Source organism: Ceratotherium simum, chromosome 13, assembly GCF_057802395.1.
Source record: "Ceratotherium simum simum isolate JZ-2026a chromosome 13, ASM5780239v1, whole genome shotgun sequence".
NCBI lineage: Eukaryota > Metazoa > Chordata > Mammalia > Perissodactyla > Rhinocerotidae > Ceratotherium > Ceratotherium simum.
The window spans coordinates 49,334,126-49,478,304 of record NC_141912.1 but is presented as its reverse complement, the minus strand read 5'-3'; the positions used below and the strand labels follow the sequence as shown (position 1 = coordinate 49,478,304).

Genomic DNA, 144,179 nt, shown 5'->3' with positions numbered 1-144,179 from the left:
AGTCTCAGGGTTTTTTGTAACTCGCTGCACAGGACTGGTAGGCATAGTAGTTAGTGATGCCCAGGATCTGCTTCTCCATGGATGTGACCTCCAGGTGCCCGCTGGTAAGTCCTCCACCGAGCGCCACCATTTCAGATCCTCTTTAATCGCCTCGTCCACCACCAGGTATGTAAGCTGCAGGAGCTGGGGACTGATGTCAGACAGTCTCCGGGGGCTGACGTCAGGGGGCCTCCTCATGCCAATGGCGATGCTTTTGCCCCTGGATGCCCCGCCGGGAAACACAAATCCTCATAGGCATGGCAATGTAGGGTCGGGAACTCTCAGACTTGAGGTGGAGGGGCCACGGGCCCGAGCTGCCTGCAGCCACTGACGGGTGGGGAGTAGGGGTGGGCAGCCCTGCGCCACCTCTCAGGACCGTTCTTATTCCAGGGTTTCTTCACTTCCTCAACTGTCACCCTAAGCCGGGTACCACTACTCCAGGTTCGCCTTCTGCCCTGACGGTTTGAATCTGCGCCAGGCAACATACTCCAAATCCAGACTGACAGGACCATTGACCAATCGCAGAGCCAGATTTCCCAGGCGGCCACGCGGGGACTTGGTGTTGAGAAGAAAGGGGCGGGCGAAGGGGAAGGGCGTTAGAAAACACCACCCATCCCGCCTCCCAGCAGCGGGAAAGTGGTTCTTCAGTATTGGGATCCAGGTGTCAGCCTGTGTCTTTGTATTGCCAAGATGTCTCTTTCTAAAAAGTTAACTTTGGACAAACTGGATGTTAAAGGGAAACGAGTCATCGTGAGAGTAGACTTCAATGTTCCCATGAAGAAGAACCAGATTACAAACAACCAGAGAATCAAGGCTTCCATCCCAAGCATCAAGTACTGCCTGGACAATGGAGCCAGGTCAGTAGTTCTTATGAGTCATTTAGGTCGACCGGAAGGTGTTCCTATGCCTGATAAGTACTCTTTAGAGCCTGTTGCTGCTGAGCTCAAATCCTTGCTGGGCAAGGATGTTCTGTTCCTGAAGGACTGTGTGGGCTCAGAAGTGGAGAAAGCTTGTGCCAACCCAGCTCCTGGTTCAGTTATCCTGCTGGAAAACCTGCGCTTTCATGTGGAGGAAGAAGGGAAGGGCCAAGATCCTTCTGGAAATAAACTTAAAGCTGAGCCAGATAAAATAGAAGCCTTCTGTGCATCACTCTCGAAGCTAGGGGATGTCTATGTCAACGATGCTTTTGGCACTGCTCACCGGGCCCACAGTTCCATGGTGGGAGTAAATCTGCCCCAGAAGGCATCTGGATTTCTGATGAAGAAGGAGCTGGATTACTTTGCCAAAGCCTTGGAAAACCCAGAGAGACCCTTTCTGGCTATACTTGGTGGAGCCAAAGTGGCAGACAAGATCCAACTCATCAAAAATATGCTGGACAAGGTCAATGAGATGATTATTGGTGGTGGAATGGCTTATACCTTCCTTAAGGTACTTAACAACATGGAGATTGGTGCTTCCCTGTTTGATGAAGAGGGAGCCATGATTGTCAAGGATATCATGGCCAAAGCCAATAAGAATGGTGTGCACATTACCTTTCCTGTTGACTTTGTAACTGCAGACAAGTTTGAGGAGAATGCTAAGGTTGGCCAAGCCACTGTAATATCAGGCATACCTGCTGGCTGGATGGGTTTGGACTGTGGTCCTGAGACTAACAAGAAGTATGCTCAAGTTGTGGCCCAAGCCAAACTAATTGTGTGGAATGGACCTGTAGGGGTATTTGAATGGGATGCCTTTGCTAAGGGAACCAAAGCCCTTATGGATGAAATTGTGAAAGCCACTTCCAGGGGTTGTATCACCATAATAGGAGGTGGAGACACTGCTACCTGCTGTGCCAAATGGAACACTGAAGATAAAGTCAGCCATGTGAGCACTGGAGGAGGTGCTAGTCTAGAGCTTCTGGAAGGTAGAATTCTTCCTGGAGTGGATGCCCTCAGCAGCCTGTAGTTGACAGTGTTCCTTCCTACTGTTTCCTGTCCACAGCCTTTAAGTCAACTTAATGCTTTTACATCTCAACTTGACTTTTGTTAAAATCTACCCCTGTATCAAGACCCAGGCAGTGACCAAGGGACGGGCCCTCAGGAACTCAACATCAGCACATCAAGGCAACTCATTTTAGTTCTGTCATGCATTTGCCTAACTTCCTTCAAGATCTCATTTGAACTTGACCATTGTGATTCATAGGAAGTGAGTTGCCTATTAAAGTGAGTTGAATAAGCTGAATCTCTCTCTCTCTCTTTATTTTAGCCCAGCTTTGTTATTGTTTCACTACTTGAAACATGGAAATAAGACAAATCCCAAGTTGTTGAGAAAGGGTGGGATGAAGCTAACAAATTATTAAACAATAAAAATGTCCAAATAAACTGAGAAAAATAAGTACATGTATGAACTCATGGGGTACCATTAAAGCTCTGCTAAGAGGAAATTTCTTACTAAATATGAAAGAAGAGAAATAAAAGATACTTATTAAACCTAAGAAATTAAAAAAGGAAAGAATTAAACCCAAGGACAGAATTATGTCTGTGTGTGTGTGAATGCACAAGAGTGAATGCATTAGAATGGGAGCTACAAATTAAATCCAGATTTCAAATAAAGAAGTAATTGTTTTATTTTTATAGTAGATATTGTTTAATAAATAGATAATGTAACTGCTAATCTTATAACAGGATTTTTGAAATAAAAATATGTATATAAATAGTTTTGTCATGGGAAAATAGAAATATAAACACTTTTCCATATTAGAAAATAGAATAAGAAAATACTAAGGGCCGGCCCCATGGCTTGGTGGTTAAGTGCGCGCGCTCCGATGCTGGTGGCCCGGGTTCGGATCCCGGGCGCGCACCGAGGCACCACTTCTCCGTCCATCCTGAGGCCGAGTCCCACATACAGCAACTAGAAGGATGTGCAGCTATGACATACAACTATCTACTGGGGCTTTGGGGGAAAAAATAAATAAATAAAATCTTTAAAAAAAAAAAAAAAAAAAAAAAGAAAATACTAAGAAATGTAGAAGAAATGAAAATAGTTATTGGAGAATATTTTGCCTAGTTTGGTAAACAAAGAGCTGGTCCAGGGCAATCCTGTTAACAAATTAAGAGTAAAAATGCGGAGTCATTTATGCCAGCTATAATGGCATGTGTCCCTAGCCCCAGATAAATTCTATATATTCAACATCCTGAATAATTGAGCCTAAAATATAATTTTAATATACCTAAAACTTCAGCATATTTCTAAGGACAATATTAATAATGCCATGGTAATCCCAAGGAAGATGCAGGAGTTAAGGTATAGCCTTAAAAACAAGTAAAAAAGAAAATCAAAATCACAGTAGTTGAAACAAGATTATAGCATATTACTGTCTTGCCCTAAAATTCTAGGGCAAATAGGTGAGCTCTTCTCCATGAAGTCATCTGGGGAACCAAACTTGTGAAACAAATCTGTCACTCTCAGTAAGTGGATTCCATCTCTGCATCTGAGGTATCTGCCCAACCTTTTACTACTTGATAGACAGCCTAAAGGGGAAGTTAGTGAAAGACAATGTATTTCTTTTAATTACATGAACTTTAGGAACTTTTTTCACTTATTCTATTGGCTATTAGTTGTACAATAAGCCCTATTTTGCAAAGGAGGCTTGAGAAAGTATTCTCTCTAGCTGGATATCTTGTACTCAACTAAAAATCAATAGATTCTATTACTGAAAGGAAGTAAGGAGGAATAAATACTGCAGGAAAAGTAATTGTTTCTGACAGACTGTCACTCTGGCCACCCAAGTAGCCATGCACAAGTATCCATATATCCTTCTTCCTACATAGAGAAACATCTCTTCCTCAAGAGGTACAATCAAATGTCTTGTCCAGTTACTGCATCCCACTCAAAATTGGGTATCTCTGGGTGATGCACAATCTTTTCTTGTGATCCAGTGTGGAGCTCAACAGTCTGGCAAACTAAAAAGTACAGTCGTTTATTTTTCTCATACCTCCAACACCCCTGTCCATACATACCCAATATGCAATGGTGGAAAATAAGTAGGATAACTGCAACAAAAATCCTCACCTAAAAAAGCCATGGATTCATTGCAATTGTGAAACAAATCATGCTGGATCAGAATTTCAAGACCTCCCTGACCTATCAGTGGAGGATTGCCTTGGTTAGACTCTGCTTTTGTTCTCTGGGAGGAAGTTCCTAATTCATTGTCCTTTCTTTGGCCCCAAGTTTGGTCATCTCAGAAGTTTTTTTATTTCCTAAACTTCCACACCGTCTTCTGAAGCAGAGGTTGGAGAGCTGGGCCGCATCAGGCCACTGCACAGCTTTCCTAACTTCCTCCTTGCTGCTGCAGTTTTGAGAAACCAAGCATTTCTTTATGCATCACACAATTGAAGGTCTTTGAAGGCCAGACTAGTGATTTTCAACTTTCTAAAGAATCATGATTTCTGGCCTGTTTAATTCCATGTGAAAGAACCTCACCCAGAAATCTCTTCTACTTGTAGTTCTTCATCATCTGACTCTTGCTTTTAATTAATTGCCTTCTTTGCTGGGCCCACTTTCCTGCTCCTCATTTTAAGAGTGGTTAAGGGCCTGCCCAGTGGCTTAGTGGTTAAGTGTGCGTGCTCCACTACTGGCGGCCCGGGTTCGGATCCCGGGCACGCACTGACGCACCACTTCTCCAGCCATGCTGAGGCCGCGTCCCACATACAGCAACTAGAAGGATGTGCAACTATGACGTATAACTATCTACTGGGGCTTTGGGGAAAAAAAAAAAAAGGAGGCGGATTGGCAATAGATGTTAGCTCAGAGCCGGTCTTCCTCAGCAAAAAGAGGAGGATTAGCATGGATGTTAGCTCAGGGCTGATCTCCCTCACAAAAAAGAAAAAAAAAAATCTTAAGAGTGGTTAAAACTCTGCAGTTCTCTGAAAAAGTAGTCAGGGGTGGGAAGGCAACACCTGTAATCTGATCGTTGCCTATGATCTCCTCATATTTTTGTCTGAAAATTCCAAATGGGAGGCCTTTGAGAAAAACTGTGGGTGACGGTCTTTCTCCTGCTGTTTGTGGTATTGAGACAGTTAGCTTTTTCAACTCTGGGAAAACTCACTTTCCTGGCCTATTAGCCAATTTTGGTTGCAGACGACAAGCAGATTGTCCAATATTTCCTGGCTGTGCTCAGTTTTTGTTGTAATATTTTGCCTAAAACAGCATGTAACAATAAAAACATACTGATATTCTGCCTCTTTCGAAACACTTTCCCTGTATTTTTAAGCTCTGTAGGAATGTGTTCTGCCTCTTACAATACTGCAGACAACAGTTTTAGCAAATGCTACAGCAAAAAACTGATCACCACCTTCCAGCCCTCCACGTCTTTTTACTTCCTCCTACCTGACCCCTAAGTGGATGTCATATTTTATAGGTTTTATTAAGGGAATATCCCACTTATCAGCAGCAATTCCTACATTAGTTAGTCTATAGACTAGTGGTTCTCAACCAAGGACAATTTTTCCCTGTAGGGGACATTGGCCAAAGAATGGACACATTTTTATTTGTCACAACCAGGGCAGGGGAGACGTGCTGTAAACATCTAGTAGTTGTGGCCAAGGATGCTGCTAAACATCCTAAAATACATAAGCCAGCTCTCAAAACAAAGAACTATCCAGCCCAAAATGTCAACACAGAAATTTCTTTGTTGGGGCTGGCCCAGTGGCATAGCGGTTAAGTGCGTGCGCTCTGCTGCGGCGGCCCAGGGTTCAGATCCCGGGTGTGCACCCATGCACCGCTTGTCAAGCCATGCTGTGGCGGCGTCCTGTATAAAGTGGAGGAAGATGGGCATGGATGTTAGCCCAGGGCCAGTCTTCCTCTGCAAAAAGAGGGGAATTGGCAGATGTTAGCTCAGGGTCAATCTTCCTCACAAAAAAAAAAAAGAAGAAAAGAAATTTCTCTTTCTCATGTGACATTTGAGAATGGTAAGTAGATACTTTTCCTGAGCTCCTCCAAGGACCCAGGCTATCAAAATGGCTCTGCCATCATCTGTACATGGCTTCCATCTCTAGGAACAAGAAGATCAATTCAGTTGTTGACATTTTCCAGCAGACTGGATAGGGAAAGAGGAATCATATCTTTAAGGAAGAGAACTAGAAGTCACACATATCAACTTTGCTTACATCTCTTTGGCCTGAACTCAGTAATATGATCGTACCTAGCTCATAAGGAACAAGGGCAGTGTATTCTCTGGCTGAGTAATCATGGGCCTAGTTCAACCATTACTAAAAGGAAGAATAATAAAAGGTGAATATAAGACAATGTCAAAAAGAAGAACCTATTAAAAATTTTACAATGCACTGGAAGATCCATGAAGATCATGCTTTTGTACATGATTGGATAATCATAAAGAAGAACATTTAGAGAATAAGTACACTTCATGGGAAAAAAGTATGAAAGAAGTTAAAATGACTTAAGAAGACAATAATATGAGATTGAAAATAAGCTGGCAAAAGGTATAAAAAGGGATGACAAATTCAAGTATTACCAGTACAAAATATTAAATGGGGTTAGAACAAGTAAATACAAGACTTGAACCTGCAGAAAAAAGAATCAATGACCTGAATTAGAAGATTGGGGGAAAAAACAGAATTCAATGCATACTTAGAAAGTAAAAGATATTACTTTATATATATGAGTATATATACATATATACATATATGTATATGTTTATAAGTAATATTTTGTATAGTTGTAACTGAAATTTTATAGTTGCATATTATAATTGTATATGTTAAAAATATTTTGTTTTCTACTTGTTAAAACCAATTTAAAAAAAAACTTAAGATGTTACCACAAGGTGGTGGGATTGCCTTGGGCTTTTGGTTTAAACATTTGTTTGAGTTATTTAACTCACATACTTGGACACTACTATTCACTTATTTTCTGTACATTTTTTATAAAAATATCTGTATTGAAATAGCTTATTTCGAGCAACATTGGTTAACAAAGATGTGATGAAATAAATTTTTTTGAAGAGTGGGTGCTATATTTCATGGCCTTAGACTTCCATTGACTTTGCTTTTAAATAATTTCACATCTTAAGCAGTTATTAGAAGTCTCCTAGGGATTGCGGCAAAGTTTGTCTTTCCTAAATCCATGTGTGTTAATAATAAACCAACAAAGATGTGGATACCAGATTAAAAGTAAGTGTAAAATAATTGGAAAATGGCAAATTAGAAAAGCATGTGAGCTTATATATAAAAGAGGATGTTTTAATTGGCATCTGCTCACCTTGAACACCCTGGAGTTCCTCTCCCTGCATTGTGGCCTGGAAACTTTCTCCAGGCAGTAAACAGGGCACCTGTGGGCTCACCGTCTTTGTTTTCTCTCCCTCAGATGTTGTTTCATAGATTTTGTCTGGTTTTTCAGTTGTTTCAACTGAGAGGATCTATCTAGCCCCTGCTGTTCCATCTTAATCCGAAGTAAAGGCTCAAATCTTTTATTTTCAAAGTTTTACACCAATACTCTTTAAAATCCAGCTGAGCTGTGGATATGTTAACTTGTTTTTTTAATTTTCCTTCCTTTCTTTTCTAATATTGGTAAAGAAAATGTTTTTTCTCTGGATCTGAGTCACTTTTTTTTTAATATACTGTATTTTTTTTGAGCAGTTTTAGGTTCACAGAAAAATTGAACAGAAAGTATAGTGAGTTTCCATATACCCCGTCTCCACACACACACGACCTCCCCGACTATCAACATCCAGGCCCAAAGTGGTACATTTGCACACCACCATCTCCAAAGTCCATAGTTTATGTTACAGTTCACTCGTGGTGTTGTACATTCCAAGGGTTTTGACAAGTGTGTAATGATATGCATCCACTATTACAGTATCATACAGAATAGTTTCACCCTCCTAAAAATCCTCTGTGCTCTGACTATTCATCCTTCCCTCCTCCTAACTCCTAGCAACCACTGACCTTGTCACTGTCGCCATGATTTTGCCTTTTCCAGAATGTCATATAGGTGGAATCATAAAGTATGTAGCCTTTTCAGATTGGCTTCCTTCACTTATTAATATACATTTAAGTTTCCTCCATATTTTTTCACGGCCTGATAGCTCCTTTCTTTTTAGCTCTAAATAATATTCCATTGTCTGGGTGTATCACAGTTTATTTAACCATTCACCTACTGAAAGACATGTTGGTTGCTTCCAAGTTTTGGCAATTAAGAATAAAGCTACTATAAACATCTATGTGCAGGTTTTTGTGTGGACATAAGTTTTTAATCCTTTGGGTAAATACCAAGGAGTGTTATTGCCGGATCCTTTAGTAAGAGTATGTTTAGTTTTGTAAGAAACTGCCAAACTGTCTTCCAAAGTGCCTGTACCATTTTTCATTTCCACCAGCAATGAGCGAGAGTTCCTGTAGCTGCACTTCCTCACCAGTATTTAAAGTTGTCAGTTTAGGTTTTTTTTCCTTCTAATAGGGTGTAGTGGTATCTCATTATTGTATTAATTTGTGATTCCCTGATGACTTAAGATGTTCAATATCTTTTCATACATTTGTTTGAAATCTTTATATCTACTTTGGTGAGGTGTCTATTTAGATCTTTTATCCATTTTTTAAATCAAGTTTTTCATTTTCTTACTGTTGAGTTTTAAGGGTTTCCTGTATACTTTGAATAACAGGACTTTATCAGATGTATCTTTCGCAAATATTTTTCTCCTGGCCAGTGCCGTGTCTTCTCATTCTTTTGACATTCTCTTTCTCAGAACATAAGTTTTTAATTTTAATGAAACCCAGTTTAGTGATTATTTATTTCATAGATCATATCTTTGGTATTGTGTCTGAACAGTCACCATCATACCCAAGGTCATATAGATTTTTCCCCATGTTATCTTCTAGGAGTTTTATAATTTTGCATTTTACATAGGTCTGTGATCTATTTAGAGTTAATTTTTGTGAAGGGTGTAATCTCTGTGTCTAGATGCATTTTTTCACATGTGGATGCCCAATTATTCCAGCACGATTTGTTGGAAAGGCTGTGTTTGCTGCACCATATTGCTTTACTCCCTTGTCTCCAAGATCAGTTGACTGTATTTATGTGGTTCTATTTCTGGGCTCTCCATTCTGTTCCACCAATCTGTCTCTTTTTCTTGCCAGTACCACAATGCCTTGATTACTGCAGCTTTTTAGTAAGTCCTGATATCTGGCAGTGTCAGTTCTCCTACTTTGTTCTCCTCTTTCAACACTGAGTTGACTATGCTGGGTCTTTTGACTCTCCATTTCAAATTAGTTTGTCAATATCTGCAAAATAACTTTCTGTGATTTTGTTTGGGATTGTGTTGAATCTATAGATCATGTTGGTAAGAACTGACATTGAGTGTTCCTATATGTAAACATGGAATATTTCTCCATTTATTCAGTTCTAGTTTGATATCTCTTATCAAAGTTTTATATTTTTCCTAATATAGATCTTGTATGTATTTTGTTAGATTTATACCTATGTATTTCATTTTAGGGGGTTCTAATGTAAAAGGTAATGTGTTTTTAATTTCAAATTTCACATGTTCATTACTGTCGTAAAGGAAAGCAGTTGAATTTAGTCTATTAACCTTGTTTCCTGCAACATTGCTATAATTGCTTATTAGTTCCAGGAAGGTGTTTTTGTCAATTTTATCAGATTTTCTAAATAGACCATCATATCATCTGAGAACAAAGACCATTTCATTTATTTATTTACTCTGAATACGTATATCTTTTATTTCCTTTTCTTGTTTTATTGCATTGGTGGACTTCTAGTACTATGTTGAAAAGAAGCAGTGAGTGAGGATATCCTTGCCTTTTTCCTGATCTTAGCTGGAAAGCTTCAAATATCTTACCATCAAGTTAGCTGTAGGCTTTTTTATAGATGTTCTTTATTGTGTTGAGAAAGTTCCCATTTATTCCTAGTTTATGAGAGTTTTTATCATGAATGAGTGTTGGACTTGTCAAATACTTTTTCTGCATCTATTGATATGATCATGTGATTTTTATTTTTTAGCCTGTTGATATGGATTACATTAATTTTTGAATGTTGAACCAGTCTTGCAAACCCAGGATAAATCCTAGTTGGCCATGGTGCTTAAATCTTTTTGTATTTTGTTGGATTTGATTTGCTATTATTTTGTCAAGGATTTTTACATCTCAGTTCATGACAGATACTACTCTGTAGTTTTTTTAAATTGTAATATCTTTATCTGCTTTTGGTTTATGGGTAATACTGGCCTCATAGAATGAGTTATAAAGTATTGTCTCTGCTTCTATCCTCTGAAAGAGATAATTGCTATAATTTCTTCTTTAAATGTTTGGTAGAATTCACCAGTGAACCCACCTGGGCCTAGTGCTTTCTGTTTTGAAAGGCTATTAGTTATCAATTCATTTTCTTTAATAGATACAGGACTATTCAGTTCATCTATTTCTTCTTGTGTGAGTTTTGGCAGATTGTGTCTTTCAAAGAATTGGTCCATTTCATCTAAGTGATCAAAGTTGTGGACATTGAGTTGTTCAGAGTATTCCTTTATCATCCTTTTAATGTCCATGAGATCTGTAGTGATGCCCCTTATTTCATTTCTGATATTAGTAATTTGTGTCTTCTTTTCTTTTTTCTTCATCAGCCTGGCTAGAGGCTTACAGATTTTATTAATATTTTCAGAGAACTAGCTGTTGTTTTGTTGATTTTCTATTGATTTCTTGTTTTCATTTTTATTTCTTTCTGCTCTAATTTTTATTATTTGTTTTCATATGCTTCCTTTGGATTTAATTTGCTTTTCTTTTTCTAGTTTCCTAAGGTGGAAGCATAGAGTACTCATTTTAGGTCTTTCTTCTTTTCTAAAATAATGCATTCAATGCTATAAATTCTCCTTTATGCACTGTTTTCACTGTATCTTACGTATTTGGATAAGTTGTATTTTCATTTTCACTTAATTCAAAATATTTTTAAATTTTTTCTTGAAATTTCTTCTTTTATTCATGTGTTATTTAGCAATATGTTGTTTAATCTCTCAGTATCTGGGAATTTTCCAGCTATCTTTCTGTTACTGATTTCTAGTTTAATTCCATTGCAGTCTGAGAGCTTGCATTGTGTGATTTCATTTCTTTTAAATTTGTTAAGATGTGTTTTATAGCCCAAAATGTGGTCTGCCTTGGTAAATGTTCCACGTGAGCTTGAGAAGAATGTGTATTCTGCTATTGTTGGATGAAATAGTTGATAGACATAAATTATAAGTAGTTGATTGATGGGGCTTTTGAGTTCAACTATGTCCTTACTGATTTTCTGCCAGCTGGATCTGTCCTTTTCTGATAGAGAGGTGTTGAAGTCTCCAACTATGATAATGAACTTATCTATTTCTCCTTGCAGTTCTATTAGTTTTTGCCACACATATTTTGATGCTCTGTTGTTAGGCACATACACATTAAGGATTGTCATGTTTTTATGGAGAATTGATCCCTCTATTATTATTTAATGCCCCCTCTTTTTCCCTAATATCTCTCCTGCTCTGAAGCAGGCTCCATCTGAAATTAATATGGCTACTCTCACTTACTCTAATAGCATGGTACCTCTTCTCCAGTCTTTTACTTTTAATCTACATGTGTGTTTATATTTAAAGTAGGTTTCTTCTAGACAACATACAGCTGGGTCTTTTTTAATCTGTTCTGAAAATCTTGATCTTTTAATTGGTGTATTTATACTCTTGTCATTCAAAGTGATTATTAATATAGTTGAATTAATATCTACCATATTTATTACTGTTTTTATTAATTGCTCTTTTTCTTTGTTTCTATTTTTGTGTTTCACTCTTTTTATGCCTTTTTTAGTGATTTTAACTAAACATTTTATATAATTCTATATTCTCTCCTTTCTTTGTATTTCAATTGTATTTCTTTTTTTACTCTTCTTAGTGGTTGCCCTCAAGTTTGCAATATACATTTACAACTAATTCAAATCCACATTTCCATAACTCTATACCACTTTACTGGTAGTGTAAGCAGCTTATAATAACAAAATATTGCTAATTATTAATAATAGTTATTTTAAACTCGTGGTCTGATAATTTCAATATCTCTGCCATATTAGGATCTGGTTCTGATGCTTGCTGTGTCTTTTCAAACTGTGGGAGTGTTTTGCCTTTAGTATACTTTGTAATTTTCTGTTGACAGACAGACATGAATATACTGGGTAAAAGGAACTGTGGTCTTAAGCACTGTAGTGGTAAGGTGTGGGGGTAAAGGAGTTATTCTATAGCCCTATGATTGGGTGTCAGTCTTTTAGGGAGCGTATGCCCTTGGGCTGGGAAATTCACTAGTGCTTTTCTGTTTTGTTTTGTTTTCAACCTCTTTGGTGGTACAGGATGGATAGAAAGGGCTGGAGTTGGGTATATCCCTTTCCCCATGTGGAAAGCTAGAACTGACTGAGTTTGATATTTCCCTTCCCCCAGGTCAGTTAGTCTCTGATAAATCCCCCAATAGGTTAGGTTTTGGTAAAATAGTTTCTCTTAAAGACAGGCTTTGTTAAGTAGATCAGAATGCTCTGTCATATTTTGAAACGGCTACTTTTTCCCAGCCAAAAGCCTGAGGGAATTTTTCTCCAATCTCTACTGTGAGAACATGGTAGAGCTCGTAGAGGTAAAACTCACAAAAGTGAGTGTGGGAGCCCCTCAGTGACTGGACCCCACTGTAGTTTTCATCTCAGGTTTGTCTACACGGAGCCTCTGACAGTTCCTCAATTACAGTCCCTGTTCTGCTATGCTGGAACTGGTTTCTGTGGAGTTTTTTGTTGGTGGTTTTCTGCTTTGGTAGGATGTGATTCTCTGTATCTGCCTGTCTGTCTCTCCAATTTGGGGGTGCATTTTGCAGTGTGACTTAACTTCTCTGACAGATCTAAAAAGACTTTTTTATTTTCCAGTTTGGTCAGCTTTTTACTTGTTGTTAGGACAGAGTGGTGACTTCTAAGCTCCTTACATGCTGGACAGAAAACTGAAAATTTGGTTTTGTTTTTATTTTTGTTTTCCGATTCAAACATATTTTTGATTTCTTAACATATTTTTTCAGATATTACATGATGGAATATACTACCAGTAGGAAAATGAGAAAATAGATTTTAAGTCTGCTAAAAGTATCTGTTCGTCACACAAACCCCATCCACTGTTAATTTCATGCATAGGATTATTTCCCTTAGGAGATAGCTACTCCTTAGTCCAACATATAACAACGGCTTTAAAACCTTTCCATTTCTGTAATGCCCAGCTGTAATGCCTTGAATTTGAGTTGAAATCCCATGGTTTTCCCAGATATTTTCTCTAATGTATGAGCTATATTGAGTTTTCTCATATGGAAATAAATCACTATGTGTCCAAATATTCATATTGATTCTTCCTTGATTAAAACCATAGGCCGTTTTTTTAGTAGGATTCTAAACCACTGGGTTTGTTTTTGTTTTTGCTTTGTTTCCTGGTTGTTGTTGTTTTTAGTTTTGATAAGCAAATTCATTATTTTGTCTTAGAATAACAAAATATACCCAAAACTAAATTGAAAGGGAAGAGAAGGAAAAGAAAAAAACCAGGTTATACCAGGGTTTACAGAGTGTTAGAAAATAATGGTGATGGATTTCCACCAGTTTTTCTAAAGCAGTTTGAGTTTACGACAGCAATAAGTTTCAAGTGTTTCTTGAAACTTATGGGTTTTTATGAAACCAGATTGAGACACAGATAGGCAAAATGAGAAACAGTGGATTTCACCCATTGCCCATAGGCAATCACACAGGCATCACAGTTATGTTTGTAAGCCAACTAGAAGAGCAATCTGAACACATTCCTTTGCCTCATACTATAGTGCCATCAAGATTCCCAAAGGCTATAGTATAATTTTAAATCACTACATGGATATACTTTGCAAATTAATTTTTATTTTTAATTTCCATTATTTCTTTCAAGGGCCACACATAAAGTTCTGAAGAGTTGTGCTAGGCCCTGGGGAGGAGGCCTTAGGTAATAGCAGAGGTGACTCAGATGGAATGAGGGGCAGAGCCACACTGTAGATGCAGCCAGTCATGCAAGAGGGAATTAGGCCTGAATTCAAGGGGCATTAACAAATGCATTGCCTATTAAAAGGAGACATCACTGGTCTTTCATCATTTGTACAGATGTACTATGTGTGTAGTAACAAATAAAAAAGAGTAACAGTTTTCCTTCTAAAGATTAAAACTATTTATGCATTGAATAAAATGTCTCCTATAAATAATAACCTTGTTCTGAGAGTGGGTTAATTTACTCACTCACACATTCAAGTATTCATTCCACAAACATTTCTTGAGCAACCTCTGTACTAGACCTAGTGTTAGTCCCTGAGGTTACAAGATAGTCAATTGTCCCCAAGAGTTCACAGACCTTTGAGTGAGAGAGAAAATAACCAAATCTTTTAATTTCATTATCATAAGTACTACATAACATAGATCCTACTACATAACACACATAATATAGATAACAGTATATTATTTGAGGTGCCAAAATGTCCTGATGATATGTGACCCCCTTCTTTGTGGGAAAATATGGGTAATATGGTTTCCAAAAGACTTTATTAGATTTTATTTAATAGACCCACACTTTGTTATTTCAGTTATTCTCCAAAGATTTATGTGTTTTCTAATGGAAAAAAACTTCTATCCGCAAGGTCCTTCTCACTCATACCGTGTGTATTATTTAAAGTATTTGATTTACTGAAAGGCACAAATACATATTCCAAACACATATAAACCCCAGACTCTTTTTCTATGCAGATAAACTGAATTTTGCAACCTAGAAGGAAACCTAAAGGCATTGTCAGTTTCATGGATACCTGACCTCTGCAGTCAGTCACACAGGGCCTCACTCGCAGATCTCTGTGTTTGCTTTAATACTCTATCATCTTATAATTCTTAATAATTTTGAACATGGAACACTATTTTCATTTTGTACTGGACCCTCCCCCAAAATTAGGTAGCCAATCCTGTTGAAGGCTTCTCCACTGAGCCCAGAGTTAAGGAGGCTAAGAAGCTGAGTCCTCAGTTTCTCTCTTTGGCTTCCCCGAGGTTTTTCTAACTCTTCACAATCATACAGAAACCCTCCTAAAGACTCTGAAGAATTAATGCTCATAAAATGCTTCAGAAGATGCAATCTCCCATCATCCCAAAATAAACCTCATTTGGAAACAAATCTCTAAGCAAATATGGCCTCTGAATGTGTATGCTAGTTTAAATGCTCAAGAAAAAAAAAAAATCAGTTTTAGCTTTCATAATAGCTCCACTCCTGCTCTAAAATATGTTTTTGTGTTGCTTGCCGTCTTTACCAAGAAAGAAAAAAAGGAGAGATTGAAGAGAACACAACGCCCCTCAGTGTCCCCAAGATGGGGTACTATACTGTCTCACGATTTTCTGGAGGATCCTCATGTCTGTCCAGAGGTGAGCAGAACAAGTAGTTGATTGAGAATATTTCTGTCAAAAATTCTAGTTAAATTCTGTCTGAATGTTGTTGGTTTTTTTTTTGTCTGAAAACATACATAACTCCTTTAACAAAAAGCAATTAGTACAAGTTAAATGTGCTATTTATAGTGGTTGATTAGAAAATTGCGTTTTTAGAAAAGCAAAAAATGACCTAATGATGGTAAAAAAAAATATTTTTTTAAATAAGGCAGTTACATTTGCTCATAGCATTTAATTTTTGTTTTCTTATTATATTCATAAAACCTTGGAATTATTTAGGCACTATGATTTCTTTAGAACAAGGAAGATTTTTGTCAGTTTGTGTCTGTGAAACCAAAGAAAAGAAAAAATATAATCATTGCAGGTTAATGGGATACTTCTGGTATTGTCATCTGAGCTCAGGTAGTAAAAGAGGGAGGGAAAGGAAGATGGAAGCACTGGAAAGAGGTCAGAAGGAGATTAGAAATTGTGACAGAATAATTTGCTGCCAGTTAGAGCTGAGTAAGTAAGCATGAATGGCAATGGAGAAAAATTTTGATCAATAAAGTAAGGGTGATATGATAAATAGTATTTTAGTATCCAGTATTTTAAGAAGCATGCATACATGAACTGGTTTTAAATTAGATATGTAAATCATTGCTTAGAAAATCTTCAGGTCTTAAACCAAGCCATTAGCAAATAAAGCCTTTAGAGGCATTGCGGAGAGATGATATGCATTATCAGGAGGGAAAATGCGATATAGACTTGCCTAGTGAGAAATGCCTAGTGGTATCTTCTCAGAAGCTTGTGACTGAGAATACTTAGATCAAACAGACTAGAGGCCTTGAGATGCACACTGTAGAACAAAGTTCTCAATGTGTTCTTCCCAGACCAGCAGCATCCAGAGACTTGTTAGAAATGCAGATTATTGGGCCGTGCACAAGCTGAATCACAAACTCTGGAGTGGAACCCAGCAATCTATGCTTTAACCAGTTCTCTAGTGTTTCTGTTTCAGCTAAAATTTGGAAACCACTAGTATAGAATAAAGACCACTTTAAAGGGAGACAGGAATTAGTTCTAGCAACAGTCATGTCACTATCTGTATGCTTTAACTGAGGCAAATCATTTCACTTCTCCAAGCTCTTTTGTCTGAAAAATGATATATTATCCGTACGTTATCTGAGATTCCTTTTAATTCTTGAATTATATGGCTCTGAAACCCTGATTGTCATACTTGAGACTATTGGCTGCAATTTTCATCTAAGACTCTCGACAAATAATAGTAAAAAATGACCAAGAGCTAATAAGCACACAACATAGAGGTCTAAATTGAAAGAAGGAAAAAACATCAGAACTTTGGCTCTTCAAATGTAAATTCCTTTTGCAATTTGACTCTTACTTCTTATGTATGAAGGCAAATTTCCCCCAAACTACCATGTCTGAGAACTTAAAGAAATATAAATAGAATAAAATATAATGAAATAGATTCAGTTACTCTTTGCTTTATTAGAGTCATTTAGATAAAAAGAGGTGAGTCCAAAGTTTATGTCTATAAGAGAAAATTGATAGCTCAGAAAATACCTGTACATTCAAGGGTTTGGTTTGTTTTTTGTTTGTTTGTTTTTGGTTGTTGCTTAAAGCTGTGATTTGGTTGCTTGTGCAGACAGCAAAAAATTAGAGTGAGAAAGAGGCTTAGTTTTCATTGCATACTCTCTCATATAGTTTAAATTGGTGCATTGATCATCTTTTCAATTAGGAAAAGTCATCTACGATTGAGAAGAAAATGGATTTAATTGGATAGACCCAGATATTCCTGGAAGAGGCTGAACTTCAACTTCCTCCTGCCCAATCTACACACACAGATGAATGAATCACACCTTGGGGTATTTTGTTCTTTATGCAAACCTCTTGTTTTACTCTTTAAGATTATTGAGACTTTTTGTTTACATATCTATCTCTCCCTGCCCCTGAAGGTCAGAGACTACATCTTATTCAATGCTCTACTCGAGCGAGGGCCTAGCACAGTATTTAGCACATAGGAAGTTTTGTTGATGATGCTGTGTTTATAAATTGAAAGTATAGTGCACATGATATTCAAAGGTAAATGTTAAAATACAAGCTGCACAATGAGAGCAGAAATCTAACAACGTCCACGGTGCTACATAACAGGAACTTCATTCTCACAATCAGGAAGTCTCTTTTCCTGTCAAAAGAAACTGAGTATTCCATTTAACATAGTTATGTTACAGAAAAGAAAGAAAGCTGGCTAGGATACAAGATAATCAATTATTAGAGAAAAGCAGAAAGCTGAATTCCTATATAACCAACAAGAAGTCATTATTGAAAGTCACAAGAAGTTGATACTAAATATTCTGCATACTTTAGCAGAGGGAAGACATACGCCTCCTTAATTTCTTGTCTACTAAATGGAAATGATATTAAGATATAGTAGGAGTGTGTGTCTATGTGTGAAAACCATAGGAAACAATCTTTCTAAAAAGCTCACCACAGTGTTTGGCAGAAAGTTCTAAATATGTAAGCACTTATATTGTACTAGGAGAATAGTTTATCTGTACTACCACTCTTAGGGTTAAGAACATTTGCGAAAGATCAAAGTTCCCTTGCTAAGATGATGTTTTCCGACAGGAAACCATATTTATTAAACAAATATATGGACCAGTCCCCTAAAATGCCTGTCCAGCCCCTTGTTCACCTGCAGTCTTTCACTGTCCTTGGCAATGTTTGGGCTGGGTATGTCCTGAAATACACTGAAACATACTCTCCTTGAGCTCCAGCCATTTCCTTGGTGTTTAAAGCCTGCTTGGACCATAGATTTGCCGCATCTTATTCCTTAGCGATGAAACAGGCCAACGTATCACTACTGAAGTTCTCACATACACAGTCTTTCCTTTGTCTTTTACATGCTACCTTGAAGGAACAGTACAACTTTCATTATTCTGTAGCCGTGGGAATAGCAAGGACAACTCTTATTCAGCAGACAGCTGCTTAAGTGATATCTTGCTGTGCACTTAACCTATTTTTATCTGGTTTTGTATGTATTCCACACTGCACTTTTTGAAGAGGACTATGTCTTATTCGTTTTGGCATCTGTAACAAATAAAAATTGTCTGACAAATTATAGGAGCTCAACAAGTTTTTACTAAATAAATCAACTAATTAAATGACCAATTATAACTGTTCATCCTTTTCACATGGGTTAGTAATAGATTCCATTTATTGAGAACTTACTTTAACCCCTGGACTCAGCATTTTACCAATGGTATTGTTACCGAACCCAAACACAGGTTCTTTTACCCACTGCATAGTAGGGCTGATAAAGAAAAAATGGAAACAACAAGGTTGTGGCAAGGAAACAGGTTTACTATTATTGAAAGGCAGCCAGACAAGGAGATGGGAGTTAGTTAGAACTCAGATCCAGCTCCCTGAAGGAAAAGAGGTAGGGGTTTTTATTTGAGGTTTTAGGTAGCGGAGGGCGAGCTGTGACCTTGCTGGTTGGTGCCTTCCCGCCAGCCTGCGTTTGGCCTCGTGTGGCTGCTTGCAGGGAGGAGAATGGCGAGATAAGAGAATCAGCAGGTTGGTGTCCTTGGTTGTCTGTCTCCACGGTGGATGGTGGATTCTGGCACCAGGAAGACAGGGAGTTGGGGTCTGGGAAGCTTCAGCTTCTTGATATTCTCTGGATATTAATTTCCCTGTAATAAAACCTCAAAGGATCCATAACTGGCCAAAATGTTAGATGAGGCCACCTGGGCTCTAACAATTTGTGACTTCTATTTGCCATGTGAAGTTCAGGGATACAAAGGTTTAAAAAACCAATATTTACATATGAATGTAACTAAGAGAAGCAGGGAAAGGAGATAGGTGCTTTTGGTTTTAATCCCATGTATGCTGGATTTAATGTAGGGGAACTGATATCAGGGCTGGCATCAATATGTCGTTTAATCCTTAGAACTATGCTATAAGGTAGAGTTATCCCATTGTACAAATAAAATACCTTAAGCAGAGAGAGAATGAACACCTTGTCCAAGATTGAGTAATGGAGTCTTTTTAAAGTCTGTGGTCTAACCATTAGGGAGCACTGTCCCATGAGATCCTTTCTGAATTCAGGCAGACCAGAACAGTGCTTCAGAAAGTATTTCAAAGACATCGTGAGAGAAAAAATTAAGAAGCTGTATTCTTAGATGCCAACACTGTGCTATTAGTTGTAGTAATAATTGATCATTTTTGTTTATATGGATCCATTGAAAGAAAGGTTTTATTTTTCATTCTGGGAAAAAAAGGAAAACCTACCACTTAGAGAGTGCTTGTACTTTAATAATTTTTGAGGATGGAGGCTTCCATTGTCTGTGAAAAATGTGTTCCTTGTTAACAAAAATTCACAGACTCATCCCCTTTACGTTAACAATTTTTTTTACATGACTACATAACTGTGAGCAAGAAACTTACAGCTAACGCTTTCGAAATGTAATATTTTTAACAATATTTATAGTATTTAATACTTCAGTACAAATATTCAAGAATATATAAAAATCTACCTCCATTTAGATTTCCTTTACTCTAAGGGATAAATCTAGCTCTTTTTACCTCTTCCTTATTGAAACCATGCAAAACATGCTATTGAGATATCAATGAATGAGAGTGCCCACAAAGCTCTTCCTCCTGAAAGTGGTAAAAGTGGAGAAGGGACAAACTCATAGCAAATTGGTAATTCACAGCAGGCTTTTTTTATGAATGTTTTATATTTAGTTCTAAGATCATCGTGTAGATGTGTAGAGAAAACTAGACTTGCTGTATTTTTTCACCTAGATTTCAATATTTCCTAGCAAAACTTACTTTCATTGTTCTTTGAGGACTCTCCTACAATAGCAATACATTCTTTGACAACAGCTGGAGAATAGAAGTCTCAAAAGATTGTTTGAAAATTGTCATCATACTCACGGCCTCGGCTCCACAATATATCAGAATTCGGAACAATGCAACCCAGCCTAAATATCTGTTTCTAACACTATGGTTTACTCTTCACAGAATATACATATGACAAGGACAGATTTAAACACCTACACAGGGTTTTTGTGCCTTTACGAAGGTTTCCCCAGACACCTTTAATTCCGATGGATCTCTTATTGAGGCCTTAGAGTTTCTACATCTCGAGGCAACTCACCATTCAAGATGTGCAGAGAGGTGCCTTCCTTTTGTAGGGGGAAGCATACAACTGTAAATGGAAAGTTAAGAAAGAAAAATCAGCACCACGTTCCAATCAACAGAAATCAGAAACTATAGATACGTTTTCAGAAAGAACGTTTTTAGGAAAGAGTACACACATGAAATAGGAGGATTCCCACAAAACCGCAGGGGCCCACATTTCCCTCAAAGTTATTCGTGTAGCCCTGTTACATTTACTGCAGTTGGGAAAACACCACTGTAATGACATGAACTGATCTATTTGTATTTCACACATGTGATTATATTCCTGTGTATCAGTGATTGTTAATAAAATGCTTATTTAGCTTTAAGAATTTAGATGCCGAAATGGCTGTGAAATGGTAGAGAAAAAAAACGTTTAGCAAAGAGAATAGTCTTTGACTTAGTGCTTAGTGAGGAAACTGAAAATTGATAGAGCTCTTCCGAGTGGAACTAACTAAACAAAACATTGTGTTCCCGCCTCAAATTATGTTTATAATAAAGCAAAGGATTGGAGGAAGTACTGTTAGTAGAACTAGCCTAACAGTGGTCATCAGAGAAAAAGCATAACTGTTTTCAGAGGAGAAGGTGAAGGTCTCCTGAGAAATTAGAATTATTCCCTAAAAACTGACATAAACTATTGCCACTCAATTTTTTTGAAGAGTGCTAAAGTGCCCAATGTCAATAACTAATTGTCCCCTAAGTGAACTCTCTTGTGGTCCAGAGAACTTTATGATGATTCAGGTTTCCTAGGTAGGAAAGAACACTAGTGCTAATACAAGCTTGATTAGAGGTTTAAGAGGACTGAGAATTTCAAATATGAAGGTGAGAACTGGCAGAAAATCTTGCCAACAAGACAGAAATAACTTGAAGGAATGTGATCTCGAATTATCGCTTTGCATAAAATATTCCAAACAAAGATCTGTACTTACCCCTTACCCTACTCAGGGAAAGAAGTCAAACTGAGAAGGCGAACCAAACTTCATTAGATATACTGGGATACTGCAGATGGAGCAAAGATGTCAGTGGAAACAATATAAAAAATATCTGGGAAACTTGAATCATATGATTAACAATAAAGTCAGAGCATTTTCTCCTAACTTTTCAATATTTGAGTTGTGAACACCATGGAGGCACCCAGTAATATTTCAAACCTATTCTTGCAGTGGCTTATAATAATATAAGCAATTGCTTCTTAGTTTGTATTCCAAACTCTTGAAACGTACATATCTACTATAATGACAGTACTACATATGTATAAAGTCATTAATGCTAGCATCATTTCACCCAATTTCTTAGGTATGGGGATAGTCTACATTTCAGCAGTAGAATCCAAGTGGAATTAACTAAAGAAAACACTGTTCCTTCCAGAATCAACCACACTGGTTAAGTACTTGCACAACGATTTTGCAGAACCACAATACTACCCAAATCTGAAAATATGGTTATGCTAAACAAAGAAATACCATTTACACCTCCTTTCTTTCCTTCCGTAGGATTTGTGTTATATACGCAAAGCTGGAATGAACTAGATGGTGTAATGTCTGTTTCATAGGTTGAACCAACGTTTCTGTCTGCAGAAATTCAGGTAACTTACAGTTATAGGTATTTGTACCCCCTTTATTTCTATCTCAACAGAAACAAAATAATCTACAGAAGTAGTGCCAATAGTCATTTAGAGAGGACATCAAACTTGGAGAGTCCCAAAACACCTGTAAAATTCAGCCAGATTCACAAAACATGGGAAAAGCCAAAAGGATTGATAAAATTGTATTTTTGCAAGACGATAACAAACTGTCATGCACGGTCAATAATTAATGCCTGTGGTCTGAAGAATCACAAGGCTTCCAGGCTGAAAGACATCTTCAACTAGTAGGACACGAATGAGTCTAGGGCTGTATTTGCCCTAAATAGAGAAACAAATCAGGCTATTATCTGTCCAGGTCTTTAGATTGACATACACAAACTACCCTTTATTTCATTTATTTACCCACAGAATTTTCAATAACTAGAAATTACACTTATCCAATAAGTTAAATAATTAATGGCATGAAGATAATTATATCCTGAAGACAAAAAAATCTTGATGTCACTTTTGTGCTCTCCCACTGGTTCTTAAGATATTTTCATTTGGGTAAGAACAAATTATGCAAACAAAAGCACTTTTTTTTTCTCATAAAAATAATGCATATTCTTTTTAAAATAGAGTATAGTGAGTACTATACTCTAATAACATGCTACTAATTAAACAGTTCCAAGGAAAGCTCAGAATTTAGAAGCAAAATATAGAATGGTTTAGTAGACTGACTCTGAGTTGGACATTTCTTTACAGAATCTCTGATTCTACTACCCACATAGTACAGGCTGAGCAGGAAAACTGGAGATATTTGTGACTTTGCGCCATTCTACTTCTACTTCAAAATCATCAGCCCTTTCCAACTTCCTTATCACACAGCACAAGCAGTCTTTCTGGGGTCAGGGATCATATTCAATCTTATGTGGATACTGTCTTAAGCAGTGTATCACACAAGTCTTCTATAGCCTCTTGAATTACTGTTTATTTTTTAACCTATCCTATGGTCCCTGTCTCCTCTTCGTGAATATGGTCTCCACTGTTATTTTAAACACCAGAGACTAAAAGTGTACCTGGACATGTGCTGGGATTTCAAGATAAAAGATATAATTATTGTGATCCTTCACTAATTCCACTCCATATGCGGAGGGTTGGAGAGCAACCCGAAGAGTTAAAATGAGTACTGGGGCCCATGGAGGTACTGGTCTGGCTTAAGCACTCTTCCTGGATGGCACTGTGGACCCTAGTCCATCCCAGACACAGGAAAGGGCCTTAGAAATTTTCACTCCAGGACTGGCCCCGTGGCTTAGTGGTTGAGTGTGCGCGCTCCGCTGCTGGTGGCCCAGGGTTCGGATCCCGGGCGCACACTGACGCGCCGCTTCCCTGGCCATGCTGAGGCCGCGTCCCACATGCAGCAACTAGAGGGATGTGCAGCTATGACATACAACTATCTACTGGGGATTTGGGGGGAAAAATAAATAAATAAATAAAATTATTAAAAAAAAAAAAAAGAAATTTTCACTCCAAAGCACAGTGGCCCCATGAGATCCATATCATAGCACAAGGAATTATTTTAACAATGAATTTATAGATAATGCTGAGCTCATTTATAATAAATTCTTACTTCCTGATTTCTTCAATTCATCAGTCTTTAATTTGTCTTGCCATGTAATCCCAAATTCATTTAAGCTTATTTTCCTCCTTCTCTTATTATATACAAATATGTCAGGTCCCTAATTAACCATCTTAATCCTATTTTTTCTGGTGTCCATCCACACCTCTGTTCTTTCATTTTCCTGTACTTCTTGTACAGAATGTCTTATGATGTTCTTATTCTTTTCAATACAAATGTATTCACTAAAAGAGGCTACAATCATCTGACAATTTCATTAAGTCTTCCAGCATAGTAGGGCACCAAAATTTTTGTATTGAAATATATGTACTTTATTGGGAATCACTTTTATTTTATTTGCCTATTACACTATACAGAGGCATTATTAATATCAATCTTTTAAACAATTATGTGTAAACATAAGTTATGGTCAATACTGTCCTTAGACATGGGCAAGCAGGGTCCCAGCCCCGTACCTGAGGCTCAAGGGGCTCCTGTGCTTTGGAGTTACATCCTTGAAAATATCTAAGCCCCCCAGAGGTGTATCCCAACCCTACATGTGTGGGCCTCAGTCCCTGTTACTCCTCTATGGGCTGCTCTCCAACCCTCTACCCCATACATGGGGTCTAGATGCCCCCAAAAACATCCCAGTTTAACCTGTAGGGGACCTCAGGTTTTATGGCAAGGTGGGCTGCCTCCTGAATGGATTGCTTTCACTGGTCAGTGTGGTGGGTATTTTTGCAGAACCAAATGATATTGGGTCACCAGAATGGTGTTTAAATGCTGATTTTAGGTGAGTTAAATGGTTTACGTAGATAGGGATCCAACAAAAAGTATTTTCTCAGGGCTTTGCATACTCTTTGCAAATTATTCCTTGAATTTCTTTCGGAATACTAGAGGAGGCGCTAAAAATCTTTCTGAAAACAATGCCTCATTGGGTATAAAAGGTACAAACTTCCAGTTACAAAATAAATAAGTCATCAGGATGTAAGGTACAAAAATAAAAAAGGAAGCATTGGGTCTGATAGGGTTGAGAACGACTATACCAGACTAAGCATTTTTGTAATTTTGAAATTTTTGTAGGGAGGTAATGCTTCATATTTCTGCAATCTTGTTAAAGATTTCAGGACAAGTCAGAGAGTGAGGAAGAAGTTTCTGAGTATAAAGTCTCTAAATAGAACATAATCACTGTTCTTCCCTTTATACCAGGAATCCTAGCAATTCCTTTACAAATGGACCCAAGTCATGGAAATGGGCCAAGAGTTCTCTCTACTGGGTACAGCACTGACATCTGCCAGTGGACTCTAATCTCCTGGTTGGGGACCTCTATATTCAAAATGTAATTTGCATATTAGTAAAATCAATGAGCAAGATCTACTATGGAACAATATGAAGAGAGAAAAGTAAACATACCCCTACTAAAACAAATTATGAAGAGTTACAAAGCCCACACTATATCAAAAAACTCCAAGTGCAGGAAATTTCTAAAGTCTCTGTGATTACTGTAAAGCAATGCAAAGGACAGTGTGTTTACCCATACTAACGGATTGCATTAGAAATCAGATGATAGTTAACGTCCTTTCAATCATTGAAATATTATGATTCTACTTAAGTTCTGATGAACTTCATAGTGAGGACTTATTCTTTTGTAACTTATAGTCGCAGATCAAATCCAGGACCAATTAGATACATTCATACTTGGAATTCTTGTTTAGGGCTGGCTGGCAGCTAAGAAGAAAAGTGTCAAGGATCAAGCCACAGTCACCAAAGGTCTAAAGATTAAAAATAAAGAACTCTCCTTCCATGCAATTAATGATGGCAGTCCTAAAAAATTAATTACAAATAAAAGTCACATATTTTATGCTTTGTATTCTCTTGAGAGGAGAGATATTTAGTGAACATGTAAAATAATACTAATAACAACAATGACAATAATCATAACGGCAGTTTTCATGTACTAAGCATTACTCTGCGATGAGCAATATTCTAAAGTTTTACGTATACAAACTACTTTAATTCTCACAACCACGCTATGGAACGTATACCATAATTATTCCTATTTATAGAAGAGAAAACTAAAGCATAGAGTTAGCAGTTGGTGATACAACTAGGAAGAGGCTAAGCTGGAGCCAGCAGTAAGGGCTGCACATAAGTGTTTTTTGCAGCAAGAAATGTATTTGAATATCCATAAAAGTGTTCTACTTTTGATAATCGTCATTCACCTAATGTTGCTGATGTTTCACCTAGAACCTTTATTCTCACGAATCTGAAATTTAAATCAGGGTACTCCAACATGTCATAAAGGACAAAACATTAAATTCAGAGATAAGAATATAGTTTAAGTTTGAACTTCTATTCACTAGCAGTGTGATCTAGCGATATCCTTTAACTTTTCTAAGCCTTCATTCTTGTGAAATGAAGATAGTAGTGGTTTTCCGTAGCAGAATTCAAAAATTCAAATGATATAACATGTACTGTAAAGTGCTCAACGCATATGGATAGTCAATATAGATTTCTGGCCCTCTTATCTCATCCATACAATTCCAGTACTTTCAGCATCTTTTCATTTCTTCAAATATGACATGTGTAATATTAGATTCCTCCAGCCATTTATTCAACAAATTTGTATTGAGCCTGTATGCGCAGCACAGTCTAGGGGAGTCAGGAAAGGCCTCTTTAAAAAAAGAAATATTTGGGCTAAAATCTGAAAGATATGAGGAAGCTATCCAGGAAGCTACGAGCGGGATAGAGCAACCCAGGCAGACAGTCCAGAAATAAAGTCCTCAGGGTGGAAATGTGATTTCACTGAGAAGCGTTAGAAGTCCTGTGTGGCTGGATTATCAACAGGAAGGAGGAGTGTGATGTTAATGAAACACATAAGGTGCTCTCTGCAGAAGAGAACCCTTCCGAGTTTGGAGCTAGCAGAGGGAAAGTCTAAAAAAATCGTTTAGGCAATAAAGGGAAGAGGAGCAATGGGTGAGTTGAAAGCTGGCTCAGAACTAATCTTGGGACTCATGCATGTGAAAGCAGTATTCTACTTTCAAGTGTGTCCCTAGGCTGGGGGTACCCTTCACGCAGTAGAAACACATGGACAAATAACCAAGAATAGCTGGAGACCCAACTCAAGATAGAGAAAAATTTTGAAAACTAGAGGACAGCATGTGGTAATTATATCTACAACATTTTCCAGCAGGCAGAAGAGAAGTTTCTTTACCGCAGATAAGAAAGAAATTTGATAAGGACAATATCACTTGCGTAAATAACATCATCTGACACCGCACAAAGGAATCAGCACTAGTTATTCATATTCATAAGCCTACAATTATAATTTGTTTTATACTCTCAAGCAGAGATCTCAATGTTATAAAAACCTTTGCTTTTGCTTAAGATTACAATGAAATTAACATAGGTCATTTTCAATTTTGTGTAACTTGGAAGAAATAATAAAATCCCAGGCTACAATTTATTTAACCTGATGAAGCCCTATATTGCTTGCACTCTATGAGTTTTCTGGAGATAATTATTAACCTTACAAAGGTAGAAATAATAATAGACAACTTTCAGTTAATCTACAAGCTTCATATTAAAGGTAGATGAGGTGTTTTCCTGAATGAGAGGCAAGAAATACAGTTTTACAGCTACAAGGATTGGCTTCTATGGAGTCATAGATAACCTCGGAACACTAGTGAATTATTAAAACTAACATAAAAAGGTCACATGCCAAAACGCAAGGAACCAATGCCAGGTGTAGCAACATCCGCATAAATCACTAAATGGATTTCTTTATTCCTTGGATCTTAATTTAAGGTGGATTAACATTTGGAAAAGAGCCACACGCTTAAAGGACAATGACCCAGCAGGCCCAAGCAGCCATCAGTTTACCTTTGAGAGAAGAACATGATGAGCTCAGGGAAGGTACTGCACAAGAAGACTAGTGAATGCTTGAGATAGATTTCATCTTTCTGGGACACAAATGGCGACATTGTATGGAGTTGGAACCACGCCCCAGGGGAGAACAAACTGCCAATTGTTACAAACCCAAGGCTGTTGTGAGTAGGTAAAGATTTGGATATACTGGTTCCAGTAGTTGTAGCTCTCAAGACTCCTCAAACTGGCATAAAATGTATTGGAATAATTCTCTTCCTTCCATATCATTCACTTACTAACCCAATATTGCCATTCTTCATTCACCTATGTACTCATTTCTCTTCCTATGCTTAGCTTTTGTTCTTGGCTTCATTGGGAATGTGAATCGCCCTCATCTTCATTCCACCATGTCCATTACTCCTTCAAAGTCCAGCTCAAAATTATGACATTCAGCAACCCCTGTCTGACTAATCTCAACCAACTTTTTTTTTTAATTTATGTACTCTTTCAAATACGCATTCTTTATTCATTTTATTCTTTATTTGTCACATACCAACATATAATGACATATACTGCATGCAGGAAAAGTGCTAAAGACTGTGGATAAATATATAAATATACATGAAAATCCAGGAGTCAAGAACATTACTGTTTAGAATGTACTAAAAAAACAAAATTTAAGTGAGTAAATTTAAAGATCTCTTCAATGATTCATGAATTAGGCAGCATCCCATCTAGCAAATAGAAAAGAAATCTGAGGCACTGTACAAATTGGAAAACTTTTATAAGCAGAAGGAGGTGGGGCAAGGAAGTTATTCTAGAAAAGAGTGAATTGTTTCAGCCAAGGTCACCTTCCTTTGGGGGACAGCAGAAATCTTTCAGGCAGATTTCCTTGTTAGTGTTGATCAGGAATTTCCAGACTGACCAGTTAAGATTACATTCCTGGGAGAGATTGAAACTGCAATTTGGTTAGGTATTAAGTCTTGGTTTGGTGATGTGGGCCTTAGCACAAGTGACTCCATCTGGGGCCTGTTGTCTCTTTTTTAACAATTCCTTCCTTTTGATCAGACTCCAAGCTTAACTGAGAAATGTGATCAAAATTTGAGGCATTAGTATCACTCCAAGCTATGGCTCTGAAGTTGTCAGTTTTTGTTGATCCTCTGTGTGGTATTCACAGGTCATGACTTTAGATTTATAATTTTTAAGTTGATTATTCTCTTCGTTCTTTTTCTGATGTTCCAGTCTAAGGGAGATCATTTGCTTGATGGTTAGCAGCTGCAAACATGCTTTTAGAGCCTCTGAGAGAATATGTTGCACCAAGGAGAATGCCATGATTATTACCAGCAGGATAATTCTCAATGTTTGGAGTATACTTCAGAGTCATGGTTCCCAAGACCCAAACCAATCAAAATTATATCAGGGTCAGAGAAAGACCTCGTTGAAGGAGTCACTTTCTTAAGCCAACCAGCTTGTTCGGTGATTTTATGTAGCTGAGTTTCAACTTCCTTGGAAGTGTTAATCCAAGCACAGAAAATGGTGTTGGCCACAGCACAGACACCTCCTTGTTCAGCCAAAAGATAATCAAGGGCTATCCTGTTATCAAGAAAAATCTTTGCTAGAGAGTCTAAGGATTTTTGTCTGGCAGCTATATCTTTACCAGCTGATCCCGCAAAACTTTTAAGAGTTAAAGAGAGGCTCCTGATCATAGCCTCATTTGTATTAACTCATAACCAGGGAAGTAGGGCCCTGCCAAAGGAAGCAAATCATGAATCATGAATACCTCCTGGTAGGTCATTTTTCTAACTCAATGTAAATTCAAGGGAGTTGACCAATGAGATGTCTCAGTTTGTGAACAGTTAGGGGCACTGTTACATAACATAAGAGACATTGCCAAGTTATGCACCAGCCATCTAGGCATTCAGAGGCCCAAGGAGAATGATAACCACAACAAGGCAAAGATAAATAAAGACTATCTCATGTGGAGTGACTTTGTTTCCCAAAGGGGTTACTGCAAATAGTGTGCAAGACCAGGGGCAATACCTTAGGCCCAGAAAGTCCAGTCGTTTCAGCAAGTTTGGATATTTTAAGTTTGAGGGTCCAATTAGTCCTTTCAACCTTGTCTGATGATTGAGGGTGATAGGGACAGTAATAATTCCAAGAAGTCTGTTAAGTTTTTCTTAAGGCTTGTATGATTTTCCCAGTGAAGTGGGTGACTCAATCACTTTAGATTATGGAAGGTATACCCTAAGTGGAAAACACATTTTCCAACACTTTCCTTGACACTGTGAGGGCATCAGCCTTGCAGCAGCGGAAGGCTTCAACCCACCTGGAAAACATACATACAATAACAAAAGCATGTTGATAACCCCTACTCAGTGGTAGTTGAATGAAATTCAGTTGCAGGTGCTCAAAGGGTCCAGAAGGAGGAGTTGGAGGCCTCTGAGGACAAAAATAGTTTTTCTAGGATTATAGACCTGACAGGTCAGACATTGGTGGTAAACTGTTTTTGCAATTTTATAGAAGTCTCTCCATCAATGTTTACTCATAAGTTGAGTGATCTTAAATGAACCATGATGAGTGAAAGAATGCAAAAACTGAAAAATAGGGTTTGTCGGGGAGCCAGAAAAATCCAAGTGGCCATCTTGGATTTCCCATAACCCTGACTGTTTATTGAATTTACACTCATTGTTTGCCCATCGTAATTTCTTTGATTCAGGAGCAGACTGTTGCCATGTTGCAAGGACATCAGGATGGCAAAAGTCTGGCAATGAGGGGTCTTTTTTTTTTTTTTTGAGGAAGATTGGCCCTGAGCTAACATTTGTTGCCAATCTTCCTCTTTTTTTCTTTCTTCTCCCTAAAGTACCCAGTGGATGGTTATATATCCTAGTTCTAGGTCCACAAGGGGTCATTTTTTGTTGAAGCAGAATGAACTTCATCCACATGCCACAATCTTGATAGATTTTGCTGTTGCTGCGTTTGCATGAAAGTCAGCTAGGGAATTTTCCCGATGCTCAGATTAAGTCTTTTTAGTGTGAGGCTCAATTTTGATGACAGCAATTTCAGAAGGTAAGAAAATAGCAGCAAGAAGGTCATTTACTTGTCCATTTGTAATTGGGGTCCCACTGGGGAAAGAAAACCTCTTCATTTCCATAACATCCCCAAATCATGGACAATCCCAAAGACACACTGGCTTTCAGTATAAATATTAATAATTTGTTCTTTTCATAACTGGCATGCTCTGGTAAGGGCATAGAGTTGTGCTTGTTGGGCTGATTGAGCATGGGGGGGATTTCCCCTCTCAAGTAGTTCATATTTGGTAGTAATGGCATAGCCAACTTGGAAATTTTCTTTTCCGTCTTTATAGTCTGACCTATCAACAAACAAAATTAGACCAGGATTAGTCAAAGGGTGTCTGGTAAATCAGTCGTCATGTGACAAAATGGGACATTATTACCTCACAGTCATGGGGCTTACCTTTGCCAGCCAAGATTAGTAATATAGCAGGATTAAGAATGTTGCAATAAGATGTAGATTAAGCGGTGTACGCAGAAGGATCTCATAAGAGGTTAATCTGCTTGCAAAGAAATGTTAAGTCAATTTAGAGTTAGGAAGACTTTGCACGGCATGTGGAGTCTGTAAACTTTGTGGAGTTTGCTAACTTTGCAGCTGCAGCTATAACCTTAAGGCAGCTGGATAGGCACGAGCTACTGAATTAAGACGTATGCTATGGTAGGCAACAGGCTTATGTTTACTGTCATGTTTTTGTGTGAGCTTTCCAAGGGCTTGGTTATCTCTTTCACGCACAAATAAGGTGAAAGGTTCTGAACAGCTAGGTAGCCATAAGGCAGGAGTTTTTTTAAGCACTTGTTTTCGTCTTATGAAGGCCTGTTCATGTTTATTTTCCCAAGGAAGGAGTTCAGGAACTGAAACTTTGTAAGTTCATAGAGTGGAAAAGCCAAAAGAGAAAAATTAGGAACCCCAAATCTACAATAACCAGCCAGGCCTAGGAATCCATGAATCTGTCACTTACTTGTGGGCCTCAGAAATTCTTAGATTAGCGTAATTCTTTTTGGAGATAGCTGGATTTCTTCAGAGCTTAGATTATGACCTAGGTAATGAACAGTGTCTAGAGATAATTATAATTTTTCCTTAGAGACTTTATGTCCTTTTTCAGCTAACTGTTGTAGCAAATAAATGGAATCTTTTATGGATGCTTCTTTGGTAACCAAGCACAGCAAGAAATTGTCTACCCTGTAGTAAGCACTACAGGGTGCTTAAATCTTGGTGGAGGCCTTGTGAGAAAATAAGAAGCGTCCTCAGTGAGTGCCTAAGGCAGGACTCTCCAAGTATACCATTGACTGTTCCAAGTAAAGGCAATAGATCTTGGCTGTTGAGTTCTACAGAGATGCTGAAAAAGGCTGAACAAAGATCTACAGCAATGAACCATTTTGAGTCTGGTGGAACTTATGTCAAAAGGGTGTTCAGGTTTGGAACAACTGGGAAATGGGGAATAACAATCTTGTTAATAGCTCTCAAGTCCTGGATAAATCGCCATTCTTGCCCATTAACTCTTGTGTCTTTAATTTTTCATCAGCCTTTTGTAGTACATTTTTTAATGAGGCAATTTTGTAATCTTGAAGACTTTTAGAAGCTTCTGTACACCAATTAAAATAGATATCCCATTCCATTTTTTTAATTTGGGAACACTTGCTTCTAAGTGCACTTCTTAAGTAAACAGTCTTGTCTAATTGGAATGGTCCCCAAAATGGCCATTGTAATTCTAGGTAGTTTTTAGTAGAATTTTGCCATTTTTGTAGATATTTATAGCTTCCAGGACCATAGTTCTTAGATATAAAATAAGCAGATATGCAGGAAGGTGGCATGCTCAACTCTTTGGAATTTAAAGATCTCGTTCTTTTTTTTTTTAACTCACCTTTGGGTCTCTTGGAGTTAAACTAATACCTAAGGTGCACGTACCACCGGGTGGAGATTGTGTCATGTATTACAGTGTGCCTTGTTGTACAAAAATTCTCCTGAGGTTGGCAGATGACCTACTGTCAATCTGACCCATTCCGTGACCAACTTATCCTAACACAGGAGTCTTAGAGTTAGGTGGAGAGTACTCTAACAGCTTTTAAGTGCTCAACCCATGCCCACTAATGTTTTTGGCTTTTTGGCTTCCAATATTCCCATTAGCAAAACCCTTTACCTCATGTACACCTTAACACACCAACAGTAACCAAAGAGACATTACTGCAGACCGGCCAAGAGAAGGCCCTGTGCACAGCACCAGCAATTCCTGTGGAACTTACCTACAGCCCTCAGAAATGGTGAGAACAACCGAAAACTCAAAGGTGCTGTGCCTGTGTTTCTCATTGTCCCCTGTGGGGGAAGAGGGACAATCCCCCTCTGCCCTTTCCCTTAAGGTTCTTACGGCTGGCCAAATAATTAACAAGACAGGTTAGCAGGAGAAAATAATACCAAGTTTAATAACATGTATACATGGGAGAAACCAGGGACACTGTGTTTCTCAACACAACAGCAGAAATTCTCGTCTTAAATACCATGTTCAGCTAAAGACAAAGGGGGTTGTTGGGGGTTGGGGGAGTCAGTTACAGGAGCTTACCACTAAAGCACAGTAAACAAGAGTAAGGTTATTATGCAGATTTAAGGCCTCACTTTCCACATCAATAAGTTTCTAGAAATGAGGTCACCCCCCCCTTCCCAATACAGAGAGGGAGATACCTTTACAAATGGAGATTTCCCTTATAAATGTAAACGTTTGTCTGGCGACTCCTCTCCTCACAGGGCCATCCAGAGAATGTGGCCAGAGAAACAGAACTTCCGATAAGATGGGCTTGTTGGTGCCTTTTCTACTGTAACATCTATTTTACATTATATTACAGCCATCAGATAGAAGATCTGTTCCAGGAAGGAGTTACTATGTCAAATTCTTTAGGCAGTTAAAGAATTTGAGGGAGGTCAAATGTCCGTCAGAGAAAACAATCAAGGTAAAAAGATATATTTCAGGGTGGCCAAATCTTGATCTCCCACACCCCAAAACCATCAGAAGTCAACTTTGGTCCCACCACTGCGCCCAAATCTGTTAAAAACATGAAATTTAGGGCCAGCCCTGTGGCATAGCGGTTAAGTGTGCGCACTCCGCTGCTGGCAGCTCGGGTTCATATCCCTGCACCAAAGCACCGCTTGTCAGGCCATGCTGTGGTGGCGTCCCATATAAAGTAGAGGAAGATGGACACGGATGTTAGCCCAGGGCCAGTCTGTCTCAGCAAAAAGAGGAGGATTGGCATGGTTGTTAGCTCAGAGCTGATCTCCCTCACAAAAAATCCCCACAAAATTTAACATAGTAAACTTAAAAATCTAATTGACTTTGCTCAATGATTCATGAATTGGGCAGCATCCCATCTAGCAAATAGAAAGGAGCTCCAAGGAGCTGTACAAAATGGAAGACTTTTATAGACAGAAGGAGGCAGGGCAAGAAAGTTATTCCAGCAAAAATGTATTGGTTCACGCAAGGTCACCTCCCTTTGGGGAATTGTGGGGGTCTGTTATGCAGATTTCCTCACTAGCGTTGATCAGGAAATCCCAGACTGACCAGTTAAGATTACATTCCTGAGAGAGGCTGTAACTCCAATTAAGTTAGGTATTAGGTTGGTTTGGTGACATGGGCCTTAGCAATAGTGACTCCATTTGGGGCCTCTTGTCTCTTTTTTAACAAAGGGAAGTGAACATGTGTATAAAAAGCCACACTTTAAAATTACTGAGGTAGAGATATGTGCCGAATAAAATGTGAGCCTAGGAAAAGTATTCAAATCTACCTCCAAGGGCTAAGAAGATCATCATGAAAAATGTATATTAATTAAGCTGAGCTATAACAATAAGTAAGAGTTTAAGAGGAAGGAAAGTAGGGGAAGAGAGTAGTCCAAGAAGTAGGTGGAAAAGCATGAAGACAAGGGGGAGATGCCATTTTTCAGAGCCGTGAAGCATAGAGTGGGAAGAGTTGGACTGTGGAACAGATGATGTGTGAAGGAGCCAAATCATGAAAAATCTTGTATGCCGTGAAAAGGAGATTATTTATTCCAAGGGTGTATATTACAAATATTTCATAACCAGTACAACACAGGCACTGACCTATCAGAACATTTTCAAGTCATAGCACTGGAGCTGGGTCCAGGAGGACGCTGCCGTGCTAGGCTTAGCTTTGTTTGTTGCTGGATTGTGGGCATGTCCATGCCAGTCCTGAAGGCAGGCGCCAGGGTAGCTCTGCAATGGGGCAAAGAGCACTTGAAAGGGTAGGAGCAGTGGTAATTTGCCAAGTGTTTTTTTTTAACTACCAGTATATACCAAATAAATAAGAACCCTGTTCTTTTTATCACTATATATTTTCTTACTTATATCAATATTATTATGGTCTGCATTTATTCTATTGTTTATCCTGTTCATTATCGTAGTTTAAATCACATAGAAACATTAACAAATTTCAAGCATGGTAATAGAATGGTAATTTATGCATCATTCCTCTGGCATCAGTAGGGAGGAAAGAATGAAAGAAAGACAAAAATGGAAAGAACAACAGCAGTTATAAGGCCAGCATTATAATCTAGAAGATAAATGATGAGGGTTCCATCTAGGACAGTGGTGCTGGGAATGTAAAAGATGAGTTGGTCTTAGCAATAATGTGGAGGGATAATCTGCAGTTCTAATTGGATATGAGTAGGGATAATATGGAGCCAAAAGTCTAGGATAGTTCCCAAAACTTTTAGTCTGTCCTGGATTTCATATTCAAAACATGTGTCCTAGTCTTCTGCTCTTACTAAAATAACAGTATTTTTGGTTTGTCTGGGAAGTCTCTGATATACATAGGTTATCCTTAACAATAAATTTTTAATAGTGCCCTCTTTCACTTTCAAAGTATCACAACTTAGGTGATCATTCTAACCAGCTTTAGAAAACTTTTCAAGTGACTCCACACATGCATGGCTTTCAAAAGAGTTCCCAAAATGGCAGAATCACTTGGGAAACATATTGAAAATGCTGAAATCTGAGCTCCACTTCCAAAGATTCTGGTTCAGCATGTATAGGATGAGACAAAACAAACATAAAAACAATACAAAAATTTCTATGCTTTTTTAAAAAAATATAGAGTATCCTTGCTGATTATATATGATATCATTAGGAGTACTATATGAAAATTTCCAAACGAATTGTATACCATCTCTTCTCCTTCTCTCCACAGGAGAAAGAGTAAATTATACATACAATAGGTGTTCACCAAATCATATACTGCTTGTGTGTGTGTGTGTGTGTGTGTGTGTGTGTAGCAAAATAACCCAGAGTTGAACAAATATTCTAGTGTCCCAAGGAAAACTGCTATGACCTGATCCACCATACAACTCCACCCAGAAAACCTCAAGGACGTTGCATTCATTCTCTTCTTACAGCTTGGGAAGATAATTCAGGACAATAGAAACAATGACAAGATGGGATGGGGGTAACTCTAGGAGATGAGGAGATTTAATAGACAATGTGTGTCTTTATTTGTGAGATATTAAGAGCATTTTCCTAACTAGAACTAGACAAATTCTAGTAGATTAAAGCCCAGAAAATTAATAGCAAGAATTATGTCACTGGATTTCTGCTGAGGTCTACCTTGATAACATTATTATGATCATAACTATTAATAGAACAAAATTATGTTATTTTATGTTATTTTATGTTAAATTATGTTATTTTTGAAAAGCAAATGTCTGGTAACACATATGTACATGTATTCATACATAAGTAAATAATATATTCTTTTTCAGCAATAATTATCCTCATATTGGTCCCCACCAAACTTCAAGATGAAAGCAACAGGGAGGTAAAGTAAAAGAAATATATTTGTGCAACCAGAAGGTGGGGTATGATTTGTGGTTTAAAGAGCAGAAAGAAATCATGGAGATAAAGAATTGAAAGGAATTAAATGAGCTTTAAGGAAAATAGTCTTAGCTGAGATGTGTCTACCTCTCGCCGGAGGAAACAATTTAGCCTTTCACAATTGTTCTCAATAAAGAAACATATCAGCTTGTGTCATCAAGATTGACTGTCTAAAAACATTACCTATCTCCAATCACATAACACCACACTTAATACTTAAGGACTTGCAGTATAACTGGTTAAAAATGTTTGCAATGACATGCAATGGCTCAAGAAAGTGCTCAACATTTTCAATATAATAATAGTTCTTTTCATTTTATATTTAATTTTTTTGATGGAACTAGTCATGAGCAATTAGAATGTGTGAAATGATATACATCCAGGTACATTTTACCAAGTGTTCTAATTTATAGGTACAATTCTCGTGACAATAAAATTATAGCATACAAGGTTTCCTGTGACAATTTTTTCTTATATCATAGTAATAGTGTCTGGTTCATAAAATATAAAACAATCTTCACAAATAATTCACTATAGCAACCATGTTTTCCTGTTCATACTAATTTTGCTGTATTTGATATTGCATATTAGTCACATGACAGAATTTTCACTGCTTTTGTGAACAAAAGCAGCACTTACCATTCAATTCCACTTCACATTCTACACTCCTCCCACTGAAAACCAACCTTCAATTCCAAACAATCTACCAAAACCAAATATCCAAATAGCACACACCCTGAAAAGGAAGAGGGAAGAGGTAAAGAAATGGCATAGCAATTCTTCTCACTGTTTTTAAGCATGTTAACTTACTAACTTTTTATGGAGAAACAGAATATTAAGTTTCATACATAGTATCTTTAGACTAAGAATATGGTCTTTAAGGATATACTTAAATCTATTAGGATATTTTGCATGTTTTTCTTGTGAGTATAGGTGTTTGGAAACTCCCTGTTTCGGGTAAACCTGATAAGAGATTTGCAATACCTTAACATGTGGTAAATCCTCCCCACTTCAGGAAATGTTGGACACACCTCTCATGGATTTGCCAATAACTAAAGAACCTTTCCCATCACTTGACACTTAAAATATGGGAAACATTTTTTTTGCTTTTAACAAAAATAGCGTGCCAGATTTTCCTGGCATAAAAGATATGTTTTTCTCCATCTATCCACCCACACTCCCTAAAGAAACCAGAAACCAAAAGGAGCCTCCTTAGAAGTTGGCTGCTTGATGGATGGAAGGCCCAACTCCATAGCAGCTCTTCTCTTGTTCTGAGCCTGTTCAGACTTCTGATGCAAGTATCTTCGTCCTCCAGTGTTGAAGGCACTTGTTTGCTCTAAAATTCACAATCTTAGCAAGGTTGGCATAAACAGGGCCAGTATCATTTGCTTACATTGCAGTTTGTCTAAGAAATTAAAATGGCCTTTTTTGTTCAAAGATTGTGATGATTCAGTTTCTAATGTAATTTACGCCAGGGATTAAGCAAGCCATCTGGATTCCAGTGTCGCAATGAGATTTTAGTCTTTGGATATAATCTTTTCTCTTGTTTGGAAGAGGAATTTGGTTTTACATATTAATGATGAACAAGAAAAACTTTAGAATAATTTGGTTTTATTTTCCTCACATTTAGATACCTAAGATGGTCATCGCCATTAAATTTCATTTATTTTCTTTCATTGCTATTCCTTGGAATTTATTAATTTTCTATGCCAGGTTTAAATTTTTAACTATTCTGATTACCTCTATGGAGTTCATTAAAATTTACTAAATCTTGCTACTCTTCCTTGTACAAATGTTTTGCAGTATATTTACATTGTCTGACTATACAATGTGCAAGTTGTTTGATATTTAGTTTAGATTGTGCCCTGCTTTTTAGTTACTAGTGGTTCCTGAAACGCATTAGTAGTAATTGTTTCTACAATTTCATTTGTGTGACATGTCCTTTCATTTACCAGTAAATTTTCCATGATGTTTTTTCACAGCTCAACACCAAGTATTCACTGATATCAATATACTTGCTTTTTTCCTATGTGATTTTAATATAATTTTTCAGGGCTAATAGAATATTAACTACACAATCATAATTTCTGAATCTCTATTTGTTACAAAGACAGGCTATGCGCCATCATAGGTATTTAGAATGGCAGAGGGAAAGAAAGGGCACCAATTACAATGACAACTAAAAGGATAAAACATGGAAACAAACCTAGTCAAACATTCAAATCCTACTTGAGGAAAAATTTTAAATACTCCTGGAGGATCTAAGTACTTCAGCAGAACTAAACACATGGAAAAATATAACATGGTCTTGTAGAGGAAAACTCAATAGTATAAATCTGTTAATGTTTCCAAAGTTAATTTACTCTTATAATATGATCTCAATAAACAACCCAACAGTTTCTCCCCCACCCCAGAAAAAAGCTGATTCAGAAGTTCATATTGAAATATATTCTAAAAGATATATGACATATAAAAAGACATATAAGACACATAGAAGACAAGATATCATTTATTAATTCTTCTGACAGAAAATTGCCAAATGAAGTAAATGTCTAATGATCTATATCATGATATATTTATATTTTACTTATTCTTATTTTTAAAAAATATAGTAGCAAAGGATTTTGTGACTTTTAATGAAAATAAAAGAAAGGATTATTCACCATACCATCTTTTGTCATTTATATGGTAGATCTCTCAAAGGAAAAGTTATCACCACTTGAATGGATAGAATAAGTACTTTGAACATCAATAAAGAATTGAATACATGGGCGTACACAAAAGATACTACTGATAACTATAAAAATTTCGATTCGTGGAAATCAACTAGCCAGGAGTTAAATTCATGCTACAAATACAAAATTTGGGATTGAAAATTAACTTTTCTTTCATGATAAACGTGTCTTCAAATGTTGAATGAGGAAGGAAAGATGAATGAGTACTGAAAGTAACCATTATTTAATTGTAAAGCATTCTCATCACTTGTAGGATGCAATGCTTTTTCATAGTCAAGGATACTCAGCATTCTCTGTTAGGTAACATTAATCAAAGACTGTGTTAATAAGTTTAAACATGGCCTTAGGGAGCATTACTACAATCACCTGTACAAGTTGGCTGTACAGGTACAGTCATCTTTATTGGAAAATATTGCTAAGATTCATAGAAAAACATCACCAAAAAGTTTATTTGCAAATTATTCACCCTGAATTTCTGATTTTTTTTTCTTGCTTTCTTCATTTGTAATCACTCTTCTGTTTATTTGCCAAAGGAAAACTATATCATCATTACAAATTATGCCACTCACCTTTTAAGTACTCCAGAGGTTGTCTTCTCTAAGTATACCTATAAAGAAACTGGAAACAGAGAGTAAATTTTACCATATGCTCTCACTCATAAATAGAAGATAAAAACAACAACAAACAAACACATGGAGACAGAGATTGGATTGGTGGTTACCAGAGGGGAAGTAGGGAGGGAGAAGGGCAAAAGAGGTCATTAGGCACATGTGTGTGGTGATGGATTGTAATTAGTCTTTGGGCGGTGAACATGATGTAATCTACACAGAAATTGAAATATAATGATGTGCACCTGAAATTTATATAATGTTGTAAACCAATGTTACCACAATAAAAAAAAAGGAATACAAATCCTTAAAGATACAAATCCTATAATGATGTTTTGACTATTTACATAGGATGAATCAATAATCAAGTAAAGGTGTAAACACAAAAGGATTGATATTCGTGTGCCTCTGACTTGGCCTAATAAAAAAAAGTAAATGTGAAGCATATTAAAGGGAAAATTGGTATAATTACTCATTAAAAATCAAAGTACATAAACTAATGTGAATTAATTTGGATTGCTTCAAATAATATATTTCTAATGTGAAAATAATGATTTTATTTATTAAAAATCCTTTAAAAATTAAAAAAAAGAGCAAATTTTGTATAGTGATTAAGACATACCTCTCCAGTGGAAATTAAATATAAAATCCAAGTTGTTGTTTTGTTTTTGGGGGTAAGGGGGTGGATATATCTATTACCTTGATTGTGGTGATGGTATCATGGATATTTGCATATGTCCAAGCTCATCAAATTGTACACATTAAACATGTGCAGTTCTTTGTATATAAACTATACCTCAATAAAGCTATTGTTAAAAAATTCAAGATGGATTTGGTAATTTCATTAGGGCCAAAAATCTTATCCATTCTTTAATGCCAACTCACCTTTAAATTTCTGTATGCATACATGTTCTATATACCCACAAAGTGTATCCCTTTTTTTAAATTCTTACAACCATTGCAATGGACGCCGCACATATTGTCACCAATCGTGTGTGCCAGTATATTGTTCTATATTTGTTTCACATGCCAGTCTTGACTCTACAGTAACTCAGTGACAGAATTTTTCACATTCCACATAGAGCTTAGTACTATGTACTGGGTGTGTCATAGATACTCAACAAATACTCGTTGAGTAACTGGATTTAGTTTTCCGGTGATTCTAGTCTTTAGAACAATGGTTCTCAACAGTGACATCAACTGCAACAATCTGAGGAGATTTTAAAAATCTCTAAATCCAGGACACACCCCAGACCAACTAAATCATAATCTATATGAGTAGGACCCAGGTATCAGCATTTTTTCAAGCCGAAAATTTAAGTTAATTATGTTTTAAAAACCACAACAATAAATTCCAATGTCTACAGAATTTTTAGGGAAAAAATTGTGTACCCGAAGAATTTTATTTCAAGTTATAGTATTTTTAATGTTCAGAGGCCATAGAAAAATAGCTACAGATTTGCAAGGGCTTGTAAGCCACTCATTTTCATTCTTTAAAATCTCCTTTGGTACTGTACTCAAGCCACTTAAAAGAAGAATAAGATTAAGAAATTGAGTAAGCAGAAATCATGGTATATTCTCATTTGTGAAGTTTTCTTTCTCACTGCGAATCCCAAATTTATAATTCAATTATATGGATTGTGTAGATTTCTATCTTAGCTATTCTTCTGCTTCTATTCCTTGTCAAGATGTGTGTCTCTTGAACCAGATTTTTCAGAAGCAGAGTTCGTGAGATAACTACCACTGTATCTGTACATTAATTCTCTGAAAATACCAAAACTAGTTTCCTATTTTGGACACTGCTGAGAGATAACTAACTAGTTTCTCTTTTTTTCCTCCTAAGCCTCAAAAGTAGAGCTGCGAAGAGCATACAGTGATCTGTGTTATTACTAGATAAATTTGAATCATGAGTTTCTAAATCTTTAAAACTCATTCTGGGGCCTGCCCTGTGGCTTGGTGGTTAAGTGCGTGCGCTGCGATGCTGGCGGCCCGGGTTCGGATCCCAGATGCGCATCGAGGCACCACTTCTCTGTCCATCCTGAGGCCGAGTCCCACATACAGCAACTAGAAGGGTGTGCAGCTATGGCATACAACTATCTACTGGGGCTTTGGGGGCAAAAAATAAAATAAATAAAAAATCTAAAAAAAAAAAAAAACTCATTCTGAAAAACTTGAGTAGCTGTTATTTTTTTTTTTTTAAAAAAAAGAAGAAACTCATGTAAAAAATCATTCAGTGGCACATGCTTTTCAAAATCCTGGTCTTTTTATCATCTTCCAAATAGGTTATGTATTAACTGTGTTAACTTTGGAGAAAAATTCTAACTCTATTTTGCAATAAAAAATAAGATATAAAATATACAAAGGAGACTATAAGAAACTACTCCAAAATACTTACTATTTTTAGTTATGGGTGGTAAGATCTTAGGTGATTTTTAAAAAGAAATAGTGTTCTTTCAAATGCATTTTCAGCATGTGCACTCTCTGATCATAATTACAACCACAATGTTAGCTTCTAAGTTTATAAGTGAGGATCTTGAGCAATTTTAAGGAGTATTTGCCTAGAGGAAATATATTTACATCTCTTCTATTGATCCTACTTTTTACTTAGTAATTTTTCAACATATATTTATTAAATACTTATTATGCCTTTCCAGTTATAAGAGTTGACATACATGACTCGGCACCCCCCCATGAAAAAAAAATCTAGTTTTCTCTTTGTGAAAAATTTGTCCTGTATATATATTTTACTTGTTGACACTAAATTTGAGAACATCAAAGATAAGACTTGCTTAGTAAAATACAGCAATTCTTCTCCCCAGTTTTGGATACTTCTTTGCTAACTTCCCTTCTGTAGAACTGCCAATTCTGCTAAATACCAGGGAGTCCATGTAAGACGCTTAACAGTGCAATCTCTAACAAGTTATTAACAACTTCTGTGTACTTTATGATGATGAATAACAATTTCACTATACTTAAAATGAATTTTACAAAAGCAAAAATCTAGTGCTGAATAGATCTTTTAACACCATTTATTGTAATCTCACCACTTTACATATACTCATATTTGCTAATATTTATGGGACACTTACAATGTGCAAGATACTGTTATAAAGTGTTTTCCATATGTTAACTTTATTTAATCTTCATAACACTAGGTATTATTTTTATCCTTATTCTACAGGTAAGGAAACTGAGAACTGTATTAAAACCAAGACAGACAAAAGTCAGTGACAGCAAATAAATACATCTGTGTAATGAAAGAGAGAAGATAGAACCTTGTTTTTTCTTTTCCTAAAACAGTGACTCACTCAATTTTAGCAGTGGGTAGGTTTTTAAATTATTTAGTCTACCATCTCATTTTTCAGATGAGATAGCTGAGTCATGGAGAAGATAGATGCCTTCGCCATTCTTTATATCACCTTTATAATATGCACTAACTATAATAATGCAAATATTGTCCCATCAAAGGTAGATATTGTTTAGATATAACACAGAGAGTCTGTCCCAGTGGCAGTGTCTCTGACCCCCAAATGTCCACAACTGTCCCCTTTCTCAAGAGAATTGCCTGTGGCAGTTGGGAGCCACCTTGCCAGGGAAGTTTCATCATCTCACCACTGCTAATGACTGACTGATTCATAGGTTAGAAAAGGCTGTCTGGAGCCCTACCCTTGTTGATCAGGAAAGGCTAGACTTAACCAGAGACCTCATCTTTTCTTAGCTCTTTGCCCTTTGCGGGCTTACTTCACTCCCTCCCTAACAGCTTTTTCCTGAAGAGCACTTCCTCAATAAACCACAGGCAGCCTAATGTGTGCCTCAGATTCCGTTTCCAGGGAACCTGACCTAAGACACATATAAATGGATTATACACAAGGAAAGAACACATCAATAATCTACAAGTCAGATATTCACTCACATAGTTAGATATATGAGTGATAAAAAGGAACTGGGGAAAATGTGGTATATATGTACAAAGAAATATTATTGAGCCATGAGAAAGAAGGATTTTCTGCCAGTTGTGACAATATGGATGGACCTTGAGCACTTATGCTAAATGAGATGTCAGATAGAGAAAGACAAGTACTGTACGTTATCACTTATGTGTGGAATCTAAAAAAGCCAAACTTATAAAAACAGAGAGTAAAATGAAGTTTACCAAGGGATGGGTGTTGGGGGGATAGGACGGATGTGGTTTAAGGGTATAAACTTCCAATGAGTAGTAAATACGCCCTAGAGATCTAATGCATAGTGCAGTGAATGCAGACAATATTGTATTATAACCATCAAAATTTCTAAGAGACTGGAACTTAATTATTCCAACCACTAAAAAGAAAGTATAATTATGTAACATGATAGAGGTGCTAATTATTGCTACAATGACAATCATATTACGATATATAAATGTATCAAATTAACATGTACTCCTTAAATTTATACAGAGTTATATGTCAAATATATTTTCATAAAAAAAAGAGAAGGAATTGGGAAATTAACTGTAGGGACTGAAAAAATGAGAGAACAATACAAATAAATTAGCATACAGATTATCCATTTCCTGGAAATTAATGTCATTAAATTTAATTATTATATTAAAGAATAATTTTAAAAGACATTTATAAACATACTATTTATGTATGAGGCCATAGTTAAATTAATGCTAATTCTAAAATGCACCTGGGTCTATGACCCTCAATTTCTTGTTGAGGATACAGAGGACCAGAGACGATCAATCATTTTACTAAGGTCACCCTGACGGTCTCTAATAGAACTGGGCCTTGAACACTCAAACTTCTGATTAAATTATACTGATTCTTTCCTATGACATCTAAAAGGAGAAAAAGATCTTATAAATCCTCCTGCATTGGCAATTCACTCAAACAAAATGCATTTACGGAAACATTTTATGTGCTTAACGAATACCAGGCTTTGGAGAAGATAACAATAAAAATGTTATTTCTATTTATTATCATATGCCAAGCATTATTTTAAGCATTTTATGTACAATAAACTTTTCAATTGCCAAAGCAAACCTATGATATGAAAATCCACATTTTACAGAAGAGAAAACTGAAGTTCGGAGAGGATTTCCCAGATCTGACAGTTTTCAAAGACTGCTCTTAACCAGTAGGTGGTTGGTAACTGGGAAGTAAAAGTCATAGAAAGCTGGGCCACGAGAGGTCAGCTATAAGGCAAGGATCCTATTTACCTTTGCAGTAACTACTCAGTTTTGGGTGATCAGCAAATGATTAGAAATGCCAAAAAGGCAACATCCAGTTGCTACCGTGTCTAAGATGAGAAGAGGGCAAGTTAGGGAAGGAGGGAAGCTGTGCTTTGTTTATTCATGTTATAGCCAATCTGGTTAGAGTGCAGTGGTCAAAACCCAAGAACAGAAGATTAATTTTAAGGAGTAAGAAAAGCAACATTCCCTAAGCAGGATGTAGTGATTAATAGCAATGGTCACCGAGATACTCAATTACAAGTTCCATTAGAATAGTTGAAATTGATTAAAATATATACACAGGAGCCAATGATTTGCCCTTTTAACATAAAGTTTGGATATACAAATAAGAATAAGCTGGAAGATACTCATTGATAAAATTCAGAGGACTGGGTCATGAAGGACCAACAATGACCATGGTAGACATAAATACGGAAAAAAAACTCATCATGGGAAGAGAGAGAACCAAGGTGTTTGGAAACACCATTTTGGAAGATTAAGGTCAATCTGTCAGTCGGATACGTGTACACTATTTTGTGACCCAAAGGAGACACATATTTTTTATATTTGTTTAACTTAATAATAAGGGTGCTAATATTTGACAAGCAAAATACCTTATATATCATGCTGCACACAATGATCATCTAGTGATAACTATGAATATAAAGTTAGAGGAAATCTAAGTGTTAATAAATCAAAAAATATTTTTTCCCTTTTTATACCATTTTCTATCCACTTCTTATGGTAATTTTTCACAGAACTACATATACCTTAGTAAATCAAACCATGTTTCATAAAATTCAAGGGCAATCCCATAGCTTACAAGCATCAGGTGCAGGTTTGTTCAGACACAGAGGAAAAGAAGCATATAATATGGGAGGAAACTAACACGTTAGAAGTTCTTCCTACACGGCAGGCAACTTACGCATACTATCTCATTTTATTACAGTTAAATAAAATAATATTATTCCCATTTATAGATATGAAATTTACAGAAAGAAAAATAACTTCCCAAAATACATGGGTACAGAAATTTAAACCTATCAGACTATAAATCCCCAGCTCTTAACAATATTCTACACCATTAAGTGGAGAGGAAGATGGGTCCTAGATGCTTCTGGATCTGGTCTTGCCCATGAAACACATTCTCTCACAGAAAGATGATTACATAGATGGTAATTCCAAGGTGCTTTTATCCAAGTGGCTGATTCAGCTTATTGAGAGCTCCCACTTCACATATACATGGGGTAAAATACACTTTAGGGATTAACTAGAGACATGGAAGCCAAACAGTTAGCAGTTTTTTTATTTTATGGTAAAATCCATCCTGAGTTCTAAACTTTGTTGAGAAAATTTAGAGTAATATACCATCATTTAACTTACTGATTAACTATAATTAAATGATATGTCTGTTGAGCAGGCACTGGTCTATTCTGGTACGTTTTTGCCACACAACTCAATAATGCTAGAATAAAAAAAAAATGAACAGATATTATTGAATTGCGCACCACATTGTGAAATCTATACGCCTACATGAGCACCCAGAAATGTCTACCAGTGCTATGTATGTGCTACTTGTGATTTATTAATTTATACTCCCTCATTAATGAAAACTCAGGATTTGAAATCATTACATTTTAGAGCTAGAGAGAATCTGAACTCATTAGTCCAACCTCCTTCATTATTGAGATGTGGGAACAAGCCTGAAATGTTTAAATAAAGCCTTCCATAGATGAACAGAGGCAAATGATGATCACTGTGGAGAATCACAAGATACTGCCAAAACTGCAGTTAGACAAACAGCAATGAAATTTGAGACTTATTGGAATGACAAATCCTGTTTCAGACCTGTTGACTTAGACTACTTGCATAACCAGAATTTGCTAAAAACAGGAAATAGGTGTAATGTATATATACCTCTCTATCCTTCTCTCTCGCCACCTTACTTCTTCCTACAGATAAAGCAGATACTTCACCTTGCTCTGAGAACCAAAAGTAAGTGATAACTCCTTTATTTTAACGTGGACATTTTATTATGCCAATATATTTATGCCATGTCAGTGGTGAAATGATGTATAGTGAATGAATCTATCCTTTTCAAAACTCTGTTGTAACTTTTATTGAGAGTAATAATCTTAAGTTATTATATTCTTTTTAAGCTAAGAAAGTGACATAGCTCTATTATTTCAAAAGCACTTTTATTGAATTTAATATTTAAATGAATTTTTTACTTTTCATTCGAAAATAAAAAATATAATTAATTCCCATGTCTTTAACTTAGAAACAATTGCACTAGAACTTCCTTTAATAGAAAAATGAAAAACTATAGTTATATGTGTATGTATACTTCCATATTAATAACTTTAATATTCACATATATGGATATGTCTTCATATAGATATTATTAAAATAAGGATGAGAAGCTATTGATAATAAGTTTAAATCTATCAAAACAAAATTATAGCACTGACTTGGAGATAAAAGGTATTCTATTAAAGATTATCAAAACATAAAATACAATTTCCTCCATGAAATACGCTCAAATCAAAAAGAAAAAAAAAGACTTTTAAAACTTTTCCAATCAGTCAATCTACTCAGGCAGCTACATTTATATAAATAATTTAAATATAATATGCTGTGTATATTTTATATAAGGAAGCAATTTCCACATAGAACTTAATATTTTTAGCAAATAAGAAGTGATTCTGGGTAAAAAGATATCAAGAGACCACAGAACTACCTAATGACAACACATAAGGCGTTATTTACCTTGTAGAGGGAAGATTTTACTTACAAAACTATTTTATTAATGTTTTTCTCCTCCATGGCTAAATGCCATCCAGGGAGCTTTGGCAGGACATACTGTTGCCAAAGAAGATCAGGTGTTTCCTCTTCTGCTAGTTAAAATCAAAACCAACGTCTGCCTGGGTGACTAACGATCTGGAGGAGAATCAAAGGAAATTAAACTGATGACAAGTTTCAAGCCCAGAGGCGATACTCAATAATGATGCATTGTACAGTCAACTGGGGCCCCTGGATTGAGCTCAGATTTGTAAGGGGAAGAGGTAAATTGGAAGGAAGAATGTCAGAACTCTCAAATAATGTTTAAATCAGATACTTCTAGGAATTCTGATGATGTTGTTTAGTATATTTAAGTAAAGAGAAGGCAATTCATCCTTGGAAAGGAAAAAATTTGTTTTCTGGGAACTGTCAAGGCAGCTATTATTATTTAGATACTTTTACAGATTTTCTACATGATAAAGTCTAGAACTTTTGTGAACTTTGTATAGTGTCATGGGCTGCTTTCTATCTCACAGACAAGTGGTGAGATGAAAGGGATCAGAATGAAGATTAAATACCACATTGAGGGGGCCGGCCCCGTGGCTTAGCGGTTAAGTGCTCGAGCTGCACTACTGGCGGCCCGGGGTTCGGATCCCGGGCATGAACCGATGCACCGCTTCTCCAGCCATGCCGAGGCCGCGTCCCACATACAGCAACTAGAAGGATGTGCAGCTATGACACACAACTATCTACTGGGGCTTTGGGGGAAAATAAATAAATAAATAAAATTAAATACCACATTGAAAGTTTGAAAATATTGCATCAGTTACTTTTCTGGTCTGTGATTGGTATATAAATGTGTCTATACCTATAATGCATGCATTACAACACATGTGTGTTAGTGCTTTAAACGACATATTTTCTGGTCTGTAAAATCACTTAAAACAAGTTCATCTCTTCCTTTCAGGATCAAGGGCTTTAAGCCAAACTGTCTGGGCTTATTCCTCAGATCTGCTTGAAAGTTTATGACATTTCATTATTAAATCTTTGATCCCGGGGCTGCTCATCTGTAAACTGGAGTATTGAGTAACATCATTTACTATCTAGATTGTTATGAGTTTTAAATGAGCCCATAAAGAGTAACATAGCGCTTCACACAAAACACAGAATCACCAGAGATCGGCATTATTATGTGTGACTCACTTAGGGCAAAGGAGTATGGCCCTGAAAATTTGCATGTAAATCGTTTTATCTATTTATAAATTTAATCCCTCTACTTTCACCTTTATAGATAATGCTTAAAAAGAATCTGTTTTATTTTTCTCCATAGAGTGAGCTAATTTTCCCAATACTGTATGCTAGATAATCTGTTCTTCCTCTAATGCCTTTTTATGCTACCTTGTTTGGTCTGTCTCTTAAATTTTCTATTTACCTCCATTGGTCCATTTGTCTGTTCCTACAATAATATCAAATTTTTGTCAACGTAAGTTTGAAATCTATCTTAATAACTAGTACAAAAATATACCCAAATTAATTCTTCTTATAAAAGGATTATTTCATTATTCATGGGCCAATCAGAATTTTTATTGGAATGATAAAGAATTTTTACATTAGTTTAATTAGGATTGACATCTTTGTTATATTAGCATACCATTTAAGATCACGAAAACCTCTCCATTTATGCAGATCTTCTTAAATGTCTTTTACTAGAGTTTTAATGTTTTCTCGAAAAAGGAATTTTTTTATTCTTGGTTATTTCATAGATACTTTATAATTTGTGTTACTATTATGAATGGTATCTTTTCTTTAAATCTTATTTCCTAGTTGAGTGTTGCTGGTATATGGCAATGGTACTTTTTTTTTTTTTTTTTTTTTTGCTGAGGGAGATTGGCTCTGAGCTAACATCTGCGCCCATCTTCATCTATTTTGTATGTGGGACACTGCCACAGCATGGCTTGATGGGTGAGGCATCAGTCCGTACCCAACATTCAAACCTGTGAACCTTGGGCTACTGAAGCAGAGCACACAAACTTAACCACTATGCCACTGGGCTGGCCCCGGGAAATGTTATTTTTTGTAGGCTGATATTGCATCTAGCAAACTTGTTAATTATGGTGCAATCTCTAGATAGATGATCATATCATTTGAAATTCATTACAATATTACCTCTTCCCTTACAAGACCTACAAATATATATTTTTCCTTTTCTTATTGCTTTGATCAGGACCTCTCCAATATGTTAACAGTGCCATTAGTCCTTCTTATCTTGTTCCCAATACTGAATGGAATACACCTGGAGTTTCTCCAATAACTAAAATATTTGCTAGAGATATTTCGCAATTTTGCCATTACCAAATTAATGATCTCCTCTATTCTCCTGTTTTTTTTTTCAGCTCTAACTAGAGATTGAACTTAATAACATATTTTTTGCCACGTGATTTTTCTTTATTCCATTAATGTGATGAATTTGACCAATGAATGTCTTAATTTTGAATTATCTTTGCAGTCCTGGTATAAACTTTACTTGATCATGATTTTTTAAATGCATTTTTGAAGTTGGTGAATTCATATCTTGCTTGGATTTTTGCACATCCTTTATGAAATGGGCCTATATATTATTTACTATTATCCTTATCTGTTTTAGGAATCACTCCCAGAATCATTTCCATTCACTGCCACTCCTCAGGTTACACTTTAGGAAGAAACAGCATTGGGAGGAAGTAGTCACACTAATTTATACTCACATAAACTTGAGGGGGGGTGGTGGGGAGGAATAGAGATACGACTATAATAGCAACATACAGTAGTCCACATATCTTTATTTCATTAGTCTTCACACCTGATGAAGGTTTTTATGGTTCCCCGATTCTATATTGTTGACATACAGCACCAGGACAGGTGGCTCGTTCTGTTGCTGCAGAATTTTGCAATAAAGGGGAAGAAATTATTATCTTCAGGCAAGAGCAGGAACTAAAAGGCATTACTCTTCCTATGCCATTGAGCCAGCCACTGCCTCAGGACGTAACACCTTCCTCCACCTCACACTCACCACACACCAACTCACCCATACATACACACATACAAGAGGTCATGAGAGAAAGTTCTTCTCAGATTTTTCTCACTATCTTTTTGATACTTTCTTGGAAGGCATGTTTTCCTTTTGCTTCTATCATTCCTTCAGAGTTCATGTCGGTGCCATAATAAGAAGCCTACCTGTTTTGATATCCTGACTGGAATAGAAGCCTAAAAGCTTACTTTTTAAATGGACCCTTTTATGAATTATTCTCTTAGGAACTAAGCAACTTCTCCTTAGTCTATAATTTGAAAATCTCTATTTCCACAAAATGGACTTTTAAGGCAAGGTATGCCGGTATAATTCTTGTAAATACACGTTTTTTATCAGTTAATAGGCAGTGATACCATGTCGTTAGAGAAAATAACATTTTCTTTATCAAATGAGTGTTTTAAACTTAGTGGTGGTCCTAACATCAATGTGAAGAAGCAGCAATATGTTACAGTTTAACTGCATCATATACATTTATGCTTAAAGAAGACACAATTTGCTCTGCTGCCTGTAATTAGATAGCAGTAAACCACCAACACTTGGAATTGCAAATCTTTGAAATCCCTGGATTTGGCTTTTCTCTAGTCACACCTGAAGAAATTACTAATCTCTATGAAAAGGGAAAATTACTCCCAGCAAAGAAGAAAACCAGATGATAGGAGAGACTTGGTGACTTGCACATAGCAAAATAACTCTTTTAATAGAGATAAATTAAAAGGAATCTAAAGTTTGTTCCTAAGGAAACAGCAGAGGAAATGTATGACTACACACATTTAGAAATTGTCTACATGCAAGTAGATGACAGAAAGAGGAAGTTATTTTTCCTAATTCTTTATAACACTTTCTGTGTAACTCTACCAAATGAAAGTGCAAATAGACTGTATCCTCTCTGCACCTGCTATTCAGGGCAGCCCCTGGGGAAGAGGGGTGTGGTGGGGCTACGTGCTTTGGTCTTATAGCTGATGATAGATTTTTATCATAGTTACCTCATCTGAAATATTTAATTCCAGAGCCCTGGGCTATGTTAGCTTCTTCCCCATCCTTCTCCAAAAGCCTCAGAATGGGTTAGGGCAAAAGAAAATAAAAGTTTATCCTCCAATTTTGCACCCATGGGAAAGTCCAATCAGCTCACACTCTGGGTGCTTAAATGATGGGCTCCCCCAATAATATGCTAAGACTCTGAGGTGGGCAGGAATCAGGTCTTCTTCACTTGATCATGTCCAGCAATATCTAGCATGCTGTCCTCAATAGAGTATGTAAAACCAGATGAATGTCTGTTAAAGGAAAGAACAATATCTGATTGTCAATGACTTGCAAAAAAAGAAGGATCTGTTTTTCTCTTTTGCTCAAATTCTCCAGGAGGCCTACTTGAGGCCATTGCCAGAGGGATGTGTGTGCCCAAGGACACGAGAGACAGTCCTCTGGAGACTTTGAAAGTTTCTGCAGCTCCACCACTGAGCAAGTACAGAGTGAACCATCGTTAGCCATTAAGCATTTAAAAGAATGTGAAGATAGTAGTCTGCCTTTTCCAAACTCACAATCTGGAAGAACGTCAAAAGTGCATAAAAAAACTGAGAGAAATAAGATGTTGCACTAAATCAGAAAAAATGAACATAATCAAAAGTTTACTGGGTGGGCTTTAAATATTCCTATCCAGGAACAAGATCAGTGTTTTTGGAGTTAGCCTCTGAGTTTCTTTGGAGAGAGGTACTTAGAAATGTTTTTGAAGGATGTGGCTAGAATCCAGGTTTGAGGATTAACCTGATCGATGGCATAAAGGGCATATGATCGCAGGATAACGAAGGCATAAATAAAGAGCCTATCCTGACTAGAGTTACAAAAAAGAAGGTTATCTAATGAATGATGTCACAGGTTGGGTTGCCCAGGTAACCCAACAAAATCCGAGACACAGGAAGTTTATTAAGGAATGCGCTTGTGATCCATTTCCTAGGAAGGAGGGGAAAGGAATAAGATTAGGCAAAGGTAGAAATCAAGCTGTGATGTAGTCTCATTGGAGGCTTCAGCCAGTCAACTACTTCAGAGTGGTTCTGAAGCTGGGATGATTTTTCAAAGTTGTCTCTAGTTGGAGCAAAGAAGTCAGCCTTTATATTCCACATCTGACAGACATAGGATGAGGGTGCCCTGGGAAGGGAGCATCATCTTGGGCCAGGTGGCTGTCTTCAGAAGAGCCAATCCCTGAAGGGCCTGAGAGCTGAGAGATTTCTGGCAATACTCCCAGCTGAGGGAGCAAGCATCTCAAATGATAATAAAAATAGTAAGGTTAATGCCAGGACTTGTATGGTGATTTTTTTATGTTTTCAAATTGCTTTAACATTACTTAACTCCTCAAAGCTCACAAAAATCCTATGAGGTGACCCTATGTCACGATATTCTAACTTGACAAATGAAGATTTTCAATTTCATATCGCTAGTTAAAGATGAGCTGAGTAAGAGCGCGTCAACAATAACAAGAAAAACCCAGGCTTCTTAACACTTACTGTGCTCTCTTTTATTTCTCACGATACCAGGTGCCAAAGTTTAGGTTTGCTCAGTCTGGGACCAGGTATCTGATAAATAAAAATGGCTCTTTTTGACTTTAAATTTATGTATTTGCTTTATACTGAAATAAGTTCATTTCTCTTTCTATGTTTTTCCTTTTCTATCTTCAAATTTTCATTCTGTTCCACCTCTTCCTCTGTTTCCCTAAAAACTACAATATAAACAAAATCAACTTTTTCCTATAGCTATGAGCAAAATTTTAAAGGGATAGAAGAACTTAAATTTCCAAAACATTGTGGGAACACCTGTATAATTTTTATTCCTTATAGAACCCTTATAGAAATATGCTACCAATTTTGTGATTCCCATTTCAATTCCGTCCCTTCCCATTCTAGTTATTAAATGGACAAAAATACTTCATTAACATGCCAGCAAAGTTCTTCATTATTTCAACAAAGTTACGTAAAGCTTATCATAATGGGGTATGTTTTCAACTCAAGATGGATATCCTAAGAAAATATTATTTGAGCTCTTTAAGTCTTAGGAGTTTTATTTTACATTTGAAGGACAACAGAAAAGAATTGACTTAATTGTTAATATTTTGTTAATTTTTTTCTAATTTTCTCAAACATGTTCAGTAATCTACCAGCGATTTACCAGCTGCAAAAAGATTTATAGGAATATGCAACTACTTTTGTCAAGGCAGAAATTCATTAAGTGCTTTCTTTCTTACCCAGAATCCCATGCCCCCAAAAAAGTATAATACAGTTTAGTGGGAAATAGATATTGAGGTTAAAAGAAATCTTAGATCTGTCCCAGCTATACAATAACTAGCAATGAGACTGTCAGAAGGTTGCTTAATATCTCTGTACCTCCGTTCTTCTCTTACGTGGACACCATAATGCCTAAACTATTGGCTGTACCAGGTTGCAAAAAAGCAACTAAGATAATAGGTTTGACAAAGCCAGAGGCACTTTTCCAAGGTTAATAATCTGTTTGTAATAAAAGTCTTTCCTTTTTCTAATTACTGTAATTGTAATAACGCAGACTCATTATAGAAAATGCAGAAAAGAATGTCTTACCACACGAAGATAAACTCATTCTCTTGTATTTCTGTTTAATCTCATTTGTTCTTAGCCTGGCTTTTTGTCTGATCATTAGCTTTGTGGGAGAAGAGAATGAGGTTCTGTTTCTGTCTGTCTTCCAGGAGAATCACAATGTATGCATTCCCAGGTCTCCCTGCACATCAAAATCATCAATACCACTCTGCAATAAAATTTATTCCATTACTTTAGCTTAAAATTGGCCCAAAATACCTATGTCATAGAGTTTTTGTCATCTATCTGTGAGAAAAGCAAAGCTGCATTGAGATGTGGATGCTGGATGACAGTCGGAGGTAATCGGCTACCTCAGTCCCTTGTGAGAACACACGCGCCTGAATGCAGAGCTGTGGCTCCAGAAGACTTCAAATTACTCCGTATTATGGACCTTGGAACTCACTCCCACGTAACCTAACCCTCAAATATTAAACATGAGAATGTGTATGAGTCTGTTTGGGCTGCCATAACAAAATATCACAGACTGGGTAGCTTGAAAAACAGAAATTTATTTTCCCACAGTTCTGGAGGTTACGAGTCTGAGACCAAAGGGCCAGTATGGTCAGTTTCTGGTGAGACTTCTCTTCCTGGCTTGCAGAGAGCCACCGTCTCACCGTGTTCTCCCATGGCCTCTTTGTATGCATGGAGGAGAGAGAGAGAGAGAGAGCACGCTCTGGTGTCTCTTCTTATTTGAACACTGGTCCTGTTGGATCAGGGTCCATCCTTATGACCTCATTTAACCTTAACTACTTCTTTGGGGCCCAAATACAAATACAGCCACACTGGGGGTTAGGGCTTCAACAAAATTTTGGGAGGGCACAAACGTTCATCCATAGCGGAAGGCTAAGGATCTCCCATATACTACTTGGTATTCTGGTTTTTTTACTTAAATTTGAAGCATAAGCATTTTCCTTATTATAAAACCATCATAAACATAGTTTTATGTCTAATACACTATAGCAAGAGGATGTACGCTAATTTACAGTCACGTGTCACTTAACAATGGGGATATGTCCTGAGAAATGCATTGTTCGGCAATTTTGTCATTGTGCGAACATCATAGAGTGTACTTACACAAACCTAGATAGTATAGCCTCCTACATATCTAGGCTATATGGTACTGATTTTATGGGATCCCCATCATATATGTGGTCCATCGTTGTCCGAAATGTCATTATGTGGTGCATGACTGTATTTAGACATTTTATCTCCCCGTTATTAAGCATGTGATTAATTATGTTTTTACCATTATAAATACTAATGTGATGAAAAATGTATGCCTAAAGTTTTTCCAGTATACATTATTTTTTCCTCAGGATTCCAAGAAGTTGAATCAGGGAGGCAAAGGATGTAAACGTATGTAATTACATATTAATACGTGAACACATATTGAGGGTATTCATACAGATTTAGTCAGTAATCCTTTTAAAGTGAGAAATCTATCTTCTGTTTTTACATCCAGAATTTGGAGTTTGAGGCATTGTAATAAAAAGAGAAATTTGAGTGAGAATGAATAAAGACACTGGCTACATGGGGAGAGTTGATGAAAATGGTTGAATGTATTAGAGAAAAGCACTTGCTTCTCAGTGGATTTACCTAGGGTTCTAGGAATGGCAAGCATATGAGCCAGAGTCCTGAAAAGAAAGAAATAGCACATGCTAACTGGTAATTTGAAGAGATATTAATAAGGGGATATTTATAAAGTATTAAGCAGGGTTTAAGGGAACCAGCAAGGACTAATGCAGTGGTACCCCAGTAATAGTAACAGTTGGTAGTTATTACTACTCCTGACTGGGCAAAGTAGGAAGAAACCATTCCTAGAACCTAAAGAGAGTAGCTACATGGACAAGACTGCGGAACTAGGGGAGAATTGGGTAGTATATCCTTAACATTTATAGTTGTACTTCAAGGGCTTCAGTCAACTACTTCTGTTTGTTCTTTATGGTCCCCATCGGAGGCTGGCTTCTGGGACTGAATCCATTATCATTCTACTGGCACCATGTGACAAATCTTCTCTTACTAACAAATTTGGGATAACTGAGATCAATACATTGTTTTGTTTTAATTTTTCCCTTTGTTCCTCAGAAGTTCATGCACTAAACATTCCAATGCAGGTCTCTGTTGCCTTTGTTTTCCCAGCAATCGCATTATTACCAGTGTTGCTGTTCCTGGCTGCTGTGTTGCTTCCATTATTTCCTGCAAATGGACAGGTATGGTTGAGGTTGAAAATCCTTTCAGAACAATTCAAACAACCTTGAGGGATAGGGATAGGAAGCTACTAGATCAATTTCAAAAGTAAAAAGGGCTAGAGTGTCCAGTACATTACAAAGTACTCACCAGTTGCTCAAATACAGATAGTCTAAATTGAGATCTGCATAAATATAATACATAGCAAACTTCAAAAACTTAGTAGAAAAAGGAGGGAAAATATCTCATTAGTAATTTTAATATTGATTGCATGATGAAAACAAAATATTTTTAACATATTAGTTAAATAAAATATATTATAAATATCAATTTAATCTGCTTATTTTTTCTTTTTTAAAGTGGTCACCAAAATATTAAAATTACATGTAATGCATTAATTACATTTCAATTGACAGCACTGGTCTACAGTTTTAAAAACTAATGAAACTCCTTCTGTCCCAAGATCTTTTCTGATTTTTTTATTTAATCTATTTCAGTGCGATTCCCACAGAAAATTGGCAATATGTTTATATAATCTCAAATCAGCAAAACTTCTTCACATACAGCACTACAGTAAATTTTCATAGTTACTGTGTGAGAATACTTATACCTATTTTTTAAATTTAAAAAAAAAGAAATCTTACTAAAGATATTAAGTATTGGGATTTTTTTCATGGCTGTACAATTAGTATGTGTAAGATAAGATGCTCTAATTATTTCTAATATGCTGCTTCACTTTCATAATCCCAAAAACAGGATCAATCATCCTCTTCAATGATTGATGGGCAGGTGCCCATATAAGCTGTCTATCTCTTGATCAGAAAACTTCTGAATGTGAGGAACTTGGGTCACTGCTGTCTGTTCCCACACTCTCCTTTAACTGTGGGCATACAAGATTGGCTAGGACTCCTCAGACCTGAGAATTCTGACACTGAGTCACTTCATTTGGCAATCAGAGATACAGTTATTATGTTACCATAATCAAATTTTCAATCTGAAGACAATTTATTCATCACCTAGGGCTTCATTCAAGTAGTTTGCTGTCTTCCCAATTTCTTTCCTTATGACTTCTTTTCATGGCCCTTTCCAATACCCTGTTACCTCTCTGGTCCATCTCCTGGTCTTTGTTTATAAAATTATTTTAAAAGGAGATATCATTTTGTCTTTTGCACCACTAAATGTTTGCTGATCAGATGCTCTACATACCCTCTGCCCAGTGTGGTTTGCAGTGCCTTCTGAGGATGCCCAGAAAACACTATTCACCCTTCAAAACCTCAATCCAGACCATCTATTGTGAAGCCTTTCCTAACCTCAGTCAAGAAGAATTGATCCCTCCTTCCCCTATATCTAGTAGATCCCATCTCCCATTTCAGTTATCATGTGGTATTGTAATTATTTATGTCGCATCGCCTAGCCAATATAAACCCCTTAAGGAGAGATAGATACTATATTTTATCTATTTTACTCTCAAAAAATTTTTATATTTCCTGTCACCTAATAAAAGCTTTATTGATACTCATTAAAAAAAAAAAAAAAAGAAACAAAGGTATGTCTTCTTCAGAATTTTTATCCACAAAGCAAGATGGGGTAAGAAGCAGGAAATAATTATTTCTTTCTCAGGCACCAAATTTTGTTGTGCTTTGAAATGAAACTGCTTTACTTTAAGCAGGTTTTTCAGGGTCAATAGGACATATCCAGGAATGTTATTTCATGCTTTGCTGTAATGCAGAGATTGGCCACAATTGATATTTCACACGTGCATCCTTTCTAACTCAGGAATCAGTAGCTGAGAATGTGCTGAATCTGTGGGCACAAGGCATTCGCTCTTGGTCCCTGCCCTTAGAAACATACAAACAGGCAGAAAAAATGGGTGCATAAATAAATAGTGGCAATAAAACATGGTCAGACCTATGTTTGCAGTATTTGGAGAGCTTTGAGGGAACTCAATATTGAGGAGAGGAGAGAATAACTTACCCGAAGGTGTCAGGGAAAATCAACAGAGGGCCCCGTCTGTTTAGACTTAATGCTTCAAACTCTTGCTCATGCTCGTGTAATATCACATTCTTGTGTAAATTTAGATCACCAAATTGCGTAAACCTTACGAAACAATTCACACCCCCTAGTCTACCTCCAGGCTCAGACTCCTCCCCCCCACACAAAGATACACCAAGAATATCAGCACCCTATTTAATATCTTATCAGTTACTTTTCTGTTACTAAAAGGAACAAAGTCAGCAATAGTCCATTAATTGATGGCTCTGCTCCCTCCAAATTGCCTTGGAGATTTTTTTAATATAATAAAACTGTTTTTTGAGTGACCCCATAAAATCTGTTACATAATTGGTAGCATCATTTACTAGAGTATTGAATGCACTTGGAATGGGCCTAAACAATCTTTCTCTAAATACAGACACGACGTCAGGTCAAAAGTGCTTGTAAAGTCCAGAATGAGTCACCTGCCCCTACCCGTACCATTCCCTTGCTGCAGCCCAATTGGGTGTGAATGAGAATGTCTTAACGGTTTCTATCTTGTACCTTTGTCATTATGTATCACTCATATTTCTAGAAAAATCACACTAAGATCTCTCCTAATACTATTTGTGGCCTCAGAGGTGTCTTTAATTGTGATGCCATGAATGACATCCCCACTCTCAAAATTTAACACAATTTCGTTCCTATTCAAAAATTATAGCTTTGGCTCAGATTCATTGGCAATGCTTAACAATTAATATTGGCTTGAACTGAACATTTTTAAAAAGAGTCTTTGTTCTCTTGAATTATTCACTTGTCTATGCAATTTTCAAAACTAAAAAATAATTCTAATTTGACTTTCCTTTAGGATCCAGGTTTTGGTGCTTTGTTAACCACCAAAGAAGAAGTCCAAAAAGAGATTGTAGATAAACACAATGACCTAAGGAGAACAGTCTCTCCACCTGCCAGTAACATGCTGAAGATGGTAAGAGGCAATAACATAAAGAAAGTGGCTTAAGCCAGCTATGATAAGAGCAGGCACCTAGTAAACAACATCTTTGAGGAATTTTGGGGCTTGGGAAGTTCAGTCTCTATTTTGTTATTTGAGCTGTGTTATGGACAGAGAAGAAATTCTTCTTTTTTTAATTCCACATACTGTTTTTGCTTATAAATTGTATTTCCTCCTATCATTATATGTTCTGTGTACTAGAATAGTAAAATCTGTCAGAATCTACTCTCTATCATGGCCATTTCAGAGTTTCCCATCTTTGTGAGTGGAATTTCTCTTCTCAGAAAAAAATGCATATATATATGTATTTCAATACATGTATATATATATATATACACACACATATTTCAATATGTATAATTTCAAGGCGTCCATGGATCCCCTGAATCCCCTCCATGAACCCTGGGTTAAGACCCTCGCCTTGAGGTTATTATTTGCCTTCCGACTTGGATAAATTGACTTTCAGACACTCTCACCAGGCCTTTTCTATTTATTTTGATCCAAAACAATTTTCCAATAAGTTCTCTGGACTGTGTGCAGCTCTTCTCTCCAGTCCCTCTCGGTACATTCATACCTACAACATCGTCATCATCGTCATTGTCCTCACTATTAATGTGCACTCCACCTAGGCTCCACCTTATATCCCAGATCTTTTCTAGGAGATATGTTGTTATTAGGGGAAATCCAAGTTTCGGTGACTTAAAGCTTAAAGGAATCCTCTTGAGGGAAGAGAGTACAAAAATATCTTACCATTGCAAATTTTACAATAAAAAAATATGTCCAAACATATTCTGAGGATCCTTGCCACAACCTGGGGAAGGGCTTATATGAGGGAGGGGCCCAAAACTTCAGCTTCGTTAGCTCCGCGGGACAGGGCAGAAATTCTTAATTTCACTTTATAATGGTTAAATGACTTGATCAGGTTACAGGGCAATTTAAGTTGCAGAGGTGGAATGAAAACCAAATCTTTGGACATCCAATGAGAGGCCATTATATTTTTCTGCTTAATATCTCTCCTAATCTAGGATCAAGAAGACCTTTTCCCTGTAGGCTCACCACTTAGGGTAAATAATAGCCCGCTTTGCTGGGCCCAGTACTAAAGACCACATGTCTCCCAAATGTATTCAGTGAAAAAAAAAAAGAACTAGGAATGAAGTATGTAAGCTCATTATCACAGGAAAAACAATCTCAAAACCTCCACGTGTTTATCACGTTTAGGGTAGGACCATTACTAAAAATCTTTAGGTGTGCCTACTGTGCTATCATAAATAGACCATTAACCACCTTAGATTTTTCAGTTACTTAAAGTAGACATACCATCTATATTTCTTCACGGAGCAGAAAAAGGCACATCAAAAAATAGATCTTTGATTATGATGATAATCAGAAGATGCATGTACAGAAATCCTATAATGATGTAAATCTACCCACCAATCTCATTGTAAAGCTTATGCTCCTTTGTGGTTTGAATCGTCAGGTGCATATCTTTTTTTCCCTCTTTCTTTTAGGAATGGGACAGCAAGGCAGCAACAAATGCCCAAAATTGGGCAGACAAGTGCCTTCTCAGACACAGTAGAAGTGAGGATCGAGTAGTCGGTATGTAAATCAATAAATATTTGCTGAGTAAATGAACAAGTAAAATAATAAGAGGCCATTTTTTAATGTTGCATTAAGAAATCTCTGTGGGGTCTGGCACGGTGGTGTAGCAGTTAAGTTCGAGCACTCTGCTTTGGCGCCCGGGGTTCACAGGTCCGAATCCCAGGGGGGGACCTACACACCGCTTGTCAAGCCATGCTGTGGCAGTGTCGCATATAAGGTAGATGAAGATGGACACAGATGTTAGCCCAGGGACAATCTTCCTCAGCAAAAAATAGGAGGATTGGCAACAGATGTTAGCTCAGGGCCAATCTCCCCTCCCTCCAAAAAAAAGAAAAAAGAAGAAATCTTTGTGAATAAATGTCACTTCTAATGCTGCCTTGTTCAAGTTCAAGTCTCTCTGTATGAGAGAAAACTCTGCGAAGCATCACCTTGTGCTTATTTAGTGTTTCATATTTTACAAAATGTGTCTCACACAGTATCACATTTGTACCTTTTAACCATCTCATGAGTATAGCAGGTCATGTATCATCTCTTTTCTATTTTAAAGTGTAGAAAACTGTCAGGGGAAAAGTGATTGGTAATAAGTGTCACACATAGGAAATTTAAATATAATTTCTGATTTCTCACCCGGTGCTCTACTCATGTGATGCGGCCTGTTTGTGCTTTGAAAGCTATTTATTTTTTTATTTATTAAATATGTTGAATTTTGTCAAACTGTTTCTGAACTTTACTCAAAAAATATTTAACATTAGCATCTACTTTTACTATTTTATTTTAATTTTTGATGACAGTGAGACAAGTCTTTTGTATGTTCTGGGTGCCTACAATGCATATGCAATACTATATTAGACTTAAAAATAACCTATAATACGTGACCTCTACATCGAGGAACGTAAAAACAATGAGATAAAATATCACATATATGAACTATTAGATAAGATATTTACAGGCATACCTCAGAGATATTGCAAGTTCAGTTCTAGGTGAGCACAATAAAGTGAATGTCATAATAAAGCAAGTCACACAAATTTTTTGGTTTACCAGTGCATATAAAAGTTATGTTTACACTATACAGTAATCTATTGCATGCAATAGTGTTATGTCTAAAAACACAATGGACATACCTTAATTAAAAAATAATTTATTGCTAAAAAATGCTAACCATCATCTGAGCTTTTAGTGGGTCATAATCTTTTTGCTAGTGGAGGGTCTTGCCTTAGTGTTCATGGCTGCTGATTGATCGGGGTAGTGGTTGCTGAAGGTTGGGGTAGCTGTGGTAATTTCTTAAAATAAGACAGCAGTGGAGTTTGCTGCATCTATTGCCTCTTCCTTTCATGAATGATTTCTCTGTAGCATGCAATGTTGTTTGATAGCATTTTACCCACAGTAGATCTTCTTTCAAAATTGGAGTCAATGCTCTTAAAGCCTGATGCTGCTTTATCAATGAAGTTTATGTACTATTCTAAATCCTGTTTTGTCATTTCAACAATCCTCACAGCATCTTCACCAGGAGTAGATTTCATCTCAAGAAACCACTTTCCTTGCTCATCCATCAGAAGCAACTCCCCATCTGTTAAAGTTTTATCATGAGATTGCAGCAATTCAATCACATCTTCAGGCTTCACTTCTAATTCTAGTTCTCTTGCTATTTCCACCACACCTGCAGTTGCTTCCACTGAAATCTCAAATCCCTCAAAGTCATCCATGAGGGTTGGAATCAACTTCTTCCAAATTCCTGTTAATGTTGATATTTTGATTTCTTCCCATGAATCACAAATGTTCTTAATGGCATCTAGAATGGTGAATCCTTTCCAGAAGGTTTTCAATTGACTTTACCCAGATCCATCAGAGGAATCACCATTTATGGCAGCTTTGGCCTTATGAAATGTATTTCTTAAATAATAAGACTTGAAAGCCAAAATTACTTCTTGATCCATGGGCTGCAGAATGGATGTTGTGTTAGCAGGCATGAAAACAATTTACATCTCATTATACATCTTCATCAGAGCTCTTCGGTGACCAGATGCACTGTCAATGAGCAGTAATATTTTGAAAGAAATCTTTTTTCTGAGCAGTAGGTCTCAAGAGTGGATTTATAAGACTCAGTAAACCACGCTGTAAACAGATGTGCTGTCATCCAGGCTTCGTTGTTCCATTTATAGAGCTCAGGCAGAGTAGATTTAACATAATTCTTAATGGCACTAAGATTTTCAGAATGGTAAATGAGCATTGACTTCAACTTAAAGTCACCAGCTGTATTAGCCCCTAACAAGAGAGTCAGCCTGTCCTTTGAAGCTTTGAAGACAGGCATTGACTTCTCTTCTCTAGCTATGAAAGCTCTAGACGGCATCTTCTTCCCATATAAGGCTGTTTTGTGTAGCCACCCTCATTAATTATCTTACCTAGATCTTCTGGAGAACTTGCTGCGGCTTCTACATCAGCTCTTGCTGCTTCACTTGGCACTTTTATGTTATGGAGATGGCTTCTTTCCTTAAACCTCATGAACCAACCTCTGCTGGCTTCAAACTTTGCTTCTGTAGCTTCCTAACCTCTCTCAGCCTTCACGGAATTGAGGAGAGTTAGCACATTGCTCTGGAATAGGCTTTGGCTTAAGGGAATATTGTGGCTAGTTTGATCTTCTATCCAGACCACTAAGACTTTCTCCATATCAGCAATAAGTCTGTTTTGCTTTCTTATCATTCATGTGATCACTAGGGAAGCACTTTTAATTTCCTTCAAGAACTTTTCCTTTGCAGTCACAACTTGGCTAATTATTTGGCACAAAGACCTAGTTTGGGGCCTGTCTCAGCTTTTGACATGCCTTCCTTACTAAGCTTAATCATTTCTAGCTTTTGATTTAAAGTGAGAAGTGTGCAACTTTTCCTTTCACTTGAACACTAATTTCAATATTGCTGTCTCAAGGAATAGGGAGGCCCAAGGAGAGGGAGAGAGGTGGAGGAACAGCTGGTGGGTGGAGCAGTCAGAACACAAGCAACTTTTATCAGTTAAGTGTGCCATCTTACATGGGTATGGTTCATGGCAACCCAAAACAATTACAATAGTAACATCAAAGATCACTGATCACAGATCACCATAACAAATAATAATGAAAATTTTGAAATATTGAGAGAATTACCAAACATGACACAGAGATACTAAGTGAGCAAATGTGTTGGAAAAATGGCGCCAATAGAATTGTTTGACATGGGGTTGCCACAAACCTTCAATTTGTAAAAAATGCAATATCTGCAAAGAGCAATAAAATGAAGTGCAATAAAATGAGGTATGCCTGGACTTAAATCATCAAAAATGACATAGATATAGGCAAGCCCAAATTGAAAGTAGTAAATAACTCACCTTTTTTGAAGGTAGGACTGCCATTGTTATTTGTATTTTTGATACTATAATTTAATGAAATTATGAAGGATGACTATATTCAGTAGAAGATTGAGACAAATGTTCTTGAGGATCCCAGTTACTGTTAAAATCTTAGCTTCCTTTCTTTCCCTCTTAAAGGAGCTATCCAAGAGTAGTTTATACTCCCTTTAAGTAGCACGTAGACATTATGTTTCAAGCCATCCAAATATAAATATTAATTTCAAGTCTTGAAAAATATATTGAAATGTTTCTGGGCTACAAGACACTTCTTTCATAGTTCTCTGAGGAGAATTTGGCCTGTGTTGTTCTGACTTGCTGATTAAGGGGAGACCCATAAACTGAAAATAGTCTCCCTCCTGGTGTCATTTGCTTCTTGCTTACGGCTCTTAAAGACTGAGTATAAGTTTTTTTTCAAAGTTCACAGAAACAACAATCTTAAATATTTATTGAGGTTCCTATATATGAAAATTTCTGATGCATGGATGAGAGTAGGAGAAAAATTATAAGAGTTGATGTCTGCCCTCAGCCAGCTTGTAATACAAAGCTGAGAGCACATGAGGCATACACTCATGAAGAATTTAATGTGTAAATGGATGAATCTAGGGGGAGTGGATATTAAAGAAAGAGGACTTCATCTACTGAAAATTTTGCATGTTGAGGCCAGCCTGTTAGACACATCTGTCTTCTTTTCAGCTTAAATCTGATAAGGAACTCCCTTATGTATTGATCAACAGTTAGCAAGTATGGGCACTGTGATTGAAGAATATGGACTCTGATTATAAATATATATATATTTATAATCCCTATATATATATATTTTAGCCATTGCATGCTTTAGTATTGCTTTCCTCATGAATGCTCTATTTCTTCTTAGGTACAAGGCACTGTGGTGAGAATCTCTTTATGTCAAGTAGACCTATTTCATGGTCACATGCAATCCAAGGTTGGTATGATGAGGTCCGTCATTTTACCTATGGCGTAGGGAAAAATCATCCCAATGCGGTAGTTGGACATTACACCCAGGTAAGTGGAATAAATGAAAAACCCTCTGCCATAAATGTCCTAAAAAGAAATCTTCAAATGCTGACTGATGCCAGTGTTGGATTTGGGGGAAGATCTCTCAAGTGGGTAAAGAATAGTTTAGGCATGTTGTGGGTATTTCAGCTGTGAGCTGTTTTCAACAGCCTGTAGGCTCTTGGTAGGGAAACATACTCTCTATTTTTCTAACAGTCTAAATAGATAAAGTCGTGACAGTACATGGAAATGTAATATTTTAAAAGATTTTTACTTTGATTCAATAATCTAACTATATCAATAAGGTATATGGAAACAAAATATATCAGCAACATTCATTTCAGTTTTGAATTTCCTACTATTTGTTTTTCGGTATTTCCTTCTTCTGTAATGTACTCTCATATCTTTCCTTGTGGATTTGTAGGTTGTTTGGTACTCGTCTTACCGTGTTGGATGTGGAATTGCCTATTGTCCTAATCAAAAATCACTAAAATACTACCAAGTTTGCCAATATTGTCCTCCGTAAGTACATACTTTTGAGTTTGCTATCAATAAAGCCACCAGTAATTTAATATTTTTAAAGTATAATAAATTGGAATATTTCAGTAAAGGGGGGGTAAATCTTTACAAAGATTTTCTCAATTTGAGACACAAGAAGACCAACTTCTCAGTTCTAAATATAATATTCTGAAGCTCTCTTTCTTCATGTATAAAATGACTTGTCCTCCCTCTGCATTGTATTCCCTGAGGCTCAGAGTTACTCCGTGGGTGTACATAGTGTGTAGTTCTCTACAGCTGGTATTGTCGCTTATTACTAAGCTCACACACTAGAAAATCAAAGCTTGATGGTTACGCCAGGGTGAAGGGGAGGTAGCAAATGGGGGATGACATTTTAGTGATTCCAGCCTTTTGTACTCAAATATTCCTACTCCTGCGTATCTAAAAATGCCTATATTACACCACTAAGAATTGATTAAATCTTGGGCCTCAAGGGCTTTTAAAGAGATCCTTGATACATGTCAAATTGTCAAGAAAAGGTAAGATCTTAAGTCTTTACTCCTTAGAATTTAACACAAAAGCTCTGAAGGAACCACCCATTATGATCTAGATTTACAGCAGGAAATATACCCCTTCCTCAAACAATATTTTTTAATTATCCACAAAAATTCCTATGAATATATTGAAGATATATTCACCATGTATCTGTTAGTTTTAATTTTTTTAAATTATTTATTTATTTATTTATTTTTGTGTGAGGAAGATCAGCCCTGAGCTAACATCCAATGCCAATCCTCCTCTTTTTTGCTGAGGAAGACTGGCCCTGGGCTAACATCTGTGTCCATCTTCCTCCTCTTTATATGGGATGCTGCCACAGCATGGCCTGACAAGCGGTGCGGCGGTGCACACCCGGATGCAAATCTGCAAACCTTCAGGCCACCTAAGAGGAGCGCGCATACTTAACTGCTGCGCCACCGGGCGGGCGCCAGTTTTAATTTATTTTTAATGTTTGAAATTCCTTACCACTGGAGGGAGATTTTCATGCAAAACCAAGCATCCAAGATGATTTATTTTGAGGCTATCCACAACTCAGATGAGGTAGGGTTCCAGTTAGAGAAATGTGACCTTCCGAGTCATTTTCCTGCAGGTGCCTATTAGGGTTTAGTAGAAAGAACTGAAAGGTCCTAGGAGAAAGCGTCCAAACTCATTGCCTGCCTGTGAGGGGGAGGCATCTGGCCCAGGCAACTGAGGTGTGAGTTGGAGTGAATAATGAGGGAAAGCAGGAGTGCATAAACTTCCAGAACACTTTTTTCCATTTCACAATTTTTCCAAGAGCCCCCACACATAAAGCTACATTCTGTGCAGACAGATTGGGATTCTGGTGCATTGTCTTGGGCCCACTTGGTATGACTGAGATTTTGACTCCCTTGTACTTTCAGATTATAATGGCCAATATATAATAATGATTATAATGATAATAATCATTAATGAGGTGCAGGCCAGTCACTGTAAGACCAATATACCCTGGAGATTAGTATTAATGAAACATTTTTTTTCCTAATAACAGTCCTATTTTTGGTAAGCATAAAAATCTTACACACAAAACCTCTAGATAGTCAACAACTTTCCTAAGGTCACCTACCTCCCAAAAACACACACCAAAAACTACTTGAAAATCACCACCTCTCATCTAGAAGCCAAAAATTCCCCTGGAGCTTGACTTTTTCTAGTTCACACTATACAAATTGTTATACTTTCCTTTTTAAATATAAAATTACATTTAACATTAAATATTTCCCATGCTGCAACTCCTGGTCCCTAGGAGCTCCTCCTGTCTTTCTAGAGGATATGTTTTACCCATCTTGGGTCAGCAACTTGGGGTGCACTGCCTTAACAATTAGACCTAGTCTACTGGAAGATGAAGAGCATTGCCACATGAAATATACTCTGAAAATTTTAGACACTATTTATCCCATTTCAGTTGCTCAGGCTGTGAAATTATTGTCAAGGAAGTGAGCGTACGTGTGGGGAATTTTAGTTTTTCAGTTATTTGACATGATTACATACATTGAATAAATATTCAGGTACATATGGTGATGGATGCTCCCCTTGGAGCATAGACTAAACCAAAAAATGAAAAATGTTTGACATGTTGCATTTCAAATTTCAGTGGTAATTTTGTTGGCAGAGAACGTACCCCTTACCTAGAAGGAAAACCTTGTGCCAGCTGCCCTAATCACTGTGACAATGGACTATGCAGTAAGTTTGTCGTCATTAATTTGTTAGTATAATAAAATGACCTGACATTTCTTTTTTAAGAATTAGGAAATCTGAATGTAACCAACTTAAGCAATGCCTTTATGCAAAAAAAAAAACAGTAAAATTACTCAACAGAATGTGTTTAACCAAAAATTTGACACCATTCACTGTCTATGTATTATTTGCAATGAAAAGCGTGTTACCATGTGTAACCTAAAGAATCATCTACCATCAATGTACATTTGTGACTACAGTCAACTCGTTACATGTTGGCATATATGAAAATGTTTCTGCGGAAATAATTCATTGTAATTAAATATACATTTTCTTTTCATCAAAGTTAATGCCATTAGAGCAAAGGTAGCATTTTAAAAAGAGAAAATATATACAAACATAAAGGTGTGAGACCACAGAATATGGCTCAGTCTGGACAGGCACACCAAAAATAATCATTCCTTATATGCCAATGAGTTCATCATATGAAATTCCTCACTTTCCCCATAGTGTAGTTAGATTCATCAAGTTTAACCTAACAACCACTTGCACTTTTGTTTGCTAGTAACTTTTACGTACTTTCTATATGTCTATTAAATTGGCATACAGTATTATTAGCTCACAGAAGCCTCAAAAATATTTTAGCAAAAAGGAGTAAAATTAATGTCATGTAATATCTCATTTCCAGTGTTGTTGTGAATAGACATACAGAGAGTCGGTATTTTTGTTTAGTTGAGTATGTTATTAAAATTATTATAAATAATATGGTTGACATTAACTGAGATTGTTACCTTTCAAACGTATTCACCTAACTGAATTGTAGCATCCTTTCTGAGTGAATGGTATAGACACAATTCAGAGCTATAAATCCACTAAAGAAGAAAATACTTATACCTCTGCTGAATACTATTTGTTAAGGAGTTTGAAATTCATCCTATTAGTAATGAGCATCCAGTTGAAAGATTTTAAACAGAAGAGTGATGAGATCAGAATTGTGTATTTTGAAGAGCACTGGGCATTAGTGTGAGGGAACAAGTGGGTGGAAGCCAACTTGGAAACTGTTGAAAAACCTGGGTTTAAAAACAAATGGATGTCGGGCCGGCCCGGTGGCGCAAGCGGTTAAGTGCGTGCGCTCCGCTGTGGCGGCCCGGGGTTCGCTGGTTCAGATCCCGGGCACGCACTGACGCACTGCTTGGCAGGCCATGCTGTGGCGGAGTCCCATATAAAGTGGAGGAAGATAGACACGGATGTTAGCCCAGGGCCAGTCTTCCTCAGCAAAAAAGAGGAGGATTGGCAGATGTTAGCACAGGGCTGATCTCCTCACAAAAAAAAAAAAAAAAAAATGGATGTCTTACTTCATTAGGGCAAAACGAATGAAGAGGAATGGACAGTTAGGAGAGAGAGAAAGAAAGTAGACTAGCCAGTGTTTGTTACTTGTGCTTATTAGGTGCTGATAAAAAGTAGAGGTGAACAAGTTCAGGTTGATTCCTAGTTCCTGGTTTGAATTACTTAGTAGTTGGGAGTACCATTTCTCTGAGATTGAGTGAATCAAGTCAGAAGTTGGAGAGGGATACCAAAGAAATGCCAAGCTTGTAGGTAGGATGATGAATTTAGTTTGAGGTTTGTTGAGGTTGTGGCCACTGAGGGACATCCAAGTGGGAATGTCCAATAATCATAGTGAAATTCTCCTCTGTTTTTACATTTTTGCATCCACATCTTCTCATAATGATTTCTTACTCCTGAAAGCAAGACTAGTGGCATTAGAGTCTAGTGCAACAGTGTGCAATATAACTTTTTGCAATGATAGAAACGTTCAATATTTGCACGTCCTGTAAAGTAACCACGAGACCCATTGGCTATTGAGCACTTGTAACTAACATCACTGAGTACCTGAAATTTTAATTTTATTTAATTTTAGTTAATTTGTGTTTAAATTTAAACAAGCACATGGCTAGCAGCTATCATTTTAGATAGTACAGTTCTAGAGTGATTTAACTTCATTTTACAAGAGAGGAAAGTAGGTCAATTCATTTTAGAAATATTTTTAAAAGCTCGAATTTTAAAAGAAGTGATGGATTAAGCACTGAATTTAACTAAGGGGTCTTATGTGTCCCTCGAGATATGAAATGACCATCATAAGGGAACGATGCCAACTTGTTTGCTCAATTCCCTCCTCACATTAAGTTTATTGTTTGTGTTGCTGCTGTGCAGGAAAATGATAATGAAGTGACTAATCTCTTTGTTTTTATTCCAGCCAATAGTTGCGAATATGACGATGTCTATTCTAACTGTAAAGATTTGGCAAAAATGATTGGCTGCAAACGCACTCTCACCAAGAATAGTTGCAAGGCTGCCTGCCAGTGTCCTGACAAAATTTATTAAATGCCCAATACAGACTGAGTAGGACTAAGTCTACTCAGGTTTGACATATACTAGCAAAGAAATCAGAGGCATTTTAGCTATAAATTGGATTCCAAATAGTAACGAGTCTTTTTCTCTTGGATCTGCTTTTTGTTTCACGGAAATCTCTTTTATACAAGGGTTAAAAAAATCACATAATCTATGATAACAACTGGATTTTGACATAAATTTGGTAATTTAAATTTAATCAAGTTAAGGATTCTGAAAGTTGTACTTTCTTACAGTCACTAGAAACCTGAATTGAAATTGAGACCCATGTTCCTGGAACAAAATTTACAATAAGAACAGAATGTAATATCATTGTCACATGAATCCTGGACTACAGTCCTCCTTCCTAGCTCCACTCTATAGCTAAACATCTTCAGAGAAGTGTTTACATATGCTGTCTTTAATTCTTCCTGTCACATTCATCCTTCTTCTCATTCTTCTGGCTCCTATCCTTACAATTAAATTGAAATCATTCTTGGTAAGGTAACTCCAACCTTCATTTTGCCAAAATCCATGAAGACTTTTGGTTCTTCATCTGCATAAATTTTACAGTAGAATACGACCACATTTTCCTTTTTAAACCTCTCTTCTCTTAGACAAATTTCGTTTAAAGAAGAATTCAAAATAATATATGTAAATATTCTCCTCTTCAGGAGGTAGAACTTAGTCCCCTCCCTTCTGATTCTCGGCTGAACTTAGTGACTCACTTCCAAAGAGTCAAGAATGGAAAAGGAACAATAATAACTTTACAGTGGAGAAATCTGGCAAATGCCATCTTAACCAACGGATCAAAGTTAACATCACCAGTAATAAGTCATGTGGATTCGTGTATCCTCTTATATGATGTGATTAGAAGGGCCTTTCGCATCTGTGGTATTCTTTCTAAAAACGTGTAATCCCAATCTCATCATGAGACAAAATATCCGGCAAGCCTAAATTGAGGGACATTCTACAAAATATCCCTGATCAATACTCCTCAAAACTGTCAAAATCACGAGCAATGAGGAAAACCTGAGAAACTGTTACAGACCGAGGAGACTAAGGAAACACGAGAACTAAATGCAGTGTGGTACCCTGGATCATTCCTAGAACAGAAGAAGATCTTTAATGGGAAAATTGATGAAATCTAAATAGAGTCTGGAGTGTTTCAATAGTTATGTTGATTTCTTAGTCTTGACAAATGTACCAAGATAATGTAAGATGATAACCTTAGGGGAAACTGAAACTGGGTAAAGAGTATATGGGAATTCTCTGTAGTATCTTGGCAAAATTTCTGTAAATCTAAAAATTCTCCAAAATAAAAAGCACATTAAAAAAAAAATCTTGGCTCCATGATACTTCATTCCTTTTCTCCAGATTACCTGGTTATTCATTCTCAGACTTCCTCTCCGCCACCAAGTTTCAATTCTTCTATTCCATTGCTAAATGTTTGATGTCATTTTTTTCCTGGACCTTTCAGATAATACCAATGACTGGATTGTCAAAACAGACTCACACGCTTATCCAGTGTCAAGCCTCACTAATGACTTCAAGGATATGAGTGGTCATGAGGCAAAGGGAAAACAGGGAGAGAAGCAAGAAGACCACCAATGCAGTGCCCAGATGCTGTTTTTGCAGCACATTTCTTTTTCTTTTTCTTTTTTTTTTGTTTATTGCAATAACATTGGTTTATAACATTGTATAAATTTCAGGTGTACATCATTATACTTCTATTTCTGCATAGATTACATCATGTTCACCACCCAAATACTAATTACAACCCATCACCACACACATGTGACGAATTATCCCTTTCGCCCTCCTCCCTCCCCCCTTCCCCTCTGGTAACCACCAATCCAATCTCTGTCTCTATGTGTTTGTCTATTGTTGTTATTATCTACTACTTAATGAAGGAAATCATACGGTATTTGACCTTGTCCCTCTGACTTATTTCACTTTGCATTTCTTAATCTCTCAAGCGATAAACTTCCTAATTAGTCTATGTTCAAAACCTTTCCATAGACTTCTCAAGAACTTAAGATAATATTCTTTTAAACTGATCTGCAAGAAGCTGAATGATCTTTTTTATACTTTCTAATCTTACTGCATTCCACTCTCCCTTATTTCTTATGCTCCAAGTACAATGATCTTATTAAGTTCTCTCAAGCGCCTCAATTTCTCTTACTTCAGGGCATTTGTGTTTGCTACTAGCTCTGTCTAAAAGAGTCATCCCTCTATTATTTGCTAGAAAAGTTCCTTCACATTAGATGTCATTTCATCTAAGAGATGGCTTTGAGTAAAGAATCTGAAGAATGCTCCCATTCTCTCTCACAGCTCCCTGTACTTCCTTTCATAGTGATCATCACAATGTGTAATAATTCATTTCTGCATTCAACAGATATTTATTAAAAACAATTATGGCTCAGGTATTTAATTAGGTATTTTGAAATAGAGTGATCAACAAGACTGACCAAGTTCCAAACTTCATGGAGTTCACAATCAAATAGGGAAGAGAGAAAGAAAACCATTTTGCAAATGAATGCTTAATATAATGCCAGAAGCGATAAGTGCTATGATCTAAAATCGGCAGGAGAATAGAGAATAATGAGGATAGGCTGTGGGGGGCATTAACTTAAATAAGATGATTAGGTAAATCCTCTCTGAGGTGACAGCATTGGATTAGGAACCCAACAGAAGTGAAAGAGCAACCAATAAGAGGATTTGATCAAGAAAACTTTCAGGCAAAGAGAATAGTGAGTACAAAGTCGTTGAGGTAGGAATAAACTTGGCATACTTGAGGAAAGGCAAGAAGCCTGGAATGCCTGGAGCAGACTGAGCATGGTAAAGATAATTTTAAAAAGGGGTCAGAGATGTAGGCAGAAACTTAGTCATGTGGTGCTCTCTAGGGCAGGTAAAGAATTGGGATATTATCATAAGTAAGATGGCAAACCACGAAAGTATATTGAAGAAGAGAGTGATAGATAAGATATAAGTTGTACAAGGACAAGAGTAGAAGGAAGAAACCAGTTAAGAGACTACCGACTAGAAGTGAGATTAAGTTAAACTGCACTCGATTATAGATGCATATTATATATATACGCCTACCACGTATATTGTACAATTTCAGAATATTTTTGTTTATATCATGACAGAAAACAAGAGAACTATTTCCCAACTCAGGCTAGTATTACCCTATGCCAAAGCCAGAGAAAGACATCACAGGAAAAGGAAACTACAGACTATTATTCCTCATGAACACGGATGCGACATATAAATAGAATTATACACCATGACCAAGTGAGGTTATCCCAGGAATGAAAGGTTGTTTCGACATTCAAAAATCAATTAATGTGATATACCAAATTAATAAAACACATATATCATATAATCATCACAAAAGATGCAAAAAAATGCACTTGACAAAATTCAACACCTTTAATGAAAACAATTTTCAGAAAATTAGGAATAGAAGGTAAACTTCTTCATCTTAATAAGGGACGTCTTACAAAATCCTCCAGCCAACCTTATACTTAGTAGTGAATAACTGAATGCTTTCGCCTTATATTACTTTATAGACAAAAATACTACTGTAGTACTTTTCAATCTGGAATCCACTACCAGGAATAAAGCAAGGATGTCAGTTTACACCACTTTGTCTACAGTTTAGGTTTACAGCCAACGCAGTAAAATAAAGGAAAAGAAATTAAAGGTATGTAGATTAGAAAGGTAGAAACTGTCTTCATTTGCAGATTAAAATGAGCTTTTTGTAGAAAATCCAAAGGAATCTATAAAAAAGCGACTAGAATTTATAAGCAAGTTTAGCAACGTCCCATGATTACAGGGTGGAGCAGGGAGCAACTTGCGTATAGAGGAACGGGATAAGAATTACAGTGGATTTCTCATCAGACTCCTTGCAAGAACCCAGTCCTAACTTTCAGGCATTTTCAACATTGCTTCTTTCAGCTCAGCACACTGCTAACTTCTGACTTTACGTGAGTATTTAGAAGTACCTGTACTGTTCCTCTCAATAATGGAGATGCGCTTTTAATCCATGTGTAGACTCAAAACCTACAAGCTGTCTTCTACTCTGGATTTGCCCTCCACACCAAATTCATCATCAACACTGCTTTTTTATCTTTTCCCATCCCACCCTTTTGTCCTATTTCTACTGCTGTAAAATTAATATGGGAAATTGTCACCACACTCTTATTTTTCCCATCACCAATTACTCAGCTCTGCAAATTACCCTGCACAATGCTATCAGGCAGCTTTCATGAAATAATATTTGATCATATAGTTTCACAATTCTCTAAACATCAATGAAATTACTTTCCCATGTTACATAAGGAAGCAAATCTCCTTAGACTTCTATACAACGTTTCCCCAACATTTTCAACACCCTATCATTCTGAGTTAAATATGCCTTGTGATATGCTCTTCCAACCAAGTATACAAGGCTCTTTTTTCTTTCTGATCAAGTCATATACATTTTTCAAAGCAGTTCAAATGTCACTCTACCATCTAGCTTTTACCTAGATAGTATCAACTCACAGAACTCCCAATTACTGTGTATATTTTCTGTTCCAACTACTTAGCACTAAACTACACTACTTGGTAATGTTCTTATATATGTATCTTTCCCATAGTATTTGTGTGTGTGTGTGGTGTGTGTGTGTGTGTGTGTGTGTGTGTGTGAGAAAGATCAGCCCCGAGCTAACATCTGTGCTAATCCTCCTCTTTTCTGCTGAGGAAGACAGGCTCTGAGCTAACATCTATTGCCAATCCTCCTCCTTTTTTTTTTTCCCCCAAAGCTCCAGTAGATAGTTGTATGTCATAGTTGCACATCCTTCTAGTTGCTGTATGTGGGGTGTGGCCTCAGCGTGGCCGGAGAATGGGTGCGTGGGTCTGCGCCCGGGATCCGAACCCAGGCCACCAGTAGCAGAGTGCACGCAATTAACCGCTAAGCCACGGGGCCGGCCCTCCCGTAGTATTTTAAGTCTTAGAGGAAAGAGATGGCGTGTCCCTTGCTCTGAATTCCTTAAGAACCTAGGCCAGGTCAATATTTATTCATTCAACAAATATTTAGAAGCTGCCACCTATGTAACTGGTATTATGGTAGACTTTGGAGATATATTGCAATAATCAAGAGAGACATGGTCAATTTCTGAAATACATGTTCACTGACAATCTATCACTACAACATTCAAGTTGCTCTCATTCTGACATCAGCTATGGGAGCAAGTAATAATCATAGGTATGGTGACTCCAAGAATGAAAAATAGAATATTCACAGTAAATTACAGACTATTAGAGGATAATAATGAATTGTTTTGCACAAGAAAAAGAACAAATGTACTAAGAAATTCTATTTATAAAAGGTAAGCAGCAATTCTGTGGATACAAGTATTTGAAATATTAAATTAATAATCTAAGCAAGATACAGTGAAAACATGAATATACAGTGAGAAACAGATCCAGGAATAAGTTTCATAAACATTCAGAAAGGCAAACTGTCAGGAGTGAACTTTGATTGAAGGTAACTATAAGAATAAAGCAGTCTAGGATGACTTCTAAATTCCAAGATTTTTTCGGTCAGTGATACTTGAACGGAAATAGTAGTAAAGGAGAATAAAATAATGTCTGTGCATTGGCCATTTGGAATTTTAATGCCGCCAAGGGAAAATGACACTCAGCCTCCTGAAACATGGCAGTTTGTTTTAGTTATAGTTGTGCCTAGGTGAGTCTCAAGGGTTGAAATGAGAAATTTCAAGCCTCTTGGCATGCGGTACAGAAAGAAAGCATGTGATGGATGTTAATCCTTGGTTTCACATCTTTTGACCCAACCGAACCTCTAGGTAATGAGTTAATTCATTTCTTTAAATCTTGAAAACAACTAAGCATCGAAGAAAATGCATCTATTACTCATCTTCCCTTTGTGAAGAGAAGCAACACATCTTAAACCAAAGTCTAATAAACCTGCTGAACTTGAAGCCGGCAGCTTTAGATAAGAATTCTGGGAATTTTCCTGACTTGTTTCTGTTACTCTTCTCGAATTTCTTTACCACAAAATTGTTGTGGAGGGGAAGAAGAAGGGGAAGAACAGGAACTGTTTATGAGCGAACCCGCAAAATGCTCGTTGCATCTATGCAACCCTGAGCGCATTATTGGCACCACACTGATACTGCGCTGCAAACTTGTCTATGGACTTTCCCAATCTGCTCTTTAAATTTTGAATCAAATTCAGGAGATATTGTCTGAAAAGGAACGCCTCCTTTTTCAGCCACCCACTGGGCATGTCAAATCCTAGTATTATCTCCACCCTCCCCCTAGTGTTCATGTGTGTGAGCAGACATTTACCTTCCTCATCAAATCATGGTAATGAGTAAAGCAGAACTCTGCCTTTTACAAGGGAAAACGTGTAGCATTTCCTCGGTGCAGCCCCGGGGGGCGGATGGGAAAGTTGGAGGAAGAATTCAGTTAGCCGATGGCTGCACTGAAGGCATAAAGCCTTGTGACGTCGCATGCACGCACGTGGTTGGCTGGGTATCTTAGTTTCGCTGTAGGAGGGGCGAGCAGCAGGCGGTCTCTGGCTCCGTGCGGTCCTGCCGCAGGAAGATTTGGGCTCTGGAGCCAGGGTAAGAGTTCTGGGAAACGAAATGACTAGGGCCTGGGGGATGGGGTGAAGACAGGGGAGAGAAAGGGTGAGGAGTGTTCTGATCCTCTGTGCATTTTCTGACATTCTGGTTGGCACATCCGCTGATTCAGTGCATAGGGATAGAGTGTTCAGTTTTGTTGCTTAGCATGCATTCACCGAAGAGTTTCAACGTGCCGGTATGTTTATTCTGTTGAAACTCTTTACCTATGGTAAAAAAGAAATCATTCTATGTACATGAAATGCTCTAAGTCCTAGCGCAAGCCTGAAATCATTTCTAAATCTGGCCTTTCATGAGGTCAAATTAAGAACTTTAGTTTCTTGGGCCGCCCCGTGGCTTAGCCGTTAAGTACGCGCGCTCCGCTACTGCCCGCGGGGGTCGGATCCCTGGGTTCCGATCCCAGGCGCGCAGGGATGCGCCCCTTCTCCGGCCATGCTGAGGCCACGTCCCACATACAGCAACTAGAAGGATGTGCAATTATGACATACAACTATCTACCGGGGCTTTGGGGGGAAAAAAAAGGAGGAGGATTGGCAATAGATGTTAGCTCAGGGCTGATCTTCCTCACACACAAAAAAAGAACTTTAGTTTCTTATTTATGTTTTTGAATGTGCAGTTATTAGAAACTGTATATTACAAACAATTAGAATTGTGGTTGTTGACGCTTCTAGACTTCAGTCATCTACTGACTTCCAGGAAAAGACATGAAGAGATATAGGTGTGACCCCCAAATCCATGTAGTAAGTGCTCACTGTGTGGGTGACTACTCATAGAAATTATCTTCTAAAGAGTTTATGGGTTGGAGGTCTAGATAAAGAGTTGGGAGTCTTGAAAATATGCTGTGATATTCCAAGGAAGTTAGTCAACCAACAGTTAATTGAACTTCTTTAAGAAACCTACTTCCTTGTTAGTGTTTGAAGGAAATACCAGGACACGAAACCATAATCTGATTTCAGAAGGAGATTATGGTTTTAATGATGAGATCAAGTAAATACAGTAAAGTATTAGAGAACAATACTTAACAGTGAGTCAGCTTTTAAGTTTGTGATAGAGATTATTGATACCATCTATCTATTCTTCACATCTTTACTTTAAATATCCTCTTTTTCCCTATTCTAGGATTATGAAACCATACACCATCCTCTTCCTGTAGACACCCTAGGAGAACCATGTTATCCTGGTCTTAAAACACCTGCAAGAAAGGGCACAATATTTTTCCACTTGTAAGTAGCAAGGAAAAAAATGGCAGCCAACTTTTCAACTATGTATGAATGTGGGTTTAAAGGAATAAAATATAATCATTTTTTCTTTAAATATACTCTCACCAAAAGTGTCATTGCTTTCATTGATGCAACAAAGATGATTATAGGTTGGGTGAGTGAGGGTGGGGAGAGAGGGGAGTGGTGAGGAGGAGTATGTGGCATCATGGTCCATTGAATTACGGAAGTGTGGGTCGTCTAATGCAAACCTATTGAATGACTGAGCTAAACAGAATCTTCAGGCTCATGTGTATGTCTTTCAATGAGCTAATGAGGATGCAAGATGCTAATGAGGAAGCCCAGATGTTAGATCATTTTCCTGAAGTTAGCCAGAAGGTCTCCAGTAGAACTGGGCCTTGAACATTTGAATCTCTGATTAGATTATACTGATTTTTTTTCCTGTGACACCTGGAAGTAAAAATAGGTCTTATAAGCACTTTTAAAATTAGCAATGCAATCAAACAACTTGCACTTATGGAAAGATCTTATGAGCTTCGAAAACTACCATGCATTGCAAAGGATAATAAAAATATTAATAATTTCCATTTATCAAATATTCTATGCCAGGCATTGTATTATGTGTTTTATGCATATTATGCCTTTCAGTTTTCAAAGCAAACCCATGATATGATAATCTACATTTTACAGAAGAGAAAACTGAAGATCAGAGAGAATTTCCTAGAACTGATGGTTCACCAAAGATCACGCTCTTAACGAATAAACTAAAGAAAGTTGGTAACCGGGAAATAAAAGTTATAGAAAGTTGAGCCATGGGAGTTCAGCTATCAGGTAGGATCCTGGTTACCTTAGCAGTGATTAACCAGTCTTGAGTGGTTATTATTAAAAAATGAGGCCAAAAAGTCAGCATCCAGATTTTAGTGTGCCTAAGAGGAGAGGGCTGGTTAGGGAGGGAACGCATGCTTTACTTACACATATTAAAAGCTATGTGGGAAACACGTAATGTCAAAAACAATGTCAGACAACTCACAATGAAATTTGAAGCTATTAATTTGAAAAATTCCATTTCGGAAATTTACTGACTTTGACTTACTTGCATAACCAGAATTTACTAACACAGAAATAGGTGTAATGCAGATTGTGCTCTAACCTTCTCTCCACCTTCCTTCTTCCTACAGATAAAGCAGATACTTCATCCTGCTCTGAGAACCAACAGTAAGTGATAATTCATTTATTTTAATGTGAACATTTTGTCAATCATTTTTATTTTGCCAATGGTAAAAAGATATAATTAATAAATTTATCCATGATTTTCAAACTGTATGGATAAATTTTTATTGATAGAATGATATGTTAATTTTACTCTTTTACTCACTATATCAAGTCGAAACTTAAATGAATTTTCACATATCATTCTAAAGTAGATAATATAAATAATTCTCATGTTTATCACTTTGAAACAATTATACTAGAACTGTCTTTAATAGAAAAATGTAAAAGTATGACAATTTTGTATATATTGTATATACCTCCATAGTAGTGATTTTTACTATGAACATATATGGTTATGTATTAATACAAGGATTGTTAAAATAAGGATAGAATGTCTCCATTGTGCTGCAAAACGATTGCTTTTTGCCAGTTGAAACTATGTTCCTTTCAATGTCCATTGTCATAATGTGAGTCATAATTGGATGAAGGCTAATTTCTGATATTGCTTAAGACCTTACTATTGGTATAAGTTAAGTAACTGTTCTAAGCCTCAGTTTCTTCACATGTAAAATATAGTCAGACCTATCAAGGTCTGAGAGTAAAATTAGATATCGTATTTTACCGTACATGGTCAATAAATCTTCATTCCTCTCCCTCTTATGAGCACGTTATTTAAGTTAAAGGGAATACATGAAACAGGTATAAATTGTCTACTATTTACAAATCAATAGGGCCTGAGAAGTACCACAGATAAATTGTGTAGAATTGCTTTACTTCCAAGAATTTGAGAGTACCAGTCTCACACAAAGAAAACTAATCAAGGCAGCATTCCTTCAGTTTACAAAGTGAGCAATTTATATGACTAATGGCAAGAAGTGAGTGCTTTCTAAATTTAGTGGTGGTGTTGCTTCATCTATAGGACCAAGGATCTTTTTGACACACTGAGAAAGGACAACATGGGCAACCCAATGCTGAGTGTCTTTTAAAAAGTTAATATAAAACCGTTGTACCAAATCATGGACTCAGCAAATTTGAACACGCTAGATTTTTAAACATTAATTGTATTTGTATTTTTTCTATACTGGGAAATTTGAAAATATAGACCAGTGTAAGGAAGAAAATAAACATAACTTCTAATCCCGCCATCAGAGAAATAACCACTAATAAAGTGTTTGTACGTTTATTTCTGTGTAATCACAACCCTGGAATTTGATTAGAGTCACGTGTAAATAAAAGAACAAACAGTTCTACTTTTCATAGAGAAGAGCAAACCAAGAGATGGTACACTTTGAAAATAAATTCCTCCAAAATTGAGATGCATAATTAATCCAGTACCATAATTAACTATGAAGAAGTCTGTTTTTTCCTTATTTTCTTTTTGATAGGCCTTAGGAGCAATGGAACTGGGCAGAAAGAAGGTGGCATGTCCCTAGTCTTTATAGGTATACTTCAAGGGTATCAGTCAAGTTCTTCAGTTTATTTTTTATTGTCCCTATCAGAGACAAGGTTGGTTCCTCTATGGTTCTACTGGCACCATATGACCAACTTCTCTTGTTACATTATTTATGAATTTGAGAATCACAGTTCCTTTGAGATAACCAAGATCATTACATTGGTTTTCCTCTCTTGCTCAGAGGTCCATGCACTACATGTTTCAATGCAAACCTTTGTTCTCTTTGACTTACTTCCCAGCAATGGCTTTACTCCCAGTGGTGGTGTTTTTGGCTGCTCTGTTGCTTCCATCTTTACCCACAGAAGGAAAGGTAAGGTTAAAGTGGAAAATCTTTCCAGAGCTATCCAGGCAACTTTGTAGGATGGCAAGGTACTCTGAGAGTGGAAGGGGCAAGAATGTCTGGTACATCACAAAGTACTCGTTGGTAGCTCAAAGCACTTAAGACAGTTATCTAGATGAAAGTCTGAGGCTGAGCTGTCCAATACAGTAGCCACTAGCCACATGTGCCTATTGAACACTTGAAATGTGGTTTGTCTAAAATACGATGTACTATCAGTATAAAATACACATCAGATTTCCAAGATTTATTACAAAAAAAAGACAAAAATATCTCATTAATAATTTTTATATTGAATACAGGGTGAAATGATATTTTGGATAATTAATATATTAGGTTCTTAGGGCTGGTGTAAGAAATTAACACAAACTGGATGGCTTAGAACAACAAAAATTTATTCTTTCACAGTTCTGGAGGCCAGGAGTCTGAAATCAAGATATCAGCAGGGCCATACTCCCTCTGGAGGATCTAGGAGGGAATTTATTCCTTCCTCTCTCCTAGCTTCTGGTGGCTTCCAGCAGCCAGAACACCACTTCTTGGTGTTCTTGGCTTGTGGTTGCATCACACCAATCTCTGCCTCCATCTTCACATCACCTACTCCTCAATGTATCACTTACAAGGACACTTGTCATTGGATTTAAGGCGCACTCGGATAATCCAGGAGGCTCTCATCTCAAGATCCTTAACTTAATTAAATCTGCAAAGACCCCTTTTCCAAAGGTCATGTTCACAGATTCTGGGGATTGGGACATGGACATATCATTTTTGTGGACTACCACTCAACCCGTTTCAAATAAAATGTATTATTTAAATTAATATCACCTGTTTCTTTTTACTTTTTTTAATGTGACCACCAACAAGTTAAAACTACATATAGTGCTTGAATTATATTTCTAATGGACAACTGGTCTATGAGTTTAAAAAGCTAATGATAGTCCTCCGCCCTCAAGATCTTTTCTGATTTTTTTTATTTAGTTCATTTCATTGTGATCCCCACAGAAAATTAACAATGTATTTACACAACTAAAGAAGCACAACTTCTTTATATATCACCACATTTAATTTTCATTACTGTATGACAAAATTATACCCGTTTTTTACATTAAAAAATATAAATCTAAAGCTCTTAGTGTTTTCTTTTGCTTTGTTTTTTAATGGTCATAGACTTAGTATATGAGAGCCCAACTCTTGAACTCAAATCCTCTATTTTGAATATGCTACTTTGCTTAAATAATCCCAAGAACAAGATCAATTACCTTCTTCAGTGATTGCTGGGTAGGTGCCCATATAAGGTGTCTATCTCCTGATCAGAAAACCTCTGAATGTGAGGAACTTTGGTCATTGCTGTCTGCTCCCACACTCTCCTTTAACTCTGGGAATATAAGAAGAGCTAGGACGCCTCAGACCAGAGAATTCTGACACTGGGTCAAACCTCATTGGGCATTCAGAAATGTAGTCATTATGTTACATAATCAAATTTTCAATCTGAAGACAATTTATTTATCACCTAGGGCTTCATTCAAGTAGTTTGCTGTCTTCTCAATTTCTTTCCTTTCATGGCCCTTTCTAATCCCCTGTTACCTTTGTAGTCCCCCTCCTGATCTTCACTTATAAAATTATTTAAAGAGGTATCATTTGGTCTTTTGCACCACTAGATGTTTGTTGATCAGATGCTCTACATACCCTCTGCCCAGTGTGGTTTTCAGTGCCTTCTGAGGATGCCCAGAAAACACTATTCACCCTTCAAAACCCCAATCCAGACCATCTTTTGTGAAGCCTTTCCTAACCTCAGTCAAGAAGAACTGATCCCTCCTTCCTCTATATCTAGTAGATCCCATCTCCCATTTCAGTCATCATGTGGTGATGTAATTATTTATGTCATACTGCCTATCCAATATAAACTCTTTAAGGAGATATAGATACTCTGTTTGATCCATTTTATTCTCAACACTTTTCATATTTCCCGTCACCTAATAAAAGCTTCATTGATACTCATTAAAAAAAAAGGCACATCTTCACTAGAAATTTTATCTACAAAGCAAGGTGGGGTAAGAGGCAGAAAATAATTACTTTTTTCAGAGACAAAATTTTGCTGTGCTTTGAAATGAAACTACTTTAAGCAGGTTTTTGATGGTCAATAGGACATATCCAGGGATGTTATTTTACGCTTTGCTGTAATGCAGAGATTAGTCACAACTGATATTTCATGTGTGCATCTTTTCTAACTCAGGAATCAGTAGCTGAGAATGTGCTGAATCTGTGGGCACAATGGCATTCACTCTTGTCCTTAAGAACATAGAAACAGGCAGGAGAAATGGGTGCATAAGTAAATAGTGGCAATAAAATACAATCAGACCTGTGTTCATAGTATTTGGAGAGCTTTGAAGGAACTCAGTATTGAGGGGAGGAGAGAATAACTTACCCAAAGATGTCGGGGGAAATCCACAAAGGGCCCTGTCTGTTTAGACTTACACTTTAAACTCTTGCTCATGCTCATATAACATCACACTCTTGTATAAATTTAGGTCATCAAATTACATAAACCTTATAGAACAATTCACACACCCTACTCTACCTCCAGGCTTAGACCCCCTCCCCCACACATACACCAGAAATATCAGCACCCTATTTAATACCCTGTCAGTTCTATTTCTGTTACTAAAAGGGACAAAGTCAGCAATAGTCCATTAATTGGGTGGCTTTGCTCCCTCCAAATTGCCTTGGAGATTTTTTTAATATTGCAAAGATGTCTTTTGAGTGACCTCATAAAATCTACCCACAATAGGTAGAATCATTTTACTAGAATACTGAATGCACTTCAACTGAACCTAAACATTCTTTCACTTAATATGTTCTAAATACATTCTTTCTCTAAATACAGACACCACATCAGGTCGAAGTTCCACTTAAAGTCCAGGATGAATCTTGAACTCCACCCTTATCTCCCCTGCTGCAGCCTGATCGAATGTGAATGAATATGTCTGAATGATCCTATTGTCTTCTGTGTACTTTTGTGGTTACAAAATATTATCACTCATATGCTACAGAAATCACGTTGAGTTCCCTTGAAACTGAAAATTGGCATTTGTGGCATCAGAGAAGTTTTTCCTTTGTCATGCCATGATTTACATCCCCATTCTCAAGGCTTTGAACTACTTCTTTCCTGTTTGTCATGGTTTTGGCTCAGATTCATTGGCAACTCTTAACAATTAATATTGGCTTGAACTGAATGCCTTTTTGTTTTTTTAATTTTATTGAGGTCACATTGGTTTATAATGCTTTTTAAAATATCTTTGTTCCCTTGCATTAACTCATTCACTCTTAAATGCAGTTTTCAAAGATGTAAAAAAATAACCCTGATTTTATTTCCCTTTAGGATCCAACTTTTACTGCTTTGTTAACCACTCAAGCGCAAGTCCAAAGAGAGATTGTCAACAAACACAATGAACTAAGGAAATCAGTCTCTCCACCTGCCAGCAACATGCTAAAGATGGTAAGAGGCAGTGATACAAAGAAAGTGGTGTGAACCAGCGGTGGCAGGAGCAGGTAGCTGGTAACTGACATCTCTTAAGAGCTTTGTGACTTACCAAGTTCTGCCTCTGTTTTGCTGTTTCATTTGAGCTGTGTTACGGGCAGTACAGAAATTAATTTTCCTTTGTAATGGTTAAATGACTTGTCAAAGTTACAGGGCTATTAAGTTGGGAAAGCAGAATTAGAAGCCAAATCTTCACACAGCAAACGTGAAGCTGCTACATTTTTTTTTGTTCACTATCTTTCCTAGTCTAAAATAAAGAAATCCCCTTTCCTTCAGGATCAATGCCATTTAGGGTAAATAATAGCCTGCTTTCCAGGGCATAGTCCATAAAAGCTAGCTGTCTCTCATTTGAACACAATGGGCTACAAATGGAGGTGGGAATAATCTAGGCCAGCTTATCAGTATTGAAATATAATTAAAATACTTCACATGATGATCAGTATTTAAAGTGGCATAATTACTAAAAATCCTAGGTGTGGCTGCTGTGCTATCATAAATAGTCAGATATTATAGATATTATTCTATTAGATACGTCACCTATGGACTTCTCTTTGTGTGGAAACTGGCACTGGAGCAGATAAAGACACACACATACAAAACCAACAAAAGGATATTTTAACCCCAATGACAATTAGATAATACACCTACAGAAATTTTAAAGTAGTGCAAATCAACCTACCAATGAAATCATAAAGCATATGCTTCGTTGGAGTTGAATCTTTAAGTGCAATTTTTTTCTTGTGACATTTAGGAATGGAGCAGAGAAGCAACAGCAAATGCCCAAAGGTGGGCAAACCAGTGCACTTTAGAACACAGTAGGGCAGAGGACCGCAAAACCAGTACGTAAATTAGTAAATATTTGTTGAATAAATGAACAAATAAAATAATATTGGACAAATAAAATAGAATGGACCATTCTGGGATGTTGCGTTAAGAAGATTTTGTGAATAAATGTTGCTTTTACTGCTGTCTTTTTAAAATCAAAGTGTCTGTACATAAAGAGATAACTAAAAGTACCATTTTGTTCTTGTTGATTATTTGCATTATGGAAATAATTTCTTAAGCAATATTTTGTTTGTTCTTCTCAACCAGCTCATGAGTCAATAGGTCATGTATCATCATTTTTCCAGTTTTAAAGATTAGAAAACCAGGATGTAGGAGGAATGACCTACCCAGGAACACAACCTGAAGTAGTATCATATGTTGGACAGTTAACCAGGCTTTCTGATTTCTAACCCATTGCCCTTTTTGTGATATTGTGTAGCTGTTTGGCATTTTGAAATCAATTTTTTTTCGTTTATTTATTTATTTATTTTCTTGTTTAAATTAATTTATTTTTAAATGAGATATAATTGACAAATAACATTGTATTAGTTTTAGGTGTACAACATAATTATTCAATATATGTATATATTGCAAAATGATGACCACAGTAAGTTAACACTTATTACCACACACAATTACAATTTTTTTCTTGTGATGAGAACTTTTAAGTCTTATCAACTTGTGATGATAAGAACTTTGTACTCTCTTACCAACTTTCAAATATACAATACGGTGTTGTTAACTATAGTTGCCATGCTGTACATTAACTCCCCAGGACTTATTTATCTTAGTGGATTCTTTTTTTTTTTTTTTCAACTTTTTGTTTATTGCAGTAACATTGGTTTATAATATTGTATAAATTTCAGTTGTACATCATTATACTTCTATGTCAGCATAGATTACATCATGTTCACCACCCAAATACTAATTACAACCCATCACCACACACATGTGCTGAATTATCCCTTTCGTCCTCCTCCCTCCCCCCTTCCCCTCTGACTTGCTTATTTCAGTTTACATAATGTCCTCAAGGTTCATTCATGTTGTCACATGTCGCATAATTTCCCTCTTTTTTAAGGTTGAATGATAGTCTACTGTATGTATATACCACATTTTGTTTACCTATGCATCTGTCAATGGACATTTAGGTTGTTTCGACATCATGCCTATTGTAAACAGTGCTACAATGAACATAGGAGTGCTAATATCTCTTCAAGATCCCAATTTCAGTTCGTTTGGATAAATACTCAGAAATGGATTGCTGTATGGTTTGGTAGTTCTACCTTTAATTTTTTGAGGAACCTCCCTACTGTTTTCCGTAGCAGCTATACCATTTTGCATTCTTACCAACAGTATACAGGTTTCCAGTTTCTCCACATCCTTACCATCACTTGTCTTCTGTTTTTTTTAATGGGCATCCTGACAGGTGTAAGGTGATACTCGTTGTGGTTTTGATTTGCATTTCACTGATGATTAGTGACGTCAAGCACCTTTTCATATACCTGTTGGCTGTTTGTATGTCTTCTTTGGAGATGTGTCTATTCCAGTCCATTGTGGTCAGAAAAGATCCTTAGTCACTTCCTCAGGCAGCCCCCAGAAAAGATAGATATTTGGACATTCCATCTAACTCGCTCTCTTCCCAGGGAGAGGGTAGGAGCTGGAGTCTTTTGCCTACTTACTCCGTGCTGAACCAGGAAGGGAGACTATAGCAACTGCCAGCCCAAATGTCTATCTGTTCTCACTAGCCCCAGGCAGCCAGATTATGCTACATCTTGTTAGCATTCTGAGACAGGCAAGTCAGAAGCCACTCCTTTGGGCAGCCTTTGGAAAATTTGTGGCATTGGATGCCCAGACGACCTCTTTCCCTCGCCAAGGAGAAGCAGGAAGCTGTGGTTTTTGTCTGCTTGTCTCATCACAGGATGAGCCAAGAAGAGGAGCTATGGCATCTACCAATCCAAATCGCCATCTCTGTTCTCCTCCACAGGGCAAGAATGTGCCAAACCCATCCGAGCTCCCAGACTAGCAAGACAGATGCCAGTTCTTTGGGCAGCCCTGGAAAACCTGAAGCATTGGACAAGCTCTTTGCCTCCCCAGGGGAAAGCTGAGAGTTAGGAATTTTCATTTGCTTGCTCTGTGCTGAGCCTGGAGGAGGTGTTATGGCATCTACCAGCCCAAGCCACTATCTCCATTCTCCCCCGGGTGGCTAGCCTATGCCCGACTGTCAGAGCTCCAAGACCAGCAAGACAGAAACCAGCACACTGGGAAGTCTCTTTGGAAAAGCTGGGCTGCTGGACACATGAACCGACTCTTTCTCTCCCCCGGGACAATCTGGGAGCTAGGGGGTCTCTTCCCGATCATATGGCACTGCACTGAGGGTGGGGATTCTAGCAAGACGGTGTCCTAATCTCCCTACAGGCTTGAGTGAGTCTGTTTTCATATTGTCCCAGGGTACAGGAGCCTTTCAATTAGTTTTTGGATTTCTCCCAAGGGCATTGTGTTCATGAATTGTAGCTGAATCAGTGTGTTTGTCAGGGGAAGGAGAGTCCAGGGCTTCCTACTTGATCCTCTTGCTGATGTCACCCTCTGCAAGACCTTCTTGCCTAACTCTTTCAGCAGAGTTTGGCCTTGTGACATTCTCATTTATTGATAAAGAGAAGACTCAAATGTTTTGAAAACTGTCTTCCCTCTTGATGTCAGTTACCTCTTGATTGGGGCTCTTAAAGATTGCCTGTAAACCTTTTTTTTCAAAGTTTACACAAAATCATAATGATAACATTTATTCAGCATCCTATATGTGAAAAATCTCTAGTGAGGGTCGGGAAGAGGAGGAGAGAAAGAATAAAAATTGGTGGCTGCCTTTTGCAAGCTTACAATACAAAGCTGAGAGGACAGGAGGCATTACACATGTGAAGAATTTAGCATGAAAAAGAATACATCTTTGACAGTCCAGAGGGAGAAGGATTTTTGAAGAATAAGATCTTCTCAGTCTATTCAAAATTTTCATGTTGAGGCGAGCCTCAAGGCGCTAGATAGATCTGTCTTCTATTCAGCTTCATAGGTGATAAGGAACATAAGCACCTGTTTAATGTATTAATCAATAGTTAGCAAGTATAGACACTTGTTTGAAGGGCAAAAGCATTGTGTTCACGTAGTTGATTTCTTTTTGCCATCAAATGTTTTATTGCTTTCGTCATGAAAGATCTGTTGCTTCTTAGATACCAGATGTGGTGAGAATATCTATATGTCTAGTGACCCTACTTCCTGGTCAACTGCAATCCAAAGCTGGTATGATGAGAGCCTCGACTTTTTCTATGGTGTAGGACCAAAGAGTTCCAATGCAGTTGTTGGACATTACACCCAGGTAAGGGGAACAAATGAAAATACTTCTGCCACAAATGCTCTAATAGAGAAAGCTTTTCCAAATTATGACCAACTCCAGTGTTCAATTTGGGGGAAGAGCCTGAGTAGGTATAATACATATAGTCTTGGCATTTGGCTGCTACTTCACCTAGAGCTGTCATTTTTTTCCACAACCTGAAAACTCATGGTAGGGAAGTACACTCTGTACTTTTCCAGCGTTATAAATGGATAAAGTAGTGAATGTACATGAAAATGTAATATTTTAAAAGTTTGTGACTTTGTTTCAGTAATTTAAATATTTCCATAGGTACATGGCTACAAACTATAATAGTAACAATTTTTCAGTTTTATATTTGCTACTATTTGGGTTTTTTTAGTATTTTTCCTCTTCTTTAATGCACTGTCATATATTCCCTTATGGATTTGTAGGCTGTTTGGTACTCATCTTACCTTGTTGGATGTGGAATTGCCTATTGTCCCAATCAAGAGAGTCTAAAATACTACTATGTTTGCCAATACTGTCCTGCGTAAGTATACACTTAAGAGCTTAATGCCAATAATTTCATCTGCGATTTAATATTTTAAAACTCTCATATATTAAACAAACCGGAATAAAAGCCTATTTCAGTAAAAGGAAAGAATGAATCCTTGGAAATGCTCTTTAAGCTGAGATACATTCAACTTATCTGAGAAGAAATCAACTTCTCAGTTCCGAGTGTAAAATCTGAAGCTATCTTTCCTCAATTATAAATTGATGTCTTTTCTCTTAATCACCTTTACCCAGGACTCAAGGTTATTCCATGAGCATGTGTAGTGTGTATTTCTCTGGATTTCATATCATCAGTTCTCGTTAGTTTCACACTCTAGGAAGGTGGAAGCTTGATGGTTAGGCAAGGGGTGGTAGTGGAGTGGGAAATAGGGGATGGCAAATTGTGATTTCAGCCCTGTCTGCTAAAATGTTCCTACTCCTGCTTTAAAAGCCACTTACATTAAGAAATGATTCATTCTTTTGGGTCTCAAATGTTTTTCAAGAGATCTTTGATATATTTCAGAATCCAGAAAAAGGTAACATCTTAAGTCTTTGTTTCTCAGAAGTTTTCACAAAAGGCTCCATAAGGAACCATCTGTTAAGGTCTTGATTTATAGCAGGAAACAAGCTCTTTTATCAAGCAATATGTTATCCACAATAAACCCTATGGATAGATTGAAGATCTAAACTTAGCATATCTGTTAGTCTTAATTTCTGTTAATGTTTGAAATTCCTTACCACTGGAGGCAGAGGGAAACCTCCTCCAAGATTTATTTTGAGGCTGTAGATAACCTGGGGATATGGATCTCCAGTTTGAGAAGTATGACCTCCAAAGTCATTTTCCTGCAAGTCCCTATTAGGTAGGGTTTAGTAGAAGCAATTGAGAGGTCTGAGGAGAAAGCATCCAAACTCACTGCCTGGCCGTGAGGGGGAGGCATCTGAAGCCAGGCATCTGAAGTTAGAGCTGGAGTGAATAATGAGAGAAAGCAGGAGTGAGAGAACTTCCACAGCACCTTTATATCTATTTCAGTTTTCCCAAGGGCTCCCACACATACAACTATATTCTCTACAGGGAGACTGAGATAGAAATGCATCGCCTTGGGCTCTTGGCCAACTTGACACTATTGAGATTTGCACTCCCATGTATTTTCAAATGAATTAAATGGCCAATAGGATAATGATCATCGGTGAGTTACAAGTTAGTCACTGAAGATGATTACACTCTAGATATTGGTATTTATCAAAACCTTTTTAAATTAATATTTTTGTTTTTGGTAAACATAAAAATCTCTCACACACCACCTCTAGAAACTCACAGACCTTTCCCCAGATCTCCCTGCCCCAAAACACACACGCCAACTACTTAAATATCACTACCACCACCTAGAGGTCAAAAATATATACACCGGAACTTTACTGTCCCTAGTTCTAATGTTAGAAAAATTATGGTATTTTATCGTCTTTCAAGTGTAAAATGATATTGTAACATTGAGTATTCTTTTCCATACTGCAACCCCCTGCCCCCAGGACCTTATTCTCTCTTTCTAGAAGGTATGTTCTACCCCTAGGCAGCACATTGGGGTGTACTGCCTTACGGATTTGACTGAGTCTATTGGGAGATGAAGTGTGTCGCCACATTGAAATATACTCTGAAAACTTTAGACTCTAGTATTCCAATTTGGTTGCTCGGCCTGCAGAATTATAGTCAAGCAGAAGGGTCAATGTGTTAAGTATTTTCTTAACTTGTACATTATCTGAACTACACACTGGGAATAGTAATGCTTCGTTTTGTTAACATAACTAAAAACATTTAATAACTATGTATGTTTGGTGATCGATGCTGCCCTTGGAGTAGAAACTAAACAGCAAAGTGAAAAATATTTAACACTGTGTATTTTAAATTTCAGTGGTAATAATGTGAGTAAAAAGAATACCCCTTACCAACAAGGCGCACCTTGTGCCAGTTGCCCTGGTAACTGTGACAGTGGACTATGCAGTAAGTTTGAAGTGATTAACTTGCTATTTTAACAAAGACTTGATACTGTATTTTCTTCTTATGGATTAAGAAATCTCCTTAAGTAACGGATTTAAATAATGTCTTTATGCAAAAGATAAAATGATGACTCAACAGAGTGTGTGTTTAAGTAAACATTTAAACCCTTCAATAACCTACATATTATTTGTAATGAAAAGAATATTACCATATGTAAGATAATAAAACATCTACCATCGATGTGTTTTTGTGACTATGCAGAGCTCAGTAATATTAACTATACATGGTTTTGGTAAATAGTTCACTTCATCAAAGTTATTATCATTCTACCAAAGGTCGTATTTTGAAAGAATCAAAATATGTAAATCTAAGGATGTCAGATCACATTATGGCTCAGTCTAGACAGGGAAACCAAATATTATGTTTCTTTGGTGCTAATGAGTTCATCATACTGATTACTTCATTTTTTTTCTATAGTATAATTGGAATCCTAGTGTTTAACTTAATAAATGATCACTTGCCCTATAATTTGATAGTAGTTTTGTGCACATTTTTAATGACAAAATTCAATTTGTATACAGTATTGGCTCACAGAACTCATGAACATATTGTTGCAAAAGGAGAGAATAAAATAAATGTCATGTTTCATTTCTAAAGTTGCCATGAAGAGAAGTAAAAATAGCTGTCAGCTTTTTATAGTTGGGATACTTTTATTTAAATTATTATGAACAATAGAGTTGCCCTGTTCACTGAGATTTTTACCATTCAAGTGAATTCACCTTTGGTTAGCATTCTTTCTGACTGAATTATATAGCTATAATTCAAAATATTGGTCATATAAAAGCTATATATCAACTAAAATGAAAAAAAGTTGAATATTTATACCTCTGCTGAATGCTAAGTAGCTAATTTGCTAAGGAGCTTGGAATTTATCCTATTAACATTAATCACTCAATTGAAAGATTTTAAACAAAACAGTGAGAACGTCAGAATCATGTTTTATAAAAAGATTTTTAACAATAGTATGTAGAAACAATTGGATGAAAGCCACCAAGATAACTGTTGAAAAACATAAGTTGAAACAAATGGATGTCTTGACTGCATTGCTGACAAAATGCATGACGAGAAATGGACAGAGATGAGAGACAAGAAGTCGAATAGCCAGTGTTTGTGACTTGTGCTGGTTGAGTGCTGGTCAGAAGTAGAAAAGGAGTTCTACTTCCTGGCCTAAATTACTGACTAGTCAGAGAGCCATTTCCTTGAGACGGCGGGATGGGTGTAGGTAGACCATACCCAAGAATAGTCAGCCTTGTGGGTAGTGTGATGAGTTTAGTTTGAGATTTGTTGAGTTTGGGGCCCCTGGGGAACATCCAAGAAGAAATATCAGAAAGAAAAGGGGCGTGTTGTCACTGTTTGACATCTTTATCTTCCCATGGGTGTCACTTTCTCCAGAAAGAAAGCACTGGAGTCTAAAGCAGTGCTGTCCAATAGTATGACATGATGGAAATGTTCTCCAGCAGCATATGTCTTACAAATAGCCGCTAGTCACGTGTGACCTTTGAACACTTGAAATGTGGCTAGTAAGATTAAGGAACTAAATTTTTAATTTTATCTAATTTAGTATAATTTAAATTTAAATAGCTACATGTGGCTAGTGGCTCCCATATTAGACTCTGCAGATGTAGAGAGATTTATTTATATTCATTTTACTCTCTTTGCTAACGGAGAAAAGTAGGTCAATTCATTTTAGAAACATATCACCAAATTCAAAATAAAAAAATGGTGAATTAATCAGTCAGCTCAACTAAGACATTTCATATGTCCCTCAAGAAGTGAAAGGCCCATCGTAGTGTAAGTGACGCTAACCTGTTTGTCCAGTGCTAACCCCACCCCCCCCATGCACTTTGAACGTATGGATTGTGTTGCTGCTACTGAGGATAATGATAATGAGGTAACTAATCTGTCTTTGTTACAGCCAATAGTTGCGAGTATGAAGATCTCCTTAGTAACTGTGATTCCTTGAAGACAACAGCTGGCTGTGAACATGAACTGCTCAAGGAAAAGTGCAAGGCTACTTGTCGATGTGAAAACAAAATTTACTGAAATGCCCAATGTGCATTTTGCAGGACTAAGCGGAGAAGGGCTACATCCTTTAATTGACACATACCAGAGGGGAAATTGTAGGCATGTTAGTTACAAAGTTGATTCCAGACAGTAATGCATCTTTTTCTCTTGGATCTTTGTAGAAATCTCTTACATACAACGATATACAAAAGCAGCATAGTCTGTGATGACAACTTTGGACTTGGATATAAATTTGGTACTTCAAATTGAATTAATTGAATCAAGTTGAAGATTTTGAAAGTTGTATAACCACAGGACTTAAGTCACTAGAACTTTGGATTAAAACGAAGAATTACATGTTTCCTGAAACAATATGCCAAAAAAAAAAGACTATAACATCATTGCCATTCCTGTTGCATGATTTTTAACACGTATAAAGAATGAATTCAGAGACTGACATCTATCTTTGTCTTATGGCCCCTTCTTTAAACAACAGTAATCAGCTTTCAGAATAAAGAACTTATCTAAGCAACCATGTAGATGTGATTCTTGTGCAGTATTTTATCGTATTCATTATTAACCCCAGCTAGACTCAGCCCAGAAAAATGGTTATACAGGGCAAAATTTCCAAAATATTTGCCTATAAAATTAAACTTTAACAAAAAAAAGGAATAAGTTCTATTCTTACTTGCTTTTTGCTTTTTGACATTTTGATCTCCTCCTTTCTGGTTTAGTTGATAAATTTTAGAAAGAGCATTATTTGACAGCATATACAAATACAGCTTAACAACAAAAAAAAAGAGCAACAATAAATGTTTTAGAGAGATTTATCATTTATAAGTCTTTGCGTACATTCTCATTTAAGATTGATAACAACAAAGTATAGTAGACCCATTTTATGGATGAGAAAATAGACACTAAAAATCTAAAAACAGTGAAGGAAGTGTTGAAAGTACTCAGGAAATAGATCTGGCCAGACAAATGGTGTACTAGCATGAGCCACTGATGCCTCCAGGATGAAATAAATTATCTGAATCATCCTATACTTGTTAAAGAAATTGAATTCAGAATTCTAAAGCTTCTAATAGAGAACTTTCCAGGCCCAGATTGTTTTACTAAAGAATTATGGCAAACATTTAAAGAAGAATTAATACAAATTTTACACAATCTCTTCCAGAAAATAGAATAGGAAGGAATACTCCTCAATTCATTCTTTGAGACTGGTATTATCCTACTATTAAAACCAAAGACAATACAACAGGAAAAAAAACATAAAACAATAGTCCTTTGACTGCATTTTGCAGATGAGTAAACAGGGATAGGAGGGTTAGGTACCTTGTCCAGATATAAACAGCCAGCAAACTTAGCATACTGAGAGCACAGACTCTACCCCAATATAGCCTGACAAAAGCCTAATGTTTTTAAGCAAGACACAATGCTGTTTCCCGATCTAGACCAAAATTAATTGAGAAAAGTTGGGATTAAAAATGTATTCAAATTATTGAGTAATTTGCAAAGAAAAGTTTCCTTTATATAAAGTTCTTAGATTGCTTTTTCTATACTCATGGACATGTGTTTATTTTCAACAATGTGACATTTAAGCCTTGTAGTTCAGTGGCAGGCATAGAATACCTCCCTATAACTTCATAAAATTACATAGTGACTCAAACCTATTGACTTCTATTTCTGTTCTCTTAAAAACCTATTCCGCAATTATAAAAAAGTTGACAAGAAGTAGCTTAAACCTTGAAGAGTATTGATTGAGTGAGGGCATGAGGGAGCCTTCTGGAATGCTGGTTACACAGCTGTATTCACATGTAAAAATTAAATTGGCTGTATATTTTTAAAATTTTGTGTACTATATTGTATACAAGTTATGCAGAATAAACAGATGCAGAAAAGAAGGAAGGAAGGAAAAAATGAAAGAAGGAAAAAAAAGAAATAGATTACCTATTCTGGTAATCTATTTATGCATATAAATCAAGATTGATCTCATTTTATAGAACTACACCTGTGTGTGTGCCCAGAGTTCATCTGAATGCTCAGCAGAACTTCATTAAATTCTTATTAAAACATGGGACTGTTTGCAAATATTATTATGGGTACTTGAAACTGGTTGAAAAAAATGCTAATTAGAGGGAAAATATCAATCTACAGTTCCCTGTATTTGCTTAGCATAAACTTCTGACCTTGATTGGATGCTATTAATCAATGCTTCCAGTGACTTCTATGCGAGCAGGCAATTAGGCAGTGCATTGGGTCAGCGCTGAGCAACCTCTCAGGAATTTGTAAATAAAATTTTATTCCTTAGTTAAACCAAGTGATGTTATCAATTTTAACAGAAATGTTTGAGAAGCCCCAAAACTCCTGTCAAGGTAACCTAGATTAACTCTCCTGAAAATGAGATTGGAATGTAATTATAATTTATTAAATTGAAACTTAATAAGGACAGGCTATGTAATTAGACAGTGCAGGTCAGTGTAAAGCAGTGGCTCTTAAAGAGTCATCCCCCAACCAGCAGCATCAACTTCACCTGGCAACTAATTTAAAACCCACTGAATCAGAAACGGGGGAGACCCAGCCATCTGTGTTTTAACACGTCCTCCACTAAATCACATTGAAGTTCAAGACCAACTGGCCTATGGCATAGAATAGGGAAGGCAGACACCGAATTTGGCAGACTCCAGTGTAGTCATTAGGGGTCAGTATTCCATGTGGGCCAAGGCTCTTTCGTTAGCCCCGTCATGACTTGAATGACATACCTCTCAAAACTCTTTGCCTTTGCTCTCATTTTGTGTTCACAAAGCAACTTTTTTATTGCATGCTTGACCTTCGAATTACCCTGTCACTGTGAAGGAGGAGCCTTACTGGGGGACATAATTATCCTAAACTTGGACAGATGGCCAATACTTTAAATGACAGAATCAAGGGGAGCAAGCATTGAAAAGCTGGAATGTGGCATCAACTAAGATAGAATTGAGATTCAAAAATCAATTGTGGAAGAACGAGGTGAGTGATACTGGGTTCATGAGTATCTCCTTTGAAAAAGACCTAGAGCTTTTCATTAATTGCAAAAGTGACTTATGACAACAGTATGACTGCACTACCAATGTGTTGATGTAAGCCTAGAGAGTATTTATAGGAAAATGTTCCCTCGAGGCAAATAAAAAGCCCATTCTACTGTGCATTGTAGAGAACACAACCAGAACGTTATATTCTATTCTGGCGTCAACTTCTAACAGAGTACTTGAACTAGGGTCCAAAGGACATGAGAGGGAGGTGAGGTATAGGAAAACCGTTATCATCCATCAGGACATCCACAGAGCCATTGAAACCCCAATCCTACAGCATCCCACATACATGAGCACAGCTGCCTCTCACTCAGTGATCATTTCTGGGAGTCAGAGCCATTCCCATGCTTGCTTTGGATTTGGCACTATGAAATGTTTAGTGGTCACCTGTCTCCCTTAGCAGGTAACAAAGCTCGGTAGAAGGAATTAAAGGTGCTGACTTGTTGTTCCTGCTTGAGGTATGGTGATCAGAAGCTGTCGGCAGGGGTTGGCTCTAATGGTAAAACATGTGACAGTGACCTCAGGCTGGAGATTCTTCTCTCTTACCTCCCTCTCTTTAAATCCTGATGCTATCAGGTTTGCCCCTCTACAATTACAAATATCCCAGCTACACAGAAGAAATAGAAGGAGCAGGGAAAGCTAGTTATGATATGAGACGGCAAGCCTGACTGGCCACAGTTAACTTTGTTTTTCTTCCAATTCTCAGATATTAAAAAAAATGAGTCATACATCTATCAAGGTTCTTTTCTGGAAAAGATGTAATCCGATGGAAATTTTTAGTTCCCTAGAGCTTCAGAGGAGTTGTGTACCTATAGAAAAGCAAGGTCTATTGTCGGACTACACTTTTTGTAATGTGGCCCCATGCTGAGACTAGGATCCCACACTGCTTAAGCGGGTTGTGTATGCCTTATCAACCTGGTCAGGTTACATGAGTTCTTTGGAGTCATGGATGACTTTTCTAGTGTTCTCTAAGGCACCTAGCACCCTGTAGAACAATACTTGATGTTCAGTGAATATTTGTTGTGTTGAATTATTTTTAAACACCTTTTCCAGTGTTCTATTTTTGTTTTTAAATTCTGGATGCATTTTTGGTGTACTCATCCTGCAAGTATGAGATGTCAGAGCTTAAAAGGACCTTCAGAGGTTCTATGGCCTACACTCTTTTTAGAGACGAGAACACTGAAACCCCAAAAGAGGAGGTTACAGAGATGATTAGTGAAAGTAACGAGTCTAACATTGATTCTAAAGCCAGGCTCCCTGACTCCAGTTTCAATCATTGTTCCACTAAAACTATACTTATTATTGAGTATCATCATTTCTTCTGTATCTACCATAATCATACTTGCCTTCATTACCTATTTCTTTATTAAGTACCGATCTCTTACAAGATTGTCTTCTGAGCTTTCCTTACATTTCTTCAAATATATCTTTATTCATTATTAAATTTGGTGTGTATGTAGCTAGAACTCTGTTGAGTACCCCACACCCAGTACTCTGCTTGACATTAGCTACTGAGTAGTAATTTAATGAATGGTTACATGAGGAAATAAGTAAATGAATGAGAAAATAACTGAATAATTGTACAGGACTGTATTTTGTGAGACTGACATATTTTCATTTTTTTTTATTGATGTTTTAATGGTTTCTAACATTGTGAAATTTTGGGTTGTACATTTTTGTTTGTCCATCACCACATATATGACTCCCTTCACCCCTTGTGCCCACCCCCCACCCCCACTGCCCTGGTAACCACAGTCCAGTTTTCTCTGTCCATGTGTTGGTTTATATTCCACATATGAGTGAGATCATACAGTGTTTGTCTTTCTCTTTCTGGCTTATTTCACTTAACATAATACGCTCCAGGCCCATCCATGTTGTTGCAAATGGGACGATTTTGTCTTTTTTTATGGCTGAGTAGTATTCCATTGTATATATATACCACATTTTCTTAATCCAATCGTCGAGACTGACATATTTTAAGAAGCCAAAGAATTCTTTACCAAAGAGTCCTTTGGCAAAGAAGTATTTATTGCCAAAGAAATCCTTAATGTATTTCCTGCTACAATTGTATGCAAAAGAACACAACCTGCTCTTCAACTTCTCAAAAATAAAGAAGAGAATAGTTGTCATCTCCACCTATTTGGTAAATACAGAACATCACTTCTATTTTCATGGGGAGGAAGGAATAAGAGCCAACTTCCCTTTGAAACACAATAAATACAATGAAGAAACATATATAAAGGAATCATGAAAGCTTAGTTGATTCCCAAGTTTTCTCTTTCTTTAATGCTATGTTTATTATTTAAAAATAAGCTGATATGTTGGTTGTTTCGCGCATGTAAAATTGAAAGACAAAGTAAAACATTTAGTTTTACTAAAGCATTATACTAAACATTTAGTATAAAGGAACATACCACAACATATTTGATGGAACAAGAACATTGAAATTAGAAGGCAACTATGGGCACTAATATATATCAAGTCATATTTATAATTGAATATCTAGCATCATTATGCATATCTCTGGTAAACAATGGATAGTCTTTCATTTAAAAAATACACTGAATACATATTGAGGATCTAATATGTCCCATATGTGCTGATTAGTTGCAGTGGGAAATCCTGACTTCATAGCAGGCATGGATCTCCTCAACTCTTAAAACGACGTGGGTAGATTTTATATTATTTTCTAAATATAAAGAACTCCATTAACTGGAGATCATTATGACTAACAGGAATGCAAACTAGGTTCCACATTTTTACTGGCAATTTGGAGTGATGTGTTAGGGTGTTGACTTGCCAAATTTTAGGTTGAACTTCTGGCAGGGATAACAAACTCAAAATCAAAATGAAAGTGATCAATGGGATGAAGCCAACCCACTCGAAAGAAAGAAGGAAGGAAAGGAGGGAGTGAAGGGGAGAGAGAGAGAGAGAAAGAGAGAAGAAGGAAAGGAGGGAGGGAAGGAAGGAAGGGAAAAAGAAAGGAAAGGAAAAAGGATTTTCATTCTGGTATACTTTCGGGTCACTGAGTCAAGGTGATAAAGAAGTAGTTGAGAAACCAAATTAATTTCAATCTCTTTTGGTGGACTAAAGTAGGTGTTGGCCCATTCTGCCTCCTATGACACCATGTGGAGAAATGAAAAGCCAAGAATCTCTAGAGAAGGAAGATCTGCACCTGCTCCCATTCTCTGAACTCATACATCAATTACTTAACTCTCTGAGCCAGTTTTTCTAAGTGTCAAAATAAAAAATCTCGCCCAATTACCTTACAGTCTTGTTCTTACATATTTCTGAACTTATCATGGTAGTAAAATATTATGCAAACATTAGATATCATTATTATCATGCTCAGACTACACAAAGAGTATTATTTTCTAATGTATGATTCTACAAAGGAACCTTTAATAAAGGATGACTTAACAGGAAAGTACCTGAAAACCACGACTTATTACAAATTCTTTAAATAACAAGGAAAAAAAAAATTGAGGCTGTGATGGTATTATATCCTCAACTTATCATTAAACTCCATTCCCTGGGCTATCAATTATGAGTGTCCTAACTTATCACATCAAATCCACTCCACTATGTACACTGCTCCCAACTATACTTCCTGGAGCATAATTATGTGTCTCCTTCTCCTTAAGAATCTTCCAACAGATTCTCTTTCCTATAAATTAAAGCACTTAGCTTGAAATGTTGTGATCCTTCACAAATTGGCTACAAGCTCTATTCCCCAACCTTTTCCCTTACCATAGTATGATAATGTGACTATTTGGGAGTCCCTAGAAGATAGCATAGTGAGAATAAGCAGAGTTTCCTCCCGCTGTTGTACCCCACCCAGACTGTTCCACTTCATCTCTGAAAGGGAGGATATACTGCTATACTTTCCTCTTTATGTCACCAATGTCACTAGTACGTAGAACGTAACTTGCATTTCATACATACTTACTAAATCCAAGATATATAGTAAATGGCCTATAAATTTAGATTCTTATTAATCAAGTGTACAATTTCAAAATATCTGCTTTTATGTATATCCCTAATTAACTGAGTAGATATATTAGTTAGTACACTTTTACTGCAAAAATAAGAAAACCCAATTTAAAATGACTGAAACAGCACAAGAGCTTTTTCCGGCTTGTGTGACTAAAAACAGCCAAAGAAGGCAGATGCTGGAACTGAAGATTTTCAATGTTCCCAAGTCACCACATTCATTTCTCTCCAGTCTCCCCAGTTCTGTCCTCCTCCATGTATTGGCTTCGCCTGCAGTTTATACTTAAACTTATTAAAAATTAATCTGTAGTTTTAAACATGGAACTAAGCACGGTGTTTATCTCCTCTGTGAATGCATTTTTACACAACAGCGGGAAATGAATAAAAAAGTAAGATTTAATGCTACCTCCCAGCTTCCTTAGGCCGGACTTCAAGGAATAGGAAGATCTCTAACTCAAGGAGGGGTGAAGGGATGTAGCTTCTCACCAGTCTAGACAGGGCACAGGACTGATGCCAGAGAACCAGGTGGGTTGACGAGTGTCCGCAATAGTCTACTGAATCTGAGAAACTGAGGTTTCTCTGTCTAGCCAAGGGACAAAAAGAAATCTCCCTCGTGGATGTTAGCAGATGTGACAGCACAGGCATGGGACTGGATGTTCTTCCTGCTGCCTCGGACTTTCCCAGGAAAGACAACCACGGGACCATGGGATCCAAGGAGCCACGGAGCAATTTCTCCTAAGGACTAATTATATATAGTCACAGCTCTTACAAAGAATGGCCTGGCATTAGTAAACTAAGCTGTCCGTTAACATGGGACCCATCAATTCCTCTCAATTATTTTTAAGAATCACATCACATTTTAAATAGCATTTGATGCTAAATTATAATTGGTATATTATAATGAATATGTCAGCCTCTGTTTAATTTAAGACCCAACAATTTCAAATAATTGAGGGGACACTTTGGTGATCAAAGGCAATGACAGGTTAATTTGCATGATCATTACATATGTACACACCTTTCTCATATCGTATACTACATATTGTACTGCAGCAATTCCTCTGCCCTATTTTTATTGGACTTAGCTAAGAAAGAAAGTTTAGCAGGCTATTGAAGTAATGTGAGTGAGCAATGATGGTAGGTTGGACTAGGAAGTACTAGTGAAAATTAAACGAACAGGAGATATATATCTAACTGTAGAGCTGACAGGACTTGCCAGTGGATTGGATGGGAGGGGGGAGCTTATAGATAATATGAAATCAATATGACTCTTTTGCATCTATACTTGTCATCTTCAATTATCTCATCTCCTTTGAGTCCTGTTATCCTTCTCTGTAATATTTTTACTGGAAAAATTCACAGAAAATACTAATTATACTTTCATTTTGTTTCCCATTGACTTATAGATCTAAATTTTATTCAGAAAAAGTAAAGCATCAGATTTAAAATAAGACTGATATATGGTACTCAGTGACTATGGGCATTTTCCTTATTATTAAGAATATCTTTTCTTTGAATCCAACTGTTTAGATAAATGTAACGTTAAAAATACTGTAATACTGTAATAATTCACTAAAAAGTTCTGAGTTTAGAAGAGGTTGACTATACAAGAGAAATTACCATGTTCATTGGAGCAAGTGGGAAGAAGTAAATGTGTTTAAACGTGATCATTTCATTCTTTGAGTGAAAATAAAGTTATTATTTTAAAAGACCTTCCAAGTCTGTGAAGTGTAGTAAACAAATAAAAACACTGTTTAAACTCTTTTGATGAAATCATTATCACATGTAGTCCGTGAAAATTATTACCCTTTTGATGAAACCATTATCACATGTAGTCCATGAAAATTATTAGTAGGTAAAGAGGAGCAAAAAACTTCCCTTCAAGCCTCAGGGTAAGTCAGCTATTTCCCTCTCACTCTTTTCTAGGTAGATTCTTTCATCTGAATGACTTCTGGGCTAGGGTAACTAGGGAAGGCTAATTATTTATTCAGGAAAATTATATTGTGAGGAAAGCTAATTATCTATTTAGTTTCCAAAGATCTCATACGTTATAAGTAGACGGGAAATAACAAAGCATTCTATACATTTCATAATACCAAAAGAATTTAAGGCATTCTCAATTCCACCCCTTATGTGCCACGTTCAACCCCAATACTGGTCTAGTTCAGGTAATCATCATTTCTTTTTTTTTTTTGCTGGTAAAGATTCACCCTGAGCTAACGTCTGTTGCCAATGTTCCTCTCCATTTTGTTTCTTTTTTTTCCTCCCCAAAGCCCCAGTACATAGTTGTATATTCTAGTTGTAAGTCCTTTTAGTTTGTCTAAGTGAGCCGCTGCAGCAGCATGGCTACTGACAGACGAGCGGTGCTGTTCCGTGCCGGGGAACCGAACCCGGGTTGCTGAAGCAGAGCGAACCGAACTTTAACCACTAGGCCATCAGAGCTGGCTCGATAATCACCATTTCTTGATGATGATGGTGTAATTTCCTGTCTTCCTTCCAGCCACATACACACCAGACCATGCCACTCTCATGCTATACAAACCTTCAATGGCTTTGTATACAGTTTCAATCAGGAGGGGCTGGGTAGTGCTGCAGTCACAAAATATCCCCTACATCTTAGTGACTTATAACTAAAAGTAAAAGTTTATTGCTCACTCATGCTATATTTCCATCACAAGTTGGAGGGTGTCACTGCTCCGTGTTACCTTCAATCAAAGGTCAAATTGATGGAGGTTTCACCATTGAATGAATATCACCATAGTAGAAAGAGGAAATATGGAAACATCTTTGAAGCTTCCATCTAGAAATGGTATGATTGCTTCTTCTAACATTTCATTAGCTTAAACAAGTCACGTGACCATTAATAACTCCAAGAAATGGGGAAATGCAATTTTACCATGTGCCTGGAAGGAGGAGAATAGGAAATATCTGATAATACCACGTAACATCCTTCTGGTCACCAAAAATTTAATTCACTCTCCTTCACACCTGCAAATTATACCTACCCCTCTTCCCAAGAGAGATGCCACAAAAGTCACATCCAGTCATGGTCTGTTTCTCAAAGTCTACATCTCTCTACATAAGGGATGCATGTGGCTTCTCTTGATCTTGTGACCTATGAATTAAAACAAGATTTTCACCCTACACAGAGTTAATACAAAACAATACAACAGGAATTTGATAACTGCAATAAGCACTGTCACTCAGAATGGAGAAGAATGAAAGACACATAGCAGGCAGTGGTCCATAACATTTCTGAAATGCTGCTGAGAAGACATGGTGAGATTCCTCTATCACGGGGGCGGAGATTGTTCTCTGATTAAACCCTGATTTTGTTCCCTTTTTCATTATTCCCCATGACCCACAACTCTATCATCTGAGAGATACTTCACTTTAAAATATATATGTGTATGTGTGTGTGTGTGTATATATATATTTATATTTCTCAGTTATCACTGAAGTTGACAAGTAGAGATTATGCTTTCACTGAGGACTGAGCAGCTATCTAAGCGCAGGCCCACACACAGTTGTGAGTTTCAAATGTACAGTCACGCGTCACTTAATGACAGGGATATGTTCTGAGATACACACCATTAGGCAATTTCATCATCGTGCAAACATTATATAGTGTACTTTCACAAGGCTAAATGGTATAACCTACTACACACCTAGGCTATATGGTACCAATCTTATGGGACCACTGTCATATACGCGGTTGGTCGTTGACCAAAACATCATTATGCAGTGCATGGCTGTAATTTTAAGTGTTAAACAGTTGCAGTCTCTTTTAATCCAGGCTGATGTTTCACCAGGCTGATGTTTCAGTTTTCTTTTCCGTTTTTTTTTTTTTTTTTGAGTAGCATGACACCCTCAAAAACATGGTTAGCCCATTACTTATTTGATTCCAGTCCATTCCTTGTACCTCCATATGCTGTACTTTTTTCTTTCTCACTTCGGTAACACCCCTTCCTCTCTACTTAATAGAAGGTACTTTGAGCTGATATTGCTTTGGTAAGAAAGCAATATTCTTTTTTGAGCCATTCTTCCAAGAGAAAGTATTTGCTGGAGCTAAATCCTAAATCTGACTCTTACCCTGAGACATTTTAATCCCTTCAGAGGTTTTAACAATATGGGATGGTCTAATTTGACTCTTGCCAGAAGGCTGAGTTTTAAGTGTTTTTTGTTGCTCTAAGCATTTTTCATTTCAATCTGTCACTGTCTGGGGTTGAAAGAACAATTTCTTCTTCAACCCTACAGTCCCTCGTTTCGTGAACTTTCTCTATCCCTTTTCTTTCTACTTGCCAACTAGTCAATTTATTACTGCTGACACTTCTTTAATACTTTGCCAAACACAGTTCTGATAACCAATTAGCATTCTGTTTTCTGAATTCTTTCTTGAGACATAAATGCTTTAAGCAAATTATCTGCCTACCAAGTTACTCCAGGTGATAGGTTTACCAAATATTTTACCACGTCATAAAATGGACAGCCTAATTGCCAGTATGCCGAAAGTCTTCTCTCTACCTGGCAGACAACTAAATGCATACCTTACATTATAGGTTATTTTTACAGCAGCACACCACTTAGGGTATGAATTTATGTATCAGTTAGGCTGAGCCAAGTCCTGCTGGGTTAAAAAAAACTTATTATTTGCTCACATAGCATGTGATGGGTTGGCTAAGGTTCTGATGCACATTGTCCTTGCTCAGAGATATAGGCCATCAGAGTCTTTACCATTTGGAATGCTGTAGGTGACAGTGGTGGAGAGAAAGAGAACAAGGCAAATTTCATACTTGCTCTTTAAGACTTCTCTTCACATTTAATTGGTTAAAGTAAGTCACATAGCACTCTGAACTTGAAGAGGGCAGAGAAGTTCAATCTTAATATGTGTCTAGAAGAAGGAGATGATTGGAAATATTGTACTTCCAAATACTTCTATAAGTTTTGACACCCACAAATACTTATAGAAGACATTTCAAGTTCCTTATTATGTCATCACATTTCTTCATGACCTGATCCTGCACATTCCTGAATTTCATGTCTGGACACACCCTGACTCAAACATTTTACCCATCAGCACCAACCTGCTTGATGTTTCTTCAATCTTACTTTTCTATTCCTTGCCTTCTTTCATGTGGCTTTCTCTACCTGAAATAATCCCAAAGCCTATGTCCCTATTCACCTGACTAACTCTTGAGCATCCTTTAAGTTTTAACTTAGATATCTTCACTTCTAGGAAGGCTTCCCTCTTCTCCATTATTCTCTGTTCATATATCAATTATTGAACTTACTACATACATTAGGTGTCTCTCTCTCTCCAACTAGATTATTTCTTATTCTTTTTTATATACTGTGTCAATTAATGTGCCCAGTTTATAAAAGGCCTTCAACAAATATTGTATTGGAAACATTAATGTGTTAACAAATTAGTTCATTAATTCCAATGGGAAGGTAATTTGTGGAAGAAATAGCAATACAAATCCTAGAGTGGCACAGAAAGTAAGGACAAAAAAGGTCCTGAAAAGGGAAAGAGAATCCATAATAAAATTATAGTAGTAACATGTGTAGTGTATTAACATTCCAGGCATGATATTAAGCATTTGAATTAATTACCCCATTTTCTTTTCCCAAGAAATCTATGAGCTAGATATGTTATTACCGCTCACTTCATAGTTGAGAAAACTGAGACTTAGAGCAATTAACTTGCTGGTAGTTTAAATTATTTGTTCAAAGTCATGCAGCTTGTAAATGGCAAAGCTGGAGTTCAAACTCGAGCAATTGGAAGTCAGTGGTCTTGTTTTTAAACACTTCGGTGTATGGCTTGGTACTGACCAGATATTGTATAAAAAGGTGAATAAAGGTCCAGTCTCTAACCTTAAGGCTCTTAATGTTTTAGGTGCTATAATAGAAGAATAAGGGAAATACAGCCCAGAGAAGAACATACTAACTCTGCTCAGGGAGCTCAGGGAAGATGCCAGAGCTAATATTTATAGGATAAGGAAGAATATGTCATGCAGAAGAGCAAGGAGGGAATTGTAACATATTCCATTAAAAAGTACTTAGGGAAAGTCCTGATCAGTGAATGGCAAACTCTAATAGGTCAGCGGTTGGGGACTGTAGTGTACAGGCAGAATAGTGGAAGATTATGCTGAAAAGTAAGTTAGAACCAGATTAATATAATAATAATAATAGCTGACATTTACTGAGCACTTGTTATATGCAAGACACTCTACTAAATGCTGTTTAAACATCATATCCCTTAATTGTTATGACAACCCTTAGGTAGATACAGCTTATAGCTTTCTGCTTCTGGCGTACCCTGGCCTGAGGAATAGATCTTTTGATTGGGGTTCTCATAAAATACCTCAAGCCCAAACCACCTCTCATAAATCCACTTGATCCCAATAGAGATTAATGCCTCATTGCAGTGCCAAATGGTTCCAATGCAGGCTGTTACACTGCCAGTCCATTTCTTCAATTCTTTCTTCCTGACCAGATAAGCTCACAGGAAGATCAGCACATCCACTGGCTAGGCAAAGTCTAACCAGGGATTCTGTAATGCCATCGCTATGCTTACAGTTATTTCCAATCTCTATAACTTAATTTTCCTGGAATTTCTCCCCTTGTCATGGCTTAAGGGATGCAACCAATAGTAGGGGAAAAAAGAATTGGGTTGTTGGAAAAAGCTTCTCACCGCAAGCACTAAACTCCCACAAGATGGATGCCCCTGTGACTCTGTGTCTCACTCCTTCCTAGACTTCCTATGAAGCAAGCCAAGCATTCGGTGAGGTAGCTGATGACATTAAGGCTAGTTTTGCCCGTCTTAATAAGGTTTCAGTCTGGGTCAAACTGTTGGTAAATTTCTTTAAAAAGAGGGATACTCAATCTCATTTGTTTTTGGCTAAGGACTTGGTTACATATTTTTGAGCAATATGAAAAATCTCATTCAACATTCTGATGTTCTAACATTTTTCCCAGTTACAATCTCCACTTGTATGTTTACCTAATTTATGGCTTTCTACTCCATGCAACAGTAATTCAGTGAGAAAAAAATAACATCTGTATTTGATCACCGTTTTATCTGAAGCACCAAATACAGTACCTGATGCATAATAAGTACTTATTCAATATTAAATGAGTAAATGCTAAAAAAATAAACTCAAATGCTTGGTTCAATAATGCCATTAAAAAGCATTATTAGAAGAGATTCAGTCATAAATTAGTCATAGTTATCAAAAATTTGTAAGTATTGGGGTAGTCAAGAATGGAGGAGCCCCAAGTACACAACTAAAAGTCATCAGAATATAAATAAAGCCATAGAGAAATTTAAGGCACAAGGTAGACTAAGAGGATATCAGAGATTATCTCTGATAATTTATTTATTACTTTAAAAGAAAAAATATAAGAGGGAAATTGATTTTTACAAACTGAAAATTTGACTATTTGAAAAGAGGATTTATAGTGTTATCAATGTGTACCTGAACGTCATTTTTGCCAAATTTACATAAAAATATATTTTGCTGAAAGTAAATTTCTCAGCTTGTAAGAGATCTTTGCTTAAGGAGCTCCAGTTTGGATGGTTTAATAAGGAAGAAACGAATTGCTAATGGCCACACAAAGCAAAGGAATTGACTATAACCCCTAAGTAGTCTTTTTCTGGGGCAAATACTACCAAAATACTTCCTGCATTAGTAGCTTATAAAATTAAACTTTTACTATTTATTTTTTAATTATTTACTTCAAACTAGCACACTTAAGTCATTTAAGTACATAATTTGTCTTCTTAATAACTATAATTTTTTTTTTTTTTTTTTTCTTTCTTTTTGTGAGGGAGATCAGCCCGGAGCTAACATCCGTGCTAATCCTCCACTTTTTTGCTGAGGAAGACCAGCTCTGAGATAACATCTATTGCCAATCCTCCTCCTTTTTTAATTCCCCAAAGCCCCAGTAGATAGTTGTACATCATAGTTGCACATCCTTCTAGTTGCTGTATGTGGGACACGGCCTCAGCATGGCCGGAGAAGCGGTGCGTCGGTGCGCACCCGGGATCCGAACCTGGGCCGCCAGTAGCAGAGCAGGCGCACTTAACCGCTAAGCCACGGGGCCGGCCCAATAACTATAATTTTATTATGTGCACCAACTCACATATACTGTTTTTATTTTTTCCTTAAAAAAATCACATTTTGACTTAATTAACTTTTTTTTAATTGAGATATAATTGACATATAACATTGTGTAAGCTTAAGGTATACAACATATTGATTTGATACATTTATGTTGCAATATGATTGCCACTGTAGCATTAGCCAACAACTCTGTTGAGTCACATAATTATTTCTTCTAGTGGTAAGAACAATTCAGATCCAGTCTCTTAGTTTAGTTTAATGTTTATAATACAGTTTTGCTGTCTGTAATCACCGTACTGTGTATTAAATCTCCAGGACTTACTCCTTTACTAGTTGCAAGTATGTACCCTTAAACAACATCTCTCCCATTCCTCAGGCCCCAGCCCCTGGTAACCACCATTCCACTCTCTGTTTTTTCAAGCTCAATTCTTTTTAGATTCCACATATTAGAGATATCATACAGTATTTGTCTTTCTCTGTCTGACTTATCTCACTTAGCATAATGTCCTCAAGGTCCATCCATGTTGTTGCAGATGACAGGATTTTCTTTTTTCTCATGGCTGAATAGTATTATATATACCACGTCTTCCTTTCCACTTATCCATTGACGGACATATATTTTGGCTGTTGTGAGCAATGCTGAAATAAACGTGGAGTGCACATATCTCTTTGATAACCTGTTTTCATTTTCTTTGGATATATACTCAGAAGTGGAATTGCTGCATTGTATAGTAGTGCTATGTTTAAGTTTTTGAGGAACCTCTTATACTGTTCTCCATAGTGGTTGCACCAAATTTTCACCAACAAGGGTTCCCTTTACGACATCCTCACCAACACTTGTTATCTTTTGTCTTCTTCTTTTTTTTTTTTTGTGAGGAGGACTAGCCCTGAGCTAACATCTAACGCCAATCCTCCCCTTTTTTTCTCGAGGAAGAGTGGCCCTGAGCTAACTTCCATGCCCATCTTCCTCCACTTTATATGGGACATCGTCACAGCGTGGCTTACTAAGCGGTGCGTTGGTGCACACCCGGGACCTGAACATGCACACCCCGGACCGCCGCAGCCGAGCGTGCGCACTTAACCACTTGCGCCACCGGGCCGGCCCCTCTGTTGTCTTCTTGGTGATAGCCATTCTAAAAAGTGTGAGGTGATATCTCATTGTGGTTTTGATTTCATTTTCCTGATGATTGGTGACGTTGAGCACCTTTTTGTGTACCTGTTGGTCATTTAGATGTCTTCTTTGGGAAAATGTCTTCTTTGGGAAAATGTCTATTTAGTTCCTCTGCCCATTTTTTAATTGGATTATTTGTTTTTTGTCATTGAGTTGTATGAGTTCTTTATAAATTTTGTATATTCACCCCTTATCCAACACAGGGTTTGCAAATATTTTCTCCCACTTCACAGGTTGCCTTTTCATTTCGTTGTTTCTTTTGCAGTGCAGAAGCTTTTAAGTTTGATGTAGTCCCACTTGTTGAATTTTTCTTTTGTTGTTTGTACTTTTAATGTCGTATCCAAAAAACTTTGACAAGACCAATGTCAAGAGGCTTCTTCTCTACGTTTTCTTCTAGGAGTTTTATGATTTCAACTCTTATGTTTAAGTCTTTGATTCATTTTGAGTTAGTTTTTGTGAGGGGTGTAAGATATAGACCCAATTTCATTGTTCTGCATGTGGTTATCCAGTTTTCCCAACACCATTTGTTGAAGAGACTATTCTTTCCCCATTAGATGCTCTTGGCTCTCTTTTCAAATATTAATTGACTATATATGCAGGGCTTTAATTCTGGGCTTTCTATTCTATTCCATTTGTCTATGCGTGTATATTTGCGCCAATACCATTATGTTTAAATTACTATAGCTTTGTAGTATAATATGAAATCAAGAAGTGTGATGTCTTAAAGTTCTTCTATCTCATGATTGCTTTGGCTATTCAGAGTCTTTTGTGGTTCCATACAAATTTTAGGATTGTTTTTTTCTACTTACATGAAAAATGCTATTGGAATTTTGATAGGGATTAAATTGAATCTATACCCGGCTTTGGGTAGCATGGACATTTTACCAATATTAACTCTTCCAATTCGTGAACATGGGATGTCCTTCCATTTGTTTATATCTTCTTTGATTTCTTTCAGCAAGGTCTTTTAGTTTTCACTGTACAGATCTTTCACTTCCTTGGTCAAATTTACTCCTAGATATTGTATTGTTTTTGAAGCTATTTTGAATGGGATAGGTTTTTTTTTTCCCAGATGTTTCATGTTAGCGCATAGAAATGCAACTGATTTCTTGTATTGGTTTTATATCCTTCAACCTTACTGAATTTGTTGATTACATCCAAGATCTAATTTTCAGTTGAGTCTTTGGAATTTTCAGTATTTAAGATCATATTATCTGCAAATAGCAACAGTTTTACTTGAATCCTTTCTGATTTGGATGCCTTTTATTTCTTTGTCTTGCCTGATTACTCGAGCTAAGGACTTTCAATACAATGTTGAATAAGAGCGGAGAGAGTGGTCACCCTTGTCTTGTTCCTAATCTTAGAGGAAAAGCTTTTAATTTTCTCCATTGGGTATAATAGCTATGGGTTTCTGTTATGTTGAGCTATGTTCCTTCTATACCCAGCTGTTGAGAGTTTTCATCATGAAGGGATGTTGTATTTTGTCAAATGCTTTTTCTGCATTTATTGAGATGATCATATGATTTTTTTCTTTCATTCTATTAATGTGACATATCACATTTATTGATTTGCATATGATTAACAATCCTTGCATCCCAGGGATAAACCCCACTTGGTTATGGTGTATAATTCTTTTAATGAGTTCTTGAATTTGGCTTGCTAATATTTTGTTGAGAATTTTTATGTCTATGTTCATCAGGGATATTGGTCTATAGTTTTCTATTCTTGTAGTGTCTTTATCTGGTTTTGGTTTCAAGGTAATGCTGGCCTTGTAGAATGAGTTTGAAAGTATTTTCTCCTCTTAAATCTTTTGGAAGAGTTTGAGAAGGCTTGGCATGAATTCTTCTTTAAATGTTTGGTAGAATTCGCCAGTGAAGCCATCTAGTCCTGGAATTTTCCATGTTGGGAGGTTTTTGATTACTGATTCAATCTCCTTACTCATTATTGGTCTGTTCAGACTTTCTACTTCTTCCTGGTTCAGTCTTGGAAGTTTGTCTGATTCTAGAAAATTATCCATTTCTTCTAGGTTGTCTAATTCATTGGTGTATAATTTTTCATGGTAGTGTCTTATGTTCTTATGTGTTTCCGTAGTGTCACTTGTTACTTCTCTTTCAGTTCTGATTTTATTTGAGTCTTCTTTTTTTTCTTAGTTTGTCTGGCTAAAGGTTTGTTAATTTTATCTTTTCAACAAACTGGCTCATAGTTTTGCTGATCTTTTCTGTTGCTTTTCTGTTTTCTCTATTTCCTTTATTTCCATTCTGATCTTTATTATTTTCTTCCTTCTGCTAACATTGGGTTTAATTTGTTCTTCTTTTTCTGGTTCCTTGTGGTATAAAGTTAGGTTATTTATTTGTGATCTTTCTAATTTCTTAATATATACATAAATTTCCCTCAGAACTGCTTTTGCAACATCCCACAGGTTTTGATATGTGTATTTCCATTTTCATTTGTTTCAAGACATTCTTTGATTTCCCTTTTGATTCTTTGACCCATTGATTGTTCAAGAGTGTGTTGTTTAGTTTCCACATATTTGTAGATTTTCCAGCTATTCTCATGTTGTGGATTTCTAGCATGGTGGTCAGAATAGACACTTGGTATGATTTCAATCTTAAATTTGCTGAGATGTTTTGTGTCCTATCATAATTTCTATCTTTGAGAATGTTCTGTGTGCACTTGAGAAGAATGTGCATTCTGCTGTTGTTGGATGGAGTGATCTAAAGATGTCTGTTAGGTCTATTTGATCTAATGTATGGTTCAAGTCCAGTGTTTTCTTGTTGATTTTCTGCCTGGATGATCTATCCATTTTTGAAAGTGGGGTATCAAAGTCTTCTATTATTAGTGTAGTGTTGTCTATTTCTCCCTTCATATCTGTTTGTGTTTGCTTAACACATTTAAGTGCTCTGATGTTGGGTGCATATATATTTACGATTATTAATTCTTGATGGATTTATCCTTTTAACATTATATAATAACCTTCCTTGTCTCTTCTTACTGTTTTTGTCTTAAAGTTTATTTTTTCTGATATATCTACCCCTGCTTTCTTTCCATTTCCACTTGCCTGGGGTATCTTTTCTATTCCTTCACTTTGAGTCAATGTGGGTCCTTAATTCTGAATTGGGTCTCTTGTAGCAGCATATAATTGGATCTTTTTTTTTAATCCATCCAATCACTCTGTGCCTTTTGTTTGGAAAATTCAGTACATTTACATTTAGAGTAATTATTGATATGTAAAGAGTTACTAATGCCTTCTTATTAATCGCTTTCTGATTATTTTGTATTTCCAATGTTTCCTTTTCTCTCTCTTTCTGCCTACCTTTGTAGATTGGTTATTTTCCATGGCGATATGCTTTGTTTATCCTTGTCTTTTGTGGACCTACTCTAGGTTTTTGTGTTGTGGTTACCATAGATTTTACATAAAACATCTTATAATTAAAACAATCCAGTTTCAGCTGTTAGTAACTTATCTTCAATTGCCTATAAAGGCTTCAGCCTTTTACTCCTCCCTTTTATATTATTGATGTCACAATTTACCTCTTTTTCTTTTTTTATTATTTTTTTGAATAGTTTCTACTTTTCTAGGGTGTTTATTCTTCTCTTTGGTTGAGGCAACAATTTATTTATTTGTGTGTGTGTGTGTGTGTGTGTGTGTGTATGAAGAAGATCAGCCCTGAGCTAACATCCATACTAATCCTCCTCTTTTTGCTGAGGAAGACTGGCTCTGAGCTAACATCCATTTCCAATCCTCCTCCCTCCGTTTTTTTTCCCCCAAAGCCCCAGTAGATAGTTGTATGTCATAGTTGCACATCCTTCTAGTTGCAGTATGTGGGACGTGGCCTCAGCATGGCTGGAGAAGCGGTGCGTGGGTGTGTGCCCAGGATCCGAACCCAGGCCGCCAGTAGTGGAGTGCTCGCGCTTAACCGCTAAGCCACAGGGCCGGCCCTACCTCTTTTTCTTTTTCTTTTTTTGCTGAGGAAGATTCGCCGTGAGCTAACATCTGTTGCCAATCTTCCTCTTTTTGCTTGAGGAACATTCACCCTGAGCTAACATCTGTGCCAATCTTCCTCTGTTTTGTATGTGGGTCACTGCCATGGCATAGCCACCGACAAGTGGTATAGGTTCGCACTCAGGAATCAAACCCAGGCCGCCGAAGTGGAGCGCACCAAACTTAACCACTAGGCCATGGGGCCAGTCCCACAATTTACCTCTTTTTATGTTGTATTTGTTACGTATTTGTTAACAATTTATAGTAGCTATAGTGTTTTTACTACTCTTTTCCTTTAACTTTTATACTATAGTTGAGTGGTTAGCACATCATTCTAATATAGAGTTACATTTTTCTAAGTCTGACTGTATATTTTTCACCTTTACCAGTGTATTGTGTACTTTCATATGTTTTCATGTCACTGATTAGCATCTTTCCATTTCAGCTTGAAGAACTCCTTTCAGCATTTCTTGTATGCAGATCTAATGGTGGTGAACTCCCTCAGCTTTTGTATGTCTGGGAAAGCCTTTATTTCTCCTTTATATCTGAAGGATAACTTTCCCAGAGAAAGTATTCTTGGCTAGCAATTTTTATCTTTCAACATTTTGAATATGTCATTCCATTTTCTCCTGGCCTGTAGAGTTTCTGCTGAGAAATCTGCTGATAGTGTAATGGGGGTTCCTTTGTAGATTACATTTTTTTCCCAGGTGGGTGCCTTTAGGATTCTTTCTTTATCATTGATTTTTGACAGTTTCATTATAATGTATCTTGGAGAAGGTCTTTCTGCATTGGAATAATAAGATGTTCTATTAGTTTCATGGATGTATAAGTCCAAGTCTTTCTCCAGGTTTGGGAAGTTCTCAGCTATTGTTTTTTTAAATATACTTTCTGCCTGCCTGTTTCTTTTATCCTTCTAGAATCCCAATTATTCTGATATTTATGTCTCTGATGGAATCTAATAACTCTGGTAGGCTTTCTCACTCTTTTTAATCTTGATTTCCTTTTCTCTTATAACTGTATAATCTCAAAATTCCTATCCTCCAAGTCATTTGTTCTTTCTTCCATTTGGTCTTCCCTGCTGTGGATGCTCTTTATTGCATTCTTCAGCTCATTTGTTGATTTCTTCAGCTCCAGAATTTCTGTTTGTTTCCCTTTGGTAAAGAACTCATTTTCTTCATATGTTATTCCTGATTTCATTGAATTATCTTTCTGAGTTTTCTTGTAACCCACTGAGTTTCTTCATAACAGCTATTTTTAATTCTTTATCAGTTATATCACAATATTCCATGTCTTTGAGGTCAATTGCTGAAGAATTATTATTTCTTTTTGTGATTCCATTTTACTTTGATTTTTCATATTACTTGTAGTTATGCATGTCTGCTTTCCCTTTGAAGTTGCAGACGTCTCTTCAACTCTGCCCATTGCCTTCAGCAGATGGAATTTTATTTCTATGGTTTTATTATTATCTGAGGTGGGGTTTTTTTCTGTTTGTGAAAATGTATCTGTTGCACTTTTCTTGTTTCCTCTTGTGGGTGAATTTTTAATCTTTAGTGTCTACTCCGGTTCTTACAATTCACCAAGCGGGCTATTGGAAACCTCTTTTGTTTTCCAGAAGGTGGCGCTATAGCTCACCTTTGTAGTTTGCCCCTTGACCATCAACTGCAGCCTGTTTTATTTTTGTGCTACCTGTTTACCAGAGCCCCTTCTCACAGGTGCAGTGGGGAGCTCACACAAGAGGCTGACAGTAGAGTTGGGGGAGATGTGGGTTTAGCACTTGGTGCATTGGGGGTGCCCATGGACCTGGTAGTGAGATCTCCAGGGATGGCACCCCCAGAGGTTTGTGGGTAGACTTTCTGCTGAGCACAATCCCTTTAACACCCTTTGAAATTCTTATCTGCCTCTTTCCCAATGTCCTCTCTCCCTGCAGGCAAAAGCTCCCACATCACCACTCCAGGTGCTGGGGGTAGAAATAGGTTTCTCCAGCTGCTTTCCGCCCACCTGGGGTAGGCGGGAACCTGTCACACACACGTTCCTTTTCCCCTGCAGGAGAGATCACCTCTGCTGGATAAATCAGCCCCCTACAGTGTTTCCTTGGGGGAAGGGTGGTGCCAGGAAAGTTTCTCTTACCAACTCCACTGTGACCACATTCCTTCTTTTTTTCCTCCAGTGTTGTGCTGGAGTCTCCCTTCGGGAAGGCTAGACTTCTACGTGTTCTCTCTCACGCGTGAGTGCCTGCTCAGGCATAAAAGTCACCTGAGTTTTTGCCCACAGGTGGCAAGAGGAGTCTAGGCAGTTTTGCTGGCTCCACTAGTTCCAGAACTCAGACGGAGCAGACGGAGGCTTGCTTGTCTGTATCTTACCAGCTGCTCTGGTAAGTGAAATTCCTCACTGGACTCTTGGAGTAAAGTCCTAGGTCCCAAAATACCCACAAAGGTGCCTTTGTTTATGTATAGTTGTCTAATTTGTTGATTAAAAAGGGGCATTAAGGAGGAACATCTTATGCCACCAGGTTGCTATCACTTCTTCTACATATACTTCTTTCTATACTCCATAGTATCTTGCTTTGTCCAGTGTTACTAATTAATTAATTAAAAATTAGTGAAATATAATAATAACAATCACTAAGTGGCTACAATATTGCAAGTGCTAAGTGTTTTAAATGAATTAACATTTAATAATAACCCTAACTGCTCATGGTTATTAATATTACCCCATTTTGCAGGTGAGAAAATTGAGGCACAAAGAAACTGTATCACTTGCTTAAGTTTTCTCAGCTAGTGAGTGGTGAAGTTGGGATAGGAACAAGGGTGACTGGCTCCAGAGTCCACCCCCTAAAACACTATGTGGCTGCCTTTCCAACCTAAATTAATGCTGTCTTGGAGGAAAACTATTTTTTAATGAATGCATGAGAAATTAACAGTTTTCAGAACAAATTTATTACATATGTAAAACTCATTTTTCCCCTTTTGATGTATTTGAGAGATCTTTTCTTTCAGTAAATTGTGATACTATATTTCTAGAAAATTATTAGAACATATTATTTTAATATGGTGGCATTTGATAATAAAAATAAGGTAAAATTAATTTCCTATGTTCATTAAATCTCATATTAGATCGTACGATTAATTTTAATATGGGAACATAATGTGGGATTTTTTTTAATATGTATTATATAATCCTTAGACTACACAAGGACAGTTTACTGAATGTTAATTAGTGAGTAATTCCATGGAATGCTATTGAGAAAAAAATACATACATTTCTACCGAGCTAAATTGTATTACACTCTCTAGACCATTTTAGTCAAGCTTAAGCCTTCCCTAACCCATCATTACTAAGACTATTAAACCTAATTATAGAAGAATTGCAATTATTAACTGAATTCTTCTTTAGAATTCAATAATGGACTTATTTAGCACTGAAGCTGGTGATAAGATCTTTAAGGGGAGGTTTTCACCATAGCATATTACTACTGCCTTGCACAATTTAGAGTAACCAAACAGGAAAGAGAAGTGATTTGTGTTCCATACATATACTGCTGTGCTGAAGAACAAAATAAGTTCGCCTCTCTTTGGACATAGAAACACCCTGTCCTTCCCATCTGCTCATCTCAGGTAAAACATTTGCTGCATTATTTAATAGTAAGAGCTATCTATGGTGGAAGGAAAAACTTTTATAGTCTTTAACTTTATTATCAACTTTACTACTAGTAGATGGGAGTGTATTAATTATTAGGATTTATTTCAAATATTTTTTCAGCATTGCCTTGGTCCAATATACCAAATAAAGCAAAAGATGAATCATTCATGGAATATTGTGTTTGTATTTGACGTAACACTTTTTAATGGAGAGTAGAGATAAACTGTAGTACCCTCAGGGCAAAGCTACCAGGGAACTGAGGATACTCAAAACCATGTCATACATCAATTGATTGAAGGACGCAGGCTGTCCAACTTTTCAAACAGGAGCCCTAATGGGACAATGATAGGCAACTTTAGTAGCTAATGGTCATAAAGAAGAATTAGTGCAAAATGTAATGGAAAAAAGATGTTGTTTTTTTTTTTTTAAAGTAAATTCCACCTCCTTTTTTTATTTATTTATTTATTTATTTATTTATTTATTTATTTATTTTCCCCCAAAGCCCCAGTAGATAGTTGTATGTCATAGCTGCACGTCCTTCTAGTTGCTGTATGTGGGACGCGGCCTCAGCATGGCCGGAGAAGCAGTGAGTCGGTATGCGCCCGGGATCCGAAACCGGGCCGCTAGCAGTGGAGCGCACGCACTTAACCGCTAAGCCATGGGGCCGGCCCGAAAAAAGGTGTTTTAAGAAGTAACTTTTAAAATAAAAGAGAATTATTATAAAATTAACACTTGGCAATTGTTTAATAATAATAATAATAGTAGAGAATTATATGAACTAAGAGTAAGAGTGTAATGGAACTATAAATCCATCATTCTTTGCAGATATCCGCTGTTATCACTTTGGTGTACAATCTTGCCAATCTGCAACTTGCCTTTTTCCAGTGGTACATTAAAGATTATCATGATCAAGAGAGAAATTTTTTAAAACAAGGTTTTAAACTAATTTCCTTACAATTGGAGATGCTCATCAGTGATATGAATTATTACAGATCAAAATTTTACTTTTCATCTTTGATTAGGTCTCAAATTCTTGTCCTTTTAAAGGTATTAAGAAAAATTGCTTCTATATTCCTAAGTTCCAACCTAGGAATGGGTAACACCAGAGTGAAGCCTGCATTTTTAGCTAAAGGATGAGGTTGATTTTTATTAAGAAAAACTATCCATGTGACCAAGAAAATCTGTTCTCATAAAAAAGTTGCAAATTCCACAAAAAGTTATATGAGTCCATTCCTTAAAATTGTAATAATATTTTTCATAAAGTAAGCTGTTTTTACGTACTGATAAATCTCATAAATGCTTCATTTCTTCTCAGGGACAATGGTGTTGGTTGGCATATGCTTCATGATACTGCTGCAACATGCTGCAGGAATGGTAAGGATCTGACTTATAAGATAGATTTTAAGCTCTACTAATAGCGCTGCCTTACCGATACCTCACAGTGAATGTTATACAGACAAAGATGATAGTTGCAAATCTCCTGGGATGCGGAGCAAAACGAAACATTCTCTGGTCATATAATGCACTTGGTTCTCACCAATGCGTATCTTTACAGTAATCAGTAACTTTTTTACCGATTAACACTACTGAGCAATAGACAGTGGGTCAGCAATGAGCATCGGATGTGAAGTATAGCATGAATCAGAAGCATAAATTAACTCACCACTTGCCTTACAGAAATTCATTTTTATCATGAGTAAGTTATTCAGTTGAAGAATTTAACATACGCTTGAAGATTTAGTTTCTAGACCCACAAAAGTATGTATTTGCTGTTACAAAGCCCTAAACAAAAACAGTTCAAAAACACAACTATAATTTTGGCTTCCAAAGTTTAACTCAACCCATTTCAATTTAGTTCAATTCAACAACCACTTATTTAGTATCTACTATACCAGACATACCATACCAGACATTGTGGTAAATGCTAGGGATAGAGCGATAAATAAGATTAACATGGAACTGCCCACATAACACTTCAGAGTAGTAGAGGACTTATGAGTCAACAGGCAATTTGAAAAGTATGAAAAGTACATTGTGAAAGCAAATATGGAGTTTCAAAGAATATTATTACTGAACATTTGCTATTTTTAAAAAATTCTAAGCACTCTGTATTTATCATCTCATTTAGTCCTCATGATAATACAATTAGTAGGATTTAGACCAGTGAAGAGAGAAGTTAGAGATGGAGAAGGGCAAGTATTTGAGGAAAAGTTTACATCAGGTCTGAAGTGTAATGGATGAGAGAGAGAGTACGAGAGTTTGAGCAGAAGCCAGTTGAGAGCAGGAAGAAGTAAGAGAACGTCACGTTTGGTGGTGTTAGAATTGATGAACTGTGGGACGAGGCTGGAGTAGTAGGAAGAGGCTCCAGTCTTATGAGCCCTAAGCAAAAAGGAAGTGTTTGAATGAGAGAGTGACACAGTTGGATTTGCATTTCGGAAAGATCACCCTATCCTGTGGCAGGCGGCAAGACAGGAGGCAAGGAGACAAGTTGGGAACTTGCTCAGTAATGTAGGTGAAAAACTTTGACAGTGGCCTGTACTTGATTATGGGAATGAGGCTCTACTTCCAAAGTAGAAGCTACAGGACTTAGAGATTGGTTAGACATAAGATGTGAGGAGAGGGTGGCAACATCTGGTTTGTATCACTGGGTGGCTGGCGATGCCATTCACTAGAATAGGGGGCACCTGATGATGCTTAGGCACTGAGATGAGCCAAGGATGGATTCATCTGGGGCAGGTAGGTTTCAGGTGAGGCATGAATGAGCTCTGAGCTGGAGATAGAGGTTTGGGGATCATCAGCATGTAAGTGGCACTGAAACTGCAAAAGTGGAAAATGTATAAAGTGAAAAGGGAAAGGGTCCTAGGAAAGTACACTGAAGAATACCAAGATTTAAGGGTGAGCCAAAGGAAGCTAAGCTGAAAAGAAAGGATACTGAGAAAGAAGAAGAAATAGGAACATCACAAAGCCCAGGGGAAAGTGATTCAAGAAGAAAGGTGCATGCAGCATTTCCCAATGCTACTGTGACAAGTGATATAAGGAATGAAAAGTTTCCATTATGTTTACCACTGATGAGGTTGTGATGGTCTTGGCAAGGGCCAAAAGAAGGAGCACAGTAGGTTGAGAAGCAAGTGGAAAATGAGCAATTAGAGAAAGATACCAGCTTTTAGAAAAGTAACACATTTCCCTCTCCTTGCCAAAAAAGGAAACTCAATCCAGAAATGAAAGATCTGTCCTGTAAGTTTCTACTTCCTCTTACCCTCCTTGACTATAAGAACAAGTAGGTTAGGCTGTGTACCCGTAAGGTAATTTTATACCCTTGAAGCTTAGTGATTATTATAACTTGATGTCTGTATTTATTTAAAAGGATAGTGTGTTGGACTTCTAAAGAACTGACGCTTTTAACAGACTGGAAAGTTATTTGAGGAAAACAAAAAGAAGAAAGTGTCTTCCATATTTCTCAAAAGAAGATAAGGAAAAACAAGTTTTCCATAGTTAGATACCATCTTTGCCAACCATGTAGGTAGATTAGTATCAAGACATGGGAAGAAGAATTTTAGCTAAAGTTTAGAAGTGCTATTTCCTAAGTGATCATTGCATTCTAGGAAAGACTCTAGGATTTATTTTGTGTCAAAAGAATTTGTTCACGTTTTGGCTTTTTTGCTCACTGGTTTTGTAAGTTTAGATAGGAGATTTTTAACATGTTTAATTTCCAGGGTCCTCGTCTATAAAATGGGCATAGAGTTTTAGTCAATGTAGCCATTTATTCTGAGTAATGTCCATTACGGAGCGGTTTCACTTATGTATTGCAAATGATTGCCGCCAAGGCTTTAGCTAACACCTCCATCATGTCACATAATTACTATTTCTTTTTTCAAGACAAATGTTTGAAATGAATGGGCTTTAATGAGGTGATATTTACAGAGGAAGGAACAGGGTTAAAGGAAAAAAGAGATCAGCGGCAGTGGAAAGCCTTCCCACTGCTAGGCCTGAGGGACTGAAGGAGGAAATAATGTTATAGAGTTTGGAGTCAAAACTGTGAGATCAAGAATGGAGGTATCTACTCCCAGAGATGGAGTGCAAAAGTAGGAAGGGGACTGGCAAGAAATCCCCTGATGCTACCCACTCCCAACCCTCTATTTTCCTACCAGTGCCTCCCTCTGACTCAATCCATCCAGAAACCCTGAGATGAGGGAGCCCAGGTGGTGCAGGCCAGAAGAGTCAGCTTCAGGCCACAGGGCGGGGCAGAGAACGACAGACAGTACGCAGGTTGGGCGGTACAGCAAATAGAGAAGAACCAGCACAGCGTCTACTAAATGATTTCTGAGGTTTCTTTCAGGTTCAATAGTCCATAATTTTTCATGAGTAATTTTTCCATTTTTTAAAAATATATTGCCTTCTAATAACGCTCTTATTAAGACAGAAAAGGACAATCGACAATTTCTGAGGTTGGTTTAAATATAAGTATGCACACAACTCATAATCTTTATAAGATACTCAATGTAGCAGGCAGACACACCCCAGAATGCCACTCATATTTTTTAATCTAAATAACGTCTGGATATACTATAGCCTTCTTATATTTCACTATTTCTTTTTAAGCTTGAAATTCTCTGTATTTTGTGTAGATATTTCTTGCTGAATATCATATGGCTCAAACTCTATTTTGAGTAAAAGGTTGGAACTATTTTTTGTTCTATTGGAATTTTCTGGTACTAATTAGGCTGATGATGAGGGCTTTAAATTCTTGCATGTTATGAGATAGGATCATGTGTAAATAGGTCTTATAGATCAAATTAATCTATTGTTGAAGGCATAAAATGGTGATATTCAAAAGGACAAGCCCAAATTCCCCACAACAATTTTATGAGTTAGACTATTTATTGATTCTTAAAGCATGGTCCCTGAGAACTTGTTGGAAATGCAAATTCTCTGGCCCCACCCAGGCTTCCTGAATCAGAAACTCTGGAGGTGGAGCCCCATAATCTGTATTTTAACAAGCCGTGTAGGTGAGTTTGATGCTAAAGTTGGAGAACACAAAACTAAACATTTTTATTAACTTCCACATTGAAACAAAGCAATTGTAGTTCTATTACTTTGATTTTCAATATTGTAACATTGTCCTCACTAACTTTTTGCTTCATTTTAAAGTCAAATATCTCAGTTTCCTCTTTATCGACTCATCATCTATCAATCCAAATGGAGATTATTAATACGCACAATGACATGAGAAGGATGGTAAAACCCACTGCTTCCAACATGCTCAAAATGGTAAGTCATGTCTTGTTGATGGATCATCATCAACTAGCATTTGACCATTTAGCAATGGACATTAAACCAGGATCTACATACGTAAAATACTCTAATCTGTTATTTCACTAGAAAGTTGACATATTGGCTGGTAGTTAAATGCAGCATACTGCATTTGAACTGAAGAACATGTTGACTATCAGTGGAGCATGGAGGTATAAGGAATGGGCAGACGACGTAGAAGAAACCCTATTAATTACATAACTTGAATGATTAGATGCCAAACTGCAAATTAAAACAAACTATATAATAAAATATGGTGCATAGGTCTGGAAAATGGGAGTCCCACTGTACAGATTTGGACAACACATTAATAGAAGGAGCATATACAGGAGATGTTGATTAGCATGGTGTGGAGCCTGGAAACCAAAACACCATGCAATAGGAGATATTTGAACTAAATAAAGAATATCCCGGGAGGATATCATAGTTGACTCTAGGCTAATTACTTAATCTGGAAGAGCCTCAACTTTCTTGGCTATTAGCGGAAATGATAATTTAAACTTTGCTCCATCTTTGTGAGGAGTATTAGAGAAATATTAATGTGAATAAAATGCCAGGGACATAGAGGATACAAAATAAAAATTAGTCCCTGTTTCTCTTCCCAATTCAAGTATTTAAAGTGTCATCACATGACAAATGAATTAGATTTGTTCTGAATTTTCTCAAAGGGCTGAGCTAGAATCAACAAATCATAGGTATTTGGAAGCCATACTATACCTCAATAGATTAAAAAAATCTATTTAGCAAGTAGTGCTACAATGAGCTGTCTTAAAAGGTACTGAGCATATATTTCAATTATCCGAAAAATGAGTATTTTTTGGAGGGGATTTCTATAATAAATGGGAAGTAGAATCTGTTATCTTTCTAGTTCATTCCATTTCTGAGACTCTATGACAGTTGGTGCTCAATCTAGGCTATAAGAAGGAATTTTTCTACTGAGCCTTAGTTTAGCTTCACTTGGGCCAAATGTAGAGAATAAATACCTCTCGACCATAATAAGAAATTGACATTGCCTTCCCAAAGATAGATAAGTCTGCTCTATTCTGAGCGTTTCCTCTCATCCTGGATCGGAACTTGTTTTTTCTTCCTTTAAAGTAATGTCTAGCTGCCTCGCAGCGCGGGGTCTCCCGGGCCGCTCCCGCCCTCCGCGCGGACCGGAGGTGGCGCCGCAGGGCCTGGGCCGGGCGCGGGGGCGGGCCCGGTGGGACCTGGGCGAGAAGCAGGAGAAGCACAGGTGAGACACACACCTGGACGAGGAGTACGCAGAGCAGCCCCTGAAGCTCGTCCTCAAAGTGGGAGGGAGCGCAGTCACCGAGCTCTCCCCGGGCAGCTCCGGGCGCGAGTCAAGCCTCTTGCAAGATAAAAACGATGCGACAAACACCAGGACAGAAAGCGGAAAAAGAGAAAGAAAGGAGAGAAGCAGGTTCCAGAGGAAGGGGAGAAAACGAAGATGAGTGAAAGAGGGTAAAAAGAAGCGAGATCCGGACCGTGCGAAGAATGAGGCCGAAAAAGAGCTCCAGTGTCAGTCCCCGGGAAGAAAAGACTTGCCTCCTGAGAAGACCCGCAAGCTCTTGAGCCAAACCAGTGGAACAGACAGCCCTTCAAGAAGTTTTGAATCCACTGATGAGACAATGACAGAGAAGAGACCCCAGTGCTTTCTTGTCATTTCTTGTGACTGATTTTATTGCTCCCCGTGGCAACTCCTTGATCGTTAAACACCCAGTGGATTTTAGTACCGTGAAAGGAAAGATCCAGAGCAATGACTACCAGTCCATAGAAAAACTAAAGGATAACTTCAAACTCATGTGTACTAACGCTGTGCTTTACAACAAACCAGAAACCGTTTATTATAAAGCTGCAAAGAAGCTGTTGCACTCAGGGATGAAAATTCTTAGCCAGATCTCTTCCTGTTGAGGAGCCCTACCCACCCTGTGTTATAGCGTCCTGTTCACTGGTCTCTCCAACCTCGATGGGAGGGAGCCTTACAACAGTGATTCTTAAGTCTTAAATTTAGACCTTCTCAGTTAACTCTTCTAATAGCAGTGCTCCCAAGAGAGCCCAGCACACCCTTCCGTGAATGTGTCTTTTAAAAGATAGCTGTTTTTGAATGTTCATTGTAAAGATTGTAAAGCAGTCATCATTTTTTTTCAGTTACACACCAATAGTGGCTGTTAGTAGACATGTTATTTTTATAAAGAATGGACATATGTAGAATCCCTCTTTTAGTCTCCTAAATAAATACTAGAATGCTGCATTATAGTACAAGCAGTACTATTTGTAGCGTAGTTGTTTAGGAATGAAACTAATCAAGGTACAAGTCCTGGCTCTGCCATTGAGATGCTGTGTGACCTTAGGCAGGCCATATAACCTTTCTCAGTCTTTTTCTGGACATGTAAAATGGGATAATGATAGTACTTACCTCACAGAATTATAGCTGGTACGTGGGCAAGCACTCAATAAATGTTAGCCATGATTAATGGCAAAGAATCAAACCCTTTTAGTCATTTAATATTGTAAAATTGAGGATTGATAAAAAGTATGCTGATTTGGAGACATTTGAATTACCAAAAAAGAAAAGACATTGCTTTCAAAGAAAAATTAATTAAACGCGACTTTTTCCTGTGACTTGTGTCAAAACTTAGAAAATTTCTCTGAGTTATTTTAATTTTGTGCATGTTATGTTAAAAAAAATCCCAGTATATTCTTAATGTGGGTTCTGCTTTATAAAATTCTAGAGTGGAAATAAAAAGATTACTGAGAAAAAAATAAAAATAAAACAATAATGTCTAGCAAGCTTCGCGTAACTTGTCTGAATTATAATACCAAATCCCTGTTTGCCTTGATTTTCCTAGTTTTTTTGTATTTTTGTATATGAGATAAGTGCGAGCATTTATTTTTCCATACATTTTGTCCTTCACACTGTTACATTTCATTTAGTACAACACAAACTGACCAATGCTTGCTATAGCCTCTGACAGTATATTAATGTATGAAGACTACTGCAAATGCAATAGACGTTTTGGGGGAAAAAACAGCACTTACTTAGTCTCATTTCTAATTAAATGCCATAGCCCCAAGCTAGTAAAAAAAGAAGGAAAAAAATTATCACCTGTGATTGTCTATCTAAAGAGCATGCCTTGGTTTTGAAATGTTTATTTTGCTGCTAAGAAGCTGGATGGCTATTTTTTTTCCTAAAATATTTAATCTGTGACCCCATATAGAAAGATACTTCCTGGTAATTAATCATTTAGGAAAGCAAGAAATGTATCTTTTGTAAGAATAATGGAAAAATAAGAAATAACTGGAAAATAATTCATCAAATAGGCATTTGTTTTAAATGTAATCATCTACATCCCCATTATCTCATGAAAGCTTCCTATTTTCATTTCCAAATGTTTTTTGTTTATTTCAAGACATGGAATCACGAAGCTGCAAAGAATGCTGAAAAGTGGGCAAAGAAATGCACCATGGCTCATAGTTCTTCATCTAAACGAAAAATTAGCTGTAAGTCAAACTTCTCCAATGAATAATGTGTCATTTTATAAAAACTAAAAATTAACTAAAAATCAGTGAAGTAGACAGACATGGCAGCTTGGGAATGCTGATCTAGTTTTTGTTGGTTGGTTTTAACTTTATCACACATCCCTGCGCACACATACCTTGCTTCCCTTCTTACTGTCCTTCCCTCTCTTTTTTTAAACTCTTGTCCTAAAATCTCATTACTCCTGCTACTCCAAGACAAATAGGTAAAATGGATCTGAGTTAATGGTCAAAGGCAAAAGCTATGAGAGAGGAAAACAACAAAAAAATTGTTTTAAGTATTTATTTCCTAAGTTAAGTCAATTTAGATACTCATGATCTTTATTTAGCCACATGCCAAGGTTATTCTTGAAATCTAAAAAATCTCCCACTTAATGCAGTGTGGTCAAAGTTACCAGACCACAAGTTTCTGGTGAAAATAATTATTTCTTTTAGTATAACTTTTCAGAACATAAGTGTAAATGGTGTTAATGGAGAACTGAATCTCTACCCAACTTCCAAAGGCCTCAGTTCACTCCACTCTGCCTGTGCATTCTACTCCGACCTGTCTTACTCAATTTTACTAGTATCTGGTCAGCCTCCTCATCATCACACACATGCCGTTGTCACTCCTGCATCCATGGCTTTAATGTCATCATTTTCCCACTGGACATCCCATCTTCTGTCTGATCTCTTTGCTGTCTGCTTCACATGAGCTCCCCTTATGTCCTCAGCTGAAGCGCCAAGGATTAAAATTATGTCTGAAACTTTTTTTAATATCCCCTATATGCATATTATGAAGGCATAGCAGATAAAAAATACTTGCCAATTGACAGTGTTTATCAGTTTACTAGTGTTACCAAAATGATGACTGTGATTGCGTCAAGCTACATCATAATCACTTTGAAAATGAATTATTGTTTACCTTTAAAAAAGAGCTATTCATAGATGGCAGAAAAAGTGACTTCAATTCACAGAGCCGAGCTTTTGAAATTAGATATCTCTCATAGGTCAGTCAGTGAAAGATGACTGCACATCCTTGGGAGGTGATATTGATCACAAAAACTAAAGTATAATATTTTAATAGTTTTCAATGAGAATTCTTCACAAGTACTGGTTTAACTATTGGTTCATTGTTTTTTCTAATTGTTAGTTGCTGGCTGCGGGGAGAATATACTCATCTCCAGTCGTATCAAATCATGGCCAGATGCAATCTATTATTTTTACAAGGAACTTAAATACTTTAAATATGGATTTGGACGTACTCGAGCAAATGCTAAAATAGGCCATTACACCCAGGTAAAAATGAAATGACAAAAGCTTAATGTGTTTTGTCCTCTACCACCCCAGAATTACTTTTTCTCCTCAGTTTATCCTGGAAATGCCAAGCACACGTCTGAACTATGCAATCTATATGTGAGCATGAAACTGCCCTACGTTATAAAGTATGTGCTACCCATTAATATATATAAGCATCAATCTATTATCTCTTGGATACCCACAAACACTCATCTGGTCACTGTGATCTTGATTTACCACAATGGATTCTTTTAAATGATAGTTCTGGAAATAAAGTGATGAAATGACTTCAATTATATTTAAGCAACACTTTATATGACCTTTATACGAAAGTCTTGAGCTCTTTTCTCTGGGCCAGTCACAGGACAAAATGCTAAGGAGAAAAATAATATATATATTATTTTTATATGATATACTCTTATATATGTAATTGTTAAAATTGTTGAATAAATCATTTTTTGTATTATATAAAAACTAAAGAAAAGTTATATTGGGACACCTGAGATTATCTGCACTAAAACACAAGGACAACAAGATTTTTTCTTATTTTTCCTGCAAAAATCAAATTGCTTTTGGGTGACTTTACCCTCATTGCCCAACACCCCATTGTCTACATATTTATGAATTTGGGGATGATTCATTGTTATAAGAAAGATATCATGAATGCATAAAGCTTCCTTTGATGTTAAATGAAGCCCCCTAGTTGGAAGACATATTTAAAAAGAATAATCATCAAGTTTAAATGGAAATTTAAAAAATCTGAAGCCAATATTTTTCAGCTTTTAAAATTCCCGTCATTGATAACTTCTATTAAGCAATTTAGAAACAAAAAAGCGAACAGTGTGGACACTATAAATTTAATTAAAATGACTTTTTAAACTTTTCACTTCCAGGTTGTTTGGCCCACTTCCCACCAGCTTGGCTGTGCGTTAGCCTACTGTCCACATAAGAACTTGAAGTATTACTATGTTTGCCAATATTGCCCCGGGTAAGTACAGTACAAGGGATCATTTTTGGCATATGATAGGCCAAGTGGCCTGCGCCTTGAGCTATAATCCAACCCCTTTCATCAATCTGAGGTTATAGAGTAGCTTCATGGAGAGCTTTGAAGGTGGGTCTTAAAGAATAGAGAGAATTGGGAAAGACAGGAAACAACAAGCAGTGCATTCTAAGGGATGATAAAGACATGGGGATATCAATAACATGGTGTATAGAGAATGGGCTCTGTGGTCCACAAGGTTCAAGTACAAACATTGGCTCTGCCACTTACTAGTTGTGTGGCCTTCAGTTCACCAATAACTTAACAACTTGGAGCTCCTTTTTTCTTATCTATAAAGAGGCAGTAGCAATACATTTCTTGTAGGGGTTTTCTAAGGATTAAATATGATAAGCTATGTTAAGTACCTACCATAGTTCATGGCACAAAACAGATTCTCAATGAAAGCAATTCATCTAATAAAACATCTTATTCTGTGAGATGCTAATACAAAAAATTCTTAGGAACCTTACTACAAACCTGTCTTCCGGCTACATATGCCTTTGGTCCCCTGTAAAGGCAGTGGGAGTAAAGGCAATAAAGTAGGAGAAAGAACACTATCTCCTTTCTTCTGCATCTAGTTAAATACTACCAATTTACCTTGAAATTGTCTTTGTGTCCATCTTTCAGAAATTTCTCCCTCCCTTTTCTAAGCTCCTGTGACTCTTGCTATATATTCCACTCACATGGCATGATCACATATTCCTTAATGTTGTCACTAATTCTGTCTTCAAAAATTCCATTGCCAGGGGAAACTATGTGAAAACCATGAAGACCCCATATAAAAAAGGAGAACCGTGTGGAGACTGCCCTCATCATTGTGATGATGGGCTTTGCAGTAAGTAATATCCATTCTGCATCTTTACGTGGTGATGTCCACATGGGCAATGACCTTACTGAGGATGGCAGTCTCAGATTCTATCCTGACGTATGTATGTCCCCATTCTGCTTCTGGATCCTCCTTTTCCTACTTCAGTGTTTTTGATCTCAGCAATAAACACAGATCTAAAAATGAAATGGTAAGTTCAGCTACCATTTGAGAGTAGTGATGACTAAAATAAGATGGGCATGGAGGTAATCATGCAGAGCAAAGTTAACCCAAGCCATAGTGGAGATGAAGTTTCCCTTTAAGTCCTTCTAGTCAGCTAGCGCCTTCTTTTTCTCAGGGAGGGAAAAGGCAAAAGTATAGAAACTAACCGACTCTACAGTCTTGGATAGGGTCAGGCCTGATTTGCTTCTGCCCCTAAAAAAAAAAGGGAATATAAGAAAGAGAAACTTAATGTTGTGCTCCACAGTATGGCCACCACTTCCCTCTCTCTCTCTCTCTCTCTCTCTCTCACACACACACACTCACACACTCACAACTCACACACACTCTGCCAACTACATCACTTGATTTCTCCCTAACAGCTGCATTTCATTGGAAGCAGGCACCTGAAAAGAAGAATTTGGGGCTATTTTAAGAAAATGTTGAAGGTTCCAGCTAGTCTTCTGTTAATCCCCAGACACCACATACACACGTAAATACACGCACCAGAGCCAGTGCTAACAGAGGACGATATTCCTTCGTGTGGTTTGTTGAATGGAATGGAGGCTGGATTTGTCTTCCCTGTTTGGTACCCTTGTGCCTTTGTATAATCCATTCATCACGCAAGCAGACATGACAGCACACAGACGCACACACATACATACACACTGGGCTAAATAAGTAGCACCTGAAATATATTGGTAATTGAATTTATTTCGGTTACTGTGCATCTTATTGGTACAGGATAGGGAAATTTATTTGATTTCATAAAGCTCTGAGTGTGTAAACTCTACATCTGCTCCATCAGGTATGTCTGTTAAGCCGTTTAAGACTATTACTCTTATGTATGCTGTGAGCTTTGAATAATAGAATAGAGAGTAAATGGATTTTCCCTGAGATAATATAGTTTTGGATAACTAATAGTTTAATCCAAGAAGCAGCATTTTATTTGCCTTTTATTTCATTTTAGCCAATCCCTGCATGCATGTGAATAAGTACTCGAATTGTGACAACTTGGTCAGAAAACACGGCTGTGATACAAAAGACATGATAGAAAGCTGCCCGGCTACCTGCAAATGCCCAACAGAAATAAGATAGAACATTGTTTAATGCCGCTGTTTCTTCTCAAGAGCAACCTGACTCCACTTAAAAACAAAATTACTGTAAAAATTTCGGGTCTTGCTTTATCAGTTCACACATGTTTGAAAAAGTCTTCTATTGAATATATTCTCTTTCAGCAATTAAATTTGATAATATCTTAATTTTAAAAAGTAATAAAAACAATAAATTTAGTAACTGTGAAATATAGATAAAAATGTAATGCTGAATCTAATAAATTATTTTGTCATCATAGTTGATAATGTGCTTTAAGCTTTTGTGTAACTCTTATGAATAAATGTGTTCAAATTTTTTTAAAACAGAGGGTTCAGAAATCCTTTTTTTCACTAAGGCATTAAAAAAAAATGCACTGATGATGATATGCACCTGCATTCTTGAAGAGCTCCGTTCTGGCCGGCATCTCTAGGCCAGAGCTGACAGGGCCGGATGCTGATCTCACTGATAATTAAAAATATATACGTATTATATTACGTATATATAAGTCTGTTGGCAGAAACATGAAAAAAGTTTCCATAGTGATAATTCACATACACTTACCCAGTTACTGGACCTAAACCAATTCATAGATTTTTGCCTCCCCAATTGAAGGGGAGGCCACATCGCTAGAGAAGGGACCCAGCAGTGCAGTCATAAATGTATTCCGTGAAGCCTTCTCTCAAAGAAACCTGGGGCCATTTATCAAGGTGACTGACACTGAGGAGTGGAAAAAACTTTTTTGTGGTTTATTAGATACTGACTTAAAACTAATACTGATCTCCAAAGACTTGAAATACCACCATAGTACGTGGATCAGAATGGAACTTATAAAAGTCAAGACAATGAAGTCATGGCCCAAGTGCCTCTCAGATTAGCTACAGTAGGACTGCAGACTGATCTTATGGTTAATTCTCCATGTCCAAGCTACAGAGTAGAAATCAATACACGTAAAAATTCTTAAAATCTCCACATTTGTTCTCTGACCCAAAGATTAACAGCTATCATGGTAAAAAGTGCCAAGTGGAAGCCCCTAAAACTACCCTTCACTCCTAACAAGATCATAAATCCAAAATAAGTTCAAATGATTTGGGTATTGCAGAAATTTGTGTTACAATCAAGACAAAAAGTTCAGAGGTGGTAATTGTGTCCACATCCCTATTTAACTTGTCCATTTTGCTAGTGAAAAAGCAAGATGCTTTATGGACAATAACTGTAGACAATTGCAAACTTAATGATATGGTGGTACCACTCACAACTGTGATTCTGCATATTAAATCTTTATTTTATTTTCTTTGTGAGGAAGATCAGCCCTGAGCTAACATCCATGCTAATCCTCCTCTTTTTGCTGAGGAAGACCAGCTCTGAGCTAACATCCATTGCCAATCCTCCTCCTTTTTTTCCCCAAAGCCCCAGTAGATAGTTGTATGTCACAGTTGCACATCCTTCTATTTGCTGTATGTGGGACGCGGCCTCAGCATGGCCGGAGAAGCGGTGCATTGGTGCGCGCCTGGGATCCGAACCTGGGCCACCAGTAGCGGAGCACGCGCACTTAACTGCTAAGCCACGGGGCCGGCCCTGCATATTAAATCTTTATTAGAGAAAATCAACAGGTTGCCTGGCACCAGGAATATATTTATAGTCTTACAATTGCTTTTCTCCTAAGACAATCAGCAAAGATAATTAGAGACAGTATCCCTTTATAGAGTAAGGAAACTATCTAGTCTACTCTCCCCATAGTGCTTCTACTAGCACCTTATTCATGTAATACCTTATTTATTCCCATAGTATACCACACTACTATTTTAATAGCTTTGGCAAAAAGGATAAGGTTTTGTACATACTAGTTTTTATGAAATATTTCAGACATGGTGTAGAGATTAATATAATGAACATCCATATATTCACCTGCCAGCTTAAGAAACAAAATAATTTGTAGATTTGAAACTCCCTGTAAGTCTCCCTTATTCTTCCTGTCTGTATCTTGGATTTGTTGCTTATCATGCCCATGAATATTGCAACATCGTTTTTCCACATATGTACCCCTAGACGTATTTAGTACAGTTTTTCATATCTTCAAATCTTATGTAAATGCTAGCACACTGTACAAACCATCTATAGCTTGTCTTTTTATCTCAGTATGTTTTGAAGATTTATTCATTCTGAGACTATCAAGCATACACAGTAATTAACATAATATTAGGGAATATTAGAGAAAGATACTGGTATAGATGCATCAACAATGTTGTCTTGAGTTGGTCCTGGTTTTCTATTGTTTCATTCTTATCACTTAATGACAAACTACTGATAATGTTGTTTCCTTTTGTTTTGTTACTCTACTTTGTTGTGGGATATTTGGTTAACATTACAGTATGTGTTATTGTATTTTGGATTTTTGGACTATATTTTTCTAATATCTAGAATTAAAGACATAAATGTACTGTGGTTCAAATATTTCCAGAGTAGATACGTAAATAATGTACACAATATTTGTCTGGACTATGATCATTGTTATTGGTGATTTATTTTTTCCATGGGTGAGTAGCGGAGAATTATCGTGATGGATTGAATACAGATTTTTACTGCCACTCCCGCCCAGAACCCCATTAATACTTGGGTAAAGAGATAAAAGGGAGGAGCTTCAAAACTTTGGAATCTGGAGACTCATTGGATAAGAGGTAACTGAGTTAGTGGAACAGAAAAAGTTGAACACTAATAGTGGGAAGGCTCAGAAGCAGCTGATTCATGAGGTAGAACCCAAGGAAGCCTCAGGAATGGTAACACCAAGTACTTCTCAAATTGTAGGTGTGAATAGGAATAAAAAAATGAGAATGGGTTGAAAGTCTACCGTTTAGAATAATCCCTCTTCCATTCTAAGCACCCAGGGGACTACCTTTTTCTCCTCCTAATAGAAGACTAAATGTTTACTCTTTGGAGAAAACCCTTCAATTATGTAATACAGCTCAGAAATATGAAGGAAATGAATGATAAATTTAACAACATAAACATTAATCACATAACTCAGTAATAAAAAAATGATATGAAAAAAGATAAGGGATACCTAATAAAATTATATGACCATCAAAGGGATACTTTCTGCAATATGCCAAGACTTATTGCAAAGCAACATAAATAAGAAAACCCAATAGAAAGATGGGCAAGGGCCGGCCCCGTGGCTTAGCGGTTAAGTGCGTGCGCTCCGCTGCTGGCGGCCTGGGTTCGGATCCCGGGCGCGCACCGACGCACCGCTTCTCCGGCCATGCTGAGGCCGTGTCCCACATACAGCAACTAGAAGGATGTGCAGCTATGACATACAACTATCTACTGGGGCTTTGGGGGAAAAAATAAATAAATAAAAAAAAACTTAAAAAAAAAAAAGAAAGATGGGCAAAAGTCCTGATCAGACACTAAAAAAGTAAATACAGTCATCAATGAAACATGTAAAGAGGCCCAGCTTTACACTTAATTGCAGATATAGACAATGAAAAGTTACCATTTTTCATAAATCACATTGATAAGGATTTAAAGTTTATTAGTACCCAGGGTCAATGAAGAAAACAATCACTCTTTCTTATGGGAGTATAAATTAATGCAAATTTGAGGAGGACAGCTTGATGAGTTTTAAAATATACATATTCTTTGGCAACATCGGTTCTGGGAAATTGTTCAATAGATATATTTACTTATGTGTATGAAAATGTCTGAAGAAAGTGATATGATTGCAGTTTTGTGTAGAATAGTAAAAAAAAAAAAAAAACAGTTGAAAACAGCCTCCATGCTTTTTACGTTTTGTGGGCCACATACAATCTCTGTCACATATTTCTCTTTTTTTTTTCTTTAATGTAACATTGACATAGACCTCTGATCTAGAGAATGGGATAATATCACCAATAAAAATAATTCATGTGCAAAGAGGGAAAATTCATGTGAATTATTGTTTGGTGAAACCAAAAAGAGCAAAACATCTTTTCTTTATCTAATGACCTTCTTTCTTATTCTACTAGATTGGGCATATGTACCATATATTTTTCTTTTCTTTTTCTTTTCTTCCTTCCTGTTCAAGTGGAAAAATTGTCCTTGCTTTGTCCAAAGCCAAGTGCTCTGGACTCCAATTCCTTTTGCTCGCATGAGAAACTTTTTTTGCATTTTTTCCTTCACAGGGAAATTTCAAATTGTTGTATTTATTAATTCCTTCACTTCCTCTACCCTATTTTCTCCTCAACCCTCTCCATTTGAGCTGTCATCTCCTCTACTCCTGTGAAATCATTCTCATTAAGGTCAGCAATTCCCTCTTGTTGCCAAAGCCAATGTCCAGTTCTCTTTATCTTACTTGACCGTTTCTTACTCAGCATTTGACATTGCCTCTTATCGGTATTTGACAGCTCCTCCTTCCCAGACTTCTTTGCTATAGAATCCTACTCTTCCCAGACTCCAAAAATTGGAGTAACCTCAGACTATAGTTTATAACACTGTATTGCATATTTGAAAGTTGCTAGGAGAGTAGATCTTAAAAGTTCTCAACACAGGAACAAAAATAGTGACTACGTATGGTGACGGATGTTAACTAGACTTATCGTGGTGATCATTTCTCAATGTACACAAATATCGAATCATTATATTGTCTGTCGGTTCAGACTGTGGCAGCTGCATGTTGCTGTGGATGCTGAAAGCTCTGCCACCAGGATTTCAAATACCAGCAGCGTCACCCATGGGGGACAGGTTTCAGCCAAGCTTCCAGACTAAGACAGACTAGGAAGAAGAAGAAGGACCTGGCCACTCACTTCCAGAAAAATTGGCCACGAAAATCCCATGAATAGCAGCAGAGCATTGTCTGATATAGCGCTGGAAGGTGAGAGGATGGTGCAAAAAGACCAGGCAGGGTTCCACTCTGCTGTTCACAGGGGCACTAGGAATTGGAATCGACTCCATGGCACTAACAACAAAAATTAATCCCCTAGAGAAGGTCACTATCTACAGGCTAATGATGTTCAAAATTACGTCTTCAACCCAGGCCTCTCCTACACACTCTAAACTGCCCACCCAGCATATGTGCTTCTCACACTTAACATGTCCCACAGAGCTCTTTTGATTCTCCTACCCAACCCCTCATCTCTCTTCCTAATGTCTTACAATAGCCTCCTACCCAACTATTGAATAAATGTTTGTTGACTGAGTAATAAATCCTATTTGTGTAAAAAATAACAATATTTACTTTTAGTACTTTTGAACCAAATCTTTTGTCTTTAGAGTCAATTATAGTTTCTTTTCCTTCAATTATGTTTTTACCATCATTCCAGATAAAGGAAAAAAGTAGAGGAAAAGAAATGAAAAAGGTAAGCAAAGCTTCTGAAAAGTAGTGATACCTTGGGATTTTGACATTACTCTGAAATAATGGGTTAGTTTTAACTTTAGGGTTAGGTCTCTCATTGCAATTAAGATTGGGTTAGAATAAGGGTTTTAGTAAAATTAAAGCCACGATTTCTGATTCAGCTACCAGTTGGGCTTCAAATTAAAGTTCTTATTCTAAATATTCTTGCAGATGCATGGAAATTTCCTGGGATATTATACAAAACTTAAAAGTGCTTACCTCTGAGATTTGGAAATTGATTTGACTGCAGTTAAGAGTGGACTAAGGAGACTTTTACATTTCATTCACTAACTAACCATCTGTAATGATTGACTTTTACTGAACGCACTTAATATTTTAATAATTTTTAAAATACATTTAACTTTTAACAAAATATAACTGGTGCTAAGCTGATAATATCTGAAGATAATAAGGTACAATTGACACCCTGAAATGGCCCAGCTTTGTGGTAGGCCTTTACTACAATAGTGGAAATGGCCTTGGTTGGATGTTTTAAAACTGAAAGATATTCCAACTTTACAAATAAAGGGCCTGTAATGGCAAAGAAAACCATAACAAGCTCTCGTTCTTCTGCTTTTACACTCCTTGAGATTTCTAAAATCAAATGAGATGTGTAGATAACCCTTGTGTTTCTAAGTCACAGACCTGGAGTAAAAACAAAGTGACTGGTGGCCCTTAGGAAGCCTTTGTACAGGTAAGAAAAAGGATCCTATTTCTCAAGACACTTTACTTCCATCATAATATATAGATTTCTTGTATCTGTGGCAGCCTTAAGTAAATCAAGCTTAGGATGGCAGGGAAATAGCATTTGACTTTAAGTCCTCATCAGGCGGAATCGCAAGGAAGGTAGACCCTTTCTTCCCCTAGTGGGGGTGACGTTCCTATATGCCCTGGAAGCCACTTAAGGACTTCAACCTCAATCTCCTTTCCATCTTAAATTTGACCACCACACTCCCACTCATTTGCTCACAACCAGTGCAGGTAGCTTTTGGTTCTCAGAGAGCCAATATACGATTGATGGTACAGCTATTATCCAGTAGAGGGCAATCTTTGTAATATAATAAATTTTAAGGATCAAAAAAGAATCCACAGGAAATTTGGTATTTTTTCGTTGAAGGTTATTAAACTACATTTCATCAAACCAACATAACAGCTTTGATTTTCAGACTTATGATTTTTCTGTTGATTAAACACTGGTAAATGAATGAAATTAACAAACTTCATCAATACAAATTAAATTTTTAATTAAACACCAATTTCCTCAATTTAGGTAAGATATTCATTTCCTTCATATGCATCCAGTTCTTACATCAGTAAGACTACTGATCACTTCTTTCTTTCTTAAAACTCTGTTACCCCTTTGGCTTTCAGGACACCAATCTCTCTTGTTTTTCCTTCTCTATCTCATTTCTCTCCTTCTGCTTTACTCTGTAAATACAGTTCCCCACTGTTCTACTTTGCTTCTCTTCTCAAAATATATATTGTGTAGGGGCTACCTTCACCACCTGCATAACCCCAGGTCATACCTTTATGCCTCCAAGTTTGTATCCCTCCCTGAAATGCAAACCTGTGATGCCTACTGGGCAGTTCCCCCTAGATATCACATAGGCATCTCAGACTCAAGCCCACTGTCTCCCTTCCCTATTAAGATAACTTAACTCCTCCTCATCTGTATTGCTCATCTGAGTGGACGGCATTCTGCAAATGAAAACCTTCTGTTACCCTGGTGACCTCCTCTCATTGTCACTCCATATTTACTTTCACATTCAGCAGTACACATGTTCTATCTTAATGTCCTTTTCCATCCTTTTAGTTCCATCTCTAATAATCGTTCAAGTATTCATATTTTCTAATCTAAATTATTGAAAAACTTGGAGCCTTCTAATTTGTCCCCTACAATTCTGCTAAAATGCTTTTTCTAAGGCATAAAACTTAATATATTACTTCTCTGATAAAACCCTTAAAACCTCTACACCATGACATAGAAGTCTGTGATCCAGCCTCTGATCATCTTACTGGAGTAATGTCTCACAGCACTTCATGCCCCATTGCCATTACATACACACATATAAATACAACTTAAGGCTACAGCTTGCTAAACCACCTAACTATTTCAGTTCCCCAAGCTTATTATTTTATCCCCTATGCCTTTTATAATGTTTTTCTGTCTCCCTCTCCCACACAAAACTCCTTCCAAGAAAGTAAACTCACTTAAAAATATAAAATCTTAAATAAATACTACTAAATCAAATCAAATAATATGTTAAACAATGACAACACTGAAAAGGAGGCATTTATATCAAGGGGAAAAAGGATGGTTTATTATTAAAAACCCATTAACATCACATAATAGGTTAAAAGAAAAATATAGATATAATTTTAAAAGACATTTGGTGAGGCTTGATTAGCAAATAATTTTACTGGTACCTGTATATTTCACTACTGTCTATTTTACCCACTAATTTATAACTTAAAAAAGAACAGGCAATGCTGTTGATTATCCCTGTGTTTGTCCAGCATATAAACAATATTTCTGAGATGGCCAATAGGCACATGAAAAGATGCTCAACATCAATAATCATCAGTGAAATGCAAATCAAAACCACAATGAGATATTACCTCACACCTGTTAAGATGGCTATGATCAAAGAAGACAAGAAATAACAAGTGTTGGTGAGGATGTGGAGAAAAAGGAATCCTTGTACATTGTTGGTCGGAATGTAAATTGGTGCAGCCACTATAGAAAACTGTATGAAGGTTTCTCCAAAAATTAAAAATAAAACCATCACATGATCCAGCAATTCTACCTATGGATATTCATCCAAAGAAAATGAAACCACTAAGTTGAAAAGATATATGCACCCTCATTTTCATGCAACATTATTTACAACAGCTAAGATATGGAAACTACCTAAATGTACATTGATGGATAAATAGATTTTAAAAAATGTGGTATATATATAGCAATGGAACATTATTCAGTCATAAAAAGGAATGACATCTTGCCATTTGTGACCACATGGACAGACCTTGAGGGCATTATGCTAACTGAAATAAGTCAGGCAGAAAGAGACAAATACCATATGATCTCACTTATACATGCAATCTAAAAAAAAAAATGGAACTCTTGGATGTAAAAAACAGATTGGTGGTTGCCTAAGGCAGGGGGTGGAAGGATGGGCAAAATGGGTGAAGGGGTACAAATTTCTAGTTGTAAAATGAATGAGCCAAGGGGATGTAACGTACAGCACGGTGACTATAGTTAATAATACTGTATTGCATATTTGAAAGTAGCTAGGAGAGTGGATCTTAAAAGTTCTCATCACAAGAAAAAAGAATTTGTAACTATGGATCATGACAGATGTTAACTAGACTTATTGCGGTCATGATTTTGCAATATATACAAATATCAAATCATTACATTGTACATCTGAAACTAATATAATGTTCTGTCAATTATACCTTCAAATAAATAAATAATATTTCTGAATGAATAAATATTTAACAAAATGTTAATTGAATTTACAAGAGTTTAATATATTAGAAAAATAGATATATAAGTTTTAAAAAGGCTTTTCATATACTTTTCATGTTAGATGCTAAAATGCATTCTAGAGAAAGAATTTAAATGTCGTAATTTAAAAAACAACAGATACACACATGAGGAATATCTGCAGTTAGAATGGGGAAAGTGTTAATAGGCTTAAAGGCAATGAAAGAAACTACAAAAGGGAAGAATATTATATTTGACCATGTAAAAGTTCAAGGTGTAATAACTAAAAAAAAAATCTAGAAACAAAAATATGTAAAACTATAATAAAAAATTTTCCCCGCATATGCTAAAAAGGTTAGATACCCTTAATATGTAAATAATTCATTCAAAAAAATGACAAAAGTTGAACAAATAAGAGTAGCTAAAGATATAAATAGACAACTCACAAAAGAAGAAACATTTAAAAACAAGAAAATGTGAAAAAGGTCAATTTCAATAATCCTTTGTTTCATTAATATTTGTTGAAGATCTATGTGTGGCAGACAGGGCAATGACAAACATTGTATTGTTATTCCAGTGCTGGGAAACTAGCATTAAACAGATCAATAAAAATCTGTATAGTATTCTAAGTGGTGATAAGACACATAAAGCACTGAAGTTGGAAGATTATCTTAGATAGTGTAGTCAGGGTAGACTTCTCTGATAAGACGTGTGCCTGTTACCAATTTATTGCCTCTCAGCTCTAAATCCATCATTCTTTGCCCTCTTTTGTGCTCCTGAATCTCTTCCCAGTCTGTTCTTCCTCGGGGGCTCTGCCTCAAACTAAGAGATAGATGCTGCTGTTTCCTAAATCTGCTATTCCTATATTCTTTAGAGTTCCTTTCACCCTTAGGTGCTAAAATATTAAGTCAGTACTAGTAGACATTAGGTTATCCAACAAATATATCATTTTTAGATTATAATTGAAGTAAAATACAAAATTTCAAAATTATTGTAAACAAATCACAATTCCCCAAGACAATTTCCCCAGAAATGTCTGAGGATGGTATAGTGAGAAAATATTGGACTTAGGGGTCAAAGTGTTTAGTTTGGATCCTGATTCTTCTACTTACTAGCTACGTAAACTTGAACTATCTGATCATATCCGTCATAGCTAAGTGGGACACTTACTACCACCCCAGAGAGTTATTGTGAGGATTGAATGAAATGATGTTTACAAAAACAAAGGTCTCATCCAAATTAAGTAAAACAACTTCAGTTTTAATTTCTGCAAAATTAAGATGTTGAAATAGGAGAACATTAAGATCCCTTCCACTTCTAGTTCTCTCTAGTTTCAAAGAAAGCAAAATAACAGTAGTTAGCCATTTGAACTATTATTTTAATCCCTACTTTTTTATCTGTCCTGGGGACTGAGTTTTACTGGTGCCAAAAAAATGTATGTACAAATTCAACTATACTGCAATTTTTCAGAGAGAGAACATTTAAATACTGCAGGTGATTAGTAGTGTTTTCACTAACTTTGAAATAAAATATGCTCAGTTGGCCAGGCATTTCTGTAATGATGGCATTTTCCACATCCTCAAAGAAACCAGACAATTTATTTATATTTTCAATAAAATATTGACAAAGAGAGATGAATCATCTATACAACTTTACTATATATAAATCCATTTTACTTTATGAGTAATTTAGATGATTTCCAATGTTAATTTTGACTATGCATGAATTACTTTATAAATTGACACTACCATCTAGCTCTTTCTTGTAAGGAGACAGCTGTGGAGCATAGTGAGTAGAGAAAGACGTGAGAGGTAAATATATTTTTTAAATATTTTAAAACACGTTTTAAAAATATTTTTAAGCATCTGACCAGCCTCAGATTCAGACCTCAACTTTTCCCATTTCTGTCATACCAATTTTTGGTTGAACCATTCATGTCTTATAGAAAACGTAGTGGTTCGAATATTTAGGAAATATCTTTGGACACTTCATAAATGTAATAATATTCTACTGTAAGATTGCTCAAAAGGTGACAAAAGTAATTAGATTAAAAGGTATGATATAACAAAAATATATTTGCTAACATGCTGCTTGTCAAACAGAAAAAATGGTTGCAGTGAGTAAGTGTAAGGAGCTCTCATCTTGGACATCTCAGACCCTCTGTGAAGGTCATACCACTATCGTGACCACCATCAGCACCATAATATTCTAGGACAGACTCTCTTTCATTTTCAGACTATTTCTCAGTGAAACAGTGTATTCATAGAGGAAATTCACATTTAATCACAGTTTAATTTTCTATCATGAGAAAAGGTAAACAATCTGAAACGCACCACTGATTTGGGGGAAAATATAGCCATTTCTGTGACAATTCTACAGAGATAATGTAATGCAGTGTATAAACATTTTTAAATGAAATGAAATGTATAAACATCTTAAAACTGTGGAATAGATACTAATCATTATTTTAATCTCTCTATGTAATGAAATCAACATAGATATTTAAGCAGGAATCTATTGTGTATTTTAAAGTAAGAAGGTATTTATTAACATCAAGATGAACTCATAAAGAACACAAATGATGACTTAGATCATCTCTACCTGGAAAAACTTTGTGGGTTTTTCATACATGGTTGAAGATCATATTTCCATGGGCACACAATGAAATTTTCAACATAGTATGATACTCGTATATAAAGGAACAATTTGTTTTTCTAAGATATTAAAGTTCACCTCTCAGCTTCATTTCCCAATGCTAACCATATTCTATTCTAAACAGAGAAAAACAAACCTTTGTTTTGCAGTTTTCCTTCTTATTCCTATTGGGTTTAGAGGTCATCCAGCAGCCATTTGTAAAGGATGGGTTTCGATGTCATTTCAGCCCTACTTTTCAGTTGATTGCATAGGGTTGCAGAATATGATTTTCTTTTCTATTTTCAGGTTTCTCAACACTCCCAACCTGGACCATAAATCTTCACGTCTACTCCGTTACCTACTCACAGTAAGATTTTTCATGGGAGCCCTGTGGTGTCCCTATACTATTTATAAAGACATTACACATAGAGCACATGACGCTTTTTGAAAAACAATTTCTCTTCTCACAACAACATTATAAGTACCATCGTCTACACTTAAATTAAAAAATGAAATAAAATAAAACTAAGAACCTAAAGTAAGAGTATGTGCAAAGAATATGAATCATAAAACCAGCAGATAGGGTCTGAAATCTTACTCTTTAACTTATAAGACATGTGATTTTAGACAAATTAATTTCTATTCACTTCAACTTCATTTTCAGGGAAAAAAGACAAATAATAATATAATACCATCCTTGTGGGATTGTTGTAAAAATTAATAGCATAAGTAAGGAGATAGGTACATCACAGCTGTCACTATTGCTGTTCTATCATTTATATTACCATAATCCACAAATTATAAATATTTACTGGGATTTAAGGATTTGTCTTGAAGTGAAAAGTAACAAAGAGGAGAGCAATCTTCTATAGGTTATAATTTAATGGTCAAAAGGAAAGGTCACTCATGCTCAAAAATTACTGCACCATAACTCAACTTTTCCCAATACCCAATACTTCGTCTTCAAATGTACAAAGCCGGCTGTCAAAACACAAAAGATATTTGAGGAAGATTTAAACCAAGGGAGAAAGTGACGGGAAGAAGGAGGCTGGCAGATAAATCTATCTTTTCTCCCTTGGACATTCTATTCTGAGATGCAGTGATTCATACAGTGTCTCTTTGCAGATGTCACTAAGATCAGTCAACTGCACTTGCCACAAAGCTACTGCCAGTTTTGCGATGCACCCTTTTGCACGTGCTCGCCCTCCTTCCTTATCTCCTTTCTCCCCCATCCTTGCTTCTCTGGAATTGCACTCTGAGATAAAGTTAACATACAAGTT

At 36.8% G+C, this 144,179-nt stretch overlaps 4 protein-coding genes across 4 annotated transcripts; all 4 read left to right on the top strand.

Annotated features, from left to right (window-relative positions):
• The first annotated feature begins 729 nt into the window (after nt 1–729).
• Nucleotides 730–1,983, top strand: PGK2 (phosphoglycerate kinase 2). The gene has a single exon (XM_004424037.3). The coding sequence runs from the start codon at nt 730–732 to the stop codon at nt 1,981–1,983; it is 1,254 nt and encodes a 417-aa protein (XP_004424094.2).
• A 25,726-nt stretch (nt 1,984–27,709) lies between these two features.
• LOC101395912 (cysteine-rich secretory protein 3) lies at nt 27,710–70,955 on the top strand. Its single transcript, XM_087437829.1, has 8 exons — nt 27,710–27,776; nt 56,750–56,874; nt 59,691–59,807; nt 61,340–61,427; nt 65,683–65,831; nt 66,247–66,344; nt 68,491–68,579; nt 70,828–70,955. Exons 1-8 carry the CDS (start codon nt 27,710–27,712, stop codon nt 70,953–70,955), a joined length of 861 nt encoding a protein of 286 aa, XP_087293955.1.
• Nucleotides 70,956–78,747: 7,792 nt separating this feature from the next.
• Nucleotides 78,748–94,670, top strand: LOC101387625 (cysteine-rich secretory protein 2). The gene is made up of 9 exons (XM_087437879.1): nt 78,748–78,837; nt 80,010–80,046; nt 81,736–81,806; nt 85,210–85,326; nt 86,120–86,207; nt 89,409–89,554; nt 89,983–90,080; nt 91,990–92,078; nt 94,051–94,670. The coding sequence occupies exons 3-9, from the start codon at nt 81,738–81,740 to the stop codon at nt 94,176–94,178; spliced, it is 735 nt and encodes a 244-aa protein (XP_087294005.1). The 5' UTR covers nt 78,748–78,837; nt 80,010–80,046; nt 81,736–81,737; the 3' UTR covers nt 94,179–94,670.
• A 22,058-nt stretch (nt 94,671–116,728) lies between these two features.
• Nucleotides 116,729–131,671, top strand: LOC147915719 (serotriflin-like). Its single transcript, XM_087437880.1, has 8 exons — nt 116,729–116,853; nt 119,437–119,495; nt 123,270–123,389; nt 126,845–126,935; nt 128,104–128,249; nt 129,143–129,237; nt 130,035–130,123; nt 131,283–131,671. The coding sequence occupies exons 2-8, from the start codon at nt 119,442–119,444 to the stop codon at nt 131,408–131,410; spliced, it is 723 nt and encodes a 240-aa protein (XP_087294006.1). The 5' UTR covers nt 116,729–116,853; nt 119,437–119,441; the 3' UTR covers nt 131,411–131,671.
• The last annotated feature ends 12,508 nt before the right edge of the window (nt 131,672–144,179 follow it).

Coding starts and splice junctions, on each gene's coding strand:
- LOC101395912 (XM_087437829.1), top strand. CDS start 27,710: ATGACCCAGCAGGCCCAAGCAGCCATCAGTTTACCTTTGAGAGAAGAA. Junction 66,345..68,490: donor GTTTGCCAATATTGTCCTCC/GTAAGTACATAC, acceptor TTCAAATTTCAG/TGGTAATTTTGTTGGCAGAG. Junction 68,580..70,827: donor CTGTGACAATGGACTATGCA/GTAAGTTTGTCG, acceptor TTTTTATTCCAG/CCAATAGTTGCGAATATGAC.
- LOC147915719 (XM_087437880.1), top strand. CDS start 119,442: ATGGTGTTGGTTGGCATATGCTTCATGATACTGCTGCAACATGCTGCA. Junction 128,250..129,142: donor AAATAGGCCATTACACCCAG/GTAAAAATGAAA, acceptor TTTCACTTCCAG/GTTGTTTGGCCCACTTCCCA. Junction 129,238..130,034: donor GTTTGCCAATATTGCCCCGG/GTAAGTACAGTA, acceptor TTCCATTGCCAG/GGGAAACTATGTGAAAACCA.
- LOC101387625 (XM_087437879.1), top strand. CDS start 81,738: ATGGCTTTACTCCCAGTGGTGGTGTTTTTGGCTGCTCTGTTGCTTCCA. Junction 81,807..85,209: donor CTTTACCCACAGAAGGAAAG/GTAAGGTTAAAG, acceptor ATTTCCCTTTAG/GATCCAACTTTTACTGCTTT. Junction 85,327..86,119: donor CCAGCAACATGCTAAAGATG/GTAAGAGGCAGT, acceptor TGTGACATTTAG/GAATGGAGCAGAGAAGCAAC.
- PGK2 (XM_004424037.3), top strand. CDS start 730: ATGTCTCTTTCTAAAAAGTTAACTTTGGACAAACTGGATGTTAAAGGG.